We start from the raw sequence: 102,274 nt of genomic DNA, 5'->3' as shown, positions 1-102,274 counted from the left end.
TTTCATGTAAATGGAATGTATTCGTCGGCTCAGGCTGCCAAAACAAAATACCACAGACTGGGCAGCTTAACAGAAATGTATTTGTCACAGTTCTGGAGGCTGGAAGTCCAGGAACAGGATGCTGGTGTAGTCAGGTTCTGGTGAAAGCCGTCTTCCAGGGGAGCAGGCGCCACCTTCTCGTGCCCTCCCACGGTATGCGGAGGAGGAAGGGAGAGAGAACTCTGTGCGCTCTCTTCTTATGATGACTTCATTCCTTCATATGACTGAATAATATCCTATTGTATGGGTAGACCATATGTTATTTATCTCTCATCCGTTGATGAATAAGTAGGCTGCTCCCTCTGGGGCTTCTGTGACTAGAGCTGCCACCAGCACACGTTTGTGCACAGGTGTCTGCATGCATGTTTCATTTCTCTTGGGCTGCCTACCAAAAAGTGGCAGCACTGGATCCTATGGGAGCTCTGTGCATGCCCCCATTTCCTCCCATGCTCATGTGTTCAGACATCTATGAGTGTATGCAACCTCACAGGGTGCCAGACACTGCCATTTGGCCCAGTGCTGGCAGGCTGCCCCAAGGAGGACATGTTCTTGTATGTACCGCAGGCTTCCTGGAGGAGCAAGATGGGCTGCTCTGCTCAGCGGCTTCCAAAACCCTGCATCACACCCAGAACCCACTTCGTAATTTGCAGGGTCCAGTCCAAAATGAACACGTGGGCCCCTTGTTCCCAAACCATTGAGAATTTTAAGGCCGGGACAGGGGAGCATTCAACTGGGCCCACAACTTTACTCTCTAAAATGGAAAGTGGAGCATGCCACTCTTGATCTTGGGGTTGTGAGTTCAAGCCCCACACTGGGTGCGGAGAGAGCATAAAAATAAAATCTTGAACTAAAGAAGTGCTTTTTGATGCCCTGCAGGTGGCTCCATCCTCAGGGGCAGTGCAGCAGGGAAGCTGCCCAAACACTCCAAATGCCACATGACATCCTTGTGCTCACAGGAGCTGATCACGTCTAGCAAGATGAGCAGCTGTTTATTCCCACGGGAATAGTGAAACTTCGCAAACTCTGGCATTGAATCTCAGTATCCACAAAATGATCAATTTTTGTGTTGGCCTGATTACTTCTAAGAAAGCGGGAATGGTTAAAGACCGTAAGCTTTGACATTCAAAATGAGGATTTTTAGGACGCCTGGGTGGCTCAGTGGCTGAGCGTCTGCCTTTGGCTCAGGTCATTAATCCGCGTTTCCTGGGCTCTAGCTCCACATCAGACCCCCACAGGGAGCCTGCTTCTCCCTCTGCCTGTGTCTCTGCCCCCCCCCCCGGGTCTCTCATGAATAAGTAAATGAAATCTAATGCATTTGCATTTTATTGCATTGAAATTTATTGAATTTATTGAATTTATTGCATTGAAAATATGCATTTTCAATGCATTGCATTGGCCGAGTCCGACGGAAATAGCTGACAATGTCCAGGCTTTGAGGTTAAACTCAGGATGGGAAGATGAGTAACTGTGCCTGGTGCGCACGTCCTCTGGGGCTGGACGTCTCTGGCGGGGGGAGGACGAACGCACTCGCCAAGGCCCGCAGCGCGGGCACCCGGCGGGAACCGACCGCGCGAGGCGGCGCGAGGCGTCACGTGACCCTCTCGGTAGGCGTGGCCAGGGCGCCGGCGGCCGGCGGGCTCGGAGACACGCCCCAGGGCGGGGTCTCCGGCGGCGCCTGCGCCGTGGCGGGCTCGGGCGGGCGCGCGCCGCGGGGGCGGGGCCGCGCGGGGGCGGCCGCGCGGAGGCCGGAAGGAAGCGGGCGGAGGGCGGGGCGAGCGAGGGAAGCCCGCCGGCCAGCAGGACGACTGTCGCGGCCTGATGACGTCGCACAATGGCCGGCCCCCGCGGGTAGTGGAGCCCGTTTGTTCCGCCCGCGTCGCGCCTCTAGCCGGAGCCTGTGAGGAGCGGAAGGGCCGAGGGACGTCTTCCCCGCGCCGCCCCGACGCCAGCGGAGCCGTGGCCCCCTCCCCGCCCTCGCGCTGAGGTAAGTGGCGGCGGCGGCGACGGCGGCGGCGGGGAGGCCGGGCCGGCGGCGAGGAGGCCGAGGCGGCCGGGCGGGGAGCGTGGCGGCGGCGCGGAGCCGAGGCCCGGGAGCCCCGGCGCCGCCGCCTCCGGGGAGCGCTCCGGGCTGCCTCCCCGGCCGAGCGTGGCTCTCCGGTCCTGGGAAGGGGTCGCGGAAAGAGGCGCGATCCCGGTTTCGGTCCGCGGCTCGCCGGCCCGGAGGGCCCTGGAAGCTACTCGGAGCCCGCACTCCAGGCGGCTGCCTCTGCGCCCCGTGGCGGAGTCGATTCCCCCGAAGCTGTCATTTCTCTTCCGGGACATTCGCGTGGCACATGTTTGCCGCCCACGGCGGGGGCGGGGGCGGGGGGTAGGGACGCGGGTCCGCCCTCCGGGAGAGACCAGCCTGGACCCGGGATGGGTTCTGCAGGAACTTTGAGCTCTCTGGAGCTCCCGGAACTTGCTCCCTGAGCTCCAGCGTGCACAGGTTGGCTATCTTGGCCGTGCCCCAGCGCGCGCGCCGCTCTAGGCTAAACTTCCTTGCTCCTCTAGTTAGGAGCCCGAAGGATGCGGAGTTCTTTGGATAAACTGACTGTAGCTCTACTGCTGCGACAGCCTAAGACTTGATCTCCAGCCTTGCTTCTGCTAAAAGTTGTTTTCTCGGATACTTTATGACAGCATATGTGCCGTGTAGAAGGGCTGATCGTTTTAAGAGAGCTCTGTTCAGCAAGCTCTTTTGCAAGAGTAGGTCATTCCTCCAATCCGTTTGGGGAAAATGGAAGAAGGGAGTGGTTGGCGTCTGTAGTGCTGTCTCGGGGCAGAGCTCTTCGGGGGCTCCCCTCCGTCCTGTTGCTGTGGAGTGGAGTCTTCGCCCAAGAATTTTACAGCCTGAGCACATGTGTGGAGCCTAACCAGCTCTGTGTCCCAAAGGCTGGACCTCCTCTCTGGCTTTGGGTGGGGAATGTCCAGATGTTGTAAGAAAGCTTTGTGGAATCATTCCAGAGAGCCAGCAGGTAAGCTGTGACCTTGCTCCTGTTTAAGAAGGTTTCTTACTTTTTCACAGCTACAGATCATCTCATGGTAAGTGCTTCTCTCCTGAGGAGATTTTGGTGGTCACTCTTAGTCACTTTGGGAGTAGTGTCTTCTGTCACCCACTTTGACGTCCTTCCTTTAAGAGGTTGTAAATCCGAGAAGGTAGGAATCACAATTTTTACACAGATGTACCAGATTTTAGGCATTCAGAAAGGAATTGTTCTATTAAAAGTTGTTATCCTGAATGGTTATGTTTGTGTTTCATTAGTGTTCCTTTGCCAAAACTGCCTTAGAACTTCTGTTTTCGTAATAAATACGTAAGTCATGTGAGAGAATTCAGTCTTGTTCAATAGTCATACCCTGTGTTTAGCCAAAAAAACAGCTAACCTGACTTGGTAGCTCAAGTCTTGGTCATGTACCAGACCAGGCCCTGACTGGTTTCCTGCGATTTCTCAGGGACGTACCTTAGGAGGAGGAATAATCTGCTGCTGCCAGAAGGCCAGGAAAGAACTTCGCAGGTTTCTAAAGGTCACTCAAAAAGAGAAGTTCCCAAAATGCTCTGCACTTTAGCGTTGCCCCTGGAATCCGTGTGCAGCCTTCCATAGTGGCTGCGGAGAGACAGGCAGCACTCACTGCATGTGTGAATTCTGGTGTAGTCTTCTAAGAACAGGGCACTTATTTCCAATTTCTTCCTGGTATGCAACAGGTAGTTTTCCAAGTAACATGATTTTTGTCACCTATTCCACAAGCGTTTATCAGGTGTCATCAGCCAAATGCATCCTGCAGTGGAAACACAGTGATGAATGTTTGTTATTTATTGCTCTGGGCAAGTTCACCATCTTGTGGGTCAGAGCACTGAAGAGGTAGTTGTAAACTTCACCAGGAATCCTCTTACAAGATGATTGTGTGAGAAGAGCAACTGTGTAAAAACTGTGAGTCCAGAGTTGGTGAAGATGTGATGAGCAGACCTTCCATGTCATTGTCTGCATTTGATAGGCTGTGCTCCTGACCTGAAGTGTGCACTCAGGTGGTTGCCAGACTGAATTCATCACAGAACAGGACATAGATGCCCAGAGAGACTATGAACCTGCCCAGCCCAGGGCTTGGCACGCAAACCGTCTTCTGACCCCCAGTGACACTTCTCTTCTGTGCAGCAGGCTGTGACTCGAGTTGTTTTTAGTAGGTAGATTCTTTGGCACATATATCTCTGCAAGGTGTTTGCCTGTGTGCAGCCTCATACTATAAAATCTCAAGGGGTTCCATAGGTAAAGGAAAGATACGATTCCTGAGGAAATCGTCAGGGCCTCTAGGGGTGATTATATGTCCCAGTGTGCCTAGGACAGCTCTTTTCATGCCTTTTTTTTCTTTTTTTAAGAATTTTATTTATTCATGAGAGACAGAGAAACGCAGAGACACAGGCAGAGGGAGAAGCAGGCTCCGCGAAGGGAGCCCAACGCGGGACCCGACCCCGGGTCTCCAGGATCAAGCCCTGGACTGAAGGCGGCACTAAACCACTAAGCCACCCAGGGATCCCTCATGCCTATTGCAATTGTTAAACATGCCCCCTTTTCACACTTGACCCAGTTCAGACAGTAAATTAGATGGAACGTTGCCACTAAGGGCCAGCTGTGTGCTGAGCTTGGGGAACATGGAGGTGAGTCTGAACCCTTCTACTCACGTACTTCATGGAGGGGAGGGGTCTGCCAACAGACTTTGCAGACAAATAGTTGTGGACAACGTGATAAGTGTGTATATGTACTAGAATAACACATAATATACTTAGGGCAAGACTTCTCAATCTGGGGATGCTGGGTAATGGGGTTTTGAACTCCCTGAAGTGGAAAATAAATTGCCCATATTCAAGTTTTTCTAGGAAGAGGAGCCATCCCATCTCCCTCCCTCATCAGATTCTCAAAACAGTCCATGCCCCCCTAAAGACACAGCACCACTACCCTAGAACACTAGGCTGCCCCCCTGGAAGCAGGTGCACTCAGGACCTTTAGCCCTGCTACCCTCTGGTCAGCTCTGGAAACTGTCTTTGAAAGTCAGGAAGTTAGTTATCTTTGTGTCCTTGGAATGTGGAAGTGATTTCCAAAATTTAAACTGTGGGGCAGGACATATACTCAGTAAGTACTTCTTAAAATTACTTATCCTGCCATAGTACACCAGCCTCTCAGGATTGTGATTTCAGTCAGCATTTCCTGTGGCGTCATTATAAAGGTGTGCACCTTTGGGGTTTCTTTTCTTGGATTTGTGTATAGTTTATGTGCCCGAGATTCAAATTTAAATAAATAAATTCAAATTAAAATAAATGATTGATGTGACAAATTGGATCTCCATATGTTCATCACTTTTAACTAATAGACTATATGAATCATATGTTAAGTTTCCCACATATATGAGAAGGTTTGTTTCTAGAGGGGATTAGATAGAGGTGTAGATGGATCAGCACAGAACTTAAAAATGGAGAAAAAGAAAACAGGCAGAATCTTCTGGTTCAGTAGAAGTCCCAGTATGTGTGGGTTCTGTTCCAAAAAAGAGTTTATAGAATCAATTTGGAACTCAGGTCCCATTTTCTTGTAGAAACAATGGCAAAAAGCAGGGCTGGCGGGATCCCTGGGTGGCGCAGCGGTTTGGTGCCTGCCTTTGGCCCAGGGCGCGATCCTGGAGACCCGGGATCGAATCCCACGTCAGGCTCCCGGTGCATGGAGCCTGCTTCTCCCTCTGCCTGTGTCTCTGCCTCTCTCTCTCTCTCTCTGTGTGACTATCATAAATAAATAAAAATTTAAAAAAAAATTAAAAAAAAAAAAAAAAGCAGGGCTGGCTCCTCTGCAGGTAGCACCAGCCCGTTTCACGCATAGTGTGGAGCTCTGTAGTAGATAACACGCCCTAGAGGCAGCTCTGACTCACGGTCCCAGGATATCCGCTCAGTGGCCATGTAGCCTAGGTCTCCTTATCTGTGACAGGTGCCCAACACAGAGGGGTCATCTCTTAGAAGATGGTGGTGGCTGTCAGCTTCATTGCAGACATCATTGCAATGATAGAGTCTTGCATTGAGTAGAGAACTATTTGTTAAGTGAAACCATGAATGAATTACTCCTAAGTGCGCCCAGAGACTTGAAATGCATCTGAGAGGGGTGATAGGAGTCTGGTTCTTAGAAATTGAGGATTGCCTTTACTCATCTTTTCACTAATTCAGCTTGAATTTAAATGTGTGGAACCTGTGCCAGTCATGTTATCAGATTTATCTCATCTAATGGTTTCAACAATCTTGTCAAGTAGATACTGTTGTCCCTATATTTCAGATGAAGAGACTGCAGTGTGGCAAGTTTATACAGTTGATCTGAGATCCTGAAGCTAGGCAGCAAAGGGGCTGAAGTCCAACTCTCATGCAGAGCCCCCACTGTTGCACTGTGTGTCTCATAAAGATGGAGCACACCAAGGACCCCTGGTGGCTCAGCGGGTTGAGCAACTGCCTTTGGCTCAGGACGTGATCCCGTGGTCCCTGAATCGAGTCCCACATTGGGCTCCCCGCCTGGAGCCTGCTTCTTCCTCTGCCTATGTCTCTGCCTCTCTCTCTCTCTCTTTCTGTCTCTCATGAATAAATAAATAAAATATTAAAAAAAAAAAAGATGGAGCACACCAGGGGTAAATCGACCACTGTTTGCATTAGTTGAGGTACTCTCTGTCTTCCATTTCTTACTCTAGGATTTGATTTTTAAGTTCCCAAAATATAAAAGTAGTTTGGTTGGATCTAATCATAACAATGAAACCAAAGTGCAAACCAGTTTGCATCTGAACCCCAGAAAAACCTGGGTTGTTACCAGGTTGGGAGAATTTGTGGCTCTGAGCTGGAATAGTATGTTGCGAGGCCAGTAGCAGACTTCGGGGTATTTTCTGCAGCTTATCAGTTGCATGATTTTTAAACCAGTTTGAGAAATGTATAATTTTAGATAATAGTTGATTGGTTTGTTTTCAGGATTATACATTTTGTCCCTGGACTATAAATGTGAGCATCAGAATTTGTCTGGGGTGCCTGAGTGGCTCATTGGTTGAGCAACCAACTCTTGATTTTAGCCTAAATCATGATCTCAAGATCGTGAGATTGAGCCCCACATTGGGCTCCACACTAGATGTGGAACCTGCTTAAGATTTTTTCTCTCTCACCCTCTCCTCTTTAAAGAAAAAAAGAATTTGTTAGGTTTCTTTTTTTTTTTTTTTTTTTAATTTTTATTTATTTATGATAGTCACAGAGAGAGAGGCAGAGACACAGGCAGAGGGAGAAGCAGGCTCCATGCACCGGGAGCCCGACGTGGGATTTGATCCCGGGTCTCCAGGATCGCGCCCTGGGCCAAAGGCAGGCGCCAAACCGCTGCGCCACCCAGGGATCCCAATTTGTTAGGTTTCAAGTAGGATGTCTTAAGGTTCCATGTGACTGCTTGCCCACAGGATATAGGTCTAGATTCAGTGGCTGGGGAGATGCTGTCCTGTGAAGAGGGCTTCTTATATATAATGTAATAAAAATTATCTAGAGATGGGCATAGGACTCATACACAAAAATCTTAACTAACCAGTAAGGAAGGGGAAAGGACCCTGAGTGGCTGCTGTGCTCCACCCTCCATGTCTGGTCCTGTCTGGGACAGCTGAGAGTGAAAAGCCCTTAGTTTTTGGGCACCGCGTTCATCTTTACTGTAGGTGGTAATCATGCTCTGCATGGGGACAGCCTCTGCCCTGTGGGGAGTAGGGCTCTACTGCATTTTCAGCAGTCTACCCTTTGAGGACTTTTTTTTTTTTTTTTTAAGATTTATTTATTTGTTTGAGAGAGCACAAGCACGCATGAGTGTGGGGAGGGCAAAGGGAGAGGGAGCATCTCAAGCAGACTCTGCACTGAGCATGGAGCCCAACACAGGGCTTGAGATCATGACCTGAGCCGAAACCAATAGTTGGACACTTAACTGCACCCCCCAGGTTCCCCTTGAGGACTGACTTTGAAAACTCTCCCTGGGTAGTCCTTCCTCTGGATAGTGCAGTTAGGAAGACTGAAAAGTGAATCCTTTTCAAAACTGTCCTGCAAGTGAATTGATTGGTTTGCAAGTGTCTATTATTGCTCACCATTTAGTTGATTTGTAAAGTGGGGAAGTTTAAGTAATTTGTCCTAATGGGTACTCAATTATAATAATTTCCATTAACTGCCCCCCAAAAAGTGTTTTTAACTACAGGTTAAGATACCACCTCTGGGCATATGTGTCTTTAAACACAGGTTTTCCTTTCAAAAGTATGAACTTGAGGGATCCCTGGGTGGCGCAGCGGTTTGGCGCCTGCCTTTGGCCCAGGGCGCGATCCTGGAGACCCGGGATCAAATCCTACGTCGGGCTCCCGGTGCATGGAGCCTGCTTCTCCCTCTGCCTGTGTCTCTGCTCCTCTCTCTCTCTCTCTCTCTGTGACTATCATAAATAAATAAAAATTAAAAAAAAAAAAAGTATGAACTTGAAAGATACATGTTTAGCTTTTGGTTATATAAGTACATAAAATAATTTTATATGTTTAAAGTATGTCATTATATGTGTTTACAGATCTCGCTGAAATACCAAGCTGCATAATTGTGATATACGTTATTTTAAATTAAAATTTTTAAGAATAAACCCTTAGCTTTTCACTGTTGCTGTTATTTCAAACTAATTCAGCAGTGCCGCAGGTTGCAGTGGTGAATGGTAATCGTTGGCTTATAGACTGCTTGGTGTTGGTTTCGTGCACATACATTCCGGTCCCACTGTATGCAATCTACATTTAAAACAAGTGGAACAGGGATCCCTGGGTGGCGCAGCGGTTTGGCGCCTGCCTTTGGCCCAGGGCGCGATCCTGGAGACCCGGGATCGAATCCCACGTCAGGCTCCCGGTGCATGGAGCCTGCTTCTCCCTCTGCCTGTGTCTCTGCCTCTCTCTCTCTCTGTGACTATCATAAATAAAAAATAAAAAATTAAAAAAAAAAAAAGATTTAAAAAAAAAATAAAATAAAAAATAAAACAAGTGGAACAATGTCCTGTCTTTGGGCATGGAGGTTGGAAAATGAAAAAATGTCCACTTCATAATTAAGTTTAAATTAGTAAAAATAGAAAAAAAATCTTATAAAATGATAGTCTTTTTACACACATAAAAATTACATACATAAAATTTACATACATAAAAATTTACACACATAAAAATTTACATACATAAAAATTTTTGCCAGAGTTCTTTTCTATGACCTAACTATATATATTACAGTGGTGGTTTTCCACTTTTCTGTGAGATAATCACAGCATGTACAAATGAATTCTGCCTTCTGAGCTTCTGTTGGTGGCCCCAACATACAGGTCTGTGATAAGGCGCAAGGTCTGCATTTTTAAAGACCATCCGGAGTGATTCTGGTGGGCAATCAGAGCCATCCTTGGACAAGTGCATTCAGGAACAGGAGATAGCCCATGACCTGGGGACAAGGCAGGTCAGGGTTTCTGCTCTAGACTCTTGAGGATGGCTCCAGAAAGATAGCAGGGTGCCTTCAATTCTGTTGCTTCATTCTATAATGCAACTTTTCTTGGATTTTAAGAGTAATTTAAGAATCCAAAAAGCTGTCCCTTGCAATGTGTATCTTATTGTTCACTTTCTGTTTACCTACCAGGTTGTGCTTATGACAAGTACTCCAGGTCTCTGCCAGATTGATGCATGTGTGAGGCACTTATCACACAGCTTAGGGAGTACAGTGCAGCCTTGTGGAGGTCTTGTGGGTGGGTCCAGCCTGCCGGCCTCCTGGTGGAACAGTCAGTGGCAGGAGACGGTGGAGTGGGGTCTGGGGTTTGGAGGAGCTGTGCAGGTCCTGGACCCGTCTGCAGGTCAGGAAGGAGCATGAGTCCAAAAATACCAGACCAGGATTTGTTTTCTGTTTTGCTAACTGCTGTGCATCTGTGTTGTCTTCATTTTGCAGAACTGTGGGTACCGATGGATGTGGCCGAGAGCCCTGAACGGGACCCTCGCTCTCCAGAGGACGAAGAAGAGGAGCAGCAGGGGCTCTCGGATGATGACATTCTGAGGGAGAGTGGGTCTGACCAGGATTTGGACGGAGCTGGGGAGAGAGCTTCTGATTTGGAGGATGAAGACAATGCAGCCCCAGGACTGAGCCAGGAGGAGGAGGAGAGTCACTCTGACGAGGAGGACCAGGACCAGGAGTCCGAGGCTCAGGATCTGAGCAGGGAACACACGAGCCCTCCACACGTTGAAGAGGGGGACGGTGGGGAAGAGGAGCACACAAGCGACCTGAGAGACGAGGCCTCATCGGTCACCAGGGACCTGGATGAGCATGAGTTAGACTACGATGAGGAGGTCCCCGAGGAGCCGGCCCCCGCTGGGCAGGAGGACGAGGCCGAGAAGGCTGGTGCTGAGGATGACGAGGAGAAGGGAGAAGGAGCTCCTGGGGAAGAGGGGGCTACAGGCGCTCACAGTGTGGAAGACAAGGAGCCCCTGGAGACCGCCAAGGAGAAAAACAAGGAGGATGATGACGGGGAGCTCGATGATGGGGAGCTCGACGTGAGTGCCTGGGCTGGTGGGGCAAAGCGTAGGGCACATGAGGTCTGGGAAGTCAGGACTATTCTGGGAGTGCTAAAAACCAAGGGAATAGGCTAGTTTCAGACAACTGGGGTCTGCCACTTGGTGGCTGACAGAAGGTCCATGGACCCTCTGTCTACTGCTGCTGGTGGAGTATATTAAAATGCCTAATCCCGATTTTGTTTTCTTGAGCTCTAGGTTTGTGCAACCTAGAGAGATCATTTCTCCCTTTCTTTTTGCTATCTTTAAATAATACTTGAGATCATATTCAACTAAAACCATTGTAGATTTTCAGTTCCTGTCGGGTTTGTGAGACCCATGAACTCCAGAAGCTTCCTTTGAGTCTTGATTGTTCTTCCAGGCTTTTTTATCTTTGTACCTGAACCCGTTCTTTGGCGAGGGTCCCAGCTGGACCAAGCATCTTTGGAGGTGTCCCTGAAAAGAGCTTTTGGAATGCATCATAGGGGTTGTGCCTCCAAACATCTCAGCCTTTGATTAAGCCATCATAATTTGTTATGATTTATTTAAGTAATCTGACTTTCAGGTTACAGAGAAGGTAACAGTAACATATTTTTTTGGACATGGATTGGTTGGGTTTTATGATGCAAAAATTTAAGTTTTTTTTATTTTAGTTCCAGCATAGTATTAGTTTCAGATGTATAGTATAGTGATTTAGCACTTCCATACATCACCAGTTGCTCCTTGAGACACGTACACTCCTTCATCTTCATCCCCATCACCTGTTTCCCCCATCTCCCCACCCACCTCCCTCTGGTGACTATCAGGGTGGTCTCTATAGTTCCGAGTCTGTTTCCAGGTTTGCCTCTTTCTTTTTACCGACTTTGTTTCTTAAATTCTACATATGAGTGAGATCATATGGTATTTATCTTTTAATGACTGATTTATTTTGCCTAGCATTATACTCTCTAGTTTCATCCATGTTGTTGCAAATGGCAAGATTTTACAGATGAGTAATTACTCTTTTTTTTTTTTTTTACAGATGAGTAATATTGCATTGTGTTTCTATACCATATCTTTGTTATCTGTTTATCTGTTGACGGACACTTGGGCTGTTTCCAAATTTTGACTACTGTAAATAATGCAGTATACATAGGGGTGCATGTATTCCTTTGAATTAGTATTTTTGTATTTTTTGGGTTAATGCCCAGTAGTGCAATTGGTGGACTGTAGGGTAGCTCTATTTTTAACTTTTGGAGGAACCTCTGTACTATTTTCCACAGTGATGGACCGCACCAGTTTGCATTCCCACCACCATTGTAAGGGGGTTTCCCTTTCTCCACATCTTGACAACACCTGCTGTTTCTTGCATTGTTGATTTTAGCCATTCTGACAGGTGTGAGGTGGTTTCTCATTCTGGTTTTGATTTGTATTTCCCTGATGATGAGTGATGTTGAGCATCTTTTCATTTGTCTGTTGGCCATTTGTTTGTCTTCTTTGTTTTTTGTTTTTTTGTTTTTTTTAAGATTTTATTTACTTATTTATGACAGACACAGAGAGAGAGAGAGAGGGGCAGAGACACAGGCAGAAGGAGAAGCAGACTTCACGCAGGGAGCCTGACGTGGGACTCGATCCTGGGTCTCCAGGATCACACCCCAGGCCGAAAGCAGCACTAAATCACTGGGCCACCGGGTCTGCCCTGTTTGTCTTCTTTGGAGAAATGTCTGTTCATGTCTTCCGCTCATTTTTTAATTGAATTATTTGTTTTTTTGGTGTTGAATTTTACAAGTTCTTTACGTATTTTAGATACTAACCCTTTACTGGATATGTCATTTGCAAATATTGTTTCCCATTCTCTGGGCTGCCTTCAAGTTTTGTTGACTGTTTCCTTTGCTGTGCAAAAGCTTTTCATTTTGATGAAGTCCCGATAGTTCATTTTTGCTTTTGTTTCCCTTCCGTCTGGAGACATATCTAGAAAAATATTGCCATAGCTGCTGGCTTTAAAGATGGAAGAATGAGTCAAAAACCAAGGAATGCGGGCAGCCTCCAGAAGCTGCAAAAGGCAAGGAGATGAATTTGTATATGGTACAAGAAAGTGGTCCAGTTTCATTCTGCATGTGGCTGTCTGGTTTTCTCAACACATTTGTTGAGACTTTTCCTCATTGCATATTCTTACCTCTTTGGTAATCATGATCTTTTTTAAAAAAGATTTATTTATGTATTTGAGAGAGAGAACACATGTGCATGCATGGTAGGGGAGAGAGAGAGAAACAGTCCTAAGCAGACTCCTTACTGAGCTCAGAGCCTGACACGGGGCTCGATCTCAGAACCCTAAGATCGTGACTCGAGCTGAAACCAAGAGTTGGACATTAAACTGACTATGCCACCCAGGCGCTTCTTTTGTGATCGTTCTCTTTAAAAAGTTGAGTTTTGAGGGATGAAACCCTGAAGTCCTGCTGAGTAATGCTTATACTCAAATGAGCTGAGAGAGGGACAGAGCCCGTTGAAATAATCTAGGGTTTTTTGATTACCCCAGGGAAGGAGATGCTGCTTATCCAGGAGCCCTGGCAGTGAAAGGTGTGTGGAATAGGTCTCAAATGTTTTGGGTTGGAGGAGGGAAAAGGATGCTATTAAGTACTTAACCATAGATTCATGCTAAGCACCACACATACTTCCTTATTTGGTTGCTGATTTGGTTGCTGGTGTGTATGTGCTCAATGTGTTTTAAACTGTGGTTGTGGGCCGTGGTTGTGCCTGGTTTTTGTTTTTGTTTTGTTTTAAATTTTGTGCCTGGTTTTATAGGGTTTTAAACATTGCATATTTAACCCTGATTCACAAGAACAGAACTTTGTTGTTGGGGGTGGTAATGTGATTACAAGCTTAGAATTTTGGGTCTTTTATATGCTCACAACTGAGCATTAGCTCAGTTAGCTAAAATATCTTTACTAGATATTTTATTTAGAAGGCCTTGTCAGGATATTACTATGCAGGTGTCCTTAGGCTTTCTAGCTATACTTACCTTCCAGTTTTGGAAGATGTATCTCTACTACGGAGTTGCCAAAGGGAAGAGATGCTATGAAACTCAAGTTATCAATTTGGGTGAAATTTTAGGCAGAAAATGAAGTTGTTGGTTGAGATTGCCTATGAGTATGATGTTTCAGTGTCAGAGAGAAAAGCTGTGGCTTTGTTCTGTCCCAAGAAAACAAGGAGAGGGCTCCTAATTACCAGGATCCTGTGGCCCAGGGTTCCTTGGGCCTGTGAGATAAATGGTGGCAGTGGGTGGAAGGAAGGTTTACCCGGAGAGCCATCCACACAGAGAGGTCAGTACAAGTGCTGGGTGTAGGTGACCAGTGCCAGCCCTGAGCACATTGAGATGTGCATCAGCATGTATGGGAGCTGCTGCTGCTAGCTTTCTCCTGTTCACCATCCCCAGCCAGCCCTTCACAGCTCCCTGAATGATCCCGGCTGCACTGTTGCCCCATGTCCCTGCCAAGCACACATTCCCGGGTCTTTCCTTCCCAAGGTGCCCTGTTAGCATTCCTGCACTGCATGCTCCCTGCCACAGGCCTGTGTCTCTGATGGAGCGGGAACCACAGGTATGCACTTGGATCCCGGAGCAGCCTGCTTTCACCAGTCCTTTGGCTTGGCCCCCTTTAGTAAATCCCAAAGTGGCCTTCGGCCTCAAAGAAAATATATGTCCCAGAGGGCTCTTTCCCCTACTGCTTTCAAGCCCGCTCATACCATAAGTGAACTTCCTGGATGTTGTATGAGGAGGAAATGTGCAGTTTGGCTTACACCTTAAAAATATGCATTCACTGCTGTCCCTGGGACTCCCTGTACCCAGCAGGGTCCCTGTTCCAAGGCGCCCCTGCACACCTGCTGCCTGCCTCCTCCCTGTAGCCTTCTGGCCCTGAAGTGCCGGAACAGCTGAGTGGAAGTGTCTAAAAAAGCCAAGTGCTTTTCTCTTTTGTCATGATACACTGTCTTGCCTTTTTCCCCCTTTTAGATTTTGGGTCACTGGGACAGGTGACCTGACATGAGGCGAAGTCACCCCCAGCCTCCCCTGTGGTAGGGATGGGATTTTGTACACAGGATGGGCCAACTGTTCACGGCCCCATGGCTTATTTGTGGGTGGGGGCCCAGGGTCCTGACATCCACATCCTAGGGAGCCATAGTTAATCTGTAGTCTCTCACCTGCTCTGGAAGCCATGCTTCACACCAGATGCACCTTTGGCTTTGTTTCTGCCTGTGTATCTCTCAGAAAAACGGGTGGAGCCAACTGAAATCAACTTCTGCTGGGGGCGGTCTTCCTTTCTCCTGTGCCCACTAAGTCTTGCCAGAGCCATTCCTTCCATCCAGGTTTGAGGGGTCTCACATAATGTTTGTGGGTCTTTGATTTTTCCCTTCCCAACTGAGTCCATCTTCCCCCTCCTCCTGTCTCTGGTGTTTGCATCCTTCCCTTTGCTCATGTGTTGGGTCTAGTTTTCTGTCTTCCCTGTCACTGGTCAACAGAATTTGGTGCTGTCCCTTTAGGAAAGGGTAGACTGTGTGTCTTGTTCCAAAGCTGCTTTCTTTACTGACTCTCACACTGGCAGGATAGAGTCTCGGGGACAGCAGGACAACAGCCACATCCTGAGTGGATGGTCCACGCCATTTCCTGGTCAGAAGTGATAGCTCCACGTAAAAAATACTTGGAAACATTTTCTTTGTGGGCAGTATTCTATATTCTGTTCACATTTATCTGTTACTTTTATGTCTGGATACATGGTATCTTGTACAAAAGGTCTCCCTCCAGCACACCCCTTCTGGTGGCTTAGGGTGTTCACTCTGCAGGGCCCTGCTCCTTTTAGGCGGTGCGCTCTTCTCCATGTCCCATCATATAGATGCTTAGTGGCCTTGCTGAAGCCTAGTCGGCGGCTGCCTGTAACTGCATTTGAGCAAAGAGTCTGGGCCAGATCCACCACCTGAAGGACTGCCACCCTGTATGTCCTGTAGCCTGGTTGGTCAGCACAGCCACCTGAGGGAGCCAGGGGAGTCAAGGAACTCTGATGGTAGATAGCATTCCTCACTCATCTGGTGCTAGACCTGTCCCCAGGTGATGCAAGGCTGTCCCATATTTTACCCCTGTGGGGCTAGTCACATGTCTCCCCACAGAAAGGACTGTGTCCTTTACAGGATGCTGTTTCCGACCCCTGCTGTGTCACCTTTCTAAAACCAAAGTGTGTGTGAATTTCCAAAACACATCTGGGCCCAAGAATTTTGGGTAAGGGATTATAGACCTGTACTGTTAACCCATTTTACAGATGCAGAACCCCAGGTTTGCGGAGATTGTGGTTGGCCCTGGTGACAGTGCTGGGGTGGCATCTAGACCTCTTGCTCTGGTGCATGTGTCCCATCTGCTCCCCACATGGCAGCTTCACATGGTAATTGCTGGTTCACCCTTAATGCAGGATCTGCTGTGCTGGAAACAACGTCTTATATAAATAATATGCAGGCATTTTTTTGTTTTTTGTTTTTTTTTTAATTTTTATTTTTATTATTATTTTTTTGTTCTGTTTTTTAAGAGGAAAATAACCTGCACACCAGAAAGTAAAGCCATACTACCATTCCTTAGACAGTCGTATCTTGGCACATTGCCTCCAAGGTATTTTTCCATTAAAATCACAACAACTTGTTGAGCACTCCTGCTTGGCATTGTTTTGGTTTTTTTTTTTTTTTTCTTTAAGATTTTATTTATTTATTCATGAGAGAGAGAGGCAGAGACACAGGCAGAGGGAGAAGCAGGCTCCATGCAGGGAGCCCAACGTGGGACTTGATCCCAGGACTCCAGGATCAGGTCCTGGGCCAAAGGCAGCACTAAACTGCTGAGCCACCCAGGCTACCCTCCTGCTGGTTTTATGTGATGCACTGCACGGACACCCTGAGCACAACCACCTGTTCTACTTCAGAACTCCTGAAGGACTCCTGGTTCAGAGGCTTTTGTCCATGGTCACACTGTCAGGATTCAAGCCCAGGCCTTCCCTGCAGTTATATTTTGTAAAGCCATTAAAGTCCAGTGTGCCCTGTGTGTGTTTCCCTGAGAATGTGCTGATTGGGGCATGCCAGCAGCCTGGTTTCCCTTAGACCCTATAAGCCCCAGAGACCCTTGCCCGTGAGTTCCAGACTTGGGCTGGGTTAGCCTGCCCTGGGTGAAGGTCGCTGAGAGCTTCATGGGTGCTGTCCCATGCCTACACCCACCAGTTTGCTTCTGGCCAGACCACTGGGTCCTCTCCTCGTCCTCCGCTCTCTCTTGTCTCCGCTTGCAGCCACGTGATCAGGTGATCTGAAAGAATCTGCGTGCATTACACTCAACGTGACAGCCTACAAACAACTGAGCAGTGTGAACTTGACTTTAGAGAGCCCCTTTCTTGATTTGTGTTTGCATGAAACTGCAAATTTAAGAACTCTTTTTAATTTTCCATCACTGGGGGATCCCTGGGTGGCGCAGCGGTTTGGCGCCTGCCTTTGGCCCAGGGCGCGATCCTGGAGATCCGGGATCGAGTCCCACGTCGGGCTCCCGGTGCATGGAGCCTGCTTCTCCCTCTGCCTGTGTCTCTGCCTCTCTCTCTCTCTCTGTGCGACTATCATAAATAAATAAATAAATTTTAAAAAATAATAATTTTCCATCACTCAAAAAGCCAGTGTACTAAATGGTTAGTTGAAAATGCAGGACATTATACTGCTGAGTGAGTTATTGTTCTTGTTTGTTTTTTAATTAAAGGAAAGACCATAAACCCAGCATACCACTAGGGACAGCCCTCTGTCTCCATCCTGGCAAGTGTGGCTACCTGGCAGCGGCCAGTGGGCAGATGCCCTTCAGTGTTCTCTGGGTGGACACTGTAAAACACACTGTATTATCTTGTGTTTCTAGGTATTTACTGAGCATTTTCAGCCATTGCACAGAACTCCTTTATATGGCTCACATGACTTCACTAATCTTAAGATGGGTGGGTGGTTCTCCTTTCTGCTCTGGCAAGTATTAAAAGTAACAGCTTTGCAGAAATACCTCTCTAAATTTGATCTGCACACTTCCTCTGGGTCCTGACTATTGAAAGGCCATTGTCCTGCTCTCCTCATCTCAGCTCCTGTGCCTTCATTTCCAAGTGAACCAAGGGATTTGAATGGGTTGTAACCTTTCAGAAGAGTTTTATTTTCCTAATGAGAATGAAGAATCTGCTCTCCATTTGAGCTTCTGTAAACATCATATAGAGATATTAGTGTGGTAATCATCACTGTGAGAACAGTCATAAAAAGAAGATGCTAAGAACCAGAGGAGATGTAAGGAACTCATCCTGCGGTCAGGAAGAAGGGGGGTGCTGGTGCACAAAGGGGACAGACTGCCAGAGAATGAATACGTTCTGGGGACCTAAAAAGTCCTTGAATAAATTATTTCATCTTTTTCAAAGAAATCATTCTGTTGCTTCTTAAGGGTTATAACTTTCAGGCATTTGTTCTTTTCATTATATGGAATGCTTTTTAAAAAAAGATTGATGTATTTTTTTTTAATTTTTATTTATTTATAATAGTCACATAGAGAGAGAGAGAGAGAGAGAGGCAGAGACACAGGCAGAGGGAGAAGCAGGCTCCATGCACCGGGAGCCCGATGTGGGATTCGATCCCGGGTCTCCAGGATCGCGCCCTGGGCCAAAGGCAGGCGCCAAACCGCTGCGCCACCCAGGGATCCCTGATGTATTTATTAGAGAGCATGCGCACAGATGTGCACAGTAGGGAGAGGCAGAAGGAGGGAGAAAGAGAGTCTGGTTTTCACAACCTCAGATTCCTCAGCCAACAAGCACAATGGGACTATGTCAGAGCTCACCTCCAAGACCAAGTGTTCATGACAGAGGAACACTGAGTAATAATACCCTGTGAACTAGGCAAGGCAGGTACAGAGCGGGGTTTCACTGTATTTCCCTTCATTAGCAATGCTGGGCAGAAAATGGTTGCACTTCAGGATTTTAATATTTTGTATGTTTATTTTTTTTTAATTTTTATTTATTTATGATAGTCACAGAGAGAGAAAGAGAGAGGCAGAGACATAGGCAGAGGGAGAAGCAGGCTCCATGCACCGGGAGCCCGATGTGGGATTCGATCCCAGGTCTCCAGGATCACGCCCTGGGCCAAAGGCAGGCGCCAAACCGCTGCGCCACCCGGGGATCCCTATTTTGTATGTTTAAACAATATTTATAGAACAAAATGTATATATTTTTAAAAGATTTATCATTGAGAGAATACACAAGAGAGTAAGTACGGGGGCGCAGAGGGAGAGGGAGTCCCAAGCAGACTCCCTGCTGACGCAGAGCCCAATGTGTGGCCTCAATCCCACAACCTGAGATCATGACCTGAGCTGAAACCAAGAGTTGGGCACTTTACTGCACTGCCCAGGTGCCCCCTAAAATGCTCGTAATACGTAAATATTTTCAGAGCAGAAATGATATAAATACTTAAGTTTTAAAAATAAGTCATTATAAACCCAGGGTTTGACTTTAGGATTTTTTCATTCAGCAAATGCTGCCCATTTGCTACAAGCTATGCTTGGACCAGTGACACAGTCCTGCCTGGTGGAGCTCCCGTACGGTCGGGCAGCACCCTGGTAGCCTTGGCCAGTGCTGTGGGGACCTGTCTTGAAGGGAGCTGGCAGGGGGCGGGGTCCCTGAGGAAGGAGACTCACCTGCCATCTGAAAATGAGATGAGCTGCATGTTCACGAAGGCAGAAAATGAAGAAGACAGGCTGGGGTCAGTAAGGTGTCTGCATACCACAGAGGGCATGTGGGCAGTCAAGAGAAAGTAGAGTGCCAGTTTGGAAGTGGCTCCCAGACCAGCTAGGACTGGGAAGTAGTTTGGATGAGGATGATGCTGCAGGAGAGTTGGAGATGTTTCAGCGATCCCCACACCCTGCCTTTTGTGACCCCTTGGGTTGACTCTGGTAACACTGCAATAGGCTTGGACACAGACAGTGAAGAGCTCCATCTTTGACCTTCCCACTGAGATGTCAGCAGGGCAGTTGCACACTTCCTTGGGCTGCAGGTGACCCCTGGGGGTGGGGTCTCTGCAAGTCAAGGGTGATTGAGGCCCTGTGGTAATGGGCACTGGATAGGGCACAGAGCAGGAGTCTAGGTCACAGCTGCTCTTTGGAATCCCTGAGGATGAGGCCCACCCAGACTCTGGTGTTTTCAAAGGCCTTGCATTGTGTTAACACTTAACAGAGAAGGTGGTGAGCTCTGGACTGAGGAAAGAAGGGCCTGGGTCTGAGTCCGACCTCCCTCCTCCCCACCCCTAGACTTTTAAATTAGAGGATATTTGTGTTTAAAGAACATAAAATATTTTGGGGCGCCAATCAGGTAAGCATCCAACTCTTGGTTTCAGCTCAGGTCATGATCTCAGGGTTGTGGGATCGAGCCTCGTATCAAGCTCTGTGCTTAGTAAGGAGTCTGCTTGGGACTCTCTCTCCTTCTGCCCCTTCCCCCTGCACTCTTGTGCATATGTGCACGATCTCTCTCATGTGCTCTCTCAAATGAAGATAAATCTTTTTTAAAAAATATATATTTTGTTCTATAAATATTGTTTGGAGTATCAGGGCACCTGGGTAGCTCGGTTAAGGCTCTGCCTTCAGCTCAGGTCATGATCTCAGGGTCCTGGGATCAAGCCCCACATTGGGCTCACAGCTCAGTGGAGAGTCTGCTTCTCCCTCTCCCTCTACTTTACCCACGTCCCCTGCTCATGCTCACTCTCTCTTTAAGATAAAGAAAATCTTAAAATAAACATACAAAGTATTAAAAAACCTGAAGTGTAACCATTTTCTGCCCAACATTGCTAATGAAGGGAAATACAGTGAAACCCCACTCTGTACCTGCCTTGCCTGGTTCACAGGGTGTTTTTACTCGGTGTTATGTGTTGTGAATCCTTGGTCTTGGAGGTGAACTCTGACATAGCCCCATTGTGTTGGCTGAGGAACCTGAGTTTCAGAAAATTGTACATGAGTTGCTGAGCAGCTGAGACACCAGTCTTGTGGAAATATCCTTTCTGGTCTAGTGAAGCTGTGCCTGTTGGCAGATACCCCTCTCATCTCTTCTTTCTTAAGATGATTCCCTCTTAAGTCATGTTGTCCTCTGTTTCAGGATGATGATCTGGAGGAGGGTGAAGTAAAGGATCCCAGTGACAGGAAGGTGAGGCCACGTCCCACCTGCCGATTCTTCATGAAAGGTAATTGTCTGAGGGGCCTCACGTGGCCTTGGCTTTTCCCGGGACTGTGGTGGTGGTTCAGCCCCGAAGCTACACAGGCTGTTCTTGGGGGCCAGACTGTGACCTAAATGGTGGTGGTGGCATCGATCCTCCGCTGGTCCTTGCCTCACGGGACTGACTTGGAGGAGTCAGCCTAGCCAGTGTCACGCTAGTGGTTCTAGGCCTGCCTGTTTGTAGGAGAGCCAGAGCTTGAATGTAGGCAGTATAGTTGCCTCTGCATGAGGCCAGCTACCCCAGGCACCAGTGCAGACAGTTTCCCATCTCTGTAAGGAAAGTTGCCACTTTTTTGCTAAATATATTAAAGTAACATTCTTCATTTGGAATGGATTTCTAGAGTGGAGGGAGGGGCTCTGAGTGCAGCAAGGCCCACCCCTGCTAGAAGGTGAGTGGTGTGCACCCAGTGGCAGAGGCACACAGCAGGGCCAACTTGGAAATGGCAGCAGGAACCCTGGTCTGTGAGGGTTTCTCTGCTGCATGCTTGTAGTTTGGGCACGTTCCTTGTAGTCCCACATTTTCCTTGGACAGGTAGGAAGATGTTTGTCTTTGTCCTAATCTCACTCTGGCCCTGGGTGCCCTTGCTCGCTGGCTCAGCCTGCACGTACGGTCTGAATTTCACAAGAGCTTCCTGTACTTCTTTTCCAGATGTTGTGACAGCATTATCCACTCCTCTTCCACCAATATCACATTCCATACCATTCAGAGGCCAGGTTAAAGGTACAGAGTATACGATATTCACTCTCTGCTCCGGAGGCCAGACTTCTTTCTCCTGGATCCAGAATTCTGATGTGAAGCCAGAAGGAAGGGGGAGGCTCTGAGGGGCAGAGAGAGGTCATGAACCTCAGTTCTTAGAGGCACTTGATGAGGCTCACAAGAGCTTTGCGGATGGCACGGGGAGGTGGGGAGAGTAGGCACGGTGGAGTCCCATATTCCTGAGAGGGCAGGCTCTGCCCTTGAGTGGCCCCTGAAGGACCCTGCCCCTATACCCAGGAAGACACGGTACAGAGGGTGGACAGGACCGAGGATCCAGTGCACTCAGGACCCAGGTCAGCTCCCTCCTCAGGCCGCATGCTCCTGGCCTGTGCTATTGACACACAGACTGTTGTTTCTGCCAAGTGGAAACTCCTTGGAGTTAGACATGCATGTGGTAAACTCCACTGTGCAGTCATGTGCAGTCTGCCCTCAGGAGAGCAGCTGGCAGTTCTGTCTTGGGCAGTGTGGTCACCCTGAGAATGCACATAAGTGTGTGGTATGTTTTAGAAAGTCAGTAACAGTTCTTTAAAACTTTTAGTATTTGAAGGATGCCTGGTGGCCCAGTCAATTGAGCGTCTGACTCTTGATCTCGGCTCAGGTCTTGATCTCAGGGTCATAAGGGTCATGAGTTCAAGCCCCACATTGGGCTCTGTGCTGGTCATGGAGCCTACTTTAAAAAAAAAAAAGGTTTTGATATTTGAAATAATAAGTATTTCAGAAAATTTAACTTAACAGAAGGCCTCTTTTCCATGATTACATGGGAATAAATGATGTCAGTCCATGTCTGAAATTTCTTGATTAAAGAAGAGGAGACCAATATATACATGTATACATAGATGGATGTGTGCAGTGTTGTCGAACTGTGTGATTCAGAATCCTGGGCAGCCTGTCAGGACTAGCCAGGGCTCCCACAACAGGAGGCAGTACCGTGCATCTGGGCCACAAAGGTTCCTGTCTGGGTGTGCGGGCTCACAGCCCTGGAGTTATTTCCAGAATTTATTAACAGAAGCACACAGACAAGTGAATTTGTTGCTGGGACTGCAGATCAGCATCCTCAGGAGATGCCTGTGGGCAGGGACTGGGTGCCATCTCCATGGATGTCCCTAGGGCCACATCACAGTGGGAGGGAGGTCCCTCCAGAGTCCAATGAAATGCTCAGCTTGGGTTTCAGAGATAAAAGCCAAAGAGGAGGTCTTCCTGCATAGAAATCTGAAGCTAGTGGTAATCAGCCTTCTTTGAAACTTGATTGGGCATAATCAATAACTTGTTTCACACTTTGCTTCTAAGTATATATTTACCTTTTCCACCGCTACTGTTTATTCTACAGAGTATTGTAATACTCTGTACAAAAAGAAGTGGTTGATTCTTAGGGTGTTCTAGAACATATCTCTTGCTGCTTTTCTTAGTCATGAGTTTTTGGGTGAAAATGTTTTTGCTTACCTGCAGTTTATAAGCTTGGTATTAAATTGAGATGAATCTGTGTAAGTTGCCTTCATTAGCAAGAAAAGTTACTTTAAAAATAAAATGGAGTTTGTTGTATTTAACAAGGATGTGGAGAAATGGAACCTTCACATCCTGCTGGTGGGAGCGCAAGAGGGTGCAGCTGCTGTAGAACAGTGTGTGGTGCCTCCAAGAACCCAAGAGGGTAGAACTCTCCTGTGACCCAGTCACTTCTGCTTCTGGTTCTCTATCTACGAGAAATGAAAACCTACATCCCCACAAAAACTTGTACATAAATGTTCATAAAAGCAGTATTTAAGATAGCCAACAAATACAAACAGCTCAAATGTCCATCAGGTCATAGATGATTACACAAACAAATACAAACAGCTCAAATGTCCATCAGGTCATAGATGATTACACAGAGTGCAGTCTGTCCATACAGTGGGATGTTACACAGCCATGAAGCAAATGAAGTGCTGATCCCACAGCATGAATGAACCTTGAGGACATTCTGCTCAGTAAAGCCAGACACGGAGGGCCCCTCTCTTGTGCATTTCTATCTAAGCGAACTATCCAGAATGGGTCCATAGAGGCAGGAACTGGGTTAGTCATTGTCTAGGCCATGGGGCCTATGGAGGGTGGGAGGGAGCAGGTGGTGGGGGTGATGGCCAAGCAGTATAGGGCTTCCTTCTAGGGCGATGGTTGTTTGTACACCTTCGTGCATGCATGCTAAAACCCACTAGATTGTATACTTAAGATTGGGGTTATTTTATGATACGTGAATTACATCTTAATTTGAAAATTCTTCGTAAGAAAGTTTTTTAGTTATATTTCTATTAAAAGATTTCTGCAGGTTAATCATTAATTGCCCAAATGGATACATTGATATTTGTGACCATTGATAATGAAATGTACTTAGAAATCTAAATGGAAATATTTTTAAACACCAGTATTTTATTTATGGTATATTTCTACCTCTAGTGTATTTATGTTGAATCATCAAGATATAAAGTTCTATCTACAAAAGCATAAACATTTTCTTTAAACTGTGTTTACTTTGGGTTTCTGATTGAGCCAGCTGTCAGTAGTGCCCACCCACTCTGTGGCCCGGACTTCCTTGTCCCTCCTCCTTTCTGTCCTCCCCCCCCCTCCCCCCCTCTCTTTCTCTCTCTCTCTCTCTCTCTCTCTCTCTCTCTCACACACACACACACACACACACACACACACACACACACACACACGGAGTTTGGTAAAATAAAATTTACATTAACCATCTTCCAAACCTTAACCATTTTCAAGTATGCAGTTCATGGCATTGAGTAATATTCATTTTGTTGCCATCACCACCATCCATCTCTAGAACTCAGTTCCCTCTTGTAAAACTGAAACTCTGTAGCCATTAAACAGTCACTTCCCATTCCTCCCTCCCAAAGGCCCTGGCACAACCATCATTCTATTTCCCATGAATTTGACTATCTTAGATACCCAGTGTGAGTGGAATAATACGATTCTTATTTTTTTGTGACTGCCTTATTTCACTCATCATTGTGCCCTCGAAGTTCATCTGTGTTTTAGCAGGTGTCAGAATTCTCTTTCTTTCCTAGGTTAGTATTGTATTGTGTATACACCACTTTTTGCTTATCCATCCATCCAACAACAGACACTTGTTTCCATCCCTTTGCTACTGTGTTTAATGCTGCTATGAACATAGGTGTGCAAATGTGTCAAGACACTACTTTCAAATTTTGGGGGTGTGTACTCCAAACTGGAATTACTGAATCATACAATGATTCTATTTGTAATTTGAGGAGCTTCCATACTGTTGTCGTGGCAGTGGCACCATGTTATATAGCCGCCTGCAGTGCACAAGAACCGAGGGCCTCCTCGCTTAGTATTTTCTGATCTTTTGATAGTAAAAATCCTATGAGGAGTGTCATCACATTGTAGTTTCAATTCACGTTCTCATAATTACTGATGGTGAGCATCTTCTCACGTGCCCATTGACCATTTGAACAGTTTTATCTTTATTGGAGAAATGTTCATTGCCTGTTTTTGAATGCCTGCATTCTTTTGTTTTTTAAAGATTTTATTTATTTTTTCATGAGAGACACAAAGAGAGGCAGAGACATAGGCAGAGGGAGAAGCAGACCCCCTGTGGGGAGCCAGTGCCAGGGACTCATCCCAGGACACCAGAGTCATGACTTGAGCCAGGGGTGGATGCTTAACCACTGAGTCACCCTGGCATCCCTCTCTTTTATGTTTAAAGCAGCAGATCTTCAGATGTGGTTTGCAGACTCTTAGGGTTTCTTAAGATTGTTTCAAGGGACCCTGAGGTCAAAACTACTTTTGTGGTACTGAGCCTGCTAGTAGTCAGGTATTGACCCCATGCACTCAGACTTAAATAATGGCAATTTCATTTAATGATGCCTGTAAGAAAGCAGTAAGAATAGTGAGATTTTTAGATTTGAGTACAGGCCTTTAGAAAGCAAAACAAAACAATTCTATTAAGGAATAATATCCATGCCCTAAAATTTGTATTTTAAGCATACAGTTCAGTGATTTGTATTAAATTTACCAAGTTCTGTAGCCGTCCCCACAATCCAGTTGTAGAACATGTCCATTGCTCTGGGAAAAACCATTAGTACTGGTCTTTTCCATATTCAGCATGACAAGCTGCAAAGGCTCCTAGAGCCCCTCTGTCAGTCTCTTTGCTGCATGAGAAGGGTGCGTGGGGCTCAAGCATGAGCAAAGACTGCCAAGGTGACACAGAACACAGTCTCCTCAGAAACAAACAGAGTGAACCTGCCGCCTCCAGGAGAACAGTGGCCAGTATGTGTTGCTAATGATGAGCTTTGGGCTCTCATGTCAAAGAATTTTGGAGGGCCTGAATCTCCACCTGCAGTGTGTAATGACTTTTCCAAATGACCGTTGCATGGTGTCACAGAATCACACCTGGATAGAAGATCCCCTTGTGGTTCGAGATGGGCCAATGGGCATCAGTGAAGCAGTCGGAAATGTTTAGTGCAAGGATGACAGGCCCTGCCTGGCAGCTAATGGCTGAGAACCCTTTGTTTGGCAAGGTCCAGGGGGCCTCAGGGACATGAGTGAGTCTCTGAGGAGGCTGCTCAGTATCCTCCCTTGCCCAACTGTGTCTCGGTGTGACACTGGGTTTTCTTCACCTACTTCGAGCTCTGTGAGCCATCACGGCAGCCTGAATACAGAAGCAGATGAAAACGTCTTCTGTGTTAATGTCCATTTTTAAGAGGTTTGCAAAAAGGAAAATAATGCTACTTGTATCACTAAGTATTTTTTTAAATTATTTTGCATGAAACATGTTAATGTATTATTATTGTAAGTTACACATGGCATATATTATGTCTTCAAGTATTTTCAGTCTTAATTTCCATACATAGCAGGTACCAATTAGGTAGAACCCATCTGTGACTCCTTGGGGTCCTAAGACCCAAACGTAAAAGAACTGCTGGTTTTAAGTCTACATTATTTACAAAGAAGCAAGCCAGATGTTATTTTAATTATTTCAACTACCACAGGGTATTCCTTAGAAAAGGTAATGTATTTCAGATTCCACGAGAGGTGACTCATCTATGAAATGGGAAAGGAAAGTACACCTGAGTTCTTTATGTTCATTATAAAAACTTGCACATGATGGTTTGTGGGACTTTATGCCCATTAATATACACATAGATCCTACATTTGTCCTTAATATTTTTGTCCTTAATACTTAATTATTAGATTTTACATGTTCTGTCTTCCTTTCAATGGTAATTTCTTAAAGCCATGAAGCACTTTAAACTTATTTCTACAACCCCTGTATTTTCTATTGTGAGTTATTCAGACTAATAAGAAATGGGACTAAGGAATATTTAAAATAAGACCACCTTGGGTCTTACTTAGTTAGAAATAACACAGTAGGAGGACACATTGTGGATACAGCAAGTGCAGCCTTTAAATGATGCCAGCGCTGCGCTATCCTCATAACCAGTCAGACTAACCATCAGAAATTTTAAAATCTGATCATGTTTCTGGACCCACCACACGTATGTGCTCATGAGCATGCCCACAGACATGCTGCTTTCTTATGATGTTTCGTGCTGCAAGAGAAATAGATTGGGTCCTTGGATCAGTCAGGTGTGTGATTGTGACCAGCAGATTACTGCCATAAAGGATGTGGCTTTGGTGTCTTGTCTCCGCATTTAGTTTCTCTGATTTCAGCTGAAGGACCTGTGTAGGTTTTCTGTATATGTCGTGTCTGTCTCACTGATTGCGGGTGTGTTGGTAATTTAGCAAGGAGGTTCCTTTTTTGTAGATCTGTTATTGAGTGGAAAAAACAGGAGTCAACACAATGTGGTGTAATACAAGCAGGGAAAATGTGGAGGTAGATACACTGATTCATCCATCCATCCATCCATCCATCCCCAGTAAATTGATAACTGTTTCTGGTAAAGGACACTGGAAGCATGGAGACATCACTGCATGAGTATTTGGATATTTCTTTATATGTTAGTTTTATTTCACACATATAAATATTTCATATATATAAAATAACAGTGTTTGCACAAGCAAAAATAATGACAAAAAAAGAATAATTATTGTGCCCACCATTCAGTTAAGAAATAGAACATTATTGCCTTCAAAGCTGTGTGTATACCAACATGAAGAAACTTGTCCCCTGTTGCGCCGCGGTGACCACACTTTGATTTCTCCTTGTTCCCTGCTGGCTAACATCCAGGCCCCTACACAGAATCCTCACATCATTATAAGCCTGTTTATTCATCTGGACAGAGGCATAGTCCACATAAATTTTGTATTTGTGAAGTTTCATTTAGAAATAGACCATACAGTTTTAAAATAAGATTTTTGCTTCCATTTTCCTAAACAAAATGGTTTTTTAAATTATGAAAGTAATAATAGTGACAGAGAGGATAGTAAAAGATAAAACTCTCTACCATCCCAACAGTTCAGGGTGTTTTCTTCCAGGCTTTTTTCTACACGGATAAAAATTCATTTTTCAAAAAGCTAGTAGATGATTGTCTCAGTGTGTGGTGTGGTCAAATCTTGATCTCGGGGTTGTGAGTCCAAGTCCCACATCAGGTGTAGAGATTACTTAAAAATAAAGAGGCTGGGGCGCCTGGGTGGCTTATTGGTTGAGCATCTGCCTTCAGCTCAGGGCATGATCCCAGGGTCCAGGATCAAGTCCCGCATCGGGCTCCTTGCAGGGACCCTGCTTCTCCCTCGGCCTCTCTCTCTCTCTCTCACATTCTGTGTCTCTCATGAATAAGTAAATAATAAATAAATAAAATCTTTCAAAATACATAGATAGGCAGGCAGGCTGGCTACTGGGAATGTGTAGCTCCTGCTGCTCCCTTCTTGTCAGGCATCTGTCCCAGTGGTAGGTACTTCTAGACTTCCCCTCCTTCTGCCTGGAGCAACTGTTTCCTTGTGTTTGGTGGCCAGGAATCAAGACATGTCCAGCAAGGATCTTTCCACACCCAGAGCAGAAGGTCAGGCTCCCATCACCTGCCAGTCTGGGAGGGGAACAGGCTGCTGCTCTCACCTCTCACATTCCTGACTGATTTATTCTGTTCCTCTTTTCTCCCCCTGCCTGTGGGAGTAATAAAAGATCTTTTTTGGTCACTGGGCTCATGGGTGATGTTTTTGGTTTCGTTTTGAAAATACTTTACATGGGCAGCCCCGATGGCTCAGCAGTTTAGCGCCGCCTTCAGCCCAGGGCCTGATCCTGGAGACCCGGGATCGTCCCACATTGGGCTCCCTGCATGAAGCCTGCTTCTCCCTCTGCCTGTCTCTCTGCCCCTCTCTCCCTCTTTCTCTCTCTCTCTCTAATAAATAAAATCTTAAAAAAAAAAAAAAAAGAAAATACTTTACATATAAGGGTGCCTGGGTGGCATCTGACTCATGGTTTCATCTCATGTCATGATCTCAGGGTCGTGAGATTGAGTCCCACGCCAGGCTCCTTGCTCAGTGTGGAGTCCACTTGGGTTTCTTTCTTCATCCTCTTCCCTCTCTACTCTTCTGCCTGTACATGCTCACTCTCTTTCTAAAATAAATCTCGAAAAAATATTTCACATACAAAAATGAACAAGGATTAACAAATATCCATTTATCTGCCACCCAGGTAGATAATTTAAAAAGTTATGGAAACCTGGGGCTTATGTTATTCACGCTTTCTTGTATTTGCAGATTTTCTGCAGTAAACCTCTGCAAGTTAAGTCTTTTACCTCCACAGCAGTGAGGATACCTGTGGAGTTCTGTGACAGACAGTGAAGGGCTCGACAGTGCTTGGAATCCTTTATTCAGGTGCAAGACTGCATACAGGGGCTAATTCTTTAAAGTTCTGTAAGACTCTGGGATTTGAACCCCCTATTAGTATATTTCCCAACCTCTGACTTGTGTAGTCTCTCTTAATGTTAAAAGTTCATTGTCATTTTTACTTTTCCAGAGAATTGATTTTAAGCATACTTTATTTTGCATTTAATTCAGATCAGTATGTTATTAGGTTGGTTTTTTTTTTTTTTAATTTTTATTTATTTATGATAGTCATACAGAGAGAGAGAAACAGGCAGAGACACAGCCAGAGGGAGAAGCAGGCTCCATGCACCGGGAGCCCGATGTGGGATTCGATCCCGGGTCTCCAGGATCGCGCCCTGGGCCAAAGGCAGGCGCCAAACCGCTGCGCCACCCAGGGATCCCTATTAGGTTGGTTTTAATACAAATTTAACTATTCATGGCACCTAAAAGGTAAATTTAGCTTTTTCCTAAATACCAAATGATTCTTTTTCTTTATGTTATACAAGGAAAAATATGTGTTGTTGATAGAAATGATCAAGTGAAATATTACATTTAGAAGGGAATATATATATTTTGAAGATTTTATTTATTCATGAGACACAGAGAGAGAAGCAGAAACATAGAGGGAGAAGCAGGCTCCCTGCAGAGAGGTCCCGATGTGAGACTTGATCCCAGGACCCCAGGATTGTGACCCAAGCCAAAGGCAGACGCTCAACCACTGAGCCACCCAGGCAACCTGGGAATATGTATTTTAAAAGATGGTTTAAAATTTAACTACATGTTAACCTGTTGAAAATGTTTTAAAAACTATTTAGATATTGTATGCTATATTTATTTTTGAGCTGATGTAGATATTACCTGTTCAAAAAATTAAATTTTTATTTTTACTTATTTATTTTTAAATTTTTTAAAAATAATCTCTGTGCCTAACATGAGGCTTGAATTCATGACCCATGAGATCAAGAGTCACATACTCTACAAACTGAACCAGCAGAGCCCCCCTAAAATTAAATTTTTAGAAAGTAATTTAATGATTAAATTAAAACTTGGACTTCTCACCTTCTGCTCTGAAAAAGTCAAGTCGTTTCCTTGAATAATCTTGGTGTTCTATTACAGAGTAATTCTAAAAGGTGACCTTTTTTTTTTTAATTTTATTTATTTATTTGACAGAAAGTATGAGCAGAGGGTAATGGTGGAGGGAGAGGGAGAAGCAGCCTCCTCACTCGCCAGGACCTGACTCGGGGCTCGATCCCAGGACCCTGAGATCATGACCTGAGCCTGAGGCAGATGCTTCACCGACAGAGCCACCCAGGTGCCCCAAAAAAGAGGACTTTTTTTTATTGCTTTTTTGTAAAGTATGAACACCCAATGTATTATAGTCATCTGTGTCTTGTCTCTTTCACACATTTTTTAAGCACAGAAATACCCTGAAATGGTTTGTGAGACTTTTGGTGGGAGAAATGCAAATTTGCAGGGCTGGTAGAGACATCTTGAGACAGACACAGAATTCTCTCAGCCATTGCTGTTCCAGATGCAGTGTTTTGAATCAAGATAAGGATCTTACACACACACCTCTGAGCCCTTGTGGGGTTGCAGGGTCACCTGAGCAAGAGAGTGCCTCGCAGAGCAGGGGGCCACCTGTTACTGTCTGGGAAGCTCTGGGACATCTCTATTTGTAGAGCCAGATGAACTCTTCCCAGAGTGCCTTAGGGACACGGGGTGCCATGTTTCCTTGACCACATGACCCCTGCCCCTTTCAGGAGCCCTTAGGAAATCCCGCTCACAGGAAGTTCCTCAGTCCAGGCTCTGGCCTGAGACCTTCCAGGCCTGCCTGCCAGGAGGACCTGGTGCGTGTGTGGAGGTGGGGATCCCGGGTGTGGGGGGCGGTGGTTGCTGTGCTGGCTCAGCCTTGAGGAGCGAGCCTGGATAGCTCTGACTCTGCTGCCACTGCTGGAGCCTGTCCTCAGGTTCACACCACTTATGAGGTGGTGAGGGCTGTGTTAGGAGCTGGGGGGTCACACGCGGGACCCCTCCCAGGCCTGGCACTGCCCCCAAGCTGCCGCTGCAGGCAAAGCGGACAGGAAGCTGACCTCCTGCACTCTGGTTCTCTTCTACTTTTTCTGACCTGGCTTTTGTCTCCATAGGGAACTGCACATGGGGAATGAACTGTAGGTTTATACACCCTGGAGTCAACGACAAGGGCAACTATTCCTTAATCACCAAAGCCGAACCTTTCCCACCTAATGGTGCCCCGCCTCTTGGACCTCACCCACTGATGCCTGCCAACCCATGGGTGCGTGAACATCTCTTTTCTTTAGTTGCTAGCAAATGGGACATCTAAGCTCTCTGAAGCTTCGGCTTACAGCACATTAATACACCCCGTGTAAAAGGCACTTCTGTGACATCACACAGTCCCTGAGTTACCTTCCAGATGCTTCCAAATATCCATGTGGAGGTAATCCTAGATTTGGGCAGGGCTGTGGGTTAGGGACCAAATCAAGGTTTGGAGAGCACGTGGTGTACAGCTGAAAGATACTCTAGCTGGGGTTTTTCCCGTTTCTTTATAGATTTTAAAGTTTTGCTGGCTTTCTCAACTTTTCCCTTCTCGTTTTTTAATAGGGTGGGCCAGTAGTTGATGAAATTTTGCCTCCACCCCCTCCAGAGCCCCCGACAGAGAGTGCCTGGGAACGAGGACTCCGGCATGCAAAGGAGGTAACCAGACGGCCCGAGAAGAAAATGCTAGCAGCAGTCCTTGAGCAAAAGTAGCATTTCTTTGATTCAGAGACAACGATTGAAAACCCAGTGAAGTCTCTGAAGTGAGGGATATATTTCTGTGATTTCTCTGAAGAGTTAAGAGTGGAAACTGATGTCTATCGATGTCTCCACGGTGCACCAGCTCACGAAACAGGCCCACTGCCTTCCTGTGGCCCGGGCGGCAGCAGATTCACTCCAGCTGCTGCTGCTCTGCTGCAGCCCCTGGCTGCCCAGAGCCACTCCTCATAGATGTAGCACAGGGAGACCCCTGCCAGTGGAGGAGCCGCCCTCTCCCTCCCCACTTGCTCTGGTCATACCATGGCCCCAGCTGTTGGGCCTGCTTTCTGAGCCCCTGCTTCTCTCCAATGAGGTTTTCCTACCTCACTCAGCACATAGCCCACCACCTCTCCTTTCTTCTGAGACCGGAACCACTGCATGTGGCTTTTCTGCCACGAGCAGATTCACCATTCTCTCTGTGTTGGGCCACCTCACAGTGACTCTCTGGCACTCCCCAGCTCAGTGTTAGGACTATTTCTAGGAGATGGCCAGCTCTGTCACCCCTTTCTGGAATGGAAGCAAGCTCCGAGGCACTGCTGAGCCAGCCTGTCCTGACTGCCAGGTGTAGAGATGGAGTGCTCCAGACCTGGAGCATAGGCGCATCTCCCCTACCATGCGCTCAAGTGGGCCACTTCTGCCACTCTGGCCCGGGCTCTGTGGGTCAGATCAGGACGGGCTTCCCTTTGCTTTTCCTAACAGTAACTGGCACTGACTTCTTCCTCCTTACGACGGTAGGTTTTAAAAAAAGCAACCATTCGAAAAGAACAGGAGCCTGATTTTGAAGAAAAAAGGTTTACGGTGACCATCGGTGAAGATGAACGGGAGTTTGATAAAGAAAATGAAGTTTTCCGAGATTGGAATTACCGGATCACCAGAGATGTCCGGGACACAGTGTAAGGAACAGTTCGGCCCCTTCCTTCCCTTTTGAGAGAGTATGAAGTTGTCCCCAGCCATGTGAGCCCTAGGCTCTGGAGAGCATCAGCACACAGGTTCCCTCAGGCATTGGGTGCCACGTGTGTCCCTGTCCTGGGCTGAGAATGGCATCCCCAAGATCCCTTCAGATACAGCATGAACTTTTCTGGGTTTTTTGCTCTGTGAAGGAGGTGTCTCAGCTCTGTCGGGGCTGCTGCCTGGGGAGGGCTCACCTTCCTATGGGTTTCTCTGAGTTCTGAGAGTTTCTCTGCCTCAGAGAAACTGAGCCCCATGGAGCTCACATGGAGCCCCATGTGTCGGCCTCTGCCCACCCACCGCCAGGCACCCAGGAGCCAGGGAAACCGTGACATTGCCACCAGAGTCCAGGAACTGGGCAGGTGTGACCCTTCCCATTGTAAAAGTTGTCTTTGTTGATTCTTCTCCTAGATGTCTCATTACTGGTCTTCTAGAGACTCGTGACAGAGGTACATAGGGTTGAAATACCTAAGTCCAAATTTAGAAATTGTGTAATGTTAAGTAAAGTTCTCATCTGCCTGTGCTTATCCCATGGGGGGAAGGCCGGGTTTGTGGTGCTCCTCTCTGAGGGGCAGAATCGGGCGGGTTTCTCCTGAGCAGCAGCAGCAGCGTGGGCCCAGGTGACAGGGATGGCATGGCATTCGGTGTGTCGTCAGAGCCGGCTTCAGCAGCATCTCAGGCTTTTAGCAACACTTCGCGCATTCACGTTTACTGCCAGGAAACCTGCCGGGGTCTGGCTGAGGATGGTGCGGAGAAGGACTTATCCGGTGCTTACATGTCATGCTGTCTCAAGGCCCTTCTGTCACACTTCCATCCTTTATGCAAACAGGAAGGTCCACACCTATCATGGCAGGAGACATCTCAGAGGCTGAAGGGTAAAGATTTAAAGATGTAGTTTCCACTTCGTTGTTTGCTAATTCTGGATGTGGAGGTGTGTTAGACCCCGGACAGGAACATGGGAGTCAGGACTTTGGCTGCCAGGTCATATGCTCCCTTCACACCCTGAGGCCTCACATTTTCCTTTTGTAAAAATCCAGGTGGTGATCTTGCATTGCTGGAAGTAGGGGGGTGAGAGTCCGGAGAGTGCGCGCATGTGCATGGGGCACTGTGACTAGCACAGAGCAGAGAGTGCTCCCTGAGTATGGTCATTCTGAGCATGGAAAGAAGGGGTTTAGAACCTCAGCATTTCCCCTTGACACTTCGTTTCCCGGCCCTGGCTGCCACGGAGATCCGCGGCTATCCTCCAGGCCTGCTGGGTGCAGAAGTCTTGCAGTCAGCATGAGGAGGGGCCAGGAACCAGAGATCCCTTATCCATCCCCACCTCACAGGGAGCAGCTGGCAGAATGGGATACATCTAGCACAGAGGGTGTGAGGCAGCTGAGATGCCAGGCAGAATTATAATTTAACAACGGTTAAGGGCCATCGACTTAAAACTCAATGACCAGCCTTGTTCTCTTTTCTTGGGACCCTACAGGGACCCTGTAACAAGTTTTGTGCCTGGGTGCTCCTCAGCTGGCTGCACAGTAGGTCTGTGACCGAGGTCCCTGTGTGTGCCAGGTGAGGGCAGGTGGGAATGGGCCTGAGGGTTGAGCTCCAGGTGTGGCTGGGGGGCCGAGGGGGTGGGCTTGTCAGAAACACCCCCATAAGAGTGTCGAGGTCAGGTGGAGCCCAGCTGGATGCTAATAAGCCTTCTGGGTGATTCTGTTGCCCACCCGCTGAGGTCTGAGAACCGTGCACACCCATTCTGAGGGGCCAGGGTTCCCTGGCCTGACGCTGAGGGTAAGGGTAGAAAACTCTGAAGCACTGTCATGTGGTGGTCTGATCTGGCTCTGATAATGTAGAGCTGGGTGCTTTGTTATAGAACCTCCAGGGAGAGGAGCTCAGGAGCTCGTGAGGAAGTGCTCCAAGGTTACTGAAGAGACAGGAAAATGGCTGTTTTCTTTATGCTGTTATCTGGAATTAAACAATTTGTCCAGCAGGATCATTTGGTAAAAATAGTGCTTTTCTATACCCCAATTCATAACTTTAAAAATTCCTTTCCACTACCTGAGGTACTTTATTCAGATGTCAACCAACTCATGGGACCTCAGGCACATAAGACATTAAGAAATGTCACCTTGGAGCATCTAGCTGGCTCAGTTGGGGGAGCACGGGACTCTTGATTTTGGGGGTCGTGTGTGCAAGCCCCATGGTGGATGTGGAGCCTAAGAAAGAAGGGAGGGAGGAAGGAGACATTTCTGTGCTGGCTGCTGGGGTGGGATGTGAATCAGAGATGCTGCACTGAGCCCCCAGGAATGTGGGAGCTAGCAGACAAAAGGACCCCTGGGTATCGTTGGTGAGGAATGAGGTCCTTGGCAGGAGCTCTGTAAGCAGCACTGCTTCTCAGTAACCTGGGGCCTAGGGTGGAGCCCTTACCCATATCCATCATTCGAGCATGTGGGTGCCGCCCCATACTGCTGTTCTCATCACACGGCTGTGCTGTCTGTGCTTCCGTGAACCTGGGCCCTGCCCACTGTACCCTCCCGGTCTGAGCAGTCCCATGGGAGAAGGGCCGCATATACATTGCTTACCCAGTTCCCCAAACACGATTGTACCTATACAGCCTTCCTTTGAGAGAACACACGGCCTCACCCCACTTGGAAAGGTGCTCCCCAGGTCCTTGGGGGCCTCATTCTCTCTTACGTTCTGGCAGAAGGCTACACTGCTGTAGGCCTCTGCAGTTCCTGACTGTTTCTTCAATACTGTCTGAGTAGTGTGGAGCTTAGGGGCTTAGGAAGATGTCTGGCAGCTTGGAATGAAAGAGAGCTGTGTCGGGCAGCCCCGGTGGTGCAGCGGTTTAGTGCCGCCTGCGGCCTGGGGTGTGATCCTGGAGACCCGGGATCGAGTCCCACATCAGGCTCCCTGCATGGAGCCTGCTTCTCCCTCCGCCTATGTCTCTGCCTCTCTCTTCACTCTCTCTGAATGAATGAATAAATAAATCTAAAAAAAAAAGAAAGAAAGAAAGCTGTGTCATTCAGCAGAGCCAGCCAGACTTGATTAAGTCTGTCAGGGTCCTGGACGAGCTGGGGGAGAGGCCTCCTAGAAAGCCGTCCGCTGGAGGCCATCAGTTGACCCAGACACTCATCCTGGCAGAGACCTCTGTGACTACCCAGAGCAGCATGTCTGCAGGTTGTTAAGTGTCTTGGTTTCCCTCACCAGCTTACTCAAAGGGAAGAGTTGGTCTGGAGCCAAGACATGTCTGGAAAAATGCCCAGGGGTTGCTGGGTCTATATTTTCTCTTTTCTCCATTGGGGTCCAAAGCACCCCCGGGTAGGTCCTCTGGGTCCGTGGGTAAGTTGGGTCTCCTTACCTTCTTCGCAGTGGTTAGCAATGGTCCCTTCCCTGTGGATTACAAGCCTACCTTGGCCCTCCTTTATCCTACAATCTGGGGTCTGTCTCTGGACTTCTGTCACATTCCTGTGAGCCATTTGTTTCTTCCCAAGAAAGACCTCCTACAGTGTCCTGTTGTCTCAGGGCATGTCTTTCTTGGCTGGTCTCACACCTGGGTACCAGCTCGTCCAGCTACATACAAAGGTGCACTGGTGCTCGTACTGGGATTGCCCAACATTTATAAATTAATGGAGAGATAACTGACTTCTTGCCATGTGTAGTCCTCCTGGCCAAACACCGGGAACATCGTCTCATTTATTCACACGTGTTCTTGCATCTTTCCAGTGGTTTTTTTTTTGTTGTTGTTGTTTTAATTTTACTTAGTTAACATATAGTACGGTATTGGCTTCAGGAGTAGAATTCGAGATTCATCACTTCCATACAACACCCAGTGCTCACCCTAACAGGTGCCCTCCTTCGTGCCCATCCCCCACCCACCTCCCTCCATCAACCCCCAGGTTGTTCTTTATTAAGAGTCTCTTATGGCTTGTTTCCCTCTCTCCTTTTCTTCTTTTTCCCCTTCCCCTATGTTCATCTATTTTGTTAAATTCCACATTTGAGTGACATCTTATGGTATTGGTCTTTCTCTGACTGACCTATTTCACTCAGCATAATATCCTTTAGTTCCATCCATGTATTTGCAAATGGAAAGATTTCATTCTGATGGCTGAGTAGTAGTCCATTGTGTATATATGCCACATCTTCTTCATCCATTCATCTGTCACTGGACATCTGGGCTCTTTCCACAGTTTGACTGTTGTGGAGATTGCTGCTATAAACATTGGGGTGCAGGTGCCCCTTAGGATCACTACATCTATATCTTTGGGGTAAATTCCTAGCAGTACAATTACTGGGCCGTAAAGTAGCTCTTATTTTTTAACTTTTTAAGGAACCTCCATACTGTTTTCCAGAGTGGCTACACCATCTTGCATTCTCACCAGCAGTATAAGAGGATTCCCATTTCTCTGCATCCTTACCAACCTCTCAAAAACACCAGTTTTCTGACTTGTTAATTTTAGCCATTCTGACTGGTGTGAGGTGGTATCGCATTGTGGTTTTGTGATGTAGAGCATTTTTTCATATGCTTGTTGGCTGTGTGTATGTCTTCTTTGGAGAAATGTCTGTTGATGTCTTCTGCCCATTTCTTGATTGGATTTTTTTGTTTATTGAGTATTGAGTTTGTAAGTTCTTTAAAGATTTTGGAAACTAGTCCTCTATCTGATAAGACATTTGCAAATTATTTCCCATTCTGTAGATTGTCTTTTGGTTTTATCAATTATTGGTTGTGCAGAAGCTTTTTATCTTGATGCAGTCCCATTTTTGCCTGTTTCCCTTGCCTTTGGAGACGTGTTTACCAAGAAGTTGCTGCCTGTGTTCTCCTCTAGGATTTTGATGGACTCCTGTCTCACATTTAGGTCTTTCATCCATTTTGAGTTTATTTTTGTGTATGGTGTAAGGAAATGGTCCAGTTTTCATTCTTCTGCATGTGGCTGTCCAATTTTCCCAGCACCATTTGTTGAAGAGACGATCTTTTTTCCACTAGATGTTCTTTCCCGCTTTATCAAAGATGAATTGACCACAGATTTGAAGGTCTGTTTCTGGGGTCTCTATTCTGTTCCATTGACTATGTGTCTGTCTTTGTGCCAGTACTGTGCTGTCTTGATAATACAGCTTTGTAATACAGCTTGAAATAAAAAATTGTGATGCTTCCAGGTTTGGTTTTCTTTTTTCTTTTTTAGATTTTATTTATTTATTAATGAGAGACAGAGAGAGGCAAAGACATAGGCAGAGGCAGAAGCAGGCTCCTCGCAGGGAGCCCGATGTGGGACTCGGTCCCAGGACCCCAGGATCATGACCTGAGCCAAAGGCAAACACTCAACCACTGAGCCACCCAGGTCCCCCTAGCTTTGGTTTTCTTTTTCAACATTCCTTTGGCTATTTGGGGTCTTTTCTGCTTCCATACAATTTTTGAATTATTTGTCCCAGCTCTGTAAAAAAGGCTGGTGGTATTTTGATAGGGATTGCACTGAATGTATAGATTGCTTGGCATAGTAAAGACATTTTAACAGTGTGTGTTTTTCTAATCCATGAGCATGGAATGTTTTTCCATTTCTTTATATCTTCTCAAGAGCATCATAAAGTTTTTCTCAAATAGGTTCTGCTCATTTCCAGTTAAATGTACTTTGTTCCTCAGTAATTTTTTTTCTTGTTTGCTGTTGTAAATGTGGATTTCTCTGCTCTCTCTCCCAAGTGGTGATTATTTGGTTTCCATCTACTTCACTGGGTTCTTCTGGCTGCTTGGATTGGCTTTACTGTGTCTGTTTCCAGGCATAGACCCTTTCCTCCTTGCCCAGTCTCCTGCCTCCTGGTCGTGGCCACCAGGCCCCTGTCCCACTGGTGGGTGGTAATGAAGGTCGTGGCCTCCTCCCCTTGGCCCAGCCTTACACAAGTGCCCCTCTGTTACCATTAGATAGGAGGTTGGTTTAGTTCCAAAGCATGTACATGTGTGTAGTTGCATTACAGAAGTGCCACCGCTAGCCCCTTCAGTACTTTCACAAGGAGCTGGTCCTCTTGTCCCAGATGCTGCCACCATCTATGGGTGCAGTTCTCTGATTTTTCGTTTTAGGTCTCATGTGTGATATAGTCAGGAATCTCTTCATACGGATTCCTTGCGCTCTTGGAATAAATCCCACTGGTCATGGTGTATACTTTCTTAACATGCTCTCAAATTCTGTTTGCTAACATTTTATGTACTGTTTTTGCATTAATATTCCTAACTGATAAGATTTACTTTTTCCTCACTCTGTTTTCAGACTAGAGCCTTATGCAGACCCATATTATGACTATGAAATCGAGCGTTTCTGGCGTGGTGGGCAGTACGAGAACTTCCGGGTGCAGTATACAGAGACAGAGCCGTACCATAATTACCGGGTAAGTGGGATGTGGGTGTGTACATTCAACTCACTGGGCGATTCCTTAAAATTAACCCCTTTTTAACTTATGGGACTTTATATGGTCTTAATAGTGTTGGTACAGTGTATCAATTTCAAGCCCAAATTGACTGTAGAGAAACAGTTCGGATCCACAGATTAAATTGGTGGTGATGTGAGCAGAGACTTCCTTTATCTGTGTTCCTCCTATGTTTTTTTTTTTTTTTAATTAGGTTTACCAGTGGGGTTATTTTTTTTTTTTTTTTTTTTTTTTTCAGTGGGGTTATTAATATAAGTTTGCATAGGCATGTGTGTTCCACTCTCCAGAACAAACTGAATGTATCTATTACTCTTTCAGTCATACCATTTATAATTGTGCTATACTCATCCATTTTCATAACCTGGGCCTTTCCCCAGCTGTATGTTTGTTGTTCTCCTGGAGAACTATTCTGTATTGGTATTTCCCGATGAATAGATGTGTTTCAGCCTTTGAATCCCTAGTGTTTTCAGGATGATGAGGAAAAGCTGTCACTAAGAAGAGGTCAAATGGGGCACAGTGGGATAGTTTTTGTCCTATTATGTGATGGAGTTTTGAGTTTTAGGGATCAGAGGGAGGTGACTACCCTGGGAGCCCATAGATGGTGGGATCCTGTTTGACCATCCTGGCCCATTTCCTCAGTAGAACAGGTCCCCCAGTTGGGGCCTGGCCACAGGGATATGGGTGCTGCATGCCCACCAGGGCAGCCTGGAAGGTCAGATCTGGGTCCTTGTTGGAGCCCCTTTTTGCCACCTTTCTCCCCAACCATGTCCAAGATGGAAGGGCAGGGGCATGCTTCATTTTCCTGCAGGCCACCTAAAGCCTGAGACCTGTCTTCATGCTGTGATTGGGGCTTTATCCTGCTTTAACCTTGAATATAAGAACAGATGAATGAATGAGTGCAGAGCGTTAGTTCAGAAAGGTGTCCACGAGTCATGTGTAGGAAAGCAAGAGCAGCCACTTCAGGGTGCCCCGTCTCTACCAGACTCCACCCAGTAGAGTGCTTTTTGTCCAAGCCCTCGGGAGGCCTTGTTGGGTCATCTCTACTCCACGCAGGAAGGGCTGAGGTGGGAGGCAGGTGGCACTGAACTGTTAGGTTGGTTCCTGAGCTGGTGTCTGGCGCACTGATGGACACTGTTTTAAGGAGAAGCTTAGAAACAGAGTGAGCACTTGAGGTCCTTGCCTGTGGCCTTGGCACCAGGCACCACCCATCATGTACGTTTGGTTTCAGGAGCGGGAGCGCGAGCGGGAGCGAGAGAATCGGCAGCGGGAACGTGAGCGCGAGCGGGAGCGGGACCGAGAACGGGAACGCAGGCAGCGGGAGCGGGAGCGAGAGCGAGAGCGGGAGCGAGACAAAGAGCGACAGCGGAGGAAAGAGGAGTGGGAGAGAGAGCGAGCCAAACGGGATGACAAGGACCGGCAGCATAGAGACCGCGACCGGGAGAAGGAGCGGGAGAAGGAAAAAGAGAAGCCGAAGCCCCGTTCCCCGCAGCCACCAAGGTAGGCCATCCACCTGCTGGGCTCTGGGCTCCAGGCCCAGAGAGGAGGGGCTCACTAGCCTAACACAGGTCCTGTCTGCTTCCTACAGCCCCATACCCACAATCCTACCATCACTGCTGGGAAACGATGTGGTTTCCTTAGTAGGTGCCAACTATCCTGTAAACATACATTATGGTGGGAATGCTGTGTCATCATCCTAAGTCATTAAAGTTCTGAATTCCCACTCCATGTGCTTTGGCAGAGGGGCACCACCGTGTGGCGCTCTGGCAGCTAGAATACAAGATCTTGAGTCTCCTGGTAGAGGACAGGCCTCCAGTTAGCTCTGTCTCTGGATGCTGGTTCTGGTTTTGTACTGTGCCATGAGGGTTGCCTGTGTGACCGCTGGGGTAGATACTGAAGACAGGCAGTACAACAGCGACCCAAGAGGCCGGGCAGGTTCTAGGGTTTCAGACATCCCTTTTGGTCTAAAATACATACAGGGTATGCCTGGATGGCTCAGTCAATTGAGCGTCTGACTCGTCATTTCATCTCAGGTCATGATCTCAGGGTCATTGATCAAGCCCTGCATAAGGCTGCACACTCAGCATGGAGTCTGCTTGAGAGTCTCTCTCTCCCTCTTCCCTTCCCACCACTTCCTCACTCTTTTCCTTTCTTCTCTAAGATAAATAAATAAAAATTTTAAAAGGAAATAAATAATCTGTTTTAAAGTAAATAAATAGGGATGCTTGTGTGACTCAGCGGTTTATCGCCTGCCTTCAGCCCAAGGCGTGATCCTGGAGTTCTGGGATCGAATCCCACATCGGGCTCCGTGCATAGAGTCTGCTTCTCCCTCTGCCTGTGTCTCTGTGCCTCTCTCTCGCTCTGTCTCGAATGAATGAATGAATGAATGAATGAATGAATGAATGAATAAATAAATAAATAAATAAATAAATAAATAAATAAATAAATAAAATCTTTAAAAAAAATTAAAAATTAAAAATGGAATTGCTGGGTCATGCAATAACTCTCTTTAACCTTTTGATAAATTTCTAGAATCTTCCTAGGTAGCTGCATCATTCCCACCAGAAATGTGAGAGAGTTCCAGTTTCCTCCAGATTATTTATTATTGTCCGTCTTTTTTTATCACAGCTGTCCTAGTGGGTATGAAATGGTAGGTTGGGCAGCCGGGATGGCTCAGCTCAGCGGTTTAGCGCCACCGTCAGCCCAGGGTTTGATCCTGGAGACCCGGGATCGAGTCCCACGCCGGGCTCCCTGCATGGAGCCTGCTTCTCCCTCTGCCTGTGTCTCTGCCTCTCTCTCTCTCATGTCTCTCATGAATAAATAAATAAAGTCTTAAAAAAAAAAAAAAAAGAAATGGTAGATTATTGTAGCTTTAGTTTTATTTTCCTGAGCCTCTTTTCATGTGTTTCTTGGTATATATGTTCATTAGAGAAACATCTATTCAGATTCTTTGCCTTTCTTTTATTATTCATTCGCTTTATAACTGAGTTGTAAAAGTTCTTAATGTATTCTAGGTACAAACCTTTTGTCAGATACCTGACTTGCTCACCCTGTACTTTGCATTATTGGTTCTGCTTTTTGATGATGTCCATTTTTTTCTTTCTTTGTTTCTTTCTTTCTTTCTTTCTTTCTTTCTTTCTCTCTCTCTCTCTCTCTCTCTCTCTTTCTCTTTCTTTCTTTCTTTCTTTCTTTCTTTCTTTCTTTGGAGGGAAAGCCTCTTATTTTGTATTTTTTCCATCTTTACCAGACGCAGTCTATGTGTAACATTGTACAAACCTAAAGTATACAGTGTGATGATTGGATATGGTTCCATGTTGCAGAATAATCTCCATAATAAATAAACACCAGCATCACCCCACATAACTACCTTCTCTTTGTATCTCTCTGTGAGCATCACCTCACATAACCACCTTCTCTTTGTACCATCTATTCTCTCAGCAGCATTCAAGTACACAGGACAGAGTTACTCACACTGCAGCCCCCAGGCATACACTAGATCCCCAGAACTTACTCATCTTGTTGCTGGAAACGTGTGCTGTTTGACCAGCATCTCCCCATTGCCAGCAGCACCAACACGTGGCAACCACTGTTCTACTCTCTGTGTTTGCATATAGTGCTCTAGATTCTGCATGTAAGTGAGATCGGACAATAAGAATAGAGAGTCGTTTTTTGTCTGACTTACTTCAGTTAATGTAATTTCTCAGGGTCCATCCAGGTCCTCACAGATGGCAGGATGTCTTACTTCCTATTATGGGTGAATAATAAATACTCCATCATATGACTCTCCCACATTTTCTTTATCCATTCATCCATCCATGGACACAGGTGGTTTTCATGGTGTTCCTGTTGATAGGAATGCTGAGGTGAATGTGAGTACAGACCTCTCTTTTTGTTTTTATTTTCCTTGCATATTTACCTGGAAGTGGTTTCTGGGTCATGCAGTAGTTCTGTTTTTAATGTTTGGAGGACCCTCCATGCTGTTCTCCACAGTGACTATACCAGTTTGCATTCCCACCATTGGTGCATGAGGGTTCCTTTTCCCCACCCTCACTGACACTTGTTGACAGTTGTGCTTTTGATGACAAGCATTTGGAGAAGTGGGACGTGATACCTCATGGTGGGCTTGATCTACATTCCCCTGATAATTAATCTTGGTGAGCATCTTTTCACATACCTGTTGGCCATCTGGATGTCCTCTTTTGGAAAAGATCAGATTAAGAAACTGTGTTTTTAAGTCAGGTTGTTTTTGACTGAGTTGTATGAGTTTCTTATATATTTCATATGTTAGCCACTTATCAGGTAGATGGTTTGCAAATACTTTACTTATTCTTTTATTCTTTTTTTTTTTTTTTTTAAGATTTTATTTATTCATGAGAGAGACAGGGAGAGAGAGAAGCAGGCTTCATGCAGGGAGCCCGATGTGGGACTTGATCCCAGGTCTCCAGGATAATGCCCTGGGCCGAAGGCAGGCGCCTAACTGCTGAGCCACCCAGTTGTCCCTTATTCTTGTAGGTTATCTCTCTATATATCTTTCTTTCTTTCTTTCTTTTTCTCTTTCTTTCTTTCTTTCTTTCTTTCTTTCTTTCTTTCTTTCTTTCTCTTTCTTCCTTCCTTCCTTCCTTCCTTCCTTTCCTGTGCAGAAGCTTTTTAGTTGGATGTGGTCCTACTTATCTATTTTGTCAATTTCCAAACATATTTTTTAATTTAGTTTCAGAGATAGAGTTCAATGATTCCACTTACTTATTTTTGATTTTGTGTCCTGTGCTGTGTTCTGATCAGACTGTCCTTACTGAGACCCGTGTCACAGAGCTTTGTTCCTGTGTTTTCTTCTAGGAATTTCATGGTTTGGGGTCTCCAATCATTTTGAGTCTTTTTAATCCACCTGGAGTTATTTTTGTGCACAGTGTGACATGGGGGTCTAGTTTCATTCTTTCACATGTGGCTGTCCAGTGTTCCCAATACCATTTATTGAAGAGACTGTCTTCTCCTCATTATATCTTTTGCCCCCTTTGTTGTAAATGACCACATATATGTGTATTTATTTCAGGGCTCTCAGCCCTGTTCCATTGATCTGTGTCTGTTGGTTTTTGTTTTTAAGTAATCTCTACACCTAACATGGGGCTTGAACTCATGACCCCGAGATCAAGAATCCTGTGCTCTATTGACTGAGCCAGCGAGGTGCCCTGATCTATGTTTGCTTTTATGCCATTACTATACAGTGTTGATTAATAAAACTTTGTGATATACTTTGAAATCAGGAAGGATGGTGCCTCCAGCTTTGTTCTTGCTCAAGATTACTTTAGCTGTTTGGGATCTTTTGTGGTTCCACATATATTTTATGATTTTTTTTTTCCAGTGGAAAATTGGAATTTTGGTAGAGATTTCACTGAATCTGTAGATAGCTTTGGGTACTATGGACATTTTTATAGTATCATTTCTTTCAATCTGTGAACATAGGTTGTATTTCCATTTATCTCTGTGGTCTTCAGTTTCTTTCATTAATTTCATATAATTTTCAGCGTCTTTCACCTTCTTGGCTAAATTTAGTTGTAAGTTGTTTTGTTTTATTTTAAGATTTTTATTTATTCGAGAGCAAGAGAGCAAGAAACTAAGAGCATGTGCTCGCTTCCGCAGCACATATACTAAAAAAAGAAACTAAGAGCATGATTAGGGATGGGGGAGGGGCAGAGGGAGAGGGACAAGCAGGCTCACCACTGAGTCAGATGCGGGATCATGCCCTGAGCTGAAGGCAGACACTTCACCCACTGAGCCACCCAAACACCCAGTATTTTATTATTTTTGATGGAGTTGTTAATGGGATTGTTTTCTTTGTTGTTTGCAGGTTGTTAGGGTATAACAATGCAACAGATTTTTTTTTTTTATGTTGACTTTGTATCCTCTGTACTGAATCCATGTACTAGTTACAGTTCTTTGGTGAATGTAGCCAGGCTTCCTGTATGATCAGACCAGCTCCTCTCTCATCTGCAGCTGTGTTTCTGACAGTAGACAGCAGGATACTTAGTCTGTGTGAGCACCAGTTTTGACTGTTCTCATCCTCCAGATTGCAGTAAATTGTCCACACTAAATTTGCTGTATTTTTTTTATACTTTCCTAACATTGGGCAAACTAATGTTTTTAAAGAATATTCAAAAAAATAAAGAATATTCAGAGTAAATGAAATGTTCTAGATGTACTGAAACGGTTCATTCTTTAAAAGACTGTTTTGATGAATCTGTTACAGCAGTCACGCTTTACTATCTTGAAATTTATAACTTTATTTGAATGGCAGGGCTTGATTTTGACCTTCCTGTTGTGTTAGTCCATTGAAGCCCCCTGTTGATAGAAACACTTTTCCCAGAGATGCATGCTGTTTCCAGTGTGGACTCCGTTCTGGGGCTGTGCCCCACTCTGGGAGCACTGTTGGAGCAGGAGGCCCAGATGTCTGCTCACATCACCCACTTTGCTTTTCATCCAGCCTGTTCCCTGGCATCCACTGCCCATACTGGTCCTCAGTGTCCACAGGACTTTGTTCAGATCTTGCTGCTCAGAGAGGCCTTCCCGCTCACCCTGCTTCATAGTTCCTCATAGCTCTTATCACTCCGTCACGTCACATTACTGTTCACTCATGTGTTATCACCTGATGCCTTCTAAGGTGCAGTCCCCTGCAGGGCACCACAGCGTCAGGGCTCCTCAGAACCTGGCACAGTGCTGGAGCCCTCAAATCCTTGATGGTGCTGTAAATGAGTTTTGGATTTGGTAGAGGCCTGCTACCTGTTTTTACCCTGTCATAGTAAATGTAGGATTGATCAAATTGCAGGCTGAGTTCTGCAAACAGAATTTAGTCTGCTTCCCAGATTCATAAAACAGCTGTTTTCATGATATCCAAATCTCTGGTTTTAGAGGGAGAGACACAAGAAAGATGGGCAGATGATATCTAGTATGTTACTGTGCCCTGTAACTCTGTGGATTCCCGAACCACATCAGCCAGTCCACTCCGGTGGTTTGATGTTATGAGCATACTTACTCATATTTACTCTGGCTGCAGACCGCCTTCCCCTACTCCTATTCATATGTCCTGCTTGTTGCCAGGAAGCCAACTAGCTCCAAGTCAAGTGTCTGTATTTCCAGCTCAGGGACATTTTTATACACATAAGTGTGCTTTTAGAGAAAGCCTGTTGGAAGGAGGCCAGCTGCACAGGTGGTCTGTGCTTGTTGCTAACTCATGGGATAGACGCCCAACTGGCACTCACTTCTGTTCCCAGTGCTTCCTGACCCCTCCAGAGAAACGTCCATGTGAATCCAAAAAGACTGCTCTAAAGGCAGGGACATTTATTGACTTGGTCACCAAGCACCAGATCCCTGTGAAGAACAGCCTCCACGCCCTACATTTGCACAACCATGGACCTTCAGGTGAGGGATGGGGTCAGTGAGAACACAGCTGAGCCAGCAGGGCGGGTTCAGGAGGCTTGACTAAGGGGACTCTTCCTAAAATGAGGTGCAGCTTTCTCACCTAACCGGGCAAGCCTGCTCTCCACTGGTGTCTGCCTGGTTTGCTTCCTTCTGGTAAGCTTATGTCCCCCCCTTTCTCTTCTTCCCCAGACCTTCACTCATGCTCCCATGGGCCTCCCCCAACAGCACCTCTGCTGTTGGCAGAGGTGAGCTCACCCTGTCACTTGGTTTGGATTCAGCCTGTCTCTGTTGCCAGGGAGTCTTGAACCCCATCTTTGATCATCCTGGCTGGAACCCTGCCAGCCTTGCTGCCAGTGTGAAGGGCTAGGGTTTCACCAGAGCAGAATTTCCAGCAGTCCTCCTATTTCCTTTTTCTTTGACCAGCCAAAGCTGGTGTGACCACTTCAGGAGGTGGTTGAATTTCCCTGCAAGAGTTTACTTATTTAGCCTATGACAGGTTGGGAATTCTACATCAGCAGATGGATAGAAAGAACCTTTCTTGCCTAAAATAGGAGACAGATATGACTGCATTCATAGAGTTGAGTTGAGTGGGAAGCTTTTGTCTTAGCTAGTGCATAAGGGACTCTGTGGTGGGGTCAGATGTGCTCCTGCAGATTCGGGGGAATAAATAGGAGTGGGTGGTGATAAACTCAGTGTGTTTTGTCTGCAACCAGCAAGAGTTCTTTAAACCCAGACCACCCATTACCCAGAAGAGGGTGGGACAGACACATGGCACAGTAGGGTGAGGCGCAGGTGGGGACTGATGCCATGTGCCAGCTGAGGGCTGGGCTCCCTGTTTCTTACTCTGTGCCTGTCAGCCTTCTTTCCTGTGGCTCTCCCCCTTGCCTGAGCTGGTCCATTCTAACATGGATATTTGGTGAGCTGCCTTCTGAGGAAAATCTCCCTCTGGGAGTTCTTACCAGCTTTCCTCTAGAGCTCATAGGCTGGATACAGTGTCGCTGTGTGAAGAGATGTGTCTCTCCTTTTAGGTTTACCTTCTGTAACTAGGCCTTTGGAGATCCTTTGCCCACTCCTGTATCTGAACTATTTTTAGATGTGAGCAGAACCTGGTAACCGGGATCCCTGGGTGGCGCAGCGGTTTGGCGCCTGCCTTTGGCCCAGGGCGCGATCCTGGAGACCCGGGATCGAATCCCACGTCAGGCTCCCGGTGCATGGATCTGCTTCTCCCTCTGCCTGTGTCTCTGTCTGCCTCTCTCTCTCTCTCTGTATGACTATCATAAATAAATAATAATAAAAAAAAAAAATTTAAAAAAAAAAAAAAAAAGAACCTGGTAACCAATTCTGTAGACTGCATCTGTCTATGTAAATAGAGGGAAATCCCTTTTGTGAAACCTCCTTCTGATCTTTGTAGCCAAGCCAGTGGGTGTGCTTCACTGGGTGGAGCTCAGATGGGTAATTAGGATGTTCTTTGGCATACGGAAATTAATTTCATTCTAGATAAAAATTGTAATTGGGATCTTCGTGGAGGGATTGTCCAGACTGCCTATTGTCTTGAAAGCTGTTCGCTCAACATTCAGATGTCCGTGTGACGTTGGTGCCTGTTGATGCTGAAATGGCAGGCTCCTTATTTCCCAGGAGCTTTCTCCATCATCATGAGGGAGCACTTTTCCACCCGCTGCTTCACACTCTCTGAAGCTTACGGTCTCCTTGTTGTCTCAGGGTGCCAGAGGCCTGTGTGCAGCCAATCACCATCCAGTGTGAGGCACACCAGAGGCCTCCAGGTGGGCTTGGGGTGGGCAGGCATCCATAGCCGCCTTCAGAGGAGTCCGTGAGCCCCTGATAAAGGCCCCCTGCTCTGGACTCACCCTCAGAAGCTGAGAATAGCCAAGGCAAGGGAGGTTGCTTTGCAGCTGAATGAGCTCAGGCTCACCATCACTTCCAAGGCTACGTGGCCTTCTGCCACCCTAAAGAGAATGGTGACACTCATTCTGGTCTGCAGTCTTCTTTGCAAAAACTGCACATTAGGTTTTCCTGTGCTTTTGGTGACTCTCCCTTCCCATTCTCTGAGCGCACCTGCTCCCCCTCTGACCCTGCCCATTGCTGGCGCCAAACTAACTAGTGTTCTATCCTCGTCTTGGAGCCGTCGTTTTCCACCACCTCCCATATTGTATGTGGTGCCTTTGGCTGGGTCCATGAATTTGAACAAGTTGTGGTTGATCACACACTAGACCAGTGTGGTGGCATCACACAGCTTTGCTGCCCCCCCAGTTATGTCCAATGACCAGACCTGGACAGCTGTCAGGAGCCTCATAGGACGTGTTTGGCCCCACAGAAGCAGGTGGGCATTGTCCTGAGGCCATGTGATGGCAGATGGCCCCAACCTCCCACTCTGCTCCCAACTTCATGACGTTTTGTGCTTCCTGATGAGCTGGACATTCAGAGAGTGTTCAGAGTTGGTTCCCTGGCACTTAGGCTTTAAAACAGTAACTGATCTAGTGTTAGAGCAGATGTAATAAACCTTAGTCCACTGTTCAGACCTCTCATCTGTCCCAGGCACAGCTGCACTGCTTACCATTGAGAAAGTCACTGTTGCCTGGGCATTTTTGAGGAAAAGTGTATCCTGCTTTAGCTTCTTGACTTTTTAAGCTACTGAGTGATCCAAAGTTGCCCAACAGATAAAGACAGGCAGCTAATAGCATTCTCTTGTGTATTCAGATCTAAGCATGGACATCTGGTGTCGACAGGAGTGGGAGACAGGTGGACACAGATGAGGTTGTGAGGTAGAAGAACTTGCTGCTTAGCCTCCTGGAGCATCAGTCCGCCCCCAGATGCAGCCTTGTTTCTTGTGGGGGCGGCAAGGGCAAGAGCTTTAAGGAGCCTCGGACAATGTCAGGGGCCTTGCAGCCATCAAGAAATATAAGTGGATGCCACTTGCCCACCACTGGAAACAGTATAGATTGTTTTTCTTTCTCTTTACCTGGAAATTAAAGTGCAAGTGGGTGGGAACTTGTGCATCCCCTCTGCTGGCAGTCACATTTCTCAGGTTGTTTCCAATTAAGTTCAAAGATGTTTTCAAAATTGGAGTATGGAAGTGATGTGTCTGTCGCTGAGTGCCCCCTCCCAAGGGAAAGCCTGTCCATCCTCCCTCCCCTGGGAGAAGCAGCCAGCCCTTGGTGTCTGGAGGTATAAGTCCTCGGGGCCATCCCGTGAGGACCGGGATTTGGCCCCTGGGATTGTCAGAGTTTCAGGTGCTGCTGTGTGCCTCATGGATTTGGCATGCTTTGGCCTGTGTTATAGGACCTCTGGGGTGCCAAGCTGAGAAATGAGAACAGGAGATGTAAGTTCTTCATATCTTATCTGCGTGTTCAGTCCCTAAGGGGGCAGACAGCCTGGTGGAGGCTGCAGGAGGGGTTGTAGCTAGCTGGAGTGGATCATAAAAACTAACAATAGCCTGAGACAGGGAATATGCAGGACTTCCAGGCAAGGTGGGCATTCTGGAAGGAAGGATGTTTTCCAGGCTCGGAGTATCTTCCCTGGCAGGTGCACCCCTCGGGCGTGGTGCTGGGCAGAAGGGATGCAGCCAGCAGGTGCTTTGGGGGGCTGGGAAGGAAGGGCCCACACAGAAGTCCAGGGCAGGGGCATGGTGGTACCCAGCCATGTGGACCTCATGCGTGGTTTCCACCCAGTGTCAGGGGAGGTGATCACCATGCAGGCTTCCATGGAAGGCCCCCAGAGGCTCCCAGAACAAAGTAGTGGCAAAGATCTCCCATGGAAGTTGCTGTAACGTGAGTGTGACGTGAGTGTGAACAAGTTCGGTCATTCCTAATTCCCTTTTCCTGGACCTTCATTAGATGCCCTTTTGATTTTAGAACACTTTATGGTTTTTTATCTTGTTTTATCTTTGACCCCAAACTTGGCAGCTACTCTGCGTGGAGTTTCCAGACACCTCAGGGTGGCCGCCCTACGTTACCGGCCTCTGTCTGCTGGTCTAAGATGCAAGGTGTGTCCTTAGTTGACTTGGAGCCACTTTGTTGTGTTTTGTTCTTACGCTTGTGTTCAGCAGCCTGCGTGCTGACCTTTGCTCCCTGGAGTTTCTCCCGAGGCTTTGAGCAAAAGGTCAGTGCCTGGAAGATAAGACTGTGCTGTAGCTGTGCTAGGGAAGGCCACTTCCTTGGTTAGAGGGACAGGAGGCCTGTTTCCCCTCTTTGGTCAAAAGAGTATATGCAAATTCCAGGGCCCTCCTGCCAGCTCCTGACCAGGCCCTCCCAGGCCGACTATCTGGTTCTGGCTCATCCTCCCGTGTGTCTTCATATGGCTGACCCGCCCACAGGGGCCACAGCTAGCAGCACTGTTTGGGTGCATCGTTTGTTGGTTTGTCGGCCTGGGGCTCTCCTCTGGAGTGTCCACATTCTCCAAAAGGGGCTTCAGTCTCCAGGGCCCTATGTTCCTCTGAAAGCAGAGGTGGAGCCATTGAGGAGAGTGGGTTGGGCTCTAGCCTAACACCAGCCCTACTGCCCCCAGGTTATAGGCTCTGGGGCAGGGGTGCGACCTCCCAGGGTTTCAGAGCACAGCTGTGCTGGCCCTGCTCCCTTACCGCCTGGCACAAAACAGCTTCTCTCCCATCCCTGCCGCTGTTGGGCTGAGAAGCAGCCGAGGGTGGGCAGCAGGGGCAGTACACCACTTACGAGCTGCTCTCTGAGTGAGGGAGCTCCTTCTGTGTCGAGGTCCCATGAGGGATGACAATGTGTGGCTAACACCAGGCTTTAATAAAATTCCTGAGTGTATCCTGGTCAGCATAGCAGAAGATCTCTGCAAAAGTGGGGGGAAAAAAAATTTTTTTTGGAAAAAGATTTTTAAATGACATTTGGGGTTCTTCTGTAATGAATATGAAATGTGATGGTGTAGGAAAGTTTGGAAAACTTTGTGAAGAACAAAGAAAAGAAAACAGTGAAAAAGGAAAGAGCGTGGATGTACAGCTCCTGTCATCCCAGGCCCCATGTTTCCCCCACCTTGGGAGTCTGGAGGCACTCATTCTGCCTCCACCGGCGCTCCCCAGTGTCCTCGGCACGTTTCCCAGCAGGGTTTCCCATGAGCTCTTTATCATTCAGTCATTTTTCTCCAGAAACATCTGCCATTAAAATTGAAGGTTCTAGTGTTTTGGGTTTTTGTTTTTTTTTTTTGAGATTTTATTTATTTATTCATGAGAGACCCACAGAGAGAGGCAGAGACACAGGCAGAGGGAGAAGCAGGCTCCCTGCAGGGACCCCCATGTGGGACTGAATCCTAGAGCGGGATCACACCCTGAGCCGAAGGCAGACACTCAACCGCTGAGCCACCCAGGTGTGTCCTGAGGGTTCCAGTTTTGTGTCCAAGTCTGAAACTGTTTCTCCTTGGTCAGGGTCACCAAATCTGTGCCCCAGCTCAGCAGTATTTGAGTCTGGTGGTTTGCAGAAGGGTCCCCTCACTCAGCGTGCTCCTGAACTACTTCGTTCTTGTGCCACCCACATGGTTTTCTGTATCCAGTTCCCAAGCTTAAATACATTTTAAGAGGAAACTACATCATTTCCATATAACAAGCCAGATCATTTGTCCTGGTGAGTCACGGTAGAAATTAAATTAAAAAAAAAAAAAATTGGGGCAGCCCCATGGCCCAGTGGTTTAGCCACTGCCTTCAGCCGGGGTGTGATCCTGGAGACCTGGGATCAAGTCCCACATCAGGCTCCCTGCATGGAGCCTGCTTCTCCCTCTGCCTATGTCTCTGCTTCTCTCTCTCTCTCTTTCTCTCTCTCTCTCTGTGTCTGTCATGAATAAATAAATAAAATCTTTAGGGGATCCCTGGGTGGCTCAGAGGTTTGGCGCCTGTCTTTGGCCCAGGGCACGATCCTGGAGTCCCAGGATCGAGTCCTGCGTTGGGCTCCCGACATGGAGCCTGGTTCTCCCTCCTCCTGTGTCTCTGCCTCTCTCTCTTCTGTGTCTCTCATGAAAAAATAAATAAAACCTTAAAAAAATAATAAAATAAAATCTTTTAAAAATTTAAAATTAAAAACAAAAAATGGTTGCCTCTCTAAGGATTAATTAAAATCAGGGACTCCATTTGCCACACTTTGGGGAGTCTGTTCCATGGGATCATGGGGTCACTCCCAGGCCTGGTAGCAGCCCTTCAGAGGGACAGTGGTGCTGGCTGGTGGCGTGGGGCATGGTGGCAGGGTTCAGGGCACTCATGACCCCTCCAGCCCTGTGCTGGCACTGGTGAAAGGGCAGCTCAGAGTGAAGCCCAGACTGTCACCCCTCCTTCCCTGCAGAGGAAATGTGCTGACTCTGAGCAGCCTGCTTTGGCCCCTCCTCTTGGCCCCGGTGGATTTTTCTGTGCTGTGATGGGGATGACATTTTGGCCTTTCTCCCCCTGTAGTACAGTCATGGCTGCATCAGGAGTCTGTCCATCTACTCTGTGGCCCTGTTAGAGGAACTGCAGACCAGTGGAGCTAGGCACTTCTGATGACCAATGAAAACCTGGTGGCTGAGCTCTTCTCCTGTTGCATTTTTAGGACGAGAGCAATGCAGAATCTAGGAAGGTGACAGCTCCAGGATGGCCTGGGACAGGCTGGAGTTGACAAACAGGTTTCACCTCCTCCTGGGATTATTTTTCCAGGAGGACACGCTTAGGAGCTTGAGTGGCAGTCATTCTTAGGGTTTAGGGCCAACATAAGAGGGATTTTATACTTCAAGTTACTGTGTCCTTAGGATACTTTTAAATGTTGGTTACTTCTGATGTGGGATTCTTCACAAGAAACAGACTTGGAACTCGCTAGTTCTGCAAATGTCAACAAGTGACAGTTTTTATGTATTATGATGGAATATAAGTAGATGGCCACAGTGAAGCCTCATGGCAGCCAAGATGCTGGTGGTAGGGAATCCACAGCAACTAAAAATCTACCCTGGAAAGGCAGGGCCTCTTAGGAAGAAAATGATTTTCCTTTGCTACACCCATGAAAGAAGACATGAGTAAATAACCATTCCCACCGAAAGCCTAGTGGGCAGAGTGGGCAGGTTTTGCCACAGCTGCTTATACTCCCTCCACACACACAGGGGAGCAAGCACAGGACACAGCAAGAAGTTTGAGAATTCTGACTGTATTGTGAGTCCCCCTGCAGGGATGATCCTGGAAGGGGAATAGCAGGTAGGTCATGAGAGAGCAGCCCCCACAGAGTGAGACCCCCTGCAGGGCAGGGACAGCCCCTCAGAGAGGAGCTGGCCAGTCAGTGTTGTGGGAACTGTCCCCTCATGCTTTATGGGACATAGCACTCACTGAAACCACAAATCCCTGGCACACCAAAGAGTGGAGTTTTACAAAAAGGAAGGAAACTCTGGATCACCTAGAAGAAAAACCCAAGCGAATATGGCTGGGTGCAGAAGGACCTATGAGCCAGCAAGAGAGGGAAACAGTTGGCTCTGCCACTACCACCAGTGAAAAACACGTGGCTGGGAACAGACACAGGACAGTACAGCATTCCTCCATACGTAAAAAGCTTCCTAGAAATGTGGCCACGACTGATAGGGAGTGCCAGAGCTCAGGGCAGCCCGCCAGCCACAGCCACCACCAGAGGCCGTGAAGCCTCTTCTGTGTGTGCCATTGCCATGGTTGGGGCTTGACTTGGTGGCTTCCCTGGTGACACAAGAACCCAGGATTGTCAACAGTGAGTCAGAGTGGGCACCCTGAGGCTGCCGAGTGAGCACAGGTGGGTTTTTCTTTGGGGAGAATACTGAACAGCTTACCAAGAGCCTGCAGAAAGGGTTCGTTTCCTTGGACCTGCTGATTCCACTTCTTAAGGGTTTGCCCTTAGAAAACACTGTCCCTAAAGAGGTCTATGTAAAGAGTGATTTTAATGTTGTGGTTTCCTTTAAAGTTAGAAATGGCTAATAGTGTAGAAATGTTGAGATGCTGTAGTATAGGGGGTAGATTATCACATGGTCTAGGAAGAGCAGATCTGTAGGGGCGGACGCCACAGAAGAGGTGCAGCCGCTGGACAGGTTGCAATTGTGTCTCCAGTGGGTGTGTGTGTGACTGTTGATCGAGACAAAGAGAATACAGGTTCAAAGGAAATGCAGTGGTGCTAAATGTTGGCTGTGTCTGCAGAACGAGATAATGGGATTTTTATTTCCTTGTTTTTATTTTCTCTGTTTTCTAAAACTTTTAAATGAACTTTTTAACTGTTTGATTTTTAAAAATACATATAGGGCAGTCCTGGTGGCCCAGTGGTTTAGTGCTGCCTTTGGTCCGGAGTGTGATCCTGGAGACCTGGGATCAAGTCCCACGTCAGGCTCCCTGCATGGAGCCTGCTTCTCCCTCTGCCTGTGTCTCTGCCTCTCTCTTTCTCTGTGTCTGTCGTGAATAAATAAATAAAATCTTTAAAAAATAAAATAAAAAATACATATCATGGGACCAGCAGATACCTCTTTATTAAACTACTGCTAGTTGTCTAGGATCCTACACTTTGGCTCCTTTTTAAGTGTGAGAAGGTTTTAGTTTGTGAGGTGCATCTGTGGGCACTGGGCGCCCTAACTGGTGCTGGGTCTCCTCCCAAGGGCTGCTGAGCTCCCTGCTCCCACGGTCTCCATCCTAAGGTCCTGGAAAAGTGGATGTGCTCTCCCTTTCAGGACTAAGCTGTCTGGCTGCCTCCCTACCCCTTTAAGGAGGGCTCCTGGGTTCTGCTGGTGGTCTGCTGGCCACCATAGAGTGTGCCTTTCCCATGTCAGCCTTGGCTCACTTCCAGGTGATCATTCTGCCCACCTGTAGTTACCACTGATGCAGCCCCATAGGGATTTGGGGGAAGTTGTTCCTCAAGCCTGGTAAGTCCCTCCCACTGGTCCACTAGCCCTCATTCCTGATGCTTGCATTAATGCCTGTCATGTAGAAGCACCTCTGACAGTCTCTGGGCCACCATCTCTTCACTCTCTGGGGCTTTGATCACAGTATTTTCTGGGTGAATTAAACCAGTCTCTTCAAACTTCAGAGAATAAAGGAACTGTTGAAGGCTTGGGTTTAATGATTCACCAGATTTCTCATGCACATAAAAACAAAAGTACTCTTAGTTTTCAATTTTTATTTAAATTCTAGTTAGTTAATATACAGTGCAATACTGGTTTCAGGAGTAGAATTCAGTGATTCATCACTTCTGTAGAACACCCAGTGCTCACCCTAACAGGTGCCCTCCTTTGTCCCCATCCCCCATCTATCCAATCCCCCACGTACCTCTCCTCCATCAAACCTCAGTTTGTTCTAAGAGTCTCTTATGGTTTGCTTCCCTCTCTCCCTCCCGCCCCCTTATGTTCATCTGTTTTATTTCTTAAATTCCACATGAGGGGTGCCTGGGTGGCTCCATCAGTTAAGCATCTGCCTTTGGCTCAGATCATCGTCCCAGGGTCCTGGGATCAAGCCCTGCATCAGGCTCCCTGCTGAGCAGGGGAGTCTGTATCTCCCTCTCTCTCTGCCTCTCCCCTGGCTTGTGCACGCATACTCTCCCTCTCTAATATAAATAAATACTTTTTTTTTAATTCTAGATGAGTGACATCATACGGTATTTGTCTTTCTCTGACTTATTTCGCTCAGCATAATATCCTTTAGTTCTATCCACATAGTTGCAAATGGCAAGAGTTCATTCTTTCTGATGGCTGAGTAATATTCCATTGTATATATAGACCACATCTTTATCCATTCATCTGTCACAGGACATCTGGGCTATTGTGGACACTGCTGCTATAAACATTGGGGTGCAGGTGCCCCTTAGGATCACTACATCTACATCTTTGGGGTAAATCCCTAGCAGTGCAATTACTGGGCTGTAAGGTAGCTCTATTTTTAACTTTCTGAGGAACCTTCATATTGGTGTCCACAGTGGCTGCACCAGCTTACATTCCTACCAGCAGTGTAAGAGGGTTCTTCTTTGTCTGCATCCTCACCAACATCTGTTGCTTTCTGACTTGTTAATTTTAGCCATTCTGACTGGTGTGAAGTGATATATCATCGTGTTTTTTTTTTATTTTAAATTTTTATTTATTTATGATAGTCACAGAGAGAGAGAGAGAGGCAGAGACATAGGCAGAGGGAGAAGCAGGCTCCATGCACCGGGAGCCCGACATGGGATTCGATCCCGGGTCTCCAGGATCACGCCCTGGGCCAAAGGCAGGCGCTAAACCACTGCGCCACCCAGGGATCCCATCATCGTGGTTTTGATTTGTGTTTCCCTGATGCCGAGTAATATGGAGCATTTTTTCATATGCTTGTTGTCCATGTGTATGTTATCTTTGGAGAAATGTCTGTTCTTGTCTTCTGCCCATTTCTTGATTAGATTTTTTTTGTTTATTCGGTGCTGAGTTTGATAAGTTCTTCATAGACTTTGGATATTAGCCGTCTATCTGATAAGACATTTGCAAATATCATCTCCCATTCTGTAGGTTGTCTTTTGGTTTTGTCGATTATTGGTTGTGCAGAAGCTTTTTATCTTGATGAAGTCCTAGTAGTTCATTTTTGCCTTTGTTTCCCTTGCCTTCGGAGATGTGTCTAGCAAGAAGTTGCTGCCTGTGTTCTGGGATTTTTTTTTTTCCCACTAGGATTTTGATAGACTCCTGCTTCACATTTAGGTCTTTCATCCATTTTGAATTTATTTTTGTGTATGGTGTAAGGAAATGGTCCGTTTCATTCTCCTACATGGGGCTGTCCAATTTTCCCAAAACCATTTGTTGAAGAGACTTTTTTTTTTTCCCCATTGGATGTTCTTTCCCACTTTGTCGAAGATGAGTTGACCATAGAGCTGTTGGCAATAAAAACTTCATTACCCTTAAACTAAGTATTTGTTGTGCACTTACTGTGTGTCAGCTCTGGAAAGAGCCTGTTGGACAAGGCCACCCCATCCTTCCCAGAGTTTGCAGTATGGTGGGGAATTCAGTAAGTCATCACACCCATAAAAGTAAGTACCGGCATGTTCAGTTACCCTGAAGGAGAGAGACGGATGTCCCTCCAGGAAGGATGCGTGTGCATGGAGACCATGTGTGGAGTGAGTTCTGCTGCCTCTGTAGATGACCCTTTACTTGTCAGGCTTCCCCTGAAGAAAGCGCTTATGCCACGATCCTGCCTCTCGGTTTCCTTCACCAAACAGCACTGCTGTCATAGAAGGCGGCCCCAAAGTTGCTAATAACCTTTGTGATTTTAGCCGTCAAACTGAGCCACCAAAGAAGGAGGCCGCCGCTGCAGGGCCACAGGTGAAGCGAGCAGATGAGTGGAAGGACCCTTGGCGCCGGTCCAAGTCTCCCAAGAAGAAACTTGGGGTGTCCGTCTCTCCTAGCCGGGCACGAAGGCGTCGGAAAACATCAGCCTCTTCGGCTTCTGCCTCCAATTCCTCCAGGTAAGGAGGCCAGCTAGTCATAATGGCTGGTTCATAAACACCACCGGAGGGATGCACTGCACCATCCTGGTGAGGGCAGTCAGGATTCAAGGGGCATCTGTTTGTCCAGCAGAGATTTATTAACTGAGGTATTAGATCATCATCAGCAAACAGAACTGATGCTTAGAACCTCAGTAAGGCTTCACACCCCCAAAATAAACAGTTGAGATCAGCCAGCATGTTGGCAATCCAGGATGGAGCACAGACCTGGCAAGGGAGCATCAAGGGAATAAGCTCTCCTATTCACTCTGGGAGAGACCCCATGAGGCAAAAGGCCAGAAGCATGGCATAAGCCTTATCATAGAGTCAGCCCTGTTCTTGATCTTGTCAGTTCAGGCTGCAGAGCATACACCAGGTCTGAACAAACAGGCAGGGAGATGGTGGGTGGCGGGAGGCTGATAGGGGCCCACTGTGCTGGGCAGGGACTGAGGAGGTCAGTGTCGATCCAGGGCTTTCATTACGTACACAGATGGGCAGGTAGAGAAATACACGTGTCTATACTGGTGGGCTCACCTGTCCTGGCTCTGTCCACCCAGGGCCTGCCTGGGAGCTGTCCCCCAGCAGTAATGAGTATAGCCATACCCACATCTTGGTTTCTAAACATTATTTCCACCAGAAGGGAGATTGGACTGCAGCCTGCCCACAAGAGGTGTCCAAAGGGCAGGTGGGGGTAGGCGGGTGGCTACAAGGCCGGTACCAGGGGAACATTGGTGGTGGGGAGTAGGCGTTGGCAGGGGGTGGGGTGATGGTGGCTTAGCAAGTGTGTAGCCCTGTCCTCTGGGTCTGCACCTGAGGATAAGCAGGTCGGCACCAGCGGGCAGGCTAGAGGTAGAAGAAGGCTGGCCCCTCTCCCACTTTTGTTCTTGGAAACTCTAGGTCATCGTCACGGTCATCATCTTACTCTGGCTCGGGGTCGTCCCGCTCCCGCTCCCGCTCCTCCTCCTACAGCTCCTACTCCAGCCGGTCTTCCAGACACAGCTCATTCTCAGGCAGCCGGTCCAGGTACGCTCAGGGCTGACAGGTGCGGTGAGTGTGGGTGCCTCTGTGCAGCCCAGGTCACCTACAGTTGGCTGCAGAACAGCATGTTTCTGCCTGACAGTGTCCTTCTAGGTACTCAGCTGTTCTCAGAACAGTCTAAGCTGTGCATTTTCATGGTCACTTCTAAGGAAGAATATATGGTGAGTTACCAGATATCAGACTGCAGGAACTGGGGGCTCGGGGTGCCCAGAGCACATGTCAGAGGGCGGCTCAGAAGCATTTACACAGGCCTGTCTGTGGGTGTGCCAAAATCAGGAATAAGGCCACTGTCCGGCCACATCCTGTGTACCTGCGCTGTCCCCTGGGCCACTAGCACATGTGGTAACTCACATTCTAATACAGTTAAAATTTTAAAATGTGCATGAGCCCTACCTTGGAGTGTTCAGATAGTAGACATTTCCCTCTTCACAGAAAGTTCTATTAGACGTTTCTAGAAAGATCAAATAATATGTGTACTTTCCCCACTGAGAATAGACAGACTCTGAAGTTTTAGAGAATTCTTTATCATTTATGTAGAACAAAGTCGTTCAATCACATAACAGGACTGTTCAGGGCCTCTGTTCCTGCTATTCCCCTGCACCCACATGTCCCACCTGCAGGAGGTGCTGAGACAGGGAGACCCCTGGCTCCCTTTCCTTTCCCTTCACCCCATTTGGGGTTGAGTTAGCAGAGCAGAGGTCCAAGGCCAGAGGAAGGTGGAGAGTGGAGGATGGCCCATGTGGGGGCCTCCTCCACTGTACCCCAAAACCATGTAGTGCACTTCTGCTCCACGCTGCACCCCTGCAGCTGCATTGTCTCCATACACACAGAGGGGGCAGTGCAGCTCCCCTGGAAGACCAGGACAAGGATTGGACCAGAGACTTCATGGTTGCAGTCCTTAAGCAGGACTGCACCCGCACACAGACATGCACACTTCTTCGGGAAGCGTGTCACCAGATGAATGTTCTTGGAATAAATCGATCCATCCCACGGTGGTGCCCCTTCCTGGCAGATTTTCTTCCTTGAGGACAGTTGTAGAGACGATTAGAACAGCATTAAGAGGTCATTGGAGCTTCTGAATCTGATGGTCAAGGTAACATTCTTAGTGGGGGGGTGTAAAACAATTGGAGTCAATTATGTGGGACCTCCTGTAATTGTTGAATCTTGTACACACCAATAGCAGTGAGAAAGAAATGCGACCCTTTTTCTCAGGGGTTCTAGAGGGTCAGCCATGGGTGCTGGAGTCTCACAACCTTGTGGCCAGGGATACAAATGAAGGCTACGAGGCATGGGGCAGTCAGGGAATGCTGCCTGTAGGAGGTAAGGTGGAAGATGGAAAGGCTCTCCATCAGAACATCGGTGGCCATAGGATCTGTGTGGCTTCGTTTAGGAAACAAGGCCAATAAGCTGTGGGGAAGAAGCCTGAGGCCACACTGAGAAATTTAGAAATTTTGGAAATGATAATGGTGCCAGGGGGACAGGGCGCTGTCTCTACTACAGGTGCCCAGACGGCACTGAGAGATGGGTGGGGACCTGGCTGCCCTTCTTGGGAGGCATCTTGGTCACCCAGCTCTGAAGAAACCACACTCAGGACCAGCCCTGTGTTCCCGAGCATTTCCCTCATAAGTTTTAAGACAGTCTCACACCACGACAGAGTCTTCTCAGCCATTTTCTCAGAGTCAGCTGAGACAGGCTCTTGGCCACTTGACCTGCACTCTCAGGTCGCCTCTATACCCCTGCTGCCCCCTGCCCAGGACGTGCTCAAAATCTCTGCTCCCAGCAGACCTCTCCCCAGCCCACACCCCACCAGCTCCTGGGTGGGCCTGCGTGGCCGGTGATGGTGGTCTGACAGTGTGGTGGCCACACATGGGCATCAGCCACGAAGACAGCACGGAGGAGGGCACTTAGCTGAGGTGTCCCTTCCTGTCTCCTGTAGCAGGCAGCCCCACCCTGATGAAGCGCACATTTCCTCCATGCCCTACCTTATTTCTTTGGTCTGTTGCTTGGCTGAAAATGTTGAGTTGTACACGACAGTTAAACCAACAACCCAGGAGACTTTTGGAGGCTTGCCTCCTGTGGGATGTTATGCTGGATCCTGTGATAGGTCATCAGCCTGACCGGGGTGGCCTCCATAGTTTCCTGGTCCGCATCCCTGCCTTGGAACTCTGTCTGTGCTGCTGATACCTGAAACCAGAGCCCATCACCATTTACTTGAGCACAAACACTTCCCGGGCCTGGCGGGTCCCAGATCACCACCCCCCACCTTCCTGCCACCTGGGCCTTGGTGCTGTGCTCCCTCACTTGGCCTCTGTCCTACTTGTGCCACTGTGTACTTGCTCGGCTTCACAGCAACGCAGAGCATGTGGCCTTGTGCAGGATCCATCCGCCTGGTTACTCTTTCCCCTCAGCATCTTAGGAAGGGACCAAGAACTGCCTGGAAGCCATTTTACGTATATGAGGCAGCTAAATAGAGGTTTGCAGTACTGTGGGCTGTGTCCCTGGTGTGCTTGGGTGTGGACCCATGTACCATGGCATTCCCCTTTCATGCTCCCGTTTCCTCCCTAGGTCCCGCTCCTTCTCCTCATCCCCTTCCCCGTCTCCAACGCCTTCCCCACACAGACCTGTGAGAACAAAGGGGGAGCCTGTTCCGCCTCCCGGGAAAGCAGGGTAAGTGCCCCATGGGGCAGGCTCTCCTGTTCTGTCTCTCTCCTGTTGCATCTGTAAAGAAACCCCAGGAAGACCCCTTGGAAGATGGACAGAGGGGTCAGGGGACCAGGATCCAGGGGCCGCCTCTCACTTCATGCCATTTGGACATTGGGTCCACATGCACGTTGGTATGCCTGCACCTGGTGCACCATGGTGATGGCCATGCTCCTTGGGGTTAGACCACTTCACCTGCCAGGAGCAAGCACCACAGTTCTTCTCCAGCAGGCAGGAGGGAGATGGTTCCTGGTGTGCTTCTAGGACTCTGTCTGGGATGTGTGGAAAGGGATGGCTCCCCTAGACTGGTCTCGTTCACATTTGCTGCTCCTGGAATGGGTCACATTGATCCTTGTCAACAGATGTGTCATGTATTAGAAACATCTGGAACTTCCCAGACAGACGTCACAACACCTGACATGCCGTATCTTGGGTTGCAGCCGTACCTTGCCCACACTACCCCAGAATGACAGTGGGCTTCCTTCCAGAGCACTGCAGAGCACAGAAAGGCAACCAGAAGTGGAGTTGACCCTTCTGCTTGCATGGCGAGGGCAGGGCACATGTGAGCAGACGGGCCCTGCTCTGTCACTTGTCCTTGCATTTATTGCTCACTTAGCAGCTGATAGCTGGGCACTCAGTGGGTGGCCAGTGCTAAAATGCTCCACATGGCAGATTTTCATCCTGAATGGAGTCTGCCAACAGGCCTCGTGAGCACATAGGGAATCCGGAGTCACTCACTCTTTAAAAGTGAACAGTATTGTGGTGTAACTTATGTCAGGGGTCCATGTTCATCTAAATTGTGCCATTTCGTGGGCTTAGCAAACATGTGAGGCCACCCCACATCTAGACTGCACAGGAGGCAAGCTTGTGCATGCGTCTCCATCTGCACAGATCTTAACTCACCCGACACTGTGCTGTGTAGCTTGCTTTTGCCCAAGACTTTGTTTCACGATAATTCCACCTGAACCATGAGTGTTCAGTGCTGCTGGAATGATCAGCAGGGTATCCTCCTCCCATTGACAACACAGAAAAGCTTTTTGGGCCATTCTGTATAATGCAGTGTAGGTCCCCAACATGAACAGCTCTGGTGCCCTGGGAGGTCCATCCTTCCCCACAGGACCGGGTTGAAGCAGCCAGGGTCAGGAAAGCAGGTGGTTCTCAAGGGCTCTTCACATGGACCTGTCCTCCATCTGTGGGGCCAGGTGTGACCTCTCTCTATTTCCCGTCACAGAGAGAAGTCAGTGAAGAAGCCAGTCCCGCCTCCAGCCCCAGCACAGGTTCCCAAAACCACTGCTCCAGCCCCTGAGCCTGCCAAGCCAGGAGACCCTCGGGAAGCCAGGAGGAGGGAGCGACAAGCTAGGAGCCCCCCCAGGAGGTGAGAGAACAGGCATTGGGGTGGGGTGGGGGGGGGACTGGCGTTTGGTCCTTGTCCCCTTATGGCTATCCAGTCATATCACGTACCTGAGCCTTAGCTTCCTCCTGAGCACATCGGGTAGCACCAGTACCTAAGGACAGTAGATGTGGTTGTGCAGAACACTGGCCCCCCTTGACGCCAGGGAGAGGGTTGGCATCTTTCTCTTGAGGAAAAATAGCCCTTACAAGCAAGCAGAGCCCTGTGTACTTGGGAGTTGGGTTCTGGGGGCGCCGCAACAGCGGCACTGGCAGGGCTCCTCTGTGTTGCAGGCGGACCGTCAGTGGCAGCGGCAGCGGCAGCAGCTACAGCGGCTCTAGTTCCAGATCCAGGTCATTGTCAACACCTCCTCGGCCTTGGCCCCCCCAAACCCTGACCACCTCCCCCCTCTGCCCAGGCACCCGCCATGGGCATGGTGGGGACTGGCTCACACAGGCAGCCACAAGCATGCACAGGTGCCCCACAGGCCTCATGCTGGGGAGCCTGGCAGATGGCCATAGCAAAACGTGAGAAAAGAATAAGTAGGAAAGAATTCTGCTTTTGAGCTGTTTGAAAAGAAATCGGTGTCAGATCCATCCTTAGATTCCTGTATTCATCATTCTTGTTGATTTCTCAGCAGTAGGTGGTTTATACATTTGCCCAGATCTTCCTAAAAGAGGTTTAAAGACCCAGCCTTTACACAAAACTGGCCCTTCCTTTCTCCCCTGATCCTTTGAGTGTTTTCTGAGAGTGACAGGACTCAGTGGCCTGCCCTGTGGCATGTCCTCACAGCGAGAGCTGGCTGCCGGCTCTGTGCTTTCCAGAGTCACGTGCTGGGCCTGGGCAGCCTCTGCACTGGTATCTGGTGCAATTGCAGGGCAAAACCCTCCCCTTTCTCAGGCCTCATTACCTGGGCACCCAGCTCTGTTGTCACCAGCCTGATGCATCATATACACCCTGCCCAGCACACAGGGCAGCTGCTCATTTGTGCAAGTGCCCTCAACTCTGCGACAGGGGCATCCCCTCATCCTTGGGCACCTTTAAACCACCCAGAGGACCCCGTGAAATCTCCAGTTTGGTGGTACATGTTCCTCAGAACTGGAGATGGGAAGGTGGACGTGGACACCCACTCCAGCTCCTGTGACCACTGGCCCACCGCCATCTCCCAGTCAGGGCCATGTGGGTGCAGATGTGCTTGTGTGTGTCCAGGTCCCTGAGTGTGAGCAGCGTCTCCTCGGTGTCCAGCGCCACGTCGAGTAGTAGCTCGGTGCACAGCGTGGACTCAGACGACATGTACGCAGACCTGGCCAGCCCCGTGTCCTCAGCAAGTTCGCGGTCCCCCACCCCAGCCCAGACCAAGAAGGAGAAAGGTACAGGGGGCTCCTCATGTCCTGGGCATTGTGGCTGCAGAGGCGGGCAGGCCCTTCGTGGAAAGAGGGTGTGCACACAGCCTCACTTGATTAAACAGAAAGCACAGGGACCTCCCAGCTCTGTCCCACGGACTCGTTGCCTACTGATGGCACGTCCCTCCACCAGTGGCCCACTGGAAACCACTGTGCCAGGATGACAACTATGACTTAGCATTTGTTGTTGGCAGGAAAGTCGAAGAAAGAAGATGGGGTTAAAGAGGACAAACGGAAAAGGGACCCGTCTGCACAGCTCCCCAAGTCCTCAAAGCCTTCCACTGGCAGCAAAGCCCAGCAGCCCACAGCCCCCCAGCAGGCGCCTCCAGGGCAGCCCCAGCAGGGCACATTTGTCGCCCATAAGGAGATCAAGCTGACACTGTTGAACAAGGTGAGGCCGTGGCCACTGCTGTTGCCACTTCTAGCAGCCCAGCTCCTTGGGCCACCCTGGTCTCTGGGGCCAGTTTACTCCTGGGATTGAGGCTGGTCAGCAACCTGCTTGTGCTGCTGCCCCAATATAGGATCCATGGGTGTCAGGTGACCAAGCCCAATAGCATGTCCTACGAGATGAGAACATCCCAGGGTGGTGGGTGCTCTCCTAGGGTGCCTTTCATGTGACCTGGCTTATGTGAGCTGACGTCCCCTGGGGTCTCAAAATGGGGCTGATGGCCTCAGGGAACAGTGTCTCTGCAGGCACTTTTGCTGCAGAGAATGAAGGCCCAAAAGCCCGGGACTTGCTTCCCACGGGGCTCCAAGAACACCCAGAGGAGGACAGGGAGGGGGACAGAGACTGTCACCACCTTGGCCAACAGCTCAGCCCGCCATCCTCACTGTGCTCCCACCTCGGTTCCAGGCGGCTGATAAAGGGAGCAGGAAGCGCTATGAACCATCAGACAAAGACAGGCAAAGCCCTCCTCCAGCCAAGCGAGCTAACTTGTCCCCAGACCGAGGTGAGTCTCCAGCGGTCACAGGACCAGGAGGGTGGAGGGGCTGGGACCCCACAGGCTCTGGAGAGCTCTGGGCCCTGGGGCACTTCCACTTGTGTAGTTACTGGGGTAAGGTATTAGAATTATTGATGTGAGAATAATAGTAACAAAGTTACTGTATTTTAACACAAGTAACTTTTTTTTATAAAAAATAACATTTCAAATGAACAAAAGTTAAGACTGTCATTGTTTTTTTAATATTTCCACTGTCTGGCTGCCAGGAGGTGGTTCATCTTCCTCTCTGTGATAGCACAGGGTGCGTGGACTTGGGGGGCGTGCAGAGGGCAGGCAAGGGGCTCAGCGTGGCTACACCAAAAGTCCAACTCCAGTCATTTGCCAGGTGGTGTCAATCGCTAGCACACAGCCATCATTCCTCCCTAAAAGGGGGCAGAGAGGCCTGACAGGAGCAGGAGGGGGCACCCCTGGCCCGTGCCAGCAAGCCTGGGTCCCTGATATGCCCACCTAGGCACTGACACCCCCATCACCCTCACACGGGCCCCCATGCTCACTGGACAGCAGTGTGAACTACCCTGACTTCCTGGTGTCACTTCTTTGTCCCGCCTATTTGTTCTCAGTTCAAAGGCATGAACGATGAGTGTCTTAGTGTTTGATAAGTGGCAGCTTGGTGGCCTGCCCTCACCTCGGCCTCTGTGGGCTCTTGGGCTTTTCACTCTCTGACGTGACCAGCACTACCCTGTCCCTTGTTTCTGACTGGCTCTGCCTTCTGCCTCTTCCTGTGAGAGCAAGCAGGTGGTACTGAACCACCGTGACACCGGGTTGGTGTCTTGGGCACCCGGCCAGGCCGCCCCAACCCTGTCCGTGCACACCAGCCCGCTGTGGGCGGGGCCCGTGGTCTTACCTCATCCTGTGTCATCCAGGTTCTCGGGACCGGAAGTCAGGTGGGAGACTTGGCTCCCCAAAACCAGAGCGGCAGAGAGGCCAGAATTCTAAGGTGCCTGTGGCCCCACCGGACCGGTGAGTGCACCACCGCCCCGCCCCCCCTCCCCCCACTGCCTTCCCCTGGGCAGACCACATGGGTGCCATTGCCTCAGGGTGGGCCAGCCATAGCTTCCCTGCCCTGGAGCAGGTCCCAGAATGAGGGGCCTGAGGCATGACGCTTTCTAGAGCTCCCAGCTTCTACTGCCTTCCCAGTCAGCCTTGGAAGCAGGAGCAGGGCAGACTTCTTTCTCACAGGAGGTCAGCTGTGAGGCCCGCCCTTGCCATCCCGCTGCTCGAGGGCATGGTCCAGATGGGTATAGCCCCCCACACGCCCCAGCCCTTAGGGCTCCTCCTGAGTCAGCAGCATGGGGTTTCTCCCCACCGCAGGGGGAGGCCACAGAGAAGTACCAGAAGCAGGAGGGGTGGGTCAGCGAGGCCCCCTTCACTCTTCACTTTCCACCACTGAGGTGGGAGGAAAGCACACCTCCCTGCGGCCAGGCCAGACCACCAAGCACCAGGGCCCTGGGTCCTCACCCAACGGGAGGCTCCAACAGACCCTCTGATGACCCCCCCTCCCCCCACCGCAGGAAGCGCCAGTTGTCACCCCAGTCCAAGAGCTCCAGTAAGGTCACAAGTGTGCCTGGCAAAGCCCCTGATGCCGGCTCCACCGGCACCGTCTCCACCGGCACCAAATCAGGGAAGGCCAGCACGCTGTCTCGGCGGGAGGAGCTCCTGAAGCAGCTCAAAGCCGTGGAGGACGCCATTGCGCGCAAGCGGGCCAAGATCCCCGGGAAGGTGTAGGGGCCCCGTGGGCTCGGCCCCTGCCACAGTGAGAGACTCTTGTGTTTTTATAACTAGCGTGAGCACAGCCGTCTTGGATTTTGAAGTTAATGTCTCATTTTGGCTGTGATTCTTTTTAAAAATTAAAAAAGAAAAAAAAAGTTTCTCAGCTGGAAAAGAAGCCACATGTGATGAAGATGATGCTGAATCCTGGTCTTCTCCTGACCAGACCAGACTGAAGCAGCCCCATCCCAGAGCAGAAGTCCCGCCAGACAGACAGGCAGGCAGGCAGGCAGGCCGGCGGCAGGAGCCAGGACACGGCACCTGTTTTATGTAAATGATGGGTCCCAGGCGTCCAGTTCCACCTGCCCGTGCTCTTTCCTCCCCTCTGCCAGCCAGCCTGCCCCGAGTCCTGTCCTCCGCACGTGCTCCTTCCCGGCCGGGAGTGCCACATGCTCCTGAGCAACCTCCTCCCCACCCCTGCCCTACCCCAGGGTCAAAAAAAAATAGATATATATTCTTGACTGAAGTCCGATTGGGAAATATTTCCTGTCTTTTATTTTAAGCATCAGATTGTTTTAGTTGATTTAAAAAGGAAAAAAAAATACAGAAAAGACCAAAAAAAAAAAAAAAAAGGCTGAGGGTGTTGTTGGGCGTCTGTCTAATGTGGAGGGTCTTTTTTTGAGGGGTCTCCTAAAATAAAGTATTTTGATAAACAGCCGTCTTGTGCTGGTGGTGATGATTCCGTGGGCCTGGGCCCCCACCTCCACCACGATGCCCATGTGGCCCCTGGGAGGCCCCAGTGAGATACCCTTGGTGCTTCTAGCACAGGGGCTCTGCCCCCAACCCTGCCGCCCCCCCAAAGCTGTTGGGCACTCATGCTGTAGGGTCCACCATGGGGAGGGCCATGCGGGCTGCCCTGCTGCTGCAGCCCCTGCTTGGGGGATGGAGCTCGCAGAGTAGCAGCAAGGCCTCCGAGCACCCCACACTGTCTGTAGTCAGCAGACCCAGGGCCTTTCTGCCGTCAGATTGCTTTAAAACAGTCTGTAAGTGCTGGCACGCAAACCCCCCGGAGCCCGTGCTGCTGCTCCCAGGCTGGGGGCTTCTCCCCTGCCTGTGTGACCTGCTGAGCTCCATCTGGCTCACGGGTGCACTTGGGCCTCTGCCCCCAGGCTGGGGGGCCAATGTGCTGCCGGGCTTCCTGGGTAGACAGTGCTCCGTGTCATGTTCACGTCATGTCTCCATCATAGTAGTTGATCACGTGTTTCAGCAGTTTCTCCTGGCTTATCTGGTTTGCCATCGTGTCAGCCAGGTATAAAGGGAACTCCCATGCTCCCAAGTGGGTGGCCTTCGAGGACACCAAGCCAGAAGCCAGGATGTGTGGGGGGCAAATCTGTCCTTAGGTGCTCTGTGCCCAGCTGGGCAGTGACGGCCTCTCTAAAGTGGGGAGCCCACCACAGAGCTGCCTGTGCTCGGCTCTCCTTGACCCGCTGACCTGGCACTGGCCTCTGATACAGAGGCTGGAGCCACAGCCCTGGTCCCCTCAACCTCAGCCTGCTTGAGGCTAGCAGCTTTGCACTTGCCATCTGGACTCAGGGCTCCTCTGGGCCAGACTCAGGAGGTGCCTGTCCAGGAAGGGGCAAGGGCCACAGTCAGAACCAGCCCTGCCCCCACCCAGTCTGCTGAAAAGAACATTCTGGGCCAGGCATCTGGAATAAGGAAGGTCTCTGTGAGGTAATGGATCCTCGGGAACTCAATGGCTGAGATCTTGGCTGCAGGTTAACATGCAAATAGTGGGGATAATTGAGGGCCTGTCCATCCGCTAGACGGCCCTCTATTCCTGTGCCCAGGTACAGTTGGCACAGCCAGGGCAGCCCTGCCACGTGACACATGCCGACCCACCCTACCCCCACCTGCTTGCCATTGCCCCCACCCCAGAGCCTTTGCACTCCCGGTTCCTGGTTTCCTGTTCCTGGAACTCTTGACAGTCTTGGCCAGGCCTGTGTTCCCCTTGGGCCCCCAGAGCAGCATATGCCTGGGCCCTCCCACACTCCTTCCCTGACCACCCTGCCCGTGTTGATGCCCCCCAGCCTGTCCTCCCCAGGCAAAGCCTCGGTGGCCACCACAGCTTCCATCCTCCTCTCTTTTGAGTGGATTAAAAAAAAGTTATATTTTTTAAATTTGTAATTTTTGTCAACTCAAATGCGAGATACAATCTCCATTATGAGTGAACGCATCAGGCTAATGCGGTGGCTCATTTGGTGAAAGTTACTTTTCTGTGGGTTTCTCTGGTCATTCATGGTAGTACCTGCAGTGCCTCCCACTGCGCCTGAGCCTCCTCTGGCCCCCACAGCTCCCATGTGGCCAGCTGCCCGCCCCCCTCAGGGGCTCCCCCCAGAGGCTGCCCCAGCTTCCCCAGAGGCCCCCCAGCAGCCCCCCAGCTCCCCCCCAGCAGTTCCCTCCCCAGCTCCCCCAGCAACCCCCCAGAAGTTTCCCCCAGGAGCTCCCCCAGCAGCCCCCGCCAGATTCCCCCCCGCCAAGTAGCAGTGGTCACTGGCCCTCTAGGGCCAGCCTGCAGCCTCACGCAGCAGGAGGGGCTGGGGCTTCGCCCAAAGGAGGCCTGTGGTGGTGAGAGGGGCATGGTTAGGGGGCGGGGCCCTGGGGACACCGCCTCAGGGACTCCCTCCAGCCTTCCTCTGAGGGCGCCTTTCCAGTCTTGCCCAACCCGGGACTTCTGTGCTTGCCTCAGCCACCCGCAGGAATGAGGTGCCACCAGGGCCCCCGCCCTGCATCCTTCCGGCCTCCGCGCTGGCCAGCCAGAACCCCGACCCCCGGGCCCTGCCCCTGGTCCCCTGACTCGCCCAGGGCCTGGCTCGCGCCCATGGTGCCATAAAGCAGAGTGGTGGCGCAGCCTGGTCCCAGAGTCCCTCTGCCAAGCGCGGCACCCACCCGCTGGGCTGTTCTGAAAAACCCCAGAAAATTCAGAAACCCACCCCCACCACCATGGGGAGCTGGTGTGGGCAGGGGCAAGGCTGGGGCCGCGCTTGCCCTGTGTGTCCAGCCGGGCCCCCACGGGAGGGGAACACCCCTGGCAGCCGTGGCAGGAGTGACCATTTTACAGCCTTTTCATTTCATAAATGATGCCTGTGTGTGTGTGTGTGTGGCCAGACACCCCGGCCTCCCGCCTGAAGGAAGGCCAGACCACACTGCACAGCTGGTGTCCCTCCCTCAGCCTCCAGACCAGGGCCCCATCTTCCTCCCTGGGCAGCCCGCTCATCCCCCTTCCCTTCGTTCCACTGTGTTCATGGAACACTGGGCACCAAGCCCTGCTCCGTGCTGCAACGGTGGAGTCTCCACCATACCACCACCCCAGCCCTCTGGGGGCTCACGCTGCCTCGGGGTGGACACAGGAGGGACTGGAGCTCCCCCAGGACCCAGCACCCCTGCAGGGAGGCAGCTGTCAGGCCCCAGAAGGGTCCTCTCAAGAGCTAGCCTGAGCCAGCATGCCCCACAATGCACCAGCATCCGCCCTGCATGGGGGTCCTGGGCCCAACCATGTACCCCCCAAAATACATTCAAGTCCTAGACCTGGTGCCTCTGACGAGTGAAGGGTCTTGGCAGATGTCATGAGGTAAAGAGCTTGAAATGAGATCACTTTGAATGAGGTGAGTGTCCTGAGAAGACACAGACCCACAGGAGAGGCCACATGAAGATGAGGCAGTGTGGCCACAAGGGACTGAAAATTGCCAGCAGTCCCCAGAAGCTAGGAGAGGTGGGAACAGGAGGATCCCTCAGAGACCCCAGAAGGAATTGACCCTGCCAACTATTTGATTGGAGACTCTGGCCTCCAGAACAATGAACACATCTGCGTCCTAAGCCCTCGGTGGGTGGTGCTTTGTTAGAGCAGCCCTACCAAACTCACGCATGGGGTGGTGAGCTCCCCATTGCAAGAGGTATGCAAGCAGAGGGCTGATGACCATGGACAGGGGCATCATAGGAAGGAGCAGCCCTGGGCACTCAAGCAGCTATCCACCCATCTTCCGGGAAGGAGCATTCTCCCCTAGCCCTGCCCTGCCCCCGGGAGAGGGGCACAGGACAGCCTGCCTGCAGGTGCAGACTCCTGTAAGGACCAGGAGGGCGGGTCCCTGCCCAGAGGCGCACCGGGAGAGCCCCGCTCCAGGATATCTTCATGTCCCTGGATGGTGCCTCTCCTGGCCAGTCCCCTGCCCTCAGACCCTCCTCAGCTGGGGGATACTTTAGACTCTGATAGGAGAGACCTGGACACACAGGGTCTTAGGGGTGGCTGGGGGACCCAGGGAGTGGCACCCAAAGCTTCACAGGCTTGCCTCCAACTGTCCCTTTAAGGATAACCAAGGTGCCTGGCCCTGGCCCCCCATGGCCCCCACAGCTCCGAGAAGGGGCTCCTCAAATCCAGCTTCTCCTTCTCGAGGTGCAGCCACTTGAAAGTTTCCAAGGTATTCTGGCCCCATCTGGCTTCTAGGAGAGGTTTTGTTGAGTAAATCTGTAGAAACCCAACCCAGATCTGAAGACGCTGGCTGGTCCTCTGCCTCCAGAGCCTCTCTGGACTCTCCCCCACCCGTGCAGCAGGAGGCAGACACAGGTGCCCCTCCTGGACCATCTTAGATAAAAACCGGGACCAACCTCATGTCCACACCTGGGCAGCCGGCCCTCGAGTCCACGCAGGGTGGGGATGGGAGCTGCCCCAGCTGCCCCAGCTCACAGCTCCACGCAGCAGAAACCTCCCAGCTCAAACAAGCTGCCAGTGTCCACGCTCCATTTGCAGGTGCTCAGCCTAGGCAAGGGTCCCTCTGGGCGGGGGAGGGCCAGGAAGAGTGGGGGTGGGCACGGTGGCCCTGAGTGGGGAGGAGGGGACAGTGGGGACCCACGGGGAGGGAAGGAGGAAGCGCAGCCGTGCACTTCCCGAGGAGGAAGCTGTCCCGGATTTTCCCCAGGTGTGGCTGGAGGTATAAAGGGCGCCAGGAGCCAGCAGCCTCCAGGTCCACAGCCTCCAGGTGCACCTGCCTCTGCCAGCCCAGCGCCGCTGCTGCGATGGTGAGCCGCTGCCTCTCCCCCTGCCCCCTGACCCCACCCCAGGTGGCCCTCCTGCCCCTCAGCAGAGGATGTTGGCACAGGGCCCAAGAAGCCCCAAATCTGGGAAGGAGTCCCAGGAGCCCTGGGGCTTTGGGGAGTGTGGGCTGAGGACCCAGTCTCCCTCTGAGCCTCAGTATCCCCAACTTTAGAGGAAGGGGCACAACCCATCTTTGCACAGTAACCAGGGCAAGCTGGGAGGGCAGGGGCTGCCCCCTTCCCCGTGTGCCCCCTGACCTGACCACCCAATGCCTGTCCACCAGCTCCTCCCCCGCCTCTTGCTTCTGTTCTGGCTGCCTGCCAGCCTGGCCCGCCATGGCCCCCAGCTCTGGAGGGGCCTCCACACCCACGGGACCCCACGCTGCTACTCGGCCGAGGAGCTTCCCCGGGGTCAAGCCCCGCCACATCTGCTGGCTCGAGCTGCCAAGTGGGAGCAGGCTTTGCCCGTGGCCCTGGTGTCCAGCCTGGAGGCAGGGGGCCGAGGCAGGCAGCAGGACGGTCCCCCCGCTGGGGCGCAGTGCCCAGTGCTGCAGCCTGAGGAGGTCCTGGAAGCTGACATCCACCAGCGCTCCATCTCCCCCTGGAGATACCGGTGAGGGCTGCGGGACCCCGTGCGTGGTACTGGGGCACCTGCTCCACAGCATTGGGCCAGCTCATCCCCTAAGCCCCACGTCTTCACCTGCTAGATGAAGGGTCACCCACAGGCGGGGAGGGGGATCCCATCACATGAGCTCCTCCTCGCTGCTGGTATCTGCAGGATGTCAGCATGGCTCTGTTCCCAGCGTCCCTGGGGCAGGTGGGCTGGGCCGGGGGTTGGGCAGGGGCTGTTCTGGGAGGGCGGGGGGGGGGGGGGGGGGGGCCGATGAGCCTCACCCCTGCTGCCAGCCCCACTGCCTGACTTCCTTGGCTCACGTGGGCCAGACAGGGCTGCAGACAGGGGCCTCACGCGGTCTGTCCCCACAGTGTGGACACGGACGAGAGCCGCTACCCGCAGAAGCTGGCCTTCGCCGAGTGTCTGTGCAGGGGCTGTATCAGCGCCAGGACGGGCCGGGAGACGGCTGCCCTCAACTCGGTGCCGCTGCTGCAGAGCCTGCTGGTGCTCCGCCGCCGGCCCTGCTCCAGGGACACCACGGGGCTGCCCACGCCAGGGGCCTTCTCCTTCCACGCCGAGTTCATCCGCGTACCCATCGGTTGCACCTGTGTTCTGCCCAGGTCCACGTAGTGACTCTGGCCCCACGCTGCATTCACCTGTGTTGGGGGGCGTGGTTGCCCCCCAGACTGGACGTTGGGGGTCTTGCCAAAGAGGGCCCCTCCTATTTATGTGTATTTATTGTTTATTTATTTGCTCCCTGGGTCCCTGGGCAGGTACTGAGGCTCCTGGCCTCAGGTGTGAGGAATAATGCTGGAGGGCAGGGTCCACCTGCCCGCAAGTGACCTGTGCTGCTCAGACCCATCTGCAGTCTCCGTTTACCCTTCTGGCAAACAGCTGGGCCAGGAGGAATCTTTTTATTCTTCTAGAACTTGCAAAACAACAGAAAAGATGTTCCAATGTTCCCCCCTACGTCTGTGGTCCCCTGGGCTCCCCGCACACCTCACTGGCCTCAGGCTGGTCCCGGCTCCCTGCCCCTGGGGAACCCTGTACAGTACCCCTGTACTTCTAAAACAACTATTTATTTTAGAATGTGCGTGAATGTGTTGTTAAATTGACAAACGCCTCCAGAGCACAGCGTCGGACAGCAGAGGGCAGTGACTGAAGGCCCCCTCCTCCCCTCACCCCTGCCTGGTCCTTGATTGCCAGCTGGTCCTGCATGGGCAGCCACTGGCCCCAGATCCCGGGGTCCTTTCAAAAATGTCTGTGCGTGCACCCCCAGGGCAGCCAGGGTGGGAGGCATGCCTGCTGGCCCCGGTGCCTGGGGAGGGGCTGGGCTCACAGTCTGGCCGCGATGCTGGCAGGCCCTCCTTCACCAAGGGCACCCACCCCTGCCCCATGGGCGGTCTCTGAGGTAAAGCCCCCGGGGGGGGGGGGTCGGCTCTGGAGTGACACGCCTGTGCAGCCCACCATCCCCTCCAAGCATCTGAATTTCCCGCAGCCCCACCACAGACCCAGGCAGATGTGAAGGCCAGGCCACCTGGGGCAGCCCCTGGGCCAGGCATCCCAGTCTGCAGAGCGTCATGGATCGGAGCCCAAGTGGGCATGTGTGTGTGGCCTCAGCAGCCACACAGTGGGCCTGGGCAGCTCCAGCTGGGCTCCAACCCCCTTCGCAGATTGTTTCCCCAGCCCACCTAAAGGCAGCTTTCAGCACCTCCCTGCCTGCCCAGCCGTGTTCACCCCTGATTAAGGCTTACTGTGTGCAAGCAAACACCCAGGAAGTGGGGACGAGTGACCTTTGTCTGGGATCTGAAGGATGCTTTGGTCAGCATGTTACTGAGCTTCCACCATGTGGCTGGGCCGAGAGTAGAGCCCCGCAGGTGACAGATACCACAGAACCACCGGGAGGAAGGCTGGGGACGGAGAGGAGAGGGCAAGGGGGTCCAGAGGCCACCAGGATGGGGACCAGTCTTCTAGGCAGAGGCAGCAGCTCAAGCAGGGCCCAGACTGGGCAGGGCCATCCCTGTGGCTGCAGTGGCTGGTGTGGCATGGGTGGCATCTGTCCTGGGCTGCGGGAGCCTGGCGGCTTTGGCCAAGGCCTGTTGGGCCGGGCAGTGGGGGGCGGGGGGGGGGGGGGCAGCAGAGGGGCAGCAGGGGGGCAGACAGGCTGAGAAGTGCTGAAGGAGGAGATGCCTGGCTTGGGAGTGGGATGCACACAGGGACTCAGGGAGTCTGCTCTCTTTGGTTTATTTTGCGGGCTCCATGAGGAACAGGTAGAGATGCTACTCATACAACCTCATCAATCACCGGGACTGGGTTTTCCTGGGGGCCACCGGAAACTCCCACAGCACCTGCCACCTCCTCCTCTTCACTGGGCTTCTTCCGGGCCTCGGCTGGCGGCCGCGGTGGAGGGTTGCTGGGCGGCTGCTTGATGGTGCCACCCACCTGCGGACGCTCCTTGGGCTGGGGCTCAATGGGGATCCACTGCTCTCCGTGGTAAGCCGCCTGCACGATTTGAAGGAGCTGGGTCAGAGCTGGGCAGACAGTGCTCCAACTCAGCCCCCAGGAACAGGGTGGGACCCATGTCTGAGCCCACTATGTCTGGAGTGACAGCCAGGACCTCAGAGTTCAGCTGCTTCACTTTCCAGCAGGGACCCCACATGGGGGCGGGCAACCTGGAGCCCACTCCAGGTGCTCAGGCCTCCCCACAGGGTCTAGGGCATAAGGCCAGGCCTGGGAATCCATCACACACAGTCTGGCTGGCCAGGCACCTGCAGCGGGGGAGTGGGGGGGAGAGGGGACGGGGACAGCCAGGAGGGCGGGGGAATGTGTGCTCTTTTATTTGTATCCCATGGTCCTTGACACATAGAAAAAGTGTGACATCGTGTCACTCATGAAGCAGAAGAATGAAATGAACATCTGCAGTCCCGCCTTCTCACCTGAAAACTAGGACACCTGCCCTGAAAAAAGGACCATGAAGCAGACCCGAGAGTGCACAGAGACATGGCACAAACCAGAACGCTAACAGATCCGCTCGCATTCTCTGCCCAGGGGAGGATCTCACACCAAGCTCACAGGCCCCTAACGGAGGCAGAGAAAGTATTCGGGGTCTGACCTTCACTCACGGAATATTCACAACTAAAACGTACATGAGGTTCCCGCAAGTCAGTAATGAAAAGACAAAGGCCCCCTGGACAAACGGGTAGGGACTGGGTGCAGCAGAGGGCAGCCAGTGGGAACCAGCAGCCCTGCCAGCCTAGGTGGGGAGCACGCGGCAGCCAGGTGGGGTGCCCCTGATGCAGGGAGGGTGCAGGGGCTGGATATGGGCATGCACTCCCTGCACCCTGTGACCAGCCGCAGGAAGCAGCCAAACGCACAGACCAGCAACAGGGTGGGCTCCCACTGAGGGAGCACCGAGGGGCCGGCGGGCAGGTCACTAAGGTGCAGGACGGCTTAGAGCACAGACAACACACCACCCGTTCCCTCACAATATGTGCAAAGGATGAATGTGCAGCGCAGGAGGACGGCAAGCATGGGGCACAAGGCCCATGCCCCACAGAGCTTCTACCCAGGCCGTCCTCCCCAGTATCCGCCAGCCCTCCTGTAAAGATTGGGTTAGGGGTGTCCTTCCAATGGGGTCTTTGCTATGTCCCAACTCCAGGCAAACCCAACGGGGCAGCCTTGGGAAACCTCCAGGTGGCATCTGTGCTGTTTACAAGCTCCCTAGGAAGTGCCCCTGACAGCACCCAAGTCAGCAAGGATGGCTTAGATGAGACAAATATGATGAGTGGGTCCCAATCCAGTTGGGCCTTGGCTAGCTGGGTGACCCTAGGCCAGCCAGGTCACCTCCCTGACTTTGTATCTCTTGGTCTGTAGAGTGGGGACCTCAGCACTCCCTTGCAGGGATGAGGCACCAATAAGGGAGCTGCCACACTTTACACACGTGGGGATAGTGGCTACAGCATCACTGGCCCTGATATGGCGTGAGCAAGGACACCGGCTGCTGGCCTTGGCTCTGCCCGCAGCGCTGGCCACAGAGGATACCACTTACCAGCAGATAGATGCTGCTCGCGATGGCCAGGCAGGCTGTCCCCAGGATGGTGGCCAGCAGGAATCCAGCAGGTACTGAGAGCCTGGGGAGGGGTGGCAGGGCAGTCAGGGGATCTGCAGGATCAAAGGCTGCAGGATCTCAGGACAAGGCAGACTAGTGTGCGGTCCCCAGGACCCTGGCTGGAGGAGATGCCCAGACCCGCCAAAGGTTAGGCTTCTAAGCTTGGGCCCTTTAGGCTGTTCTTGGGGTGCTGGCACCTGGGCCCCACCCACCACGCCAGGGGGAAGCCCAAATAGCCACAGAGGCCTGTGAGTGTTGTGGCCTCCCTGCCAGTGACCAGCAGACCCACACACAAGGCAGTGAGCAGAGCCGCCCGGGAGAGCCTGGTCTATTCCTGATTTAAGCTTCTAGGGTTGCAGTGAGCCATCAGGGAGCAGCAGGTGACAGAGCAGGTCTCAGGACCCCAGGATCTGGGCTTCTGTTTGGAAGCATATCTGGGCGGGGACGGGCCTGACTTGATCCAGATGATGGGGAGGGTTTATACCAGGGCCATCTTGGTCTCTGGGGAACAGGGGACTCACCCAAGGTGCAGGAAGGCCCGGATGTAGTAGTTCCTGGAGAGAGGCCCGAACACCTTCACCACTTTGGTCATGTACTTCTGTCCACTAGGCAGAGGGGAGGGAAGACACTGTATCCCACACAGCACCCTCCTCCCTAGAGCACCTTGGCTTCTTCCCTCCTTAGGACTGAGTGGGGGGCCACGGTGGCTGGGCAGGCCCTGGAAGGAGGGTGCTCCCGTGGGGTGGCCCGAAGCAGGGCTGGGGGCTCACCATCTCTCCATGGTGGATCCCTTCCTCCTCTTCCCGCGCGGATACTCCAGCAGGCACACAAACACGCCTGCTCCGCTGCAGGTGCCGTTAAGGAGTCGCCACACAGCCCGGGGGTCTCAGTGAGCCCCCTTTGCGGATGAGAAGACAGAGGGTTAGGTTGCTTCCCAGAGGTCACTCAGCAGAGTCTGCCACTGTGCTGCCCGCATGAGCCCTATATCCCCCCCACGCCTGCCTCGGCAGGCCTGTCACAGCTGGGCCAGAGGGGCTGAGCCTGTTCCGATGGATCCCAGGCCAACCCTGGGGGACGGCCGATAGAGGGGCATGGAGGGGATCCCAGGAATCCCCAAGGCCTCAGGGCTGCTGACACCTCTCCCCAGGCCAGTCTTCATGGGCCTGCTGCAGACCCACGCCAGGCCTCGGGCAGGTTGCTGCCCTGCTCGGTCCCACCGTGCGACCGAGCCCCATCCTGCCCTCCCCAGCGCTGTGGAGTGTCTCAAGGGCCCACAGATGGGGGCAGCACTCTGCAAACTGTTTAGTGCTGTGCCCTCAGGGACAACAGCAGCCCCACCCTGCGCCCAGAAGCCCTGCCCCCGACCCTAGCCTGGGCTCTGCGGTGGCAGGATACATGGAGTAGGCGCCAAAGTACCACTTGGTGAACTGGCCGGCGGTGGCCACGATGCCTCCCATGATGAGGACTGTGGGCAGAGGAGAAGCAGGTTAGCAGGAATGTGCCCCCATCGCAGGTGCAGGGCTGGGGGCTGTAGGGTGCTCTGGCCACTCTCCGTGGGCTCCCCTCCCTTGGCCAGGCCATCATCCACCACATGGGACAACATGTTATCTGTGCAGGGGACACAGGAGGAGAAACCCCTAGAAAGCGACACGCAAGTTGGGGAAGGGGTGAAAAGAGCAGTGCGTGGGGGGAGCCAGGTCTGGGTCCCAGCAGCAGCTGGGGGACACCCAGCCTTAGAGCCCCAGGAGGGCCACTGGGGCTGGTCTTCACCGCAGCCGTCCACTCTGCAGGGCTCTGCGACCCCTGGCCGTTTCGAATGCTTGCTTTCTGCATCTCAAGATGACACTGTCCCCTTGTATGTGCTCCTGTGGATGGGCGAGGCTCCCGGCTGCACAGCGCTCCTATGTCCCACTGGTCACCTGGCCTCCAGCTGACAGACACCGATACCCCCACGCCCTTCCCGGGGCTGCTGTGGGTCACTCCAGCCCACGTGGTCCTGCCTCCTGCTGGCTGCTGGAGGTGGCATACCTCTGCATCTTTTCTCCCCAGAAATTATCTTTTTTTTTTTAATTTATTGCGGTAAAATATACATAACATAAAATGTTCTGTTTTAGCCGTGTTAAAGTCCACCGCTCGGGCGGTCTAAGTCCACGCCCTGCTGTGCGAGCATCCCCAGAACTAACAGCGATTACTCCAGGTACAGTCAGGACATGTTGATCTTTCTCTGTGTCTCTCATGAATAAAATCTTAAAAAAAAAAATCTAAAGCTTCTCTTCCTGGATCATGTGTGGACTTGACCTCACCATGATTAATTATTTACCATCGGTGCTCATTTTCAAAGCCCCTCCACCTCCCCGCAGCCTGTCCTGTTTGCGAGACTCAGGCAGAGGGAGAAGCGGGCTCCATGCAGGGAGCCCGACGTGAGACTTGATCCCAGGTCTCCAGGATCACGCCCTGGGCTGAAGGCAGCACCAAACCGCTGAGCCACCAGGGCTGCCCGTCTCTAAGATTTTTTTTAAAGCTTTTTAAATTAATTTATAAGAGACAGAGAGAGAGATAGACAAACAGAGAGAGGCAGAGATACAGGCAGAGGGAGAAGCAGGCTCCATGCAGGAAGCCCGATGTGCGACTCGATCCCGGGTCTCCAGGATCACGCCCTGGGCCAAAGGCGACACCAAACCGCTAAGCCACTCGGGCTGCCCTCTCTCTAAGATTTTATTTATTTGAGAGAGAATGAGCAGGGGAAGGAGCAGATGGAGAAGCAGGCTCTCCGATGGGCAGGGAGCCTGATGTGGGACTCCATCCCAGGACCCCGGCATCACGACCTGAGCCGAAGGCAGATACCTCACCAACGGAGCCCCCCAGGTACCCCTCAACTGCTCTTTAATGACCCCATCTCTGTCTCTGGGCTGTGTGCTGTGAGGTTCCCTGAGCCCCACCTTCCATTCCACAAATCCTCTCATCGTTATAGAGCATTCAATTCATTAACCTTTGATGACTTTTTTCTTTGACGTTCTGTGTTAGTTCACATCTTGCGCTGTCCTGTTTTTGCTATAAAACTCTCTGCTCCTCCCCCCCTCCCCGAGCAGTTTGGGACACTGGTAGGCATCAAGGCATGCTCACATTCTCAGGTCCTGAAGAGGCTGGGCAGCTCTGGCTCTGTGGCGGTGTGAGAGGGCCCTCCCCGGGGGGTGGGGGGGGGTGGGGGCACGAGCTGGCAGCTGGTGGAGTCTGGTTTCCTGCGGCAGCCTTGCAGACAATGTTCATGTTTGCCTCTGCTGGGGGGGGCTTCGGGGTTTCTCCAGCCTGGGCCCAGCTCACAGGCCTCTCTCGGTCTGGCACAGGGTAGGAGACGGTTGGCCCTTCCCCACATGCAGCACAGGCCTGAGTTTCCACAAGGGTTTGTCTTGTTCGTGACTTCAAGTCCAGGCCTGGCTGCAGGTGGCAAGTGTCCTGGGGGGCGGGGGGGACTGCTTCCTACTGTTTCCCATGCAGGAGGCCCTCCCCGGTGTGGGCCAGCCACGCAGGCCAAACTCCCCTGTTTCCACACTAGGCCCCCACATCCCACCAGGTAAGAGCTCGAGGCCCTAGGCGTCCCTTCCTTTGACCCAGACACATCTCCTTGAAGTCTCACTCTGCTTTTCCTGCCAGCAGATTTCCTATCCCTGGTGCTGAGCTCTGCTACATATTAACTTATTTTGTTGGCCTGTCAGGGTCCGGGTGGGCTGGAAGAGGGAAGGGCGGCATTCTGCATCCAGCCAACACCCTTGTGTTTCGGCGCCTGATTTCCTGTCCTGAGCAGCAGTTCTGCTGCCTGGGGTCAGCAGGGGGGTGGGGGTGGGGGGCGGAAGGAAACCCCACTAACTCACCAGGAAGGCAGGACTGTCTGCCACCCACCAAACGCTGACAGAGCCCTACTAGGACACAGCAGGAACACGATGAGGCCCCGGCTCCTGGGGGGCTCCTGGTCTCATCAGGGGGAACAGAAATCAACATTGAAACTAGAACGGGGGAATGTGGTGCAATGTCCGGGGCTATCCTCCGCCTGATGCTCTAGAAAGACTCCTCCAAGCAGGAGGCTATTTGAGCCGAGAAATCAATGGAGAAGCCAGCCAGCCACAGATGCTTCAGATAGATGTCTCCTCAGCAAAGGCCCTGTGGTCTGCTCAGGGGAACAGGGACAGAAACGAACCCTGTGGACGAGGCCCAGGAAGGTAGGGGGCCGGAGGATCGGGGGCAGGAGAGGCCAAAATCGGTTGGGCTTTGGTTATGCGTCCTGCAAAGCCATGGGAAGGCTTTCAGTAGCAGGTGACACAATCTGGTCATATGGGGTTTCCCATAATAGGAAAACCTGTGGAGCATGACTGTGGCTAGGCTCTCATCAGGCCTGAGCCATCCCCTGGAGGCTGCAGTTTACACCCAGAAGAAAAGTCAGCAAGGGAGGAACCAGAGCAGGGCCCTGGGGGACCTTCTGACAAACTGTCTTATTTGATGATGGAGAAGGCTGAGCCCAGACCCCAAACGCACCGTACGCACAGCGGCTGTGAGGGCAGCCTGGGTGCCACAGCACCGCAAGCAGGAGCCCAGGCCAGGACGGCCAGCCTGCACACAGTGGGCCTTCTATGAATAGGGCCTGGAGTGGACAGCCTGGGGACAGAGGGGAGCACCACGTGACCCACCCACTGAGCTCTCCGCCACTCGAGATGCCCAGGGCAGGGGGTGACCTGCCTGGATACACAACACACTGCTAGATCCTGTACTCTAAATGTGATCCCGCAGCGCAGGGCCGGGGAGACTTCATCTACCTGTACGCCTTCCCTCCCCAAGTTCCCTCCCCAGGTGGAGGGAGGCCTGGGGGAGGGGGGTCCCAAGGGAATGGTGCTGGGCTGAGAGCCCCCCTCCTCAGCACATTCATAGGCCCTTTTTGGGAGTGGGAGGTCCCTGGTCAGGAGGCAGAGCCTCTGGCCCTCTTGCCTCAGGCCCTGGTGTGGACTCAGCTCTACCGCACTCAGTGGGGAGAAGTTCCTGCTTGTGAGTACAGAGCTCGGGTGCAGACCCCATGCTCCCTAAGCAGAGCTCCTGAGCACAGGTGGCAGCGTGCTGGGGCTCTGCTATCCTTCCCCAGGAGCAGTCCCTCGGGGAGCTGGGCTGACCAGGGCGCTCTAGGGGTCTCCAGCCACCTTCCAACCCCGGGTGCCATTCTGTGGGACAGGGGGGCCTGGGCCCCAGGCGGAGAGCCCCTGCCACCCAGCCCCCCGCTCCAGGGCAGCAGGGCCACCAGGGCGCCCCCTTGCCGGGTTTACCCAACCCTGGGGGCAGTGACTCCCCGGAAGCCACCAAGGAGGAAACGCCTCTACTCCCGACTGCAACTTCCTCTCTCGGGGTGGCGGTCCGGGCGGCGGGGCGGGGGCGGGGGGCGGGGGCCGCCGAGGGGACGGCGGGGCGGGGGCGGGGGCGGGGGCGGGGGCAGGGTCTCCGAAGCCCCTCCGCGGGCCGAGCCCTCCGGCCGCCCGGCTCCCCGGCAGGCTGCAGCCCACGCCGACCCCGCCGGCCCCCCGCCCGGCGGCAGGTCCCGCTTCCCGGCCCCGGCCCCGGCCCCGGCCCGGCCCGGCCCCAGCCCCCGCGCGCACTCACTCAGGCCGGACGCCAGCGCCTGCTCGTTGGCCCACATGGCCCACTCGATCTGCCCCATGGCGGCGACGACCACAGCTCGGCGGGCTCCCTGCGACACTGCCGCCCGCGGCCCCGCGGCCCGCCCCGCCCCGCCCCCAGCGCCCCCGCCCCGCCCCGCCCCCAGCGCGGGGCCCCGCGGCCCGGCCCCGCCCCGCCCCCAGCGCCCCCGCCCCGCCCCGCCCCCAGCGCCCCCGCCCCGCCCGCCGGGCCGGTGAGGCTCCCCGGAGAGCTGGGACCCAGCCCTGGGGGCCTGTCCACGCTGGGCCTCCCTCCCCTCCCCGGCGGAGTCCCCTGCAGGCCCAGCGCCCCGCCCCCCGCCCCAGCTCACTTCCTCCTCCCGCCCCCCCCACCCGGGCACCGGCGGCGGCGGCCACCAAGTTTCCCTGGCTGTGTGCCAGGCACCTGTCCCGCCAGCTTCCCTCCCCAAGCATCACCTGGGCTGCCCAAGATCAGAGCCGTTGCCGGCGGGCTGGGCTACAGGGCGAGCACGCTGTGACCTGGAGGCACCTCAGAACGTGTGGGTTCTGCTCAGAGCTTGCAGCCTACAGGGGGGAACAGGGGCTTCTCCCAAAGGAGGCATGGGCAGGCTGGTCCCAGGTCTAAAGGCCCAGAACCTTCACTGCGGCCACGCAATGGATGTCCCACAGTGAACCAAGGCATCCTTGGACACCCGTCCTCATTGCGGGGACACTGACAGGCCAAGCCTCCACTGCCCCATCTGGCCCTGGACTGGAGGAGATGTGGCCCAGGTTACACTGCAGCAACCCTCTGCTCACCAGACCAACTCCGGAGGACAGGATGTGCCAAACTTCTGGGAAAATCCAGAATGTAGGAGTGCATCCCTTTGTCCTCCCCCCTACCCCGCACTGAGGGTCATAGGCTGTCAGGTGCTTCAGCAGCAGTAGCCAGGGCCCCAGCCCCTGGTGGAGGAGGGACAGACAGTTACCCCTGTGTCCACCTCCTCCTGGATGCCTGGCCTGCCCTGCCGGTTCAGAAATAGAGAGGGGTGGCACTCCTGAGGTTTCACAGTCCAGAAACTTCTGGGCTATGAGGAATCACATCTACAACCTGCACTCCTGCCAACAAACCCAATTCCCACCTTCTTTGGTGGATAGGGACCTAAGCCAGACCCAAACCACATCCTCACACCCATCAGAGCTTTAGTGACTGTGTCAGCCACCAAATGTGGGTCACAGCCAGTTGACAACTTTTCCAGGTGCTCTGCCCAGACCCTCCCAGCCTCTCAGCACAGGGACCCCAGAGCACTGGTACAGGAACCAGGAAAATCACACCTGCCCCATCAGTGACGTTGGCTTTATTCCCTGCAGCCCACAGGGCTCCCGTGTAATGCACCCACCTCCCACTGGACACACACCAGTGTTCTCTTTATAAACAAACGTTGGCCTGAGTCTGACAGAGGAGCCACAGGGGGCTATCTCAAGCTTGAAGCTTTTGTGGAGGGTCCCGAGGTCTGCAGAGGTGACCTGTCCTCCAGCTCTGAGGATGGATGCTAACTCCCAGTCATCTCCCGCAGAGTTGCTGTTTGGGGCAGTGGGCAGGACCTTAGAGGGTGAGTCCAGAGAGCCCTTCGAAGGGGGGCCTGGCAGCTCCACACGGTCCAGCTCAGAGCCCAGTGTCATGTCCCTGGCCCTCACATCAGCTCTCCTCTTTGCAAAGCACCAGGTGCAAGCTGCGGCGAGGTGAGGCACTTGGTGGGTGGCATACCCCTGATGCCTGGGTGGTGCCAATGGTCACTCCAGTGACCCAGCTTAGCCACAGCACATGGCCTGGCCTGGAGCCCAGTGGCTATCCCTCAAGCCCCAACAAGCATGGACCAGCCAGCGCCACACCCACTTCCCCAGTCCCAGCGAAGTGCCCTTCTCCCGGCAGCAGCGGGGGCTCCCCTGGAGGAAGGTGGTCAAGCAGCTGGCTTCGGCAGACCATCCGGGCCCAGGAGGTGAGCATGAGGGTCATCCAGGATTTGAGGCCCAGGTCCTACCTGTCGGGTCAGAGTAATGGGAGAGGCAGGTAAGTGCAGCTCAGAAGCTCACAACCCGTGGTGACACCCCAACACCCTGACCCACAATGGGCACCCTGTCACTTGGCCTCCATCACCCAGACCTGGGGTAGACATCCCAGATGGAAGGCAGACTGCCTGGGCACTCAGATGGTGGGAATGAGAATCAGATCTCAGTGAAATGCTGGCTCAGGCATTCAAGCAAGGGTTCTGACCTGCTCCAGTGGGGTGAGTCCTGGGGTTCCCAGGATCCCCAGTACCATATGTCCCTCTAAGTCTCCCCCTCTACACGGGGAACAGCACCCCACAACACTGGGGGTCCTTAAACATCCACCTGGAGGGTAAGTGAACGAATGGGACAAGCCATACTGTAACATTCTAAAAACCAGAAAAGTAGTGTCACTGCTTCTTCTGCTCGTACTCTCAGCAAGTTGGCTCCCCAGCTAAGAGGTCGGCTAAAGGGAGCCCTTCACCTGCGAGCAGGCTGGGTCTGAGCCCACAAAGCTGGACGCACCCCCCGTGGCCAGGCTGCAGGGCCAGGGCGAGCTGGCTGCCAGGCCTCACCTGGGTGGCAATGATGTACTTGATGCTGCCCGGGATAGGATCCACATCGAGCGCAGCTTTAAGCTCGTCTGAGAGTGGGGTGGGTCTCACAGGCAGCCCCTTCAGAAACCTGGGGAAAGTCAGGCAGGAAGGTGCCAAGGCCACAGATGAGAGGTATGCAGACACCAGATGCGAGAGAGGAAGCAGACTGGCGGCTGCCGGGGCAGGGAGGCTATGGTTGGGGGGTCAGGAGGCAGGTGTCTTTTGGGGAAATGCATAATCCCCGGAACCAGATGGCAGTGCTGCTTGCACAACAGGGCGGGTAAAGCCACTGGTTGTGCGCCTGAAGTTCTTGAAATGGTAAATGGTTGACGGTATGTATTTATCTCACACACAAAGCCAGGCTCGAGGATGAGTGAGCGAGAGCCTGGCTGGGGACACCAGAAGGGGAAGGGCTCACCCATGGCTCCCACTTGGCCTGGGGGGAGCAAAACTTAAGAAGGAAACACCTCACGGGCGCCTGAGCAACCAAATCTTGGTTTCGGCTCAGGTCATGATCCTGGGGTCCTGGGACAGAGCCCCACGTCAGGCTTCGAGCTCCGCGGAGAGTCTGCTTCTCCCTCTCCCTCTGCCCTCCCCCCACACATGAGCACATGTGTATGCACTCTCGCTCTCCCAAATAAATAAAGTCTTAAAAAAAATAAAAAAGACAACAAACACCTCAATCCAAGTGCAAGTCCAGGGACATGTTCCCTGGAACACAAAAAGCCACAAACCACCCATGAGGTGACAGGAGCAATGGATTCAGAGTCGCCCACAAGGACACCAGATGCCTCGGGGGCGTCCTTGGTCATGAGGCCTGTCCACATGGTGAGGAAGTCAGTCTCTCACCCCACCCACTAGAAGCCGGTATTGCCCCAACTATGGTGACACACACCGCACCCACATCCTCCCTTGCACCCCTAGCTGGAAAGTGTCCCTGCACTGAAACCACTCAAAGGGACAAGTCCAAAGGCCCAGGCGTTACTATGAGGCCACAGGCACTGCTCCCAGCATGTACCTGCACATATGGCCACAGGGCTGTGACACGTGGTGGTCACAGAGAGGCACACAAGGTGACACACCGTGGCCCCTGTAGAGACTAGAACCTGCCATGGGACGCCCCCCCCCCCCCCCCCAGCACCGCGGCCTCAGCTGCCATAGTCCTGGATCTCAGCAGGAAACCTGCTCCTCCCTCCACCCCTCCCAAATGTGGGCAACCCCCAACTCACTTGTCTCCGTTTGACTCAGGAGGGAAGCAGTGCTGAACAGCAGCCACAAACTCAGGCACAGTGTCCTCCAGGGTAAAGACCACGGCATTGGGGCCTGCGTCAAACGTGTATGCCACCTGGAACCCACGTGGTCAGTGTGAGTCTCTGGAGTGGGTGGCTTGGCGCCACCTCTCATCTGCCACAGAGACCCAGAGACCCGGGACTGTGCACAGCTGGGGTGCAGCACGGCACCCTTGCCCACTGACTTGGGACCGTGTCTTCAGACACAGGCTATGCTCCCTCAGCAGGCCGCATGGTAAAGCATATGCCGAGAAGTCTTGTCATGGGCAGGCTTGTGCTGGACCCAGCCTGGCTTCACTGCAGCTCTAAGGGACACCCCGCAAGCTCAGGGAGCCGGCAAGAGCAGCATCAGCTTCCACCCGCCCCCACCGCCTTGCCTTGGTCTGCCGGTGATGGGTGTTGAAGCGGTGCACCAGGTGGACGATGCGCCTGGAGGTGTCACTCAGGTAGGAGATGGGCGGGAAGGTGTCTAGGCAGGTGGCATGGAACTGGTTGCTGTCCTTCATGGTTAGCTGGCCAAAACCCTGGAAGTCCCGCTCTTGGATACAGCGAGTCATCTCTGCCATGCGCGCTGGCACCACCGACTCAGCCCGGAACTACAAGGCATATTTTGGTGAGGTGCTGGCTGCTACCATGTTCAGAGCCCAAGATGTGCAGGGCGGCCGGCAGCCCCACCAGGGAGCTGAGCAGAGCAGACCAGCTTGGCTTTAAAGAACATGCCCCAGGCAGCCGCTCACCCGTCCTAGCACCAGCCTTACCCTGAGCAAGGGGCTGGTCTCCACACTAGTCTGCATGCCTGCCGTGCTGCCCATCAGCTTCTTCTCTGCGCTCACCTGCACGAAGAGAAATGGCCTGGACCCCGCCCTGTAGGCCCAGCCTGAAACGTGCATCCCGTCCCATCTCTCCCCTGGGCTGTGGACAGGGCAGCCCTAGGAACAGCAGCCTCTTCACTGCAGGGTGGGGAGCCACTCAATGCTGGGCCAGGCATGTCTATCACGCAGGGAGCCCCCAGACCAGGAAGAGCTGCCCCTCCCAGCCTCACTCACCACAAGTATGAGGACTCGGAGTTCAGGCCAGTGTGACTCGGGGGCCACCTGCCGGGCGATGCTGTCCTTCCCATCGACCCGCTCCCCCATCTGCCACTCTACGAAGCCACCATACAGGCTCCGGCAGGCGCTGCCTGAGCCCCGGCGAGCCACTTCCGAGAGGTCACTGTCAACCCCGTAGACCTGGGCCAGGGTATACGCTGCAGGCACAGGGGGAAGGGCGCAGGGGCTCAGATGGGTGAGAAGAGGATGAAGACTTTGAAAAGCCATGTGGAGCAGAGATCAGGGCAGAGAGGCCTGATGAGTGTGCATAAGCGTGGCAGCTGGCCAAGAGGGGTGTGAGGGAGCAGCGCTGGCTAGGGCCAAGGTCTGATGCAGGATACGGAGCTGGGGACCCAACACTGGGGGTCCCCCTGTACTTGTCAGTCATCAAGGGTAGCTTAAGCATGGGCACACAAGGTGGCTGAGTAAGGATGCATTACCGCTGGGGTTTCTACCAAGGCACAGACTGTAAGCCCACTGCCTACCCAGGTCAGGAGGGCCTACTGGACACTGAGCCAGCCAGAGGAAGCAGAGCAGGGCTTCGGAGGGAGGTAGACAGGTGTCAATGGGCCTGTCGGAGCACCTGGAGCCAGCTGTACCTGAAGCTAGCTACATCTCAGGATTCTGGTACATAAGCCAAGAAATTGGCCCTCTTAGGCTCAAGGAAGTTCGAGATGACTTTCTGTCACATACAACCTAGAGGACCCTACACACAGTGCTCTGGGGACATTTTAATGTTCAGACGTGTGGCTGTAGGTTCCCTGAAGATGGCGAGTATGTGAAGTGCCGCCGGTCAAAGCACAGCACCCAGGGGGGCCCTCACCCACCTAGGCAGGCATACCCTGCCGCCGAAGAGGCCAGGCCTGCAGCCGTGGGGAAGTTGTTCACAGATGCGATATGAACCTTGTAGGTGAGGCTGAGGGGCAGGGGGTCCTCATCACCGGTGCTCCTCCGCTTCCGGGCCAGGCGGCGTACTGCAGGAACATGGGAGACGGCCACTGGGCAGAGTGGCCCTGACCTGCTCCTGGCATTTCACCCACTGAAACCCAGCCTCTGCCCCAGGCTTTATGCAGACCTTCCTCTGCGGAAAAGCCCTGGACCCCAGCCCCAGCCCCACGCCCAGCTCCGGCTGTGCTCACAGGCAGCCCCTGACCCAAGGGGCAGGGGTGGGGCGGGAGGTTAGAGTGGCCGAGAGGCAGCAGCACTTCTGTGCACTCAGACCCAACCCAGAGTGAAGGAGGGACAGCGGAGTCAGGAGCCTTGTGGCCAGCCTCAGCAGTGCTCACATCCCTCAGGGCCCCACTTACTCTCCCTGAGGCAGGCCTGGAGGCGGGGCTGCCCCACATCCTCCTCCCGGCCATTCAGCCAAATCCGGTCCTCAGTGAAGTCCTTGCTAATGGCTGCTGTGGTGGTGGTTTTCAACTGGGAGAAGAAACACAGGCTACCTCAGGGCCAGGTCCCCGTCCCCCAGGGAGGCCTTCATATGACAGCTTTTCCTGGCCTCCCACTCAGGGGCAGGGATGTCCTGCCCGGATGACAGGGCCGTGGAGGCAGAGGCTGGGCAGTGAGGAAGTCTCCAACCCACATGGCCGGCTCAGTGCCAGGCCTGGTCACCAGCACTTTCACCGCCCACAATGGAGTCATGGGCGTGGGGACAGGATGAAAGGCCTCCACCCTCCAAAGAAGCCTGGGGAGCTTAGGAGTGCATGCGACATGGGGGCGGGACCCTCTGGCTGGGAAGTCACCACTACCAATCACCACACAGAAGTTCAACCATGTTTGGTAAGTATTTACTTTGGCATTTAGTACAGATCCACACTAACCTGGTCCTGGTGCAAAGTGACACTCAGAGAGGAGTTGATGGGCAGAACCAGGTCCTCATCTCGCTTCCCCCCTGGAACAGATAACCCAAGGCCAGGCCAGTCCATTTCCCAGCCCTGGCAACCAGCACGCTGCTGCCCTCACTCCTGCCCACCAGTGCTCCCCAGTCACCCTCACTCCTTCTCACCACTCCCCCATCCGCCTGGAGCCTGCTCCCTTACAGCATCACATAAGTCCTCTTCCTGCTGTGCCCTCACCTTCAGGAAGTCCTCTTGGATTGCTCCCTACTTCACTAGGCTCCCAATCCCAGAGCAGAGTTGGAGGCCAGTCCATTTCCCTGTTTCACTGATTCTGTTTTTTCCTGTTTCATTTCATTCAGCAAATTACCTTGGAGTGCTTTCCAGCCCTGAGCACCCTGATGGCAAGGTTCTTGCCTCCCAAACAGGAGGAGCCCTGGTTACTGAAAACACCTCCAAGCTCTCTGCTCTGACTCCCTGGAGACACTCAAGACCCCCTGACTCCTGGCATACCAGCAACAAAGGAAATCTTCCTGGAGGTCGGACATCGCAGAGCTCTCCATGAAGCACGCACAACGTGCAGCACATGTGTGGGGTCTTGGGATGATAGATTGTTACAGGTGGTAATGAGGACTACTGCCTGGCAGGGGACCCAAGACAGCCCAGACACAGACCTGCACAAATATGCCCAACTGATTCTTTCTTTAAAAAAAAAAAAAAAAAAAAAGATTTTATTTATTCATTCATGAGAGACAGAGAGAGAGAGGCAGAGACACAGGCAGAGGGAGAAGCAGGTTCCATGCAGGGAGCCTGACGTGGGACTCGATCCCGGGTCTCCAGGATCACGTCCTGGGCCGAAGGCAGGTGCTAAACTGCTGAGCCACCCAGGGGTCCCCGCAACTGATTCTTGACAAAAGTGTGGAAGCATTTCAGAAGAAAGGATGGTCTTCTCAGAAAATACTGCCAGAATAACTGGACATCCCTAGGCCAAAACACAGACCTCAACCTGGGGCTCATCCCTTATACAGAACACAATTTAAAATGGAGATTTAAATTTTAAACGTAAAACTACAGGGATCCCTGGGTGGCTCAGCAGTTTAGTGCCTGCCATTGGCTCAGGGTATGATCCTGGAGACCTGGGATCGAGTCCCACGTCGGGCTCCCTGCATGGAGCCTGCTTCTCCCTCTGCCTGTGTCTCTGCCTCTCTCTCTCTCTCTCTGTGTGTCTCTCATGAATGAATGAATGAATTAATTAATTAATAAATAAATAATTCAATAATTCTTTAAGAAAAAAAAACGTAAAACTATAAAACCTTTAGAAAAATACATGGGAGAAAATCTTCAGGTTGTAGGGCCAGGCAACTGAGTCTTTGACTTGACACCAAAAGCCATGACCTATAAATGAAAAAACTAACACACTGGACTTCACCTTAATTTTAAACCCTGTTAGGAGTTCCATCGGCAGAGCGTCTGCCTCAGGTTATGATCTCAGGTTCTGGGGATGGAGCCCCATGGCTGATGGGGTCAGCTCCCCACTCAGCAGGGGATCTGCTTCTCCTCTGCAGGCTGCCTCTGCTCACGCATGCTCTCTGTCTCTCTCAAATAAATAAATAAAATCTTAAAAAAACAAACAAACAAACAAAATGACCTGCCAGGAGGATGAAAAAACAAGCTATTGAGTGGTAGAAAATCTCTGCAAACCACTCATCCAACACATGATCAGAATCTAGAACACAGAGCGAAGTCTCAAAACTCCACGGTAAAAAAGTACATGACCCAATGAGAACACAGACCTAAGACCCAAAGAGGCATTTCACCAAAGAGGACACACAGAGAGCGTGTGACCAGGTGTTCAGTATCCTGTCCAGTAGAAGACTGCAAAGTAAACCCACCATCAGATGACACCCCACCGATCAGAACGGCTAAAATAAAACCTAGTGACAACATCACAGGCCAAGGAGCTGGTCACACAAGCACTGCTGGTGGGAATGTAGTGTGGGAGGTTTAACTTTCTTTAAAAAACTAAGATACAACTACCCTAGGAACCCTAGGAGCCAGCAGCGGCATGCCCAGACATTTGTCCCCCAAGGAGACAACTTGCATTCACATATGCACCCACAACAAAATTTTGCAGCGGCTTTATTCACAGTAGGCTGGACCCAGGAAGAAGGCAGCTGCTAAGCAAAGTGTGGGACGCCCCCACCAGGGCACAGGACTCAGCAGTAAAAGAGCCAGTGATGACACAAGCAACCGCCTGGACTATGCACCACAGTCACAGTGACCAGAGGCATTCTCAAAGGCAACACGGGCAGTGATGCCAGTGACAGCCTCTTCAGATGAGAACATGATAGAAATGGACAGCAGGCCCAGGGGGACGGTGCTGAGAGCCTGTGGTAGACTGTGGGAGCCCAGCCCCAGGGGGGCCATCCTGGTGGGCCCTGCCCCCCCACCCCCATCCCGCATGAACACTGTCCACCCGCCCTCATCCCACCCCCGGGGAGGTGGACCTCCCACCTCCCGTGTGGACGCTGCCCCCCCACCCCGTCCCGCCCCCCCAGAGGGGGACACCCCGCGTGGACGCTGCCCCCCCGTCTCGCCCCCGCAGAGGGGTCGCCCCGCGTGGACGCTGCCCCCCCACCCCGGCCCGGCCCGCGGGTGGACGTCCGCACGGATCGTGCCTGGCACCCGGGCCGCGCACTCACAGTACTTGATGACCGCGATGTTGACCGGCGCCGTGCAGGTCACGGCCACCAGCGGCTTCTCGGAGGCCATAGCCAGGAAACAGCTAACGCCGCAGGCAGCCGACCTCCGGCCGGCTCGCACCTCTTTCGCCCGCGATTGGCTCTCAGGGACAGTCTGTCCGCACGCCGCCCAATTGGCGGTGGGCCCGGCCTCCGCTCCACAGCTCAGCCAATGGGAGGGATCGAACGATGGACTGCCGACTCTGGGCCCGCCCCCGTGGGCCGGAGGCCGCGCGCCCGCTCTGCGCAAGCGCGGGAACAAGCCCTGACGCCGAGTCTACGCAGGCGCCGGCTCTGCGCAGGCGCGGGGGTCTGCGCAGGCGCGTGGCGTCCGACTTCCTTGGAGGAAGTTTGGGCTGCCGCGGAGCGGAGGGTTTCCGCAGGCGGAGGCGGTAGGGACCCGACCCCGAGGGTCCGCCCTGCGGTGCTGGGCTCCAGGCGGCCAGGAGCTCAGACCCCCTCAGCAGCTCCGGACCACAGACAGGGTGACCGCGCCAAGGGTGCCGCCGGGGTCCTCCGTCCCCGCGGTGCGCACGGTCCTCCCCTCCCCCGCCCGCCCGGCTCCCCCGTCCCCGCGGTGCGCACGGTCCTCCCCTCCCCCGTCCCCGGGGTGCGCACGGTCCTCCCCTCCCCCGTCCCCGCGGTGCGCACGGTCCTCCCCTCCCCCGCCCGCCCGGCTCCCCCGTCCCCGCGGTGCGCACGGTCTGCACCTCTGCCCTGACCTGTGCTGGGCAGCACCTCTGGGTTGGGGGGATGCTAAGGGATGAATTGCTTCATAGATAGACTCTATCAAGCCTCATTCCTCCTCTCGGCTTTTTTAAAGATATATTTACTTATTTTGGTGGAAGAGGGGGAGGCAGAGAGAGAATCTCCAGCTGACTCCCGCTGAGTATGGAGCCCAACTGGGGGATCCATCCCAGCACCCTGAGATCATGACCTGAGCAGAAATCAAGAGTTAGATGCTTTTAAATTTTTTACTTATTTATTTATTCATGAGACACAGAGAGAAAGGCAGAGACACAGGCAGAGGAGAGGCAGGCCCCATGCGGGGAGCCCAGTGTGGACTGGATCTCCGTCTGGGCATCATGCCCACAGCTGAAAGCAGACGCCCAACCTCGGAGCCACCCAGGTCTCCCAAGAGTTGGACACTTAACCAACTAAGCCACCAGGTGCCCTCATCACTCCCTTTTTTTTAAGCTCAGTTAACCAGGGATCTTTTTTTGAGTTGCCGTGTCTATATGCACATTAAGTTTTTTATTATAAAATATTTGTAACAAAAGTTAGCATTTTCATCATTTTCAGGGGTGTGGTTCTGTGGCATTAAGTACATTCTCATTTTGCAGCCATCACCAGGATGTAGCCACAGAACCTTTATCTGACACTGAAACTCCCTCGCCATTAAACCATGACTCCCAGTTTCCCCTTCCTGTTGTAAACATTTTTACCTTTAAAATGGCTCCGATTTCAGTGGAGTTGTGACATTCAGAATGAGTTCTACCACCACCCAGTTATCTTCCAGAAAGTGTTAGGAGTTAGCCGAGCTTTATGTATCTTTCTATCACCAGTTTATACTTGATAAATGGCAAGACCTTTTTTCCCCGTGTAGGTGCCTCTTGGAGATCACCCTAATTCAGAACAAAAGTGCTCCCTGGTTCTGGTGTCTCTGCCTTAGTTTTTTACAACTCGCCTCCTGTTGGAGCACAGTTATGTGGTGACCAATTTTTTAGTAGGATAAACTGCTTTTTGTGTAGGAGAAATTTCAGGAATGAGAATCACCTGGCCAAGTAACATGTGTCAGGTAGTTTTTTGTTTGTTTTTGTTTTTTAAATTTTTAAAATCTTTTTCTCTTTTAAAGATTTTTTTACTTATTTATTCATAGGCACAGAGAGAGAGAGAGAAGAGGCAGAGACACAGGCAGAGGGAGAAGCAGGCTCCATGCAGGGAACCCAACGTGGGACTTGATCCCAGGTCTCCAGGATCACACCCCAGGCTGCAGGCGGCGCTAAACCGCTGAGCCGCTGGGGCTGCCCATGTCAGGTAGTTTTGATAGCTGTTGGCAAGTTCCTGGAAGGATGTTGAATCAGTTGTTGAAGCCTGGCCACCAAAGTGTAGAAGTATGCACACCTTCAGCGCACAGCTCATCAGTCTGATGGTGAAAAATAGTATCTCGTTGTTTACATTTGCATTTCTGATGGTTATTGTTTCAGATTTTTCTTGCAGTTGTGTTTCTGTTTTGTGCAAAGCCACTAAAACGTGTTCTGAAAGACTGATGATAGATTGCTGTGGGCTGCAGTCACGGTATATTCTCTGAAGACAGGTCACCTGTGAGCCTCGGTTTCTGCTGCAGTTGTGGTGCAAAGGACAGCACGGATATCTATTAAGACAACAGAGTTGGGATGCCTGGGTGGCTCAGTGGTTGAGGGTCTACCTCTGGCTCACGGTGTGATTTCCGAGATCCAGGATCAAGTTCTGTGTCAGGCTCCCTCCAAGGACCCTGCTTCTCCCTTTGCCTATGTCTGCCTCTCTCTGTGTGTCTCTCATGAATAAATAAACAAATAAATAAAATCTTAAAAAAAAAAAAAAGCAAAAGAGCGAACCGCCTCCCCAAGTTCCTATGTTGGACCGCACCCAGTGTGATGGTGTCAGGAGGAGGTGGGTGGGAGCCTCATGATGGGATTAGAGCCCTGAGGGCAGAGCCCCAAGAGGGCGCACCTATGCCCCATCTGCCCTTGTGAGGACACAGTAAGGGGACACCGTCTGTGAATCAGGAAGCGGGTCCTCTGCCAAGACCCTGGGCTTGGACTTGTAGCCCCTTGGGGCTGCAAGAGATCAGTGGTGGTTTATGAACCTCCTCCTGCCCCTGTCTGTGGTATCTTGTTACAGAAGCCTGAACAGACCAAGACCATATTGTATATACATGATTTTAAACTCAGTTACCAAGCCTTTTCCATACTCGCCACCTCCAGGTTTTGGTTCATCAAAGGCACCCCTTCCTTCTTCCTTCCCTCCCTCCCTTCTTTTTAGATTTATTTATTATATTTTTTAATTAATTATTTATTTATTTATTATATTTTAGAGAGACAGTTAGTACAAGCAGGAGAGGCAGAGGGAGAAAGGATCTTAAGCAGACTCCACACAGAGCATGGAGCCAGAAATGGAGTGCTATCCCATGACCCTGAGATCAGGACCTGAGCTGAAAGCAGGAGTCAGACCCTTAACCAATGTGCACCCCCCCAGGCACCCCCAAAGGCGGCCACTATTCAAATTTTTTCCTCCATATTTCTAAATTACCTGCTCATATTCTTTCTTTCTTGATTTTTTTCATGTCTTGTTTTTTTTTTTTAAACATGTATTAAGCATCATGATCAGACTGTTAACATTTAGCAACCAACAGCATGGGTGCAAAAAAAAAAAAAAAAAAACTACATTAAAACCCTTTGTTGGAATGAATGCTTTACACTCTCCACAGAACAGAAGCTAAAATAACCTGCTATACAATTAGTCACAAAACAGTTCTTGAGTTTTTTGCCCATACACATGAGTATTGTCTAAAACATGTTTTCTTTGAAGCAGCAGCTAGGCTGTGCTACCACTGCTTGGCTGAGTTCACAAATCTTTTGTAACCTGTAGCTTCCCTGTCACTTCTCTGGCTCTCCTGCTAAGCTTTGTTTCCTGGAAGTAATTAAAACCTGCTACTGCTATAGCTGCTGCTGCTGCTGAAACCACCATGGCCACCTTGGTTTCGTGGTTTGGCAAAGTATTGGCCTCCAACACCATCGGGGCCAGAGCTTCTGCCTCCAAAATTTTCTCCTTTCATGGATCCAAAATCTGAGGATTGATTGTTCTAAAATCATTATAGCTTCCGCAACCTCCAAAGTTGCTTCCGTCATTGCCAAATCCTTTATAACCATCCCCACTGCCACCGTATCCACCACCACCTTGACTGCCACCGAAGCCACCTTGACCACTGAAGTTCCCTCCACGACCAAAGTTGTCATTGTCACCAAAACCACCTCCACAACCACCATCAAAGTTTCCGGAACGACTTCAGCCTCTTTGGCTGGATGAAGCACTAACCATCTCTTGTTTAGATAGGGCTTTCCTTACTTCACAGTTGTGGCCATTCACGGTATGGTATTTTTGAATGACAGTCTTGTCTACAGAGTCATGGTCATCAAATGTTCAAAACCTCTCTTTTTGCCACTGCCTCAATCAGTCATCTCAGTCACTTCAGTTTTTCCCATACTGTTCAAAATAATCTCTTAGATGATGTTCTTCGGTGTCTTCTTTAATGCCACCAACAAAAATCTTTTTCACAGTTCAGTGGCACCAGGTCTTTGAGAATCTTCTCTTGAGACAGCCCTCTTTGGTTCCACAACTCTTAAAAAAAAAAAAAAATTGTATTTATTTACTCATGAGAAACAGAGAGGCAGAGACACAGGCAGAGGGAGAAGCAGGCTTCATGCAGGGAGCCCGATGTGGGACTCGATCCCGGGACTCCAGGATCAGGCCCTGGGCTGAAGGCAGCGCTAAACCGCTGAGCCACCCAGGCTGCCCGGTTCCACACCTCTTTTTTTTTTTTTAGTTTTTTTTTTTTTTTTTTTTTTTATGATAGTCACAGAGAGAGAGAGAGAGGCAGAGACAGGCAGAGGGAGAAGCAGGCTCCATGCACCGGGAGCCCAATGTGGGACTCGATCCCGGGTCTCCAGGATCAGGCCCTGGGCCAAAGGCAGGCGCCAAACCGCTGCGCCACCCAGGGATCCCGGTTCCACACCTCTTTGATCCACCTTGTGTGGCCTTGCACTCATGGCTGCATCCACCTCCTCCACGGTGGCATACGTGACAAACCCAAAGCCTCTGGAGTGTTTGGTGTTTGGATCTCTCATTACCACACAGTCCGTAAGCGTCCCCCATTGCTCAAAATGGCTCCTCAGACTCTCATCGGTTGTTTCAAAGCTCAAACCTCTGGTGAAGAGCTTCCGCAGCTGCTCAGGCTCTTTGGGAAACTCTTAGACATGATGGCGGTGGTGGTGGCGCTTAGACTTCAGCGATGCTTACTCGGCAGAGTCCATGGGCAGAGAGCGGGCGATGTCCGTGTTCTTTCAGTTCTGGAGAGCATCTGTTGCTGACCGCTGAGTAGAAATAAGGGGTTCTCTTCCGTCCCAACCACATTCCTGCCTCCCCCAGCCTCCCTAGGTACTGCTCTGTTGTTACCGTGACTATGTAAATCATGCTCTGTTCCCTGTGTGACCACGTGCTTGGGGGCAAAGCCTCCCGTATTTAATAGGAACGTTAAATGAACCCGCCCCCTAAGAGAGGGCTGTACTTAGATGCCCCACTAGCACCTTCACTGTAGGTCTCACCCACACGTATGAAGTAACTCCTCATAGGGCCTCTCCAGTGAATAATTATATATTTTTTCCTACTCTGAGTGGTAGGGTTAACGCCTGTTAGGTCACAGAGGGGATGATAAATCAGAAGTCACATTATTCTGATTTTCTACTTGTTCCTTTAAAGTATTTTGAAGATGGTGGAAAATAGGGAGTAAAGCTTGAAATTTCAAAGCTGAGTACCAAGAATGAAGAGCAAAGTGTACTCCTGTAAGCCTAAAGTAACTCCCATGATCCTCAGATTTTCTCTTTTTGTTTTATAGCATTAAAAAAATTGTTCTAAAATACACATCGCCTTGGGGCACATGGTGGGGAGGCTCAGCCAGTTGAGTGTCTTGAGTTTCGGTTTCAGCTCAGGTCGTGATCTCAGGGTCCTGGGACTGAACCCCAAGTGGGGCTCTGTCCTCTGTGCCAAGTCTGCCTGAGATTCTCTCTCCCTGTCCCTGCCCCTCCTGCCATATGTGTTCTCTCTCTCTCTCTCTCTCTCTCTCCCTTCAAACTAAATAGATAAATCTTTTTTAAAAATAATATGTATGTAGCCTAAAGTTTGCCACCTTAACCATTTTTTTTTTTTTTTATCAGCTCAGGGACATTAAGAACAATTCACACTGTAATGCAAACAGTATCACCCATCCCCAGACTTTTCCATCTTCCACAGCTGGAGCTCTGTCCCCATTACGCTAACTCCCCATCCTGTCCCAAACCTCCAGCACCCCCATCTTCCTCTATGGATCTGACTCTCTTAGGGGCCTCATATAAATGGGATTTTACAGCGTTTGTCCTGTTGTGAGTGTCCACCAGGGCCATCCATGCTAGCAGGTGTCACGACAACTCTCCTAGCGCTGAGTGATCCTCCACCGTGTGGATGGACTGCATTCTGTTTATCCACTCATCTACTGACGGACGTTTAGTTTGCTTCCACCTTTTGGCCACTGTGAGTGATGCTGCTGTGAATACAGGTGTACCAATACCTGTTCAGGTCCCTGCTTTTAGTTCCTCTGGGCGTGTATTCACCCTGCTGCCTTTCCCTCCTGCTTGGGGACCAGAGAGGGACCAGAGCTCAGTGCTCCTGGGTCTCCCACCCCCTGATCCTGAGAACCTCCAGCTGTCCGCCCATCTCTGCCCACTATGCCCCAGCCCGCGCATTGGAGACTGAGTCGTTACATGAATTACCTTATTTATGCTTGCGATAGACTATTGTCTTAAACAACAGTTTAAGCAACTGCTTGGCAGCTCAGTGAGGCATGCTTGATATTCTCTACCTGCCCAGGCTCACCAAGCATTCCCATCTAGAAAGTGGGCAGAAAAAAAAAAAGGAAAAAAAAAGTGGGCAGAGCTGGCACCTGGGGGGTCATGTCGGTGTTCCACAATGTAATGTTCCATTACATTAACATGTAATGTTAAAATAACATTACATGGTTTTGAAAGGGAGCTCTTAGGGGCTGAGTTGTCTTCTGAAAATTCACCTGTTGATGTCCTGACTTCCAGGACCTCAAGATGTGATTCTGTTTAGGGATAAGGTCTTTAAAGAGGTGATAAAGTGAGATCAGGAGGGTGGACCCTGATCCCAATGACTGGGGGAGCTAAGGAAATCAGACACACATGCATGGAAGGCCCCGTGAGGACATAAGGACAAGATGCAGGCCACGTAGAGAGGCCTCAGCACAGACCAGCCTGCCAACACCTCCATCTGGGACCTGCAGCTCCCAGGACTGGGAAGGAGTGATCTGAGCTCTAAGCCCCACCTGTGGGGTTAGTGATGGCGGCCCTAGTGTAGGGCAGTTAGGATACATTGTAGTCCCCAGGTACTCGGGAAGAGGGCATTCTGCAGGTGATTCAGGTACACTTTACTGTAGACGGTGATGGGGGCCTGCATGCAGCTTTCACCACCTCCCACTCGGCCCTACATGCACTTGCTCTTAGGAGGTACCTACCAGCCTCTTGCTGCTGGTCTTTCCCTGAAAGGTTTATGGTTCCAGCAGGAATGGTTTATGGTCTCATTGTAAAGCAGAAGGACCAAAGCTGTGAGTCATGGAACGTGGAGGGTCGAGTATTTGTCAGGCACCTGCTGGGTGCCGGGTGCTGTGCTGGGCAGGCTACCTGCTACCTGTGTGGTTCTCAAGACCAACTGTTAGTGGCAACAAGAAATCTTCCCAAATCTGCCTTTGGACTTGCTGGGTCCCAGCCATTCGCTTTGAGCTCCTCCTTCCCTGCCTTTCTGTCCTGCTTCTCAGAGCCCAGTCAGCTCGGTGAGATCCCGAGCATCCTGCTGTCCTTTTGCTACTTTCCAGCCACCTGTCCTTTCTGCTCACGGCCCCTTCTCTTCCCCTGGGCAGAGGTGAGGAGAGCCCTGCTTCTCACACTGGGTCCCAGAACTGCTGGGGAAGTGTTTTGAAGCCCTGGGGCGGCTTCCCTTCCTGCCCCAGCTGCCCTCTGACTATCTGCCGCCCTTGAAAGAACAGCCTCTGCCATCCTGATCACCCTGTTTCTGATTTCCAAGAGAAAAGAAAGCCCAGAATGTCCCAGCGAGCGTGGCAACATGGTTCAGTAGCTGAGATCACGATTCTGAAGCCAGAGTGCGTGGGTTTACATCCCAGCCACCATTGCCAACTGCAAGCTCTCTGGTGGAGGAGAAAGGCCTGGAAGGGCCCTGCGATGTCCTGTCAGTGTCATCCTGCAGCGAGTGCTGGTTATGATCGGCCCCAGAAGCGCCCAGGTAAGTGCTGCCACCTTCCAGAAGAAACTGTGTTTGTGTGGTTAAATCTATGAGTGACACAGCTTCTTCTCTGGTGCCTGCTCTCCAGAGTGAGCTCAAATGCACCATCGCCTACTGCATTCATGCGACTCAGCAGCCTTGCCAGCTGGGGCCACCAGCATTGCTGCTCCACACTCACCCCAGCGTCTCCCTGCCATGGCTGCTAACGGTGAAGAGTGAGTGTTGCCTCCATCACCCCCATTGGCTGCCCACCCGCTTGGTCACACCCACACGTGCCGTCCTCCACCACCCCCAACCTGGGGCAGCACAGTGGGCTCTTCGCCTGCCCCCCCACCCTCAGTCTGATACTGGTTGTCATGTCTGTGCTAAAGGTACAGGCCCTGACTATCCCCAGAAATGGACTAAAGAAAAATAATAATAAAGGCTGGTCTAGACTAAGCCTCTGCCTTGTTCCCGTCTGTTCCTTCATTCCCTTAATTTTAAGTTGGCTTCACATCCAATGTGGGGCTTGACTTCATCACCCCAAGTTTAACAGTTGGATGCTCTACTGACTGAGCCAGCCAGGCGCCCCTTCCTTCATTCCCTTGATGTTTGCTGAGCAACTGTCGCCATCAGACATAGGCCAGGCCCGTGGGTTACAGGACTGCTCCCCTGCAGTGGGGTTCAGGGTAGAAGGTGGCCTCCTACATGATTCCAAGGATCCTGGTCTTGAACTTGATTCTGCCGGGGAGCTGGAGGAGGCTGGAGCGACACTGGGTGTAGGGCGGTAGGTGCAAATGGAAGAAGGGATTGGGGCCCAGGAAGAGCCTCCCACTAGTCGGGCCAAAACCACAGGACTTGAGCTGAGGCAGTGGCAGGAGAACAGAGGAAGAGCCTGGTGAGAAAATGCGCAACCCGGGCAGCGGCGGCTCCTGTGAAACGAGAGTCTCTCACTGCCCGCGTATGAAGGGTCATGTGGCCTTGGATTCATTTCCAAAGTTGGTGGGTAAAAGCAGAAAACACACTTAGAGTTACCCCCAAAGAACCCCTTCACATCACCCACAAGGCCAAGTGGTCCCCTCCTGCCATGGCGGGTGCAAGCTTCTCTGCCAGCACCTGGCGGAATGGTGTCTGTGAGCCCCCAGAGGCTCCTGCTCCCGCACTGGGGCCACACGTGGGTAAGGTACATGGTTCCCCAGCTATGTCTCCAGAAGGCTTTCACGCTCTAGACTCAGCAGCCAAGCACACTCTCCCCATATGGGGGCATCGCCATTTACCCATATCAGGAATTAAAGGTGATGCTGTTTTAAAGGTTATCAACCACATTCATTTAAAATCATCAATCATAGGGCAGTCCAGGTGGCTCAGCAGTTTAATGCCATCTTCGGCCCAGAGCGTGATCCTGGAGACCCAGAATCGAGTCCCATGTCAGGCTCCCTGCTGGAGCCTGCTTCTCCCTCAGCCTGTGTCTCTGCCTCTCTCTGTGTGTGTCTCTCATGAATAGATAAATAAAATCTTTTTAAAA

The 102,274-nt window shown here is 51.3% G+C and overlaps 4 protein-coding genes and 1 long non-coding RNA gene across 6 annotated transcripts; 3 read left to right on the top strand and 2 right to left on the bottom strand.

Annotated features, from left to right (window-relative positions):
• The first annotated feature begins 1,765 nt into the window (after positions 1-1,765).
• ZC3H18 (zinc finger CCCH-type containing 18) lies at positions 1,766-68,342 on the top strand. Of its 2 annotated transcripts, XM_072731364.1 has the most exons (19): positions 1,766-2,023; positions 10,031-10,629; positions 20,763-20,847; positions 21,529-21,600; positions 31,551-31,699; positions 32,026-32,118; positions 32,953-33,110; positions 39,408-39,525; positions 40,793-41,061; positions 58,179-58,370; positions 59,286-59,411; positions 61,992-62,093; positions 63,358-63,501; positions 63,810-63,869; positions 64,726-64,886; positions 65,114-65,310; positions 65,773-65,869; positions 66,784-66,880; positions 67,432-68,342. In XM_072731364.1, the coding sequence occupies exons 2-19, from the start codon at positions 10,045-10,047 to the stop codon at positions 67,643-67,645; spliced, it is 2,919 nt and encodes a 972-aa protein (XP_072587465.1). In that variant the 5' UTR covers positions 1,766-2,023; positions 10,031-10,044; the 3' UTR covers positions 67,646-68,342. The 2 variants fall into 2 exon arrangements, with proteins under 2 accessions (XP_072587465.1, XP_072587466.1); XM_072731365.1 differs by lacking the exon at positions 21,529-21,600.
• Positions 68,343-72,981: 4,639 nt separating this feature from the next.
• On the top strand, positions 72,982-74,308 carry IL17C (interleukin 17C). The gene is made up of 2 exons (XM_072731965.1): positions 72,982-73,325; positions 73,697-74,308. The coding sequence occupies exons 1-2, from the start codon at positions 72,982-72,984 to the stop codon at positions 73,953-73,955; spliced, it is 603 nt and encodes a 200-aa protein (XP_072588066.1). The 3' UTR covers positions 73,956-74,308.
• Positions 74,309-75,553: 1,245 nt separating this feature from the next.
• Positions 75,554-83,214, bottom strand: CYBA (cytochrome b-245 alpha chain). The gene is made up of 6 exons (XM_072731363.1): positions 83,068-83,214; positions 78,829-78,898; positions 78,204-78,278; positions 77,955-78,038; positions 77,374-77,455; positions 75,554-75,827 (listed from the first exon to the last, which is right to left on the bottom strand). Exons 1-6 carry the CDS (start codon positions 83,123-83,125, stop codon positions 75,609-75,611), a joined length of 588 nt encoding a protein of 195 aa, XP_072587464.1. The 5' UTR covers positions 83,126-83,214; the 3' UTR covers positions 75,554-75,608.
• Positions 83,215-84,406: 1,192 nt separating this feature from the next.
• On the bottom strand, positions 84,407-93,214 carry MVD (mevalonate diphosphate decarboxylase). The gene is made up of 10 exons (XM_026004973.2): positions 92,626-93,214; positions 89,909-89,979; positions 89,393-89,507; positions 88,913-89,059; positions 88,044-88,243; positions 87,756-87,830; positions 87,375-87,593; positions 86,938-87,053; positions 85,688-85,796; positions 84,407-85,105 (listed from the first exon to the last, which is right to left on the bottom strand). The coding sequence occupies exons 1-10, from the start codon at positions 92,693-92,695 to the stop codon at positions 85,025-85,027; spliced, it is 1,203 nt and encodes a 400-aa protein (XP_025860758.1). The 5' UTR covers positions 92,696-93,214; the 3' UTR covers positions 84,407-85,024.
• Positions 93,070-101,208, top strand: LOC112924623 (uncharacterized). The gene is made up of 5 exons (XR_003235925.2): positions 93,070-93,191; positions 94,544-94,701; positions 98,856-98,988; positions 100,555-100,770; positions 100,859-101,208. It is a non-coding gene; the product is annotated as an uncharacterized lncRNA (long non-coding RNA).
• The last annotated feature ends 1,066 nt before the right edge of the window (positions 101,209-102,274 follow it).

Source organism: Vulpes vulpes, chromosome 12 (assembly GCF_048418805.1).
Source record: "Vulpes vulpes isolate BD-2025 chromosome 12, VulVul3, whole genome shotgun sequence".
NCBI lineage: Eukaryota > Metazoa > Chordata > Mammalia > Carnivora > Canidae > Vulpes > Vulpes vulpes.
The sequence above is the reverse complement of the archived record's forward strand: the minus strand, read 5'-3'. Positions and strand labels throughout refer to the sequence as shown.

What these genes read in the sequence shown, in the direction of transcription:
- ZC3H18 (XM_072731364.1), top strand. Translation starts at nt 10,045, where the DNA reads ATGGATGTGGCCGAGAGCCCTGAACGGGACCCTCGCTCTCCAGAGGAC. An exon ending in TCGATGATGGGGAGCTCGAC is followed by an intron (nt 10,630 to 20,762) that starts GTGAGTGCCTGG and finishes CCTCTGTTTCAG; the next exon opens with GATGATGATCTGGAGGAGGG. An exon ending in TAACTTGTCCCCAGACCGAG is followed by an intron (nt 65,870 to 66,783) that starts GTGAGTCTCCAG and finishes TGTGTCATCCAG; the next exon opens with GTTCTCGGGACCGGAAGTCA.
- IL17C (XM_072731965.1), top strand. Translation starts at nt 72,982, where the DNA reads ATGCCTGTCCACCAGCTCCTCCCCCGCCTCTTGCTTCTGTTCTGGCTG. An exon ending in ATCTCCCCCTGGAGATACCG is followed by an intron (nt 73,326 to 73,696) that starts GTGAGGGCTGCG and finishes CTGTCCCCACAG; the next exon opens with TGTGGACACGGACGAGAGCC.
- CYBA (XM_072731363.1), bottom strand. Translation starts at nt 83,125, where the DNA reads ATGGGGCAGATCGAGTGGGCCATGTGGGCCAACGAGCAGGCGCTGGCG. An exon ending in TACTTTGGCGCCTACTCCAT is followed by an intron (nt 78,279 to 78,828) that starts GTATCCTGCCAC and finishes CGGCACCTGCAG; the next exon opens with CGGAGCAGGCGTGTTTGTGT. An exon ending in CGAGCAGCATCTATCTGCTG is followed by an intron (nt 75,828 to 77,373) that starts GTAAGTGGTATC and finishes CAAATCGTGCAG; the next exon opens with GCGGCTTACCACGGAGAGCA.
- MVD (XM_026004973.2), bottom strand. Translation starts at nt 92,695, where the DNA reads ATGGCCTCCGAGAAGCCGCTGGTGGCCGTGACCTGCACGGCGCCGGTC. An exon ending in CATCGCGGTCATCAAGTACT is followed by an intron (nt 89,980 to 92,625) that starts GTGAGTGCGCGG and finishes TATCTGTTCCAG; the next exon opens with GGGGGAAGCGAGATGAGGAC. An exon ending in AGACCAGCCCCTTGCTCAGG is followed by an intron (nt 87,594 to 87,755) that starts GTAAGGCTGGTG and finishes TATGCCTTGTAG; the next exon opens with TTCCGGGCTGAGTCGGTGGT.